This window comes from Vulpes lagopus, chromosome 4 (genome assembly GCF_018345385.1).
Source record: "Vulpes lagopus strain Blue_001 chromosome 4, ASM1834538v1, whole genome shotgun sequence".
In the NCBI taxonomy this organism is placed as follows: domain Eukaryota; kingdom Metazoa; phylum Chordata; class Mammalia; order Carnivora; family Canidae; genus Vulpes; species Vulpes lagopus.
Window position 1 is genome coordinate 12,663,305 of NC_054827.1, and position 142,359 is coordinate 12,805,663.

The 142,359-nt window shown below is 40.7% G+C and overlaps 2 protein-coding genes, 1 non-coding gene and 1 pseudogene across 4 annotated transcripts; 1 reads left to right on the forward strand and 3 right to left on the reverse strand.

The window, feature by feature from the left end:
* Positions 1–51,424: 51,424 nt before the first annotated feature.
* RWDD4 (RWD domain containing 4) lies at positions 51,425–69,040 on the reverse strand. 2 transcript variants are annotated; one of them, XM_041752333.1, is made up of 8 exons: positions 68,783–69,040; positions 65,412–65,492; positions 61,186–61,291; positions 60,947–61,094; positions 58,695–58,812; positions 55,995–56,044; positions 55,856–55,858; positions 51,425–53,241 (listed from the first exon to the last, which is right to left on the reverse strand). In XM_041752333.1, the coding sequence occupies exons 3-8, from the start codon at positions 61,209–61,211 to the stop codon at positions 53,209–53,211; spliced, it is 378 nt and encodes a 125-aa protein (XP_041608267.1). In that variant the 5' UTR covers positions 61,212–61,291; positions 65,412–65,492; positions 68,783–69,040; the 3' UTR covers positions 51,425–53,208. The 2 variants fall into 2 exon arrangements, with proteins under 2 accessions (XP_041608267.1, XP_041608266.1); XM_041752332.1 differs by having other exon boundaries at positions 61,186–61,295.
* Positions 63,298–63,402, reverse strand: LOC121490242. The gene has a single exon (XR_005987564.1). It is a non-coding gene; the product is annotated as a U6 spliceosomal RNA (small nuclear RNA).
* A 169-nt stretch (positions 69,041–69,209) lies between the features above and the next one.
* Positions 69,210–118,248, forward strand: TRAPPC11 (trafficking protein particle complex subunit 11). Its single transcript, XM_041752330.1, has 30 exons — positions 69,210–69,400; positions 72,149–72,373; positions 73,747–73,916; positions 74,774–74,844; positions 75,662–75,776; positions 79,612–79,711; positions 80,060–80,133; positions 81,817–81,913; positions 83,537–83,670; positions 84,296–84,443; positions 86,388–86,481; positions 87,648–87,727; positions 87,835–87,913; positions 87,996–88,050; positions 88,397–88,542; positions 88,979–89,040; positions 89,151–89,283; positions 90,111–90,241; positions 93,830–93,985; positions 95,557–95,744; positions 95,845–95,993; positions 96,176–96,297; positions 96,816–96,935; positions 101,178–101,243; positions 101,341–101,497; positions 105,241–105,352; positions 108,525–108,616; positions 110,981–111,114; positions 113,082–113,249; positions 117,256–118,248. The coding sequence occupies exons 2-30, from the start codon at positions 72,170–72,172 to the stop codon at positions 117,298–117,300; spliced, it is 3,402 nt and encodes a 1,133-aa protein (XP_041608264.1). The 5' UTR covers positions 69,210–69,400; positions 72,149–72,169; the 3' UTR covers positions 117,301–118,248.
* LOC121489360 lies at positions 109,361–110,187 on the reverse strand (annotated as a pseudogene).
* Positions 118,249–142,359: the final 24,111 nt, after the last annotated feature.

Below are 142,359 nucleotides of genomic sequence, written 5' to 3' on the forward strand. Positions count from 1 at the left end.
GTTCTAAGGGTCTGGGCGAGGAGACCCTGATATAGCCAGAGGGAAAATACCTTATGAGCCAGGAACCTCTTGGAAGTGATCCTGTAGAACTTCTCAATAGAGGATGGGTGTGAGAGTCAGGAGCAGCCCCTGAAGGGGAGTGTATCCAACAAATGTTGTAGTGGTTTTCGAATATATCCTTTAATTCTTTGACACTTCTTCCTTCAAGACGTGGAGTCTGTTTCCTCTCCTTGAGTGTGGAGTGTGGTCAGACTTAGTGACTCACTTCTAACGAATAGAGAGTGGTGAAACCAGGTTTCAAGACTAGGTTAGAAAGGTACCGTGGTTTTCCCCTCGCTGTCTTTTGGATCATTGCATATCACGGAAACCCGCTGCCGTGTCATAGGGACACTCAAGCCACCTGAAGGAAAGTGGCATTATTACCTAGCCTTCACAGCTTGGTAGGCTGAGGTCGTCAGTGTTACTGTTTGCAGCTTGGGTAGGTTGAATTTAATGGGCACACATACTTTCCTGGCCTCAGGTCGGAATTGCAGGGTCTTTCCATATTCTCAGGCAATGGTCTGACGTGGTGCCCCTACTCTTCCTGCAAGAGGGGTGAATGTCTTTTCCTCAGTCTCAGCGAACAGGAATCCAGGCACGCAGTGCAGCCTGTGAAACGCACTTGTTAGAGACCAATGATGTACACACAGGTGGCACAGACGTGATGGACGGGGCAGCAGGAGGAGCGGGTGGTTGTGAATTTAATGTAACTAAAAGAGATGAACTGACCTCTATGAGGATATATCTGCGCATTGCAACTTTCCAAGTAGAGCTTGGTTCTTACCCAGAGTGGGCTCTATAATGTTGTTGTTGTTATTATTATTTTAAAGATTTTATTTATTTATTCATGAGAGACACAGAGAGGCAGGGACACAGGCAGAAGGAGAGGCTCCTCAGGGAGCCTGATGCGGGACTTGATCCCAGGACCCCAGGATTACGCCCTGAGCCAATGACAGACGCTCAACCACTGAGCCACTCAGGCATCCCTACTATTTATTATTATTATTATTATCATTATTATTTAAATAGGCTCCATACCCAGCATGGAGCCCAAAGCAGGGCTTGATTTGAACACATGACCCTGAGGTCAAGACCTGAGATGAGATCAAGAGTCCCACACTAAATCAACTAAGCCACCCAGGCACCGTTCATAATGTTATTAAATTGTGCAACTTGGTTCTCTTTTAAAAATGACCAGGCTGGGGCTTGGGAGCCCACAGGAGAAGCTGCACAGATGACGGTGGGAGTGGCACGGGGAGCGAGGCGGGAGCACCAGGTAGCCAGAGCTGCTGACATGGCTCCACCTCCAGAAGCAGGTGTGCAGTGTCCATGTCGACATAGCCCTGGAAGCGGAAGCACCCCCAAAGCCAGCCAGGACTAGTGAGCCACAGCCCAAATGGCCAAAGAGGACAAAAGCCTCCTGAGGATGTCAACATGAGGACCCTGAAGATGAAAGCGAAGTCTCTCACCCTTCCCACCAGACACTTCTCAGCTGGAACCAGGAGGACCCACTGGTGGCTTCAGGGTCTTTGGAGAAAGCACTGCCTCTTTTCAATCTCCCCAGACTCCTCTCTCAGGATGGCCTAGTGAGCGGCCTCAGAGGCATGTGTTGAGAGGCAGAGGTGTAGGAGCAAGAGAAGGGGCTCCTTAGCAGGCAGCTTCGTTTGTGACAGAGCCCCAGAGGGCTCACTGAGATGCGTGTGATGAACGTAAGGAATGGGGACAGGCCATGGGAAGGGGTCTGTGAGCGTGAAAACAGGACAGTTTGGAGACGGGACCCATGGAGTCTACTCGAGCAGAGACAACAAGGAGCCAGCCTCTGTGATGGTCCCGTCCCCGAGTGCCACTCCCAACTTTCCATTTCTGACCACAATACAGATTACAGCTGGCAGAGGAGGCAAGGGTTCTGATGCCAGCCTTGCCACTGCCTCTGTGACCAGGTGGTCAGTCACTTTCTGTCATGCTTGGGTCTGCTTCCTCCACTGGACTACGTTCTTAATAAAGTGAAGACCAATCCTTAAAAAAATAATAATTGTCTAGCTATTACTAGTTCTTTTTCCTCGCACACATCATATATTTGCCATGACTCACATTTCCAAGCCTGCATGAACAAGTTTCATTATTCCTGAGGTTATTTAGGCCCACAGTCCTCTGACCTAGGAGAAGGAGGCTTAGCTCGCTTCTAGAGGCTCCCAGCTCATCTCACTGTCCACAAGACAAAAATGAATATGTGAGAATTTAATATTATTTTTCACTCCTAATAAAAATATTTAATTTGTACTCGTGTATCACTGAAGGCTTTCGAATGGATATCCATACAGTTCCACCACCAATCTTTTAGAACTGTGCCCTCCAATATGGTAGCCAGTAGCTTCCTGCGGCTGTTGAAGAGTTGTAATGCGACTGGTCCAAACTGTGAGATGTGCGGAAAGTATAAATATACATCAGATTTTGAAGACTTAGTATTAAAAAAAAAAAAAGGAACGTAAAATACCTCAGTATAGGTTTCTTATATTGATTACATGAAGCAGTGATAATATTTTGGATATGTTGGATTAAATAAAATCTATTATTAAAATTACTTTTACCGATTTCTTTTTTTACTTCTTCAAATGTGGCTACTAGAAAACTTAAAATAACCTTTGTGGCTCCCATATATCTATTAGACAGCACTGATCTAGAGGCTGGCTTAGAGTCACTTAGCAGTAATTCTGTGCCCAGTTACTTCCATTAGCACACTTGATCTCGTCTACACTTGTGTGAGTTCTTCCACGTGGCTTAACCACCAACCTTAAGCAGCGTCCAAGCAAGCAATTGGGTGTTAGTAGAGATTAGTAGGGCAGGTTTCTGATTACAGCCTACCCTGGCATGGAAAGCCAGCTGCAAAGAGGTTATTGGACATGCTGCAAGTTATTTGCTCCCTACCAGGGGAACAGAATTAAATTCCAAGGCTTGTACATGTAGGAGGTCAAGGCCATAGATTCTACTCAACTGAAATTCTAACGCCAGCCTTGAGCAGAAAATGTCCTTGTCCAAAGTAGCAGGATGAGGGGCTCAGCAGTGAAAAAATCGGCAGTGAAAAAATCAATGAAAAACATTCTAATTTTATCATTCCAGTGTTAAAATTTTATTTCCCTTGTCTCCATTTGGTTATGCAGTTGGCATTTCTTGGGCTCTCGGGTGTGACTTCATTTTCTTGGCTTGATCAGTGGGAGTTTCTCTCCACTATGCCTTCCATTTAATAGGAGGGAATTTTGTTTTACTTAGGTCTTTTGGTGACTTGTAGAGTCATGAGTTCCTATCATATTTAAATCAGTTTGTTAGTATCAAATTATCTCCCAAAGCAATGCAAAAGAATAATGCATAGGGAAATTTATGCTTATTCCCCACCATTTGCTTTTTTTCCCCTAATAAACCATGTACTTTTAAGTTTTAATCTACCTTTATTTCCAAGAAGGAAAATTTATTATTGGCTTATTTATTATGGAAACTTTCAAACTTATGCAACAGAAAGGAGAATAGTACAATGAGTCCACTTGTATCCATCACACAGTTTTAACAATTGTCAAAATAATCCTAATCTTATGTAACTTATTTCCCCAATATACTTCCTTCCTTCTTTCTTCTTGAGCATTTTGACGCCAATCTCAGATAATATGTCTCTTATAAACACTTCAGTGTGATGTCTAAGTGATAATTAATAAGGGCTTTTTAAAAACATAACCACTCTGACCTTTATTGCTTAAGAAGATTAATAACCACTTCTTAGAAAAAAATTCCATAATTATGTGTGAAGACAGATGTTAACTAGAATTACTGTGGCGATCACCTCACAATATATACAAGTATTGAATTAATATGTTGCATACCTGAAACTATATAATGTATGTTGTTTATATCTCAATTAAAAAAACATTTCTTCATATAATATAATATTCAGAACATATTTGATATATCTCACTTTATCTTAAAAATGCCTTTTTGCAGGTTATTTCTTTGAATCAGGATCCAAACCAGCATCACAACTTACACTGGGTTGCTGTGTCTCTTAAATATCCTTTATTCTATAACAATCCCTTTACTACATGCTACCGTATATAACAGAAAATGAGTCAGTTGTCTGTTGACTCTCCCACATGCTGATTTTTCCTTTTTTTTTTTTTTTTTAAGATTTCATTTATTCATTCATGAGAGACAGAGAGAGGCAGAGACACAGGCAGGCTCCCTGTGGGGAGCCCGATGCAGGACCATCCAAGGACCCCAGGATCACGGCCTGAGCAGAAGGCAGATGCTCAGCCACTGAGCCATCCAAGTGCCCCTGATTGTTTCCTTGTGGTATTAATTCAACTTATTCTGCAAACTCCTGTTTCTTGTAATTTGATAGTTAGATAGACCTAGAGATCTAAATGACAAGCTCAGGTTCAATTTTAAGGTCAAGAATCTTTCACAGGAGGTGCTGTGTACTTCTTTTGGCATCACGTCATGTGATACATAATGGCTTATTGTTCTGCTTTTACAAAGGCCAGATTGATCAGTATGTGCCACATGTGTCAGATTGACGCCTTTGTTACGAAGTTCCCACCAACATTTCATCTAATGGTTTTGGTCTTCATCGAAAAAAGACTATTTTATATTCAGATTTTGAGAACAAGCAAGGCCAGTATTTTGGGCCCAGAGCTACTTGAAGAAGTACGAAGGCGGCTACCGGAACATTCTTGGCTCAGACTTAGGCAACATCCCTTTCTCCACGGCACTGTTCATTCACCCATTTGCCCTTCTCTAGGACTGTATTGCTTGTCAGAGAAGGCCACTTGCCTGTGAGAGTGTCAACAATGTTTCTCCAGTGTAAGTCCTCACCAGAGGTTCTATAGGATTTTAAATAAGGACAATTAGGGTAGGACATGTGTGTATTGTGGTGTGCTGGTAAAATTGGAAAAGATTATCTTTCAGCCTGAAACTGTTCTTCTACTATTTTGAGGGTTCAATATTCTTTATTTGATGACATTATGTTTATGACAGTTGATAACTGGCCGAATACAAACTTAGCAACTGTATTTTTCCGGTCTGTAAAACCAAAGAGCCTCAGACAATTGATTAAGATGATTCTCCACCCAGGAGGTATATGAGAACTTCAGGATATCATGAGATTTCAATATTTTACAACATAGATTAGGGGGAAAAAAAGGATTGAGAAATGCTAGTCTAGAAGACCATGGAATCAGCACAGGGATTCTTTGTCTATCAACTGACAAAGGTAACCATAATAGGCAAAGTCTTCTTTTTTACCTATAATGGTCCATTTACTTTCAACAACCCATTAAAAATACTCAAATCGGATGCCACCTCACACCTACTGGGATAGCTATAATGAAAAAGAAATAGTAACAAGTGTTGGCAAAGATATGGAGAAACTGGAGCCCTCATACAACAGCTGGCAGGAACGTAAAATGGAACACAGTCTGGCAGGTCCTCAAAAATATAAGCTTAAAGTTACCATATGACCCAGCAATTCTGCTCCTAGATACAGTAGGTGGTTTCCATTAACCACGTTCCAGTTACCCGACATCAATAGAAGAACATGATCCTCCTTCTGACCAGGCATCAGGATGTGAATACTACCCTGATACTAGGTCACAATACCTACATCATTCACCTCACTTCATCTTGTCATGTAAGCATTTTATCATCTTATGTCATCACAAAAAAAAAAGGGTGAGTACAGGATGTTACGATATATTGAGAGGAGAGCGAGAAGCCACATTCAAATAACTTTTATTACAGCATGTTCCTATAATTGTTCTGTTTTATTATTAGTTGTAGGTATGTATGTATAGGAAAAAAGGTAGCATATATAGAGTTTGATACTATCCATGGTTTCAGCCATCCCATGGGGGTCCTGAAACAAATCTCAGGTGGGTAAGGGGCGGGACTACTGTATATACTGTCTATATCCAAGAGAACTGAAAGCATATGTTCACACAAAAACTTATACACAAATGTTCATAGCAGCATTATAATAATACCCAAAAAGTTTTAACAACCCAATATCTATCAATTGGTGAATAGATTAATAAAATGTGATATATCCATACAATGGAATATTATTCAGGAATAAAAAGAAATAAAGTACAACACATGCTATGACATGGATAAACTTTGAAAACATTATGCTCAGTGAAAGATATAAATTACAAAGGATCACATATTAAATGATTCTATTTAACTGAAACATCCAGAATAGTCAAATCCATTGAGACACAAAGTAGATCGGTGTCTGGGTTTGGGATGGGGAGTGCCAGGGAATAGGGAATAGGGAGTGATGGCTATATGTGGTTTCTTTTGGGGGTGATGAAACATTCCAAAATTATTTAGTGATGATTGCACAACTCTATGTATTTATGAAAAACCACTAATCATATACTTTATTTTTTTTTAGTTTTTTTTAAATTAATTTTTATTGGTGTTCAATTTACCAACATACAGAAAAACACCCAGTGCTCATCCCATCAAGTGTCCACCTCAGTGCCCGTCACCCATTCCCCTCCAGCACCCTCCCTCCTCCCCTTCCACCACCCCTAGTTCGTTTCCCCGAGTTAGGAGTCTTTATGTTCTGTCTCCCTTCCTGATATTTCCCAACATTTCTTCTCCCTTCCTTTATATTCCCTTTCACTATTATTTATATTCCCCAAATGAATGAGAACATACACTGTTTGTCCTTCTCCGATTGACTTATTTCACTCAGCATAATACCCTCCAGTTCCATCCACGTTGAAGCAAATGGTGGGTATTTGTCGTTTCTAATTGCTGAGTAATATTCCATTGTGTACATAAACCACAGCTTCTTTATCCATCATCTTTCGATGGACACCAAGGCTCCTTCCACAGTTTGGCTATTGTGGCCATTGCTGATAGAAACATCGGGGTGCAGGTGTCCCGACGTTTCATTGCATCTGAATCTTTGGGGTAAATCCCCAACAGTGCAATTGCTGGGTCGTAGGGCAGGTCTATTTTTAACTCTTTGAGGAACCGCCACACAGTTTTCCAGAGTGGCTGCACCAGTTCACATTCCCACCAACAGTGTAAGAGGGTTCCCTTTTCTCCACATCCTCTCCAACATTTGTTGTTTCCTGCCTTGTTAATTTTCCCCATTCTCACTGGTGTGAGGTGGTATCTCATTGTGGTTTTGATTTGTATTTCCCTGATGGCAAGTGATGCAGAGCATTTTCTCATGCGCATGTTGGCCATGTTCCATGTCTTCCTCTGTGAGATTTCTCTTCATGTCTTTTGCCCATTTCATGATTGGATTGTTTGTTTCGTTGGTGTTGAGTTTAATAAGTTCTTTATAGATTTTGGAAACTAGCCCTTTATCTGATATGTCGTTTGCAAATATCTTCTCCCATTCTGTAGGTTGTCTTTTAGTTTTGTTGACTGTATCCTTTGCTGTGCAAAAGCTTCTTATCTTGATGAAGTCCCAATAGTTCATTTTTGCTTTTGTTTCTTTTGCCTTTGTGGATGTATCTTGCAAGAAGTTACTGTGGCCGAGTTCAAAAAGGGTGTTGCCTGTGTTCTCTTCTATGATTTTGATGGACTCTTGTCTCACATTTAGATCTCTCATCCATTTTGAGTTTATCTTTGTGTATGGTGAAAGAGAGTGGTCCAGTTTCATTCTTCTGCATGTGGATGTCCAATTTTCCCAGCACCATTTATTGAAGAGACTGTCTTTCTTCCAATGGATAGTCTTTCCTCCTTGATCGAATATTAGATGACCATACATTTCAGGGTCCACTTCTGGGTTCTCTATTCTGTTCCATTGATCTATGTGTCTGTTTTTGTGCCAGTACCACACTGTCTTGATGACCACAGCTTTGTAGTACAACCTGAAATCTGGCATTGTGATGCCCCCAGCTAAGGTTTTCTTTTTTAAAATTCCCCTGGCTATTCGGGGTCTTTTCTGATTCCACACAAATCTTAAAATAATCTGTTCTAACTCTCTGAAGAAAGTCCATGGTATTTTGATAGGGATTGCATTAAACGTGTAAATTGTCCTGGGTAACATTGACATTTTCACAATATTAATTCTGCCAATCCATGAGCATGGAATATTTTTCCATCTCTTTGTGTCTTCCTCAATTTCTTTCAGAAGTGTTCTATAGTTTTTAGGGTATAGATCCTTCACCTCTTTGGTTAGGTTTATTCCTAGGTATCTTATGCTTTTGGGTGCAATTGTAAATGGGATTGACTCCTTAATTTCTCTTTCTTCAGTCTCATTGTTAGTGTATAGAAATGCCATTGATTTCTGGGCATTGATTTTGTATCCTGCCACGCTACCAAATTGCTGTATGAGTTCTAGCAATCTTGGGGTGGAGGCTTTTGGGTTTTCTACGTAGAGTATCATGTCATCGGCGAAGAGGGAGAGTTTGACTTCTTCTTTGCCAATTTGAATGCCTTTAATGTCTTTTTGTTGTCTGATTGCTGAGGCGAGGACTTCCAGAACTATGTTGAACAGCAGTGGTGAGAGTGGACATCCCTGTCTTGTTCCTGATCTTAGGGGAAAGGCTCCCAGTGCTTCCCCATTGAGAATGATATTTGCTGTGGGCTTTTCGTAGATGGCTTTTAAGATGTCGAGGAAAGTTCCCTCTATCCCAACACTCTGAAGTGTTTTGATCAGGAATGGATGCTGTATTTTGTCAAATGCTTTCTCTGCATCTAATGAGAGGATCATATGGTTCTTGGTTTTTCTCTTGCTGATATGATGAATCACATTGATGGTTTTACGAGTGTTGAACCAGCCTTGTGTCCCGGAGATAAATCCTACTTGGTCATGGTGTATAATTTTCTTAAGGTGTTGTTGGATCCTATTGGCTAGTATCTTGTTGAGAATTTTTGCATCCATGTTCATCAGGGATATTGGTCTGTAATTCTCCTTTTTGGTGGGGTCTTTGTCTGGTTTCGGAATTAAGGTGATGCTGGCCTCATAGAACGAATTTGGAAGTACTCCATCTCTTTCTATCTTTCCAAACAGCTTTAGTAGAATAGGTATGATTTCTTCTTTAAACGTTTGATAGAATTCCCCTGGGAAGCCATCTGGCCCTGGACTCTTGTGTCTCGGGAGGTTTTTGATGACTGCTTCAATTTCCTCCCTGGTTATTGGCCTGTTCAGGTTTTCTATTTCTTCCTGCTCCAGTTTTGGTAGTTTGTGGCTTTCCAGGAATGCGTCCATTTCTTCTAGATTTCCTAATTTATTGGCATACAGCTGTTCATAATATGTTTTTAAAATCGTTTGTATTTCCTTGGTGTTGGTAGTGATCTCTCCTTTCTCATTCATGATTTTATTAATTTGAGTCTTCTCTCTCTTCTTTTTAATAAGGTTGGCTAATGGTTTATCTATCTTATTAATTCTTTCAAAGAACCAACTCCTGGTTCTGTTGATCTGTTCCACAGTTCTTTTGGTCTCGATATCATTTAGTTCTGCTCGAATTTTAATTAACTGTCTTCTTCTGCTGGGGGTGGGGCCTATTTGTTGCTTTTTCTCTAGTTCCTTTATGTGTAAGGTGAGCTTTTGAATTTGAGATCTTTCCAGTTTTTGAATGGATGCTTGTATTGCGATGTATTTCCCCCTCAGGACTGCTTTTGCTGCATCCCAAAGATTTTGAACGGTTGTATCTTCATTCTCATTAGTTTCCATGAATCTTCTCAATTCTTCCTTAATTTCCTGGTTGACCTTTTCATCTTTTAGCAGGATGGTCCTTAACCTCCACGTGTTTGTGGTCCTTCCAAACTTCTTGTTGTGATTAAGTTCTAATTTCAAGGCATTATGGTCTGAGAATATACAGGGGACTATCCCGATCTTTTGGTATCAGTTCAGACCCGATTTGTGACCCAGTATGTGGTCTATTCTGGAGAAAGTTCCATGTGCACTTGAGAAGAATGTGTATTCAGTTGAGTTTGGATGTAAAGTTCTGTAGATATCTGTGAAATCCATCTGGTCCAGTGTATCATTTAAAGCTCTCGTTTCTTTGGAGATGTTGTGCTTAGAAGACCTATCTAGTATAGAAAGAGCTAGATTGAAGTCACCAAGTATAAGTGTATTATTATCAAAGTATTTCTTCAGTTTGGTTATTAATTGGTTTAAATATTTGGCAGTTCCCACATTCGGGGCATATATATTGAGGATTGTTAAGTCCTCTTGTTGGATAGATCCTTTGAGTATGAGATAATGTCCCTCTTCATCTCTCACTATAGTCTTCGGGGTAAATTTTAATCTGATATAAGGATGGCTACCCCTGCTTTCTTTTGAGGACCATTTGAATGGTAAATGGTTCTCCAACCTTTTATTTTCAGGTTGTAGGTGTCCTTCTGTCTAAAATGAGTCTCTTGTAGACAGCAAATAGATGGGTCCTGCTTTTTTATCCAGTCTGAAACCCTGCGCCTTTTGATGGGGTCATTAAGCCCGTTCACTTTCAGAGTTACTATTGAGAGATATGAGTTTAGTGTCATCATATCTATTCAGTCCTTGTTTTTGTGGATTGTTCCACTGAACTTCTTCTTAAAGGGGAATTTTAAGAGTCCCCCTTAAAATTTCTTGCAGAGCTGGTTTGGAGGTTACATATTCTTTCAGTTCCTGCCTGTCTTGGAAGCTCTTTATCTCTCCTTCCATTTTGAATGAGAGTCTTGCTGGATAAAGTATTCTTGGTTGCATGTTCTTTTCATTTAGGACCCTGAATATATCCTGCCAGCCCTTTCTGGCCTGCCAGGTCTCTGTGGAGAGGTCTGCTGTTACCCTAATATTCCTCCCCATAAAAGTCAGGGACTTTTTTTCTCTTGCTGCTTTAAGAATCTTCTCCTTATCTTTGGAATTTGCAAGCTTCACTATTAAATGTCGAGGTGTTGAACGGTTTTTGTTGATTGTAGGGGGGGATCTCTCTATTTCCTGGATCTGAATGCCTGTTTCCCTTCCCAGATTAGGAAAGTTTTCAGCTAGGATTTGTTCAAATAAATATTCTGGCCCTCTGTCCCTTTCGGCGCCCTCGGGAACCCCAATTAAACGTAGGTTTTTCTTCCTCAGGCTGTCATTTATTTCCCTTAATCTATCCTCATGGTCTTTTAATTGCCTGTCTCTTTTTTCCTCAGTTTCCCTCTTTGCCATCAACTTGTCTTCTATGTCACTCACTCGTTCTTCCACCTCGTTAAGCCTCATCGTTAGGACTTCTAGCTTGGATTGCATCTCATTTAATTGATTTTTAATTTCTGCCTGATTGGATCTAAATTCTGCAGTCATGAAGTCTCTTGAGTCCTTTATGGTTTTTTCTAGAGCCACCAGTAGCTGTATAATAGTGCTTCTGAATTGGCTTTCTGACATTGAATTGTAATCCAGATTTTGTCACTCTGTGGGAGAGAGGGCTGTTTCTGATTCTTTTTTTTGAGGTGAGGTTTTCCTTCTAGTCATTTTGCTCAGTGCAGAGTGGCCAAAAACAAGTTGTATTGGGAAAAGGAGAAAAGGAGAGAGAAGGAAAGAAAAGAGAAAAAGAAAAAAGAGAAAGAAGAAAAAAAAGGGGAAAAAGAGAAGAAAAAGAGAAAGAAAAAGAAAGAAAGGAGAAAAAAAGGGGGGGTGGGGGAAGCAATCAGAAATCAAGAAGAAAGAAAGAAAAAAAAGCACAAAACAAAACAAAAACAAAAACAAAAAACAAAAACAAAAAAAACACGGGGGAGTATCTTCCGATTCTGTGTACTTTAAGTCCCTTGACTTCCCCTGGAACTGGTCCGTGTCGCTGGTCTTCTGGGGGAGGGGCCTGCTGTGCTGATTCTCAGGTGTTAGCACTTGGGGGAGCTGCTCTGCCCCTGCCTGGTGCAGGGCTCGGTGGGGGTTGTTGACCCCGTGAGGCCACGGGAGGAAGCCCCAGTGGCGGGGGCAGCTCTGGGACCCTGGAGTCAGCTCCCGCAGTAGCTCCGGGGCTCTCCGTCTGCAGGGCCTGGGGGCTCCCGGGCGGGGCCGCTGATCTGCTCAGCTCCAGGCAGGAGCGTCCTCGCTGTCCTGGGCCCTCCCGGCCTCTGCCTGTCCCGGGGGAGGCCGGATCCTGGGCTGTGTCCCGGCGCCCTGTGCTCTGGGGCCTGCGCTGTCGGATTCGCTCCCGCCCCGCAGCCCCCTCCGCGACGCCGCCCGAGCCCCTCCGAGCTGCTCCCGGAGCCGCGCAGCCCCCTCCGCGGAGCCGCCGCCCGAGCCCCTCCGAGCTGTTCCCGGAGCCGCGCAGCCCCCTCCGCGGAGCCGCCGCCCGAGCCCCTCCGAGCTGTTCCCGGAGCCGCGCAGCCCCCTCCGCGCGGAGCTTCTTCCTCCGCCCGAGCCGCCGCCGCTGAGCTGTTCCCGGAGCCGCGCAGCCCCCTCCGCGGAGCCGCCGCCCGAGCCCCTCCGAGCTGCTCCGGGTCCCGCCGAGCGCTGCAGCCCTTAGGGAGCTCGGCGCATCTCCCGGGGCGCAGGTGCCTGTTAGTGTCCCAGGGAGCCCGAGGGCATCCCCGCCCTCCTGGGTCCTGCTCTAACTCCCTGCGAGCCCCTTTCCGCCCAGGAAGGTCGGTGCAGCTCCTGCTCCTCCGGGACGGGGCTCTCCTGTCCTGGGGACACTCGCCCCGGCCTCAGCCCGGCTCCTCGCGGGCCCCTCCCCCTCGGAGGCCTTTTGTGTCTTTATTTCCTTTTCCCCGTCTTCCTCCCTTGATAGAAGCGCGAACTCTTCTCACTGGAGCGTTCCAGCTGGTCTCTCTTTAAATCTCAGGCCGAATTCGTAGATTTTCAGGATGATTTGAATGTTTTCTAGGTAATTTGTTGAGGACAGGTGACTTGGAGACCCTACTCTTCCGCCGTCTTGCCCCTCCCCCTTCTAATCATATACTTTAAATGGGTGAATTATATGAACTATGAAATATATTTTAATTATTGTAAAAAAACAAATAATAACCAGCTTTTTAGTACGAGTTGCTTTAAAGACATGAAACATTCCACTCATCTTATAGAATCTTAGGGAATAAGAGAATGTCGAAGACAGAATAGATTTTGTTTTTAGTCATCTGGTCTTTTTATCTCATTATTGTCCTTCTCATATTCTTTATCCATTTCCCAAACTTTAATTTAAATTAACAGGACTGCCCATTTATTAACTAACAATGAAAAATGAATTTACTAATGTACCTGGTATGAATAGATCCACCAAAAATATCAAATCAGATTAGAAGGTTGTTTAATGAGTAAAGATTTAGAATAAATGATATTAGATCAACCCATTTGAAAGAAGAATAGAGAACATAAAATCTCCTAAGGCATAGAACAATGACTTATATTTTTAATTTTATGACCAGTTAAAAAAAAATCAGAAGACAACAAGGAGGGGCTTTGGACAGGAGGTACCAGAGACCCAGGAAAGCCTAGGATTATTTGAATTTTGAGACCCAGTGTTAGGCCGAAAATACCTCCTAAAATATAATCAAGTAAGGGTGGAAGGAACACATATCTGTGAAGAACAGCTCTCTTGAATTTCTAGTCAGAGGTAGTATATAAAGGAAAGAGATTGTCCTACTAAATGACTCAATCTAGTGATCGATAACCTATGACCATAAGCATTTAAATTACAGAAGGGGGGAATTTGAAATACAGAATATCAAATACTAAGACCTATGTCATGACTTCAAAATGCAGAGGGATTGCATGGATAAAAATAGACCTTAGGTCATTAATCAAAACACCAGCTGATTCAGAGGGAAAAATAAACAGGCAGAAGGTTCCATGCAGGCCCTTTCTGATTTAGGCAGCACTGGTGTTCCAATGATGCTTGAGTGGCAGCGGGATGAGGTACAAAGTGATTCTAAAGAGAAATAAGTCCTCCCAAAAGGGAACCCAAAACAAAACAAAACAAAAGATGGGAGGAAGGTGGCTCTTCACTCATTTTGAATGGTTCATCACATAGAGGGCTCACGTCTTGGATTTGACCTTGGATCAGGAGTCAAACATTGCTCAGAAAATGGAGATTCCTGAAAGATGGTTGGAGTGCCAGCTACTTCAAGAAGCACTTCCAAATGCTGCAATTTACATTACAGAAACACAAGAGAAAACAAGAGCTATGGAGAAAGACACTCACTGGCAATAGTCTTTTTGGTTTTTTGTTTGTTTGTTTGTTTGTTTGTTTTACAGTGCTATTACGACACCATCCACTCTATTCCCTATGCTGTACCTTTGATCCCTGTAACTTATTCATCCCCTAACTGGAACCATATACTCCCCACTCCCCTTCACTCACTAGCAATATTCTTTTTTTTCTTTTTTTTTTACAAAAATATTTATTTATTTATTTATTTTAGAGAGAAAGGGGTGGGGGTGGGGTAGTATAGAGGGAGAGAGAGAGAGAGAGAATCTCAAGCAGACTCCCCACTGAGCGTGGAGCCCATCTCCAAACTGGATCTCACCACCCTGAGATCACGACCTGAGCTGAAATCAAGAGTCAGACATTCAACCTACTGAGCCACCCAGGTGTCCTACTAGCAACATTCTTAATTTGTGACCCTTTAAGATTATGCTCCAATGATTGAAAAGCCCCATCGTGCTTTCGCAAGTGAAGGCCTATAATGCTTTGTACATGTCCTAAAGGCATAAGTGAAGTTAAATTTAAGGCCCCAAATTCCCACCCCTTTTTTTTCTGTGGACTCCATGAGCCAATTTGTTCACATCTCTTCCCTTGGTTTGGCTGAAGGCCTGGGTTGGAGAACCTCTTCCATCTCTCCTGAAAGCTGGTGGGAGACCACTTCGTGCAGCTTCCGAAAGGCCCCTGTCAAGTCACTGGAGACTCCATTTAAATTTAACACGCTGCAATGAATTCTCCCAAAAGCTTGTGCCTGGCAGTTTAGACGGTGTTATGTAAGAAGATGGTGCTCAATTTGGTGGCGGATCAATTTACAGTTGAGTTAGCATGTTTTCGCATGAGCCTTGAACCTTGCAGATCCCCCAGCTCTCAGCTAGGTTTCTAAGCTTCTTTCCCGGCTCCTGGCCACCCCCAAGCGTCACCTAAGCCTGGTGCTCTACCAGCTTTCCTCAGACCCTCACTTCGGAATTTGACAACACGTCCGGAGAGAGCACTAGTGAAGTTCCAGATCAGGAGAAGCAGGCTGTTTATAACCTTGCCCTTCTTATCGTCACCTTCAGTATTGCAGGCATGGTCTTCCCCTAAAGGTATTGATCAAACTGACCCAGTTGTCAGTGCAGACTCTTCATTTTGGGGAGTCAAATGATAATTTATAATAAGCCATTAATACTTTAAAACCCAAATAAGATAAATTTTATATCTTTTTTTGATTTGAGGTACATATCATACAATCCATGCATTTAAAGCCTATGATTCAGCGTTCTTTTTTGTATGCTCATCAGGTGGTGCAGCCATCACCATAATCTGATTTTAGAATGTTTTCATACTTTCTAGAAGGAAGCTTGTGCTCATTAGATGTTGCTCCTTACTCCCTCACCCCACCCCCACTCCCTCACTCAAACCCCCAGCAACCATAAATCTACTTTCTAACTATATTGATTTGCCAGTTCCAGACATTTCTTTCTTTCTTTCTTTCTTTCTTTCTTTCTTTCTTTCTTTCTTTCTTTCTTTCTTTCTTTCTTTCTTTCTTTCTTTCTTTCTTTCTTTCTTTCTTTCTTTCTTTCTTTCTTTTGATTTTATTTATTGATTCATGAGAGACAGAGAGAGAGAGGCAGAGACACAGGGAGAAGCAGGCTCCTTGCAGGGAGCCCAGTGTGGGACTCGATCCCACGACCCCAGGATCATACCCTGAGCCAAAGGCAGATGCCCAATCACTGAGCCACCCAGGCGTCCCCTTTTCTGGACATTTCATATGGAATCATAGTATATGTGATTTTTTGTGACTGACTTCGTTCACCGCATGTAACATTTTCAAGGTTCATCCACCCTGTAGCATGAATCAGTATTTCATTTATTTTTATTGCCAAATGATACCACTCCATTGTATGAATATACACATTTTCATATCCATTTGCCAGCTGGTGGACACTCACTACAAAAAGTTTATATAAGAAAAAGCAGTGGCTCTTATATAACCATGAGACCTTATCTTGGTGGTCTGCTGCTCATGTTCTGCAAGAATTTCTAAATTCTGGTTGAAGTGTGATTTACCTGGAAAGCTGGCTAGGAATTGTGACACCGAAAATGAATTACAGCACGGGTAGTGTTTTATTCAGATCTTTCTGGATTAGTAGAGCCTGTCCTTTGATGTTTGCACACCACCCTTCCAGCAATCTCTGGTCCGACGTTCCACAGCAGATGAGGGTGTCCTAAAGAGTGCTACCCTGGGTTTGACAAACACGTTAGTCATTCTGCAGCAATTTTTACATGGTGGTGCTTCAACATGGGTGTTCTAAGTTGCCAGAAACTTCCAGACGATCCCAAACTAAATCCATTCTCTAGAGTCAAGCCTTTAGAATGGCTGCCCAGCTCTGAGTCTGATGAGGGGAGATTTGCATGGAGCCTCAGGCTGCAGAGAGAGGCAGGGTCTGAATTGGGTCCTTCCAGAAGCGATGACTCACTGTCTACAAAGGACACTTTGGAGCTCATTTGCAAACATAACCTCAACCAATTTGTGCAGGGCCGTGTAGCTTACCTGCCAATAATCATTTTCATAAATGATGCTATTTCATTGCCTGAAGATTAGTAGTTACAATACTGGCTGTCGTGGCAACAGGAGCAGCTGAATAGCCACCATTCTAATCCCCAGGTGAGTGGCATCGGCTGCTGCATGAAAGGCTTGGCCCCCTCAAAGCAGTTAGGGGCTGACTGGACTAATTTGAAGGACTTATGAATAAAATATAATAGCCTCAGCTATGGAGGGGGTGGGGGGTACGCAGCGCCTCTCAGACACAGGCAACGAATGCCCTGGAAACTCAAGCGTTCTGTTTTTATGCTTGCTCTGCTAATGACATGGTGACACCAAGCTGTCATGTCTGTTTACTCCACTGTAAATGCAGATGGTGTAATGATTGTCAGAACGGGGAACTGAAGTAATATATGTAAAAGTGCCTGAAATCTGGCAGGCGTTCCATAAACCATTAACTGGATCTGAGTGGAGCTACATGAGTCCAATTTGGCTCATGCCGAACACCAGTAGAGCATTCTCTATTTTACAAAACAATTCCTAAGTCCTGATTATTGCAACAGTTTCCAACAGAACAATTTCTGTGCAACGAACAATGTTTAGAGAGCCCCATGAATGTCACTAGAGGTTGATATGTATAGAACAGTCGGGTCACATCAGCGTGCTACTAGGGATATGGAGTAAACAATGGGGACATAATAATTCCTGTTCTCAAGAAGCTTCTAGTCTCATGGGAGGCCAGGGTTACCCTTACTATGTATGAATTCTGGGCAAATATGTTTTGCAAGTCCCTCATCTATATAAACAATTTGATTGGAAGACTCTATTACCAAATTTAGGGACCCACCTGAGGTATAGTGGTGTATCAATGAAAAATTAGGATACCGGTTAGAGAGGAGGTATTGAAGCATGTGTTCATTGTCCGATCAGTGCATGCAAAGATTCTTCTTGGTTTTCAAGCACCATCCCTTTATGTTCATGCCCAGGAACCATCTCTGTGCTCTCTGTCACCAGATGCCCCATTCCTGACCACACCGACATCTCCCACCGTGAGGAAAGGTAGCAGCGCTGTTCACCCTCGCAATGCCAGGGCAGTATTTGTACATATTGAAAGAACATAGATCTTCTCGTCTCTGCGGTTCTCCATGCTGTGTATTTAGTGCTGGGTGCATCGTTATTCATGACGCTGTATCATTCCCGGGCTGCCCATCAACACTGGCTTCCAATGACTCAGAGGTTGGTACCATGCTTTTTTTTTTTAAGATTTTATTTATTTATTCATGAGAGACACACATAGAGAGAGAGGCAGAGACACAGGTAGAGGGAGAAGCAGGCTCCACGCAGGGAGTCCGATGTGGGACTCGATCCCGGGACCCCAGGATCACACCCTGGGCTGAAGGTAGTGCTAAACCACTGAGCCACCCAGGCTGCCCAGGTACCATGCTTTGTTAACCATCACCACCGATGCAGGTCTTTTGCAGACTAGGGAGGAAAATGTGAACAATAATTTCTTTTCTGAGCAAGTAAGCTTTTCTATTTGGAACGTTATAATTTAAACATAGAGCAACGCATAATCCGAGTATGTCTTCTCTTGATTCTTCAGGCGTTAATCCCTGCACTGTTAGAATGCGGTCTCTTCGAATGTTGTCTGCACCCCTACCTTCCAGAGGCTGCCACCAGCAGGGGGATAGAGGAGTGTGGGCAGGAAGAGAAGAGTGGTCCATTTAGTGTAAGAAATGCTACTCATTTCTGGCAAAACAGGCGGCATATTGATTGGAAGCAAGAGAGGACAGTGATCAGAAGGGTCCATTGGAGAGGAAGGGCCCACTGGCATTGCAGAGTAATCGTCCTGAAGGCGCGTGGAGGAGGGAGGCACAGCCACTTCTGGGGGGAGGACTGGCTGACATGTGTCAGGAGGAGCCTATGGAGAAGGAGGGGTGACTATCCTAAAGTGACAACCTGGGTGAGGGGTAGAGCAGAGAGGTACATTGGGTAAAGGATGCCCGCACCATCCTCAGTGGCCCTTGGGTGCTATTGATGGGAGGTGGCGTCCCACTGGGACACAGGCAAGTGAAAGCCAGCACTGCCTTCCCAAGCTTGTGACTTGGTTGCACAGAAATGAAATCACATGACAAGTGGTCTTTCATGGCTGGCTTCTTTCACATAGACAGGTGTTTGCACGCTCTGCTGTCTCTGTCTTGCAATCCTTAATAATTTTATCTGTGAATTTGTGTCTTGTAAGTGAAGTCCGGTGGGACGATGGAGTATGCATGTGAGCAGCAGAAATATGCCAGGGCCCAGGCCCTGAGCTTTGATGTGATGGCTGGGGGTAAACACACACACACACACACACACACACACACACACACACACGAGTGTGCCCTGGGCATAGTCTGGGCATTATCGGGGGCCTCCAAGGGGCCAGGCCCTGGGCCTTGATCACTTGCAGCAACAGCAGAAGCTGTGTAGGCCACAGCAGCAGCCGCAGTCCAAGGAGGAGAGTGGTTTGGTGTGGGTGTCGTGCCAGGACCTGGGATGGGAGGTGGCCGGACCCTCTGTCCCCAGAGCCCATCCCTGCATATGTGCACAAATATTAACTCTCCAGCCTGAGCACCAGGACAGGAACTGTGGGTGCTCAGGCAGGAAAGTATGTCAGTAAATTACTACAAAAGAAAAAGCATAAACATGGGAATTGCAATAAAGCATATCAGGAAGGTATTAGAATTCTCTAAGAGTTTCGGATCTCCTGTTTTTAAAACCACTAGAACAGAAAGCAGAGCAAATATCCACAGGCTTGGAAATTAAATTTAAAGGTCATTGCTTTCAACTGAAAAGAACACTACTTTCACAAGGAGCTTCAAGTGAACCAATTATTAATGAGGAAGAAAATTTTTAAATTAAATTTTCCTTGTAATTGAAGATACAATTATAGAATGCATAAACAAGTGTTTTAGCTGTATAAAAATCAGGAAGCCAATCTCAGACACCTCCATAAGGTAGTGGAAATGCCAGAGAAACCCTTTAAATGTTAGCGTGTAAATTTAATATTTAAAATTAAATTCAGATTTACACAAAATTGATTTGTATGAAGAGTTAAGTCTTTTTTTGAAAAAAATATTCTGCGAGAATCATCTCTAGATCTGCTAAACTTTATATTTCAAAGTAGCTTATCAAAAATTTCTCCCAATATTGTCACAGACCGTAAATGGTCTTAGAGCTCTCAAAATGGAAAAATTACCAAAAGTTATTGTGATCTTGCATTTGCCAAGAGTGCCTGAAGCTGCTTTTTGATTATATCGATTAAAAATGAAATGGCTAAAAGAATAATTTCTGATCGTTTAATCAGTGGATATACAAAAAAGTGAGAAAAATCTTTTTTTTTTATTTTTATTTATTTATGATAGTCACAGAGAGAGAGAGAGAGGCAGAGACACAGGCAGAGGGAGAAGCAGGCTCCATGCACCGGGAGCCCGACGTGGGATTCGATCCCGGGTCTCCAGGATCGCACCCTGGGCCAAAGGCAGGCGCCAAACCGCTGTGCCACCTGGGGATCCCAAGTGAGAAAAATCTTAACGTTAAGTCATGATTTGGCGTATTACATAAAATAACATCAGACAATGGAATGTTATTCAGCCCTGAAAATAAATGAGCCATTAAGGCATGAAAAGACATGGAAGAAACTTAAGTGCATATTTACTAAGTCAAAGAGGCTGATCTGAAAGGCCACATACATCCTGTGAACCTGAAACTGCCTAAAAAATAAATCCTCTTTAAAAGGGGAAAAATGGGAAGCGGTGCCTGGGTGGCTCAGTCGGTTAAGCATCTGCCTTCCACTCAGGTCATGATCTCAGGGTCCTGGGATCGAGTTCCGCATCAGGCTCCCTGGTCAGAGAGGAGTCTGCTTCTCCCTCTGCCTCTGCCCTGCTCCTGCTCATGCTCTCTCTCTCTCAAATAAATCAATGAAAAATCTTAAAAAAAAAAATAAAAGGCAGGAAAAGGGGCAAGAGATCTAAACACTTCATGCAAGACCTCCAGATGGCAATAAGCCCATAAAGAGGTGCCCCCCCATCATGCATCACCAGGGAGACGCACATTAAAACAGCGGTGAGATTCCCGCGCTGGCCCATCAGGACAGTGACGGCCCAGAACGCTGACACCGCCAGGAGCTGGCAAGGACATGGGGCACCTGGACCTTCACTCACTGCTGGCGCAGGTGCAAAATGGTGCAACCACTTTGGAGACAGTTTGGCAGCTTCTCACAAAGCCAAACACTCTTACCCCAGGATCCAGCAATCACATTTCTCGGTTTATGCTCCAAGGACTTGAGGATGCACGTCCACCCACCCACCAATCTGCACTTGGATGTTTATGCCACTTTATTCATAATTATTCAGAGTCACCCATGGTCATCGAGGTTTTCTCTCATATTATCTTCTAGGAGCTTTATAGTTGTACATTTTACATGTAGGTCTGAGCTCCGTTTTGAATTGGTTTTTGTGAGGGGCGTAAGGTCTGTGTCTAGGATTGGTTTTTGGCACGTGGATGTCCCTTGTTCCCCTGCTGTTTGTTGGAAGGACTATATTCTGACAATTTTCACCAGTTGTCTCTTTGCTTTTATAAAAGAAAGAATTTTCAGAGGTCTCACTCTGTTGTTTTTCTGAAGTCGACTCGCAGTAGAGAAGCGCTGCTTAAGACCTCATCATATGCACCCCTAGTTCATGTTCATGTCAATGGTTTAATCATTTTGCATTAGGACAGTTCTGCTTTCCTGAAGCTTCCCATGAGACCTCTAGCCCTGTGCCTCTGGCAGCGCAGCTCAGCACACTTGCCACACACATCCGTGAGCAAGCTCTTCGGGTTTCTTTTGGGATCATAGTTCTCAGAGCTGTAAAGCATCTTGGGGACAGCAGTCTGTCTTTAGGGGAGCAAAACAAATAAATAAAAAAGCAAAATGATCTCTCCGTAGCTTTAATTAATTTTGTTTCATTAGTTCTGCACTGTTCATGCTCCTTCCTGTCACATAATTATTTGTAAATTATAGTCATAACTGCTTCTTAATTTGTAGTAATTTTATCACTCAGAGGATAATTGTTAATTATTTTCCCTATGATTATCATAGAAGAAAAACAAGACTTCTAAAAACTGTGAAATTAAATTGGATGAGAATTTCAAATAGGCACATTCCCCTTTGCTCTGACATCCCAGATGGTGTCTGTGGTTTGTATTCATAGTTATGCAAAATGACAGATGTCAGGAGCAAATATTTTCAGCATATTAATAAGTGCAATGCACTGGCCACTTTTGTATTAGCAGGTATACCCCTGATAAAGAATGCAGAGGGGCGCCTCGGTGGCTCAGTCGGTTAAGCATCTGACTCTTGATCTCTGCTCAGGTCTTGATCTCAGGGTCATGATTTCAGGTTCCACATTGGGCTTCATGCTGCATGTGGAGTCTACTTGAAAAAAAAAAAAAGAATGTGGAGAACACTCAGATACAGCAGGGAAAAAAAAGGCTCAGGCACTTTTTTTTTTTTTTTTTTTTTTTAGGATTTTATTTATTTATTCATGAGAGACATGGAGCAAGAGGCAGAGACACAGGCAGAGGGAGAAGCAGGCTCCATGCAGGGAGCCCGATGTGGGACTCGATCCTGGGACTCCAGGATCACGCCCTGAGCTGAAGGCAGATGTTCATCCACTGAGCCACCCAGGTGCCCCTTAGGCACTATCTTTAATTAACTTAGTGTCTGGATCAGTAAATGGACAATCACAAAATTGAGGCAATGACTTCTACTCCCCAAAGATTTCCTGTGTGACTCTGGCTATGCTCCTTTTGGAATGAGAGAGGGTTTTGAATCAATAAGTGCACTAGGAAGTCTAATAATAAGGAGACAGTAACAACTTGTGCATTCAGCATTATAATCAGGGAATGAGATAGTGCATGTACTTTTCCAAATATCTGAAGTTCATTTCTTTAAGTTCTGAAATGTTGATTGTATCCAGTTTTAAGGAAATCCCAGGAAGGCTTATGGTGCAGGTGAGGTCTGAGAGCAGTTTGCTGGATAATTCTCTCTTACTTGGGAGGGTTGATCTCTTCGTGCTATCCAGGCCTTCAAGTGATTGGACGAGGCCCACCCACAGTGTGGAGAGCAATCTGCTTTATTCTACCAATTAAAATGTTATTCTCATCCAGAAACACCCTTGCAGAAACACCCAGAATAAGGTTGGACCTAATATCTGGGCACCGCATGGCCCAGTCAAGTTAACACATCAAATTAACCATCACAAAAATATATGAAACAGACGGGACAAAAATATCAGTATTTACATTGTCCATAAATGGACTCTGTATTGTTGTGAAAGGAGATCCACGGTAGCCCAGACGTCCCTTCCTCACGTGACCACTTCCAAGGAGCCTGCCTCTCTTGGAGGCGATGTAGCATGCTACAGAGCCCTCCAGCCCACTTCTCTCCCACAGGGTGCGATTCAGTAAGAGGATTCAGAGTACTGCTCCTGCAAGCCCCTTCTGGAACGTGCTGTTGCGTGAGTTAGGCTTTCTCAGCACACGAGAGCAACGCTTCAGCTCCAGCACTTTGCTTTAACTCCTGCATCTCCCCTGCTCCCGGTTTCTAGTGGAATGGAAAACCAACATGAAAACCAACATGATTGGTTTTCACATAATTTGTGTCTCGGACGCATTGGACCATAGCATTGATCTCACTTCATTCATTTTAGCTCCCTCTGCTGTTTCAGCAACATAGATCATTAAAACATAAGTAAATAAACAACCAAAAAACCACACCACAGACACACAAGCGCACACAAAACCTCAGAACTCTTAAGGAGAGGAGAGGAACCGGAAACTGATTTGAGGACTGCGATGGTCTGAATGTGCCCTCGCCTCACATCCAGATGTTTGAATCCTAACCCCCAAGGTGCTGGTATGCGGAGGTGGGCCTTGGAGAGTGGTCAGGTCATGTGGGAAGGTGACCTCTATCTTCACGATGAGATCAGTGCCTTTATAAAAGAGGCTCAAGAGACACCCCTCCCCGCTTCCACCGGGTGAAGACACGGTGGGTCCTCAAAGGCACCCAGTCTGGCCAGACCCATGACCTTGGACTTCCAGCCTCTAGAACTATGGGAAGTAAATTTCTGTTGTCTATTAGCCCCTCAGCCTATGGGACTTCTTTATTTTTATAGCTGTCCAGACGGACAAAGACAAAGGTGGTAAGGAATATGCCTTAGATCTAGATTTTAAAAAGAAGCAATCTCCATATGAAAAAGTAAACAAGAAGTTACGGAATGTACTTTTTAAAAATAGCTACTTTTTTATCTCCCACTATTTCTTCCTTTTCATCGTAACTAAAAATTGTGTTAGCAGAATTCAATTTTGCCAATTTGTGCATCATAATTTGTGTCTTGGAGTTATTTATTCTTCAACAAATATTACTGGAATTCCTTATGTTGGCTGCCGAGGATACAGTGATGGGATAGAGAATTGTTTTGACCATGCTCTTTTGTCTTATAAATCTTCAAAGCTTTGTTCCTAATTCTCTCTTTTGTCATGCCCAATCCCTGGATAATATGGGAAATCATTAGTGAATAGTAATACCATTTACTACAGATTTAGTTTTTAAAATAAGGCCCTTTAAGGGGATCCCTGGGTGGCGCAGCGGTTTGGCGCCTGCCTTTGGCCCAGGGCGCGATCCTGGAGACCCGGGATCGAATCCCACGTCGGGCTCCCGGTGCATGGAGCCTGCTTCTCCCTCTGCCTGTGTCTCTGCCTCTCTCTTTCTCTCTGTGACTATCATAAATAAATAAAAATTTAAAAAAAAAAAAAAATAAGGCCCTTTAAAGGCACCCGAGTGGCTCAGTGGTTGAGCATCTGCTTTTGGCTCAGGGTGTGATCCCGGGGTCCTGGAATCAAATCCCACATCGGGCTCCCCGCAGGGAGGCTGCTTCTCCCTCTGCCTGTGTCTCTGCCTCTCTTCTTTCTGTGTCTCTCATAGATAAATAAATTAAAATATTTTTTAAAAAATAAGGCCCTCTAAAAGTCTTGTCTTCAGCTGATCTTCAAATCCATCATTACAGCCAGTCATGAGCAGCTTGAAGGCACAGTTTTGGGCAAGGGACTTAAACTTTCTTTGCCTCCGTTTCCCCACAGTATAATTGAGATGATGATAAGAATAACACTACTTCAAATAGGATTGTTGGAAATAGTAAATGAGTGCACACATGTAAAAGTGCTTAGCCTAGTGCCTGACGTATAGAAAACACAAAATAGGGCAGCCCGGGTGGCTCGGCGGTTTGGTGCTGCCTTCAGCCCAGGGTGTGATCCTGGAGACCCGGGATCGAGTCCCATGTCAGGCTCCCTGCATGGAGCCTGCTTCTCCCTCTGCCTCTCTCTCTCTTTCTCTCTCTCTCTCTTTGTCTGTGTGTGTCTTTCATGAATAAATAAATAAAATCTTTAAAAAAAAGAAAACACAAAATAAATGTGAGTGGTTATTATCATTTGTGTGCAAATGAACTGAGCACCTACCATGTCTTTGCTTTCCCTGTGAGCAAATATACAAACAAAGGTTTGCTAATAATGTATTGTTTCCACACGGTAGGAGTGCTGACAGTACGACTCCATCTTTGGCCTGCTATCTTGTTGGTGCCTGCAACATGGCGCCCCTCAGGGCTACTGCCCGTTGCAGGCCCCTTGGGGGTTAATGCACCCCCCACACACACAGGAACGTGGAAAGGCCTCTTCAGATTTTCCTAAAGTTGTGTAGATAATAAAGAGAGAGAACATCGCTTCTTGCCCCGCCCCTCTGGTGCACACAGGGCGCCATGATGTCTGTTAAATATTAGACCCTTTGTCCTCACCGCAGTGACCTCTGCTCATCCCCTCGCTCTGGAAAATCTGTGGACTAAGGTCCAGACTTTGTGGAGAATGGCTGTGCCCACCTGATCCCCCGTAAGTCAGTCGCCCTGAATAAAACTGCGTAAACTGTATGGTGTCACCAGCTTTGTTTTTTGGCCTCAAAGTGCCTTCTCAGTTTGGAGGACACTCTACTGCTGTCCCTCTTCCACCTTTCAACACTATACTCCTTTCTCATTCAACAGCAAACTGTCTGAAAGCAAGTCTTCCCTTCACTGCCATCTCTAGCTCTTCCTGCTGGCCACCCCCGAATCCTCTGCACTGGATCTTGACTCCGGTTCTCTTCAGGATTTGTACTTCTCAGGGTCACTAATATCCCCACAGTCCAGTAAAATGTTTCCAAGGAGCGTCTCCTTCTTGAAGTCTTGGAGGCCTTTGCCCCCCCCCACCCTTGCGTGCTGTCCCTGTGGCTTTTCGGACCCTTTGGTGCAAAGTTCTCTAAGCTCTTGGAGCTTTTCTGTCTCCTTCGCCCTTTGTTTAGTTCCAAGTATGACGATTCTTCAAAGTTCTCTACTCAATTAACTTCTCTTCTTTCCCTTTTGCTTCCTTGGGAGACGTTGTCCATCTCGCCAAGGTCAACCATGACCACCAGGAGAAGGGTGATGGAGGCTGAGAGCACCAACAACCCATTCTCCACATACCAACCGGGTATCCAACGACTCAATTCAAGCTAGTGTTAGTATCAGATTCCACAGATTTAAGGATTCAGTCCCAAAAGACTCTTCTCACCTCAGTTGCCAGTCACGGTTCCTGGCTACCCATACTTCTGACCAGTCACTATTAACCAGGGGTTCCTAGGACCCCCTTTCTGGATTCAATAATTCGTTAGAACAGTTCACAGAACTCAGAAAAAAACACTTTCCTTAGGTCGACTGCTTTATTATAAGGGATACAACTCAGAACAGCAGACAGAAAGACATGCAGAAGGCAAGGTGTGGTGGTCGGGGGCCCCGAGTTTCTGGGCTGCCTCTGGTGTACCATACTCCTAGCACCAGCCACGAAGCATGGCAAATCTTGTTATTTAAGAGTTTTTACAGAGCTTAATCTCTAGCCACCCTGCCCTCCTAGAGAGGTTAGTGGATGGGACCCAAAGTTCCAACTTCCTATTAACTTGGTCTCTGGTGGTCGGCCCCACCTGAGGCTTTGGAAGGGCTCTACCCTAAATCGCCTCATTAGCATAAACTCAGATGTGGTCAAAAGGGGCTCATGATGAGTAATAAAAGATATCCCTATCACTCCAGAAATTTCAAGGGTTTCAGGAGCTCCGTGCCAGGAACCAGGAACAAAAGCCAAGTACATTTCTTATTACATCACATATTTCGAGCCAGACTGCCTGGGTTGAACCCAGGCACCATGATTTGTGAGCCATGTGACTTGGATGCCTTAAGTAATCTCCATGTACTCCAGTTTGTTCATCTGTCCTATGGGGGTAATAATAATAGAACCTAGCTCATGGATCCGTTGTGAAGTTTAAATGACTTAACAAGAGCACTCAGAGCAATAGCTGATGCCCAGGAAGCAATCTGAAGTGTTCAACTGCTATTCACTCCCAGGCTCACCCTATGGTAAGATCAAATTCTGAGTCCTCTGTTACCTACAGGTTTGATTCCAAAGGGCATTCAAGGCTACGTATTTTGTAAAAGCATCAATGCTATATTATTCACAGCACATAGTTTATTTATTTGACAGAGAGAGAGAGAGCAAAAGCAGGGGGAGCTGCAGAGGGAGAGGGAGAAGCAGGTTTCCCACTGAGCAGGGAGCCCAACATGGGGTTGGATCCCAGGAGTCTGGGATCATAACCTGAGCCGAAGGCAGACTGAGCCTGCCAGGCACCCCCAGAACATAGTTGGGTTTTTTTCCCCCAGCACGTTTTTTGTTTGTTTGTTTCCTTTTAAAGATTTTATTTATTCATGAGAGACACAGAGAGAGAGAGGCAGAGACATAGGCAGAGGGAGAAGCAGGCTCCATGCAGGGAGCCCGATGTGGGACTTGATCCCCGGTCTCCTGGATCACGCCCTGGCTGAAGGCGGTGCTAAACCTCTGAGCCACCCGGGCTGCCCCCCAGCACATGGTTTTTTTTTTTTTTTTCCAGCACATGGTTTTAATAAGCGTTAGACACCAGTGAGTTTGGTTAGCAGTGTCCTTTATTCAAATTGGGACCTTGGGGAGTGTTGGCTCTGTGTGTGTGTGTGTGTGTGTGTGTGTATGCAAATGAATGAGTGACATTTAGAGAACTCCACCCCCTGGAATGCAAATATTTAGAAAAAGTACATCCAGGCTTTCAGTTACACCTATCAGAGAAGTTTCAGACCATTGCTCTTGATAAGAATGAAGCCAAACTATCTTTCTAAATCAGAAATTGAGGAATAACTTTTGACTAAGATATTTTTAAAAATTACGGCAGAATTTGTTATAAAATGTTGATTCAAATCCAGGTATTACAGGGGAGGGTTCATCGTGTTGCATTAAAACCTTTGAATTCAAGGGTGCGCATGCCCTGATGCCTCCCAGGGCTATTACACAATTTTCACTGAAACAAGGATGAAGCAGGTTGATTCACTAAACCAATCATGAAATGACAGCATGAAAGAAGTTTGAGGACAAACCCATACACCAGAGTCAGGTTGCAAAGCCAATTTACTCAATTATCTTTCCTTTGCAACTATTTCTGGGTGTGCGCTGCAGTCTTATCTATGAAGACTCATAGAATCTTTAAAAATCTGCCTGGAATTTGTTCCTCTGTGCCAACAAAATCTTATGCTTCCTCCAAGACTCAGTTCAAGTCACATCTATGACAAATCTTCTCCAACAATTTTACTTAGCACGGCCCCACCATTCCTACTGGCTTATCACCACAATCACCCAGTGACTTTTTTTTGGGAAAAAAAAGTCCCAGGCCACACTTGTTGAGATTCCCATTGGGTAAATTTGGTGTGGGACCCAGCAATCTACAATTTTATGTTTCCTAGAGGATTATGATTTTCAGACAGAATTAGAAGCCACTGGTCGATCTCAATGATCTGCTACTTGACCAAAGTGCAGTAGACGAGGTTTGGAACTATCCAGACTTCCTGAGACTGCCCTTTTCTGAGAACTTCCCCCCTCTCCACAAGGAGTAGGTCTAATAGTGCCTTGACTGTCCGTTAGGCCATAGTGATTTGTCCGAGGGAAAGCATCTGGTAGAAAATGGACCAGATTTTTTTTCTCTCACTTTATTTCAATTGAGAGACACTAAGAGTGCCGGAGATGGAGCTGCGGACCCAGAGGAGTATGATGCCCAAGGTCCACAAGCCTGCTACCAGGTCTCTGGGGCCGCCCGAGTTTTCACCTTTCCTGAGGCCCGCTGTGTTCTTTCAACTTCTTGACTTCTGCAGAACACTCTGTATTATTTTCCGAGGACTGCCATAATAAACTACCACCAGCTGAGTGGCTTCAAATGAGAAACATCTATTCTCTCACAGTTCTGAAGCCCAGAAGTTGAAAATCAGATGTCAGAAGGGGTGGTGTCTTCTGGAAGCTCTGAGGGAGAGAGCTGTCCCCTGCATCTCCTTGCTTCTATAGGCTACCAGCAATCCTTGGGGTTCCCTGGCGCATAGGTGTGTCATTCCAATGTCTCCTTCTCCGTGTCTCTGCACCTTTTCCTCCTCTTAGGATACTGGCCACCAGATTTAGGGCCCACCCTAAATCCAGGGGGATTTCATCTCAAGATTTCGAATCAATTATACCTGCAAGCAAAAACCCTATTTCCAATTAATTCTGAGCTTCTGGGTGGACACAAATTTGGGCATGGAGGGGGCACTCTTCAACTCAAAACACACTCATTTGCTAAGAAGCCAAAGACCACATGCTCGCAATCCCCAAGAAGGGAGAGGACTTCTCTTCTACACCATTTATATCAGTGTCATAGAAGAGCTCAGGAGTTGGCTTAGGTCACATGACCTCTTCTGGATAAGTCACTGTGTCAAGGGAGGTGGGCATTTTGATCGGCCAGCCTGGGCCACACATTCGCTTGCCCTGGAGAAAGAGGGTCCACATGATTGACAGCCTCACACTCAGGTGGAGTTCACTCACTCGGAATAGAAGGAAAGGTCCCAACAGGGAGAAATGCTGGATAGATTATATATCTGCCATATGACTCCAGCCTTACAACATCACTATTGTTCATTCCAAATTTGAAAGAAAAATAAAAACTTAAGTCAACACTTCCATCGTTCACAGAATTTGTAGCCAAGTGGCTCCAAATGCTCTTTCCAGAGGGTTGGCAAGTTTGAGAGTTCCCACTGCCTCTTAATTAAAGATCATTAAGGAGGTGACATAAATCTTAGTCCCCAAGTTCCCAAGTGCAATATTATTTTATTCATAAAACAACTGTCTCTATCCAAAGAAATGACAGTTATTCACATTTACATGACACTTTGCACATTTATATAAATTATCAAAATTAATAAACACAATTACCCTGGGAGGTAGGCATGTATTATTAACGCCATCTCAAGGATTTGGAAAACTGAGAGACAGAGCATTGCCTAAGGTCACATGATCAGTTAATGCAGAACCAGAATTAGAATCCAGATGCACCTGATTCCTGATCCAGTGGTTTCTGTGCTTACTGTAATGGCCCAATTCTGGTGTCCCCTTGAAAGCTAGGACAGTGCCCGGGTACACATTACACCTTCTCATCCACCAGACTCTCCATGATATAGAATTACTTTTCTGCCGGGATGTTCTCTATTACATACTTCTGAGCTCACAAATGCATTTTTTTTCTTCCCCAGAGGCATGTATTTTCATTCAGAAGAAACGTAAAGCCCAGGGGTTGATGGAGAGATCAATCTCTCTTGTTTCCTAGGAGAAAGGAAAAATAGAAAGCTTTGACATTTTTCTTCTTGTAATAAGAGCAACAACAACCAAAGAAAGAATGGCCCCTTTCTCCTCTGGAAGTTTGAGAACTGAGGCTTGAGGGTGATGGGCTCCAGTTGTGACAGGGGGGATGTGTCAGGAATCCAAGCAGCATCTGGGTGTAGACTGTCCTACTGGGCATATTCATGGCATATGGCATGAGGAAATAATGTTAATTTTTTCACAACACGGTGGGTTCCCAGTGCTTATTCCAATGCAGCTTTTCCTTAGACCCACGCTATAATGACCAAAACCAAATGGCATTTCTTCACTGCCTTTGGAACCACAGGAAATCCAGCCCTCTCCGTCATCCAGACGTCCTGACCAGTTGAGGATGAACTCAGGAGAAAGCTGGATATGATGGTCAGTTTTATGTGCCAGCTTTGCTAGGCCACGGTATCCAGACAGTCAAATACTAGTCTAGATGTCACTGTGAAGGTATTTTTTGGATGACATTAGCATTTAACTCAGTACGGGCATCTGAGTGGCTCAGTTGGTTAAGTGTCTGACTCTTGATCTTATCTCAGCTCAGGTCTTGATTCCAGGGTCTTGGGAGCATGCATTGGGTTCCAGCCTGGGTGTGGAGCCTACTTAAAAGCAAAACAAAAAATAAATAAATAAAACAAAGCAAAAAACTTTTAACTTACTAGATTTTGAGTAAAGCACATTAACTCTCCATAACGTGACGGGCCTCGTCCAATCAGTTGAAGGCTTTAAGAATAAACAGACTGACGTCTCCGGAAGAAGAAGGAATTCTGCTGACAGTCTACCACCGGACTGGAGCTGTAACATCAGCTCTGCTCCGGGTCTCCAGACTGCCGGCCTACCTGCAGGTTTGGACCTGCCAGCCTCCACAATAGGGTGAATTGAATCCTTGAAGTAAATCTCTTTGTATATATCTCCATGCACATGCCATTGGTTCTGTGTCCCTGGAAAGCTGACTAATGCAGTGGGGGTTGTGGGCTCAGGCTCCTACTGCAGGTGTTTGCACACCCTCTTCCGACAGCTACCCCACCCTGTGCCTCATGGCTGCTTCGGTTTCTCCTGCCCTCTTGCCCCCTCAGATGCAAGGGGCCTGCAGTGCTTCTGGACTGGTCCTGCGGGACATACAGGTCATTCTCTCATGTCTTTCTGTCCCTTGCTCTGACATGCTCTGCCCCTGGACTCGCATGCCTCATCCCAGTAATGCTGACTTACCCTAGTCTTTTAGGGACTTTGGCATCATAGCCCCATCAAGGTTCCTGTCTCCTCTTTCCAGGGCTTTGGAATACATTTCCAGGGGAAGCCATTGTTCCTACTTACTTTCAGAGGTATCAGAAAGAACTCCTTTTTGAAAAAAAAATACATTTATATATTGAAATCAATTCCCAGGACACGGATACGAAGACTCCATAGTGTAGATTCTCCTCAAGTCATTTCCCGAGCACCTGTAGAGACTTGTGCTCATGTGCCTTAGTTTAAATTTTTGATGTTTTAATCCTGATGTGAAATTCAACATCACTTGTAAATTTAAGCATTGAATCCTCTATCAGCAGCCCAAGGATATTCACACTTTATTAAAAATGACTGGGGAAGACATTTCTTTAATAACTTATTAGTCTATTATTAGCCACTTAAACATATAGGAGCTCTAACCTTTAGGAATAAATGACTTTTATCTTCCATTTTTTCTGAAAAATCCACAAATTTCTATTAGCTTTTCTCAGTATGTGAATCACTTTCCTTTGGTGGTGGGAGGAGGATGTTCTGTTCTCTTACTTTTCTACTGGAAAGCTTACCCTTGACCATGACCCCAGAGAGAAATGCAGAGCGAGCTTCCTCTGCAGAGGACACAGTTACTACTTGTCTTTATCTCCCCTCCCTGTCTCTCCTAAAATTCGATTGAAATGAAACACAGTATGTTTCTTCAAAGAATAAATCTAGAACTGAGCTGGAAAAAAAAGAAAGGGTGCTATCCATGGATCAGCATTTTTAGGGGGGCGTGGAGGGACTCTGGAATATTGAAAGTAAATAGCACCGGATTTAGGAAGAAGGCAGAGAGATAACACCACTCAACTTGGTGGCTGAGGGGACTGTCAGCAAGGAAGCCATTCTCCAAAAGGAGCCCCACAGAAACTCCGAGCTCAGAATCCACGGTAGTAAGTGCAGACATTAGTGTAAAGATTGTTTGCAGGATAGAAAGACTGTAAATTGTCCTGCCTCTTTACCACTTAACACATAAAAACCTCCTGCATAGGGGCGCCTGGGTGGCTCAGTTGGTTGAGCATCTACCGTTGATTCAGGTCATGATCCTGGGGTCCTGGGATTGAGTCCCACATGGGTCCCTGCTCAGTGGGGAGTCTGCTTCCTCCTCTCCCCCTGCTCATGCTCTCTCTCTTTCAAATAAATAAATAAAATCTTTTTAAAAAAACCCTCCTGCGTATCAATGGAAGAGGATAAAAATCACGTAAAAATACATGCAAAGGATACTAATAGTCAAAAGAAATACAAATAGCCTTTAAGTACATGAAAAGGTGCTCCAATTCACAGGGAGCCTGGTAAATGCAGACTCGTTTAAATTTACTCACTTAAAAGCTGACACTATTCTGCTTATGTAAGTGTGTGGGTGAACGGGCTCTGAACTCTGTTGAAAGGACTTTGAAGATACAGTCTCGGGATACCAATTTGTCAGCATCTAACAAAGTGTGCTACACACATAGTACAGCAGTACCTCTTCAAGGACTCTCTTCCAGAAATATTGACACATGCAGGAAGATAGACTATGAGATTATATCAGGCAATATCACTCGCAAGGGCTAATAATTAGAAACAGTCAACAGAGGAGGGGAGCAGTTGTGGTTGATTCATACTCTGAAACACTGTGTTCACCTGAACTGACATGGAACGATCCTTAAAATATATTGTTAAATAAAAAATGAAGAAGCAGGGGATCCCTGCATCAGGGATGGCTGAGTGGTTTGGCGCCTGCCTTTGGCCCAGGGCATGATCCTGGAGTCCCCGGGATCGAGTCCCGTGTCGGGCTCCTGGCATGGAGCCTGCTTCTCCCTCCTCCTGTGTCTCTGCCTCTCTCTCTATCATAAATAATGAATAAATAAATATTAAAAACAAAATGAAGAAGCAGGGATGTCTGAGTGGCTCAGTGGTTGAGCGGTTGCCTTCAGTTCAGGGCATGATCCCGGGGCCCTGGGATCAAGTTCCGCATCGGGCTCCTTGCAGGGGCCAGCTTCTCTCTCTGCCTGTGTCTCTGCCTCTCTCTGTGTCTCTCATGAATAAATAAAATCTTTTTAAAAAATAAGAAGAAACAGCAATGTGCTGAACAATATACACAGTAGGATCCATTTATACATTTAAAACCCACCTATGTACTACATATATAAATGCATAGGAATGCTTTAGCTGCAAATAACTTGGCTAGAAACTTGGCTACAGAGGCTGAAAGATAAGGGGGCTTATGGTTCTCCTACAACAAGAGCACAGTGGTGGGTGGTGCAGAGCTGGTGCAGCCATTCAATGTGGCCATCAGGGAGGGACCCACAGTTCTACTCTGTCACCTTTGGAATGTTGGCTTTCATCCTCACTCATGTTGCCTCATCATCACAAGATGAGGGCTACTCTACTGACCTCATTTCCACCTGTCCAGCAGGAGGAAGGTAAGGGTAACAGTTTGAAGTGTCAGCTGGATCAAGAAAGCAAAAGCTTTCTCTCCATCTCTCAGCTTCTATCTCATTGCCCAGAACCAAGTCTCTGGTCTCCACTCTAAACAGCCAGGGTTCTGTTGGGAAGGAAAAGAGGGAAACACACACGGGGACAGGGTTGTGTGTGTGTGTGTGTGTGTGTGTGTGTGTGTGCGCGTGCACCAAACACGTCTCCCGTAAGTGTGGGACCAGGGAGCGTGTTCTTTCCAGGGAAGGGAGTCCAGTGTCCTCTTATTCGACATACTTCTTTTGTTGTTGATTTTGAAATAATTTCAAACATGTGGAAACGTTTCAAGAATAGTAGGAGAAACTGTCCTGAGCCATCTGAGAGTGAGTTGCTGATAGAACACTCCATCATCCCTGAATTCTTTGGTGTGTAATTCCTACAAACAAGGACATTCTCCTTCCTAAGCACAACAAGTACCATCAAAATCAGGAAATTCACAATGAAATCTCACCATTTAATCTCAGCATGCAGTCTTTTCTGTATGATACTAGGTTGAGTTGTCATTGATGATTTTCCTTGATGCCAGCTATTTGGGAGAATATATCGGGTTTTTGTTTGTTTGTTTTGTTTTGTTTTTTAATTAAAACTGTGGCCTTCACAGGGCTTGAGCAAACAATGGTGAGGGTCAGGACAGGCCGGAACAGAAGAGCAGGGGTTGACCAGACCCACGGTGTCTGATCTCGGCAGCGTGTGGATGGTGGCTCGGGTTGGGGCAGCTGGGACTAATGTGGATCTGGATTCCAAACGGACTCAGGTCCCCCACCCCCACTCAGTGGCTTTCCCTTTTTAAAGAGTCAGCATGACAGTGGCCTTGCCAACTGGGACACAGTGTCTGCCTGGGCATCAGGAGTCTGAGGTTAGGTGGCAGCTGTTCGGGGCATTAGTTGCCTGGAGCGCCTGCTGCCAGCACCTGTTGGCCTTGAAGGAAGTTGCATTTGGGCACAGCCCCCCCTGCTGGGTGAGGGGAGGCTCTGGGCTCAGCAGATTGTTGCCAGGCAACCTAAGTCTTCAGGGTCAGACAACCCTGTTTGTCTTTCCACAAACCATATAAACAATGCATAAATAAAGCATAGTCAAGGAAAATTTAATTGTTGAGGGAACACAAAATAAGACTTTTTTTCTTTTGCCTCCCTCCTTCTATCACTACCCTCCAGATATTACTGATTTGAAATAACTTTTTGAGGACATGTGTGCATGGTCCCTATGCGAAAGAACACGGGAACAATGATCCCATAAGCTGATGCTTTCATCATCTGTCACAAATTAGGAGTTGCTCAGGGAAGCATCGTGATTTTACAATTGACTATTTAAATAATGCATAAATATAACTGTTCTCAAGGTCTGAGTTCAATATCTCCACAAAATTCTTTAATTGTTTAATCATTTAGGGCTGTGTTTTGTCATTTCTCCTCTAGTATATCTAAATCCATCCTCTATCGATGCCACAGAGGATGCCATCAAACTTTCCCTCTAGACCTGTGGCCAATATGGCAGCCAACCATGTGGTTGTATAAATTAAAATGAAAATGAACTGATGTAAATGAAGAATTTAGTTTCTGGGTCACACTAGCCAGAAGTGCTCAGGTAGCCACACACGGCTAGTGGCTACGTAATTGGATAAGGCCCATATGGACATTTCTATCATTGCAGAAAGTCCTATTGGACTGCTGACTTTTGCTAGGAAACAAAGTCTTGGATTGTCCCAAGTCTTATCAAAAGCCAGTTTAGAAGAAGCAGTATTTATAGGAGATTGGTGGAGTAGTGCCCATTCCTATGGTTTCTTGAGTGTTCACCTTGAATCAGGCAAGACCATCAAGAGTGTTTTGGGATCACAGTAGCCTGGCTCTCTACAGAACTGCTTTCACTGAGCCAAAATTTCGGATTTTGTCCAAGAACTCATTAAGGAATAACCTCGTGAATATTGCTGTGCCAGAAAATAAAGAATTGCTGAAGTATAATGGGGACCTGTCAAAAGAACATAGGTGCCAGTTTGGGGGGATGTTCCTGGCCAAATCTGAGAGTAATTGAGCAGCACAATAAATAACGATAAAATGGATTGCAGAATAAATCCAGCATGGAAATGAGTCCATGCTGATGTAAGTTAATGTGTGGCAGAGAATACTGGACTGTAGAATGCCAACACATAAATGCAGAGGCGGGAGAGAATTAGAACATCACCAGCAGGCCCTCTCCACAGTCAGAGTTCTTTCAAGCAAGAATCAGCAAGAGAATCTATGGGTAAAAGCTGGATGTGGAACAAAACCCTTGCACAGTATCAAAGTATCTCCTTATAAAATATTTGTTAATTATAAAGGTAAAAAGTCATAACTTCATGGTGGAGAGACTTGGAAGACACTACCTTTGCCCAGCATTCAAAGTTGATGTCACCAGGCATGGGAAGAGGAGCTATCACGTGCCTCTTGATGGGACACATTTGGGGACACAGTATTACTTCTGAGATATTGCTGCCAAAAAATGGGTGACCTGAAGTTAATCATGAGGAAACACTGGACAATCTCAAAATGAGTGACATTGTACCAAAATCTGGCCCACACTGTTAAAAAAAAAAAAAAAGTCAAGGTCTCGCAAGACAAAAAAAACAAAACAAAAAGACTATGGATGTGTTCCAGATTAAAGAGCAAAGAGACATGATAACAAAGTGCAAGTATAATTCTAGACTGGATCCTGGAGGAGAAGCAAAAGGTTGCTTTGTTTTGGTTTTGGTTTGTTTTTTGCTATAAAGGACATTTGAGAAAAATGATAAAATCCGAAAGAGGAATTGGTCAGCATGTAGAACTATATAAGAAAGAGAGAATTTTAATTTTAGCAAGATGAAGCGTATTTCCCCTGAAATTTTTGTATAAATGGTTCAAACCAATTACATTCATTGATGATGCTTTCATGGATGATATTGGAGAAGAACTGGGTCAGGCTAGAAAAACTTGCTAGAGAGTCACAAATATGGCAACAGATGTCACTGTAGTAGAATGGCTGGTCTGAAATCTTTACCTCTTAGTGTTGTTTAGAGCAGAAAAAGACTGCTGACTTAAACGGATCTATCTGTAAAGGCGAGAGGCTAAGGGGAGAACTGTGGGCCAACCATTAGTATCGACCAATGATAATTGAATCAGCAGATGTATTTACTCGCCCCAGGCTAGCCTGCCCAGGACGCTGCCTTCCAGGGCCAGGATGGGTGGGTGATCCAAGGGCTGCCTAAAGGCCCCTGGTTTCTTATTCCTGGAATGCAGTTCCCCCAACTGCCTGTCACTAAATGCAAGTGGGTCCCCCACTGTTGACCTATCTCATAAAACCCTGGGTTGTTGTTTTTTTTTTCCCTTCAGAAGATTTACACTATAAGTGTAAAAGCACTTCCATGCAACATTCAACACAGAAGTTTCACACATGTAAACCAAGCTTTGCTTAGAAGCAGAGAAATTAGCACCGTGAGCAGAGGCTGGGTACAGTCACCTACAAGGCCACCTGTGTGTGAATCTTCTGGTTTTCTCACTACACTAAGTCCTGTGTAGGCACGCCCTGCAGCAGCTTTACCATGACAATGATGTTGACCTTTGCACAGGTTCCCTGCTGACACATACAGGCACTTGGTGCAAATTAGAAGGCCACCCTTCCTTTAGGCAGAGTAAGCCAGAAAGGGTTTTCCTTCTTCCCACTGAGGCAGACTCCAGCCTGGGCATGCAGCTTGGCGATCAGTGTGTCATGGGGTTGTTAGTCTACACTTGAGGCTCCCGTGCAAGGCACAAACACACATGATGGCCTCACTCTGCTGGAATCACAAACGTGTGACCCAGGGACTGGTCCCGTGGCTAGGTTTATTTGGCCCATTTTACAAATATTTTTAAATTACCAATGTTTAAAATTCAGGGGAGCCTACATAAAAATACAGACTCCTGGTCTTTCTTTAAAGCTAATATTCAGGGGATCCCTGGGTGGCTCAGAGGTTTGGCGCCTGCCTTCGGCCCAGGGCGTGATCCTGGAGTCCAGGGATCGAGTCCCACGTCAGGCTCCCTGCATGGAGCCTGCTTCTCCCTCTGCCTGTGTCTCTGCCTCTCTCTGTGTATCTCATGAATAAATAAATAAATAAAATCTTAAATAAAAAAAAAAAAAGCTAATATTCAGGAGCACCTGGGCTCAGTGGTTGAGCATCTGCCTTCAGCCCGGGGCCTGATCCTGGAGTCCCGGGATCGAATCCCACGTCGGGCTCCCTGCATGGAGCCTGTTTCTCCCTCTGCCTGTGTCTCTGCCTCTCTCTCTGTATCTCTCATGAATAAATAAATAAAATTTTAAGAAAAAATAAATAAAACTAATATTCCACCTTCCTTCTCCCATGGCAACAGGAGGGAGTCACATGGCGCTGCTAACTTTGCGCCCTGCAGACCTCTGCACTCCCCATCACCCCAATATCCTGGACTCGGGGGCTGAGGAGAGGCTGGCCCTTCCTTCATGCTCTGTGCTGTTTTTCCTAAACTCAGCCTGTCGTACTCACTTTCATGACTGCCTAGTGCCCGTAGGCATTTAAGCATTCGGTCCCTTTTATGGTTTGACTCTCCTTTGGTCACACGGTGACACAGAGCAGGAAATTCCCACAGAACAGCCCGTCGGCCTTAAGCGGAAAGGCAAGAGCAGCTCGGAGTCCTGCCAAAGCTCGCTGCCCACCAACATCTCTTGGTAGGCCCAGACCAAACCTTGCAATAGCTCGTGATGCTGCGTATCTGTGATTCTATTTGTTGGCAATCTTATGGTTTTCATATCTTTAGGGTTGCAGTGGTTTGAGGGAAAGATAATGGGCTTATGCGGTGTGTAGACTTGTGGGAGGGTGAGGCTCCTGGGAAGGTATTGTTCTTGGGTGGGATTTCGGGGCAGGTGAAGGAACACACAGGAGCTGGATGGATATTGCAGATGGAGGGGATGGTCAAGCCAGGACAAACCGAGCACAGGGGGAGGAGGAAGGAGTGGCCCCAGCACTCCGTAAGACTTTACTGGCTTTGTCTTTCTCCTCCTTTTCTATAGAGGCTGATGCTATTTGTGATGTGCATCTTTTACAAGCTATCAGTCAGAAGCGCTTGCTGAAAGAAAGGCCATCTGTCCTGGCGGCTGACTGCCAAGTCGGAGGGATCTCTTGAGGTATATAAAACCCCAAACATGAACTTACTGCAGAGAAGGAAGATCTGACTTTGACCTTGTCGGACCTCTGACACCCCTTGGCCTTCGGTGGACTTCCAGAAACCAAGGAGGGCAGGGCTCCTGCACCGTACTCCGTCACTCCCACTAGAGCACAGCTGCCTCGTGCGTCTGTGCAGGTCCTCCGGTGTGTGCTCGAGCGTCTCTTTGGAATCAAAGAAACCACCTGCTTGTCAGCACCGTGCAGCAAGCGCCCAGTGAAGCGCCACCATCGGTGCTCAGAGGCACCCAAATGCCACCACCGTGCGATGTCCAAAGATGCATTGGTCTGGGCAAGGGAGAGGCAACAACCTGGGACAAACGGATCCACCGTGCATGAGAAGGATAATGGTTCCTCCCCCCCAGGAGGAGATGGACTGGGGCGGCCCCCCCAGAGCCTTCCGCAAAGCCCGGTCATGGACCTAGAAGCCGGGATGCGCAGGTAAGCGGGGAGAAGGGGCAGTGAATGCAGGGGGAGGGGGTCAAGGCTGAGCTTTCCTCCCTCCTGTCTGACAGCAGGAGAGCCTATTGGGTGGCTGAAGGGAACGAGCAGCAGAGAGCCACTGATGGTGAGAGAGAGGGAGAGGGCTCGCCGCAGAGACCTGGAAGAGAGCACCTGCTGCCTGGGACTGGCCAGGGCGGCTATGTGAGCGAGCCTGCAACCAGCCTGCTGGCTGCGCGGCAGCACGAGGAGCTGTTGGAAGCAAGAGTCTTCCTCCAGATTGAAGAAAGGCATTTGATCAGAGGCATCAACGTGAGTTTTCATGGGGGAAGGAGTTGTGATCGAGGGCGCCACAGGGGACAGGAGGGGTCCCGGAAGTGGCAACTCTGGGGTGTCATGATAGCACGTGTACTCGGTGTCTACAGAACAGAAGAGCCGAGAAAGGGAATGGGGAACCCTAGCACGCAGAGGTGGGCAATGCCGTTCTCACTCTTGGGGTTTTACTTGGGCTGTCTACAGCAGGGCTACAGCTTTTCAGCCAAGGAGTGTTCACCAGAATGTTTTACACAAGCGCCAACAGATTGCCTCTTCCTGATAGAGATTAGAAATCCTTGCAGCTCCCAAATTCTGTCGAGTTAATTAGTGAAGATCAAAAAACTGTGGTATCCCAAAGAAGAAGGCATCCTGGGTGGCTCAGTGGTTAAGCATCTGCCTTCAGCACAGGTGATGATCTCAGGGTCCTGGGATCGAGCCCCATGTTCCCCACGCTGGGCTCTCTGCTCAGTGGGGAGCCTGCTTCTCCCTCTGCCCAATGCTGTGCCTATTTGTATGCGTGTTCTCTCTCTCTAATAAATAAAATATTTTTTTAAAATGTAATTAAAAAAAAGTCATCCAGATGCCCAACAGGTACAGGAAAGTGTGCTCAGCAGCACCCATTGTCAGGGAAATGCAAGTTAAAGCCACAATGAGCTATCACTTCACCCCTGTGAGCATGGCTATTATCAAGGAGACAAGAGATAAGAGTTATCAAGGGTGAGGGAAAGGGAATGGAGCCCCTGTGGGAAACGGTATAAAGGTTCCTCAAAAATTAAAAATTACAATGGCCATAAGATCCAGCAATCCCCCTCCTGGGTAAATACCCAAAGGAAATTAAATTAGGATACCTGCCCTCCCATGTCTATTGCAGCCTTATTCACAATAGCTAGGAGGTGGAAACAATACAAATGTCAACGGGTGAGTGGATAAAGATGTATATATATGCACACACACATATGTATATGAGTATTATTCAGCCATGGGAAAGAGGGAGATCCTGCCATTTGTGACAACATGGATGGATTTTTGAGAACAATATGCTTGGGGACATAAGCCAGATGGAGGGAGCCCTGTGTCAGTCTCCCTGCACAGAGGGGAGACTGCTTCTCCCTCTCCCTCTGCTCCTTCCCCTACTCATGTTCTCTCTCTCTCTCTCTGTCAAATAAATAAATAAAGTCATATAAAGAGAGAGAGAAATATATTTTTATACAAGTATATTTTATTTACTTATTTTTTAAAGATTTTATTTATTTATTCATGAGAGACACAGGGAGAGAGGCAGAGACACAGGCAGAGGGAGAAGCAGGCTCCCTGGGGGGAGCTCCATGTGGGACTCGATCCCAGGACCCCAGGATCACACTCTGAGCCGAAGGCAGGGGCTCAACCACTGAGCCACCAGGTGCCCCAAGAAATGATAATTGTACAGCATGATGGAGGCATTAGGTAACACTATAGTGGTACTCATTCCAATATATAAAAAACCTATGCAATGGTATATGTCAATTATATCTCAATAAATTTAAAGCTCTAATAGTTTATTAAAAAGGAAAAAGAAGAGTAGAGTACTCACCAGGGAGAGCAATAAAGAGATTGCTGGGGAAGCTGGCGCGGCCCAGCGGCCTCAGAAAGAGGGGCGGGAGTCTGAGGGGGGCCAGAAGCTAACACAGGTTCAACCGCTTACCTTGCAGCCAGACCAGGGCCAGTGCCTATGTGGAGATGCCCGACAGGTCTTTCCTGACACTGTCACTCAGCATTTCTTTCAGTAATAAATAAAATCACTGAATATGGAAAAAGGAAATTATGTGAGGATGAAATGTGGAAAGATGGAGAAAGAACTTTTAATCTGACTATCCACTGCTTCAGAAGGATATTCTCCTTTTGTTTTTTTTTTTTTTTATTTATGATAGTCAGAGAGAGAGAGAGAGAGAGGCAGAGACATAGGCAGAGGGAGAAGCAGGCTCCATGCACCGGGAGCCCGATGTGGGATTTGATCCCAGGTCTCCAGGATCACGCCCTGGGCCAAAGGCAGGCGCTAAACCGCTGCGCCACCCAGAGATCCCTCTCCTTTTGTTTTAAGAATCACAATGTGGGGATCCCTGGGTGGCGCAGTGGTTCGGCGCCTGCCTTTGGCCCAGGGCGCGATCCTGGAGACCCGGGATCGAATCCCACATCAGGCTCCCGGTGCATGGAGCCTGCTTCTCCCTCTGCCTATGTCTCTGCCTCTCTCTCTCTCTCTCTCTCTGTGACTATCATAAATTTAAAAAAAAAAAATTAAAAAAAAATCACAATGTGGGGGCGCCTGGGGGGCTCAGTTGGTGAAGCATCTACCCAGGGTCCTGGAATCAGCCCCACATCCGGCTCCTCGCTCAGCCAGGGGGTCTGCTTCTCCCTCTATCTACCCTTTCCCCTGCTCCTGTGGTCTGTCTCTCAAAGAAATAAGTAAAATCTTAAAAAAAAAAAAAAAAGAATCACAATGTGGGTGTCGAAATGGAGCATTTTTTGTTTTAAATCACTGACTCAACACAGTAATAAAGTAGAAGTCCTGCCAAACAGCAGGATGTGTTAGAATGACTCACAGGTACAGCTCAGGTGGGAGATAAACTAGTTTGTTCTGCAGCTTATCAAAAAAAAAAAAAAAATCAGAGGTTTAAAGAAAATGCACGACTCTGCTCTAAATTAGAAGAAAACTAAAATTTTAAAGCAAGAATCCATTTGCTGACAATAACATTTGTAGAATGTGTTCCTTGCAGTCTCTCGGAGTGAACTCTGGAGGGCTCTGGGTTGGTGTCAGGGATGGACACTCTTCTGTTGGCTGACTTTTAGAATTCACTCCTCCTGACTTCCTGCCATCTTCCGTACCATCTAAGGGTTGATCTGACTCTGTTGAAACCCTCACAAGTGATCAAGCCAAGCAACAATTTAGAATTTAGAAAAGGAGAATTTAGAAAATTTAGAATTTTCTAAAAAACAGAACACACAGTACCCTTTATACTGCACCTAAGTAGGTAAACATACTGGTTCTAACAAACAAGCTGACAATGTTTCACTGAATGGTATCTACTCTGGAATTTATATTGTATCCTGATCTCTTTTATCCTACTCTGTCCATTTTTTTAAAAAAATGCTGCTAAAAGCTCCCTAAATTGAATTTATATCCACAAATAGATTACAAACCAGTTTGAAAAACATAGGTTTAGAAAATGTATTTTCCCCTACTTTAGTTATTTATAGTGGCATGATAGATAGCCAGGATTATAAACTAAAAAGCATTTGCTGTTGATACTCAGGGACATCTGGTTTGAAGACCAAAGGTGACAAAGACATTAAAAAAAATAGTCACCACCATGTACTTCCTGCTCCATCCCATTATGGCGTTAGGCTCTTCACAAATGTATTCTCTCATTTTCCTAACAATCTGGTGATTCGAGGTAATATTGTTCTTTATTTTTTAAATTTTATATATTTATTTTGAGAGCGAGTGTAGTGGGGGAGGGGCAGAGGGAGAAGGAGAATCTCAAGCAGGCTCTGTACTGAGCGTGGAGCCCAATGCGGGGCTCGATCTCATGACCCTGAGATCATGACCTGAGCCTAAATCAACATCTGGACACTTACCTGACTGAGACCCCCAAGCGCCCCTCCAGGTACTATGGCAAGAAGTCACAATCCTGGAGGAGATGACTGTGCAAGGGAGTTAATCAACCTGCCATACTTGGAAGTAACCAAGACTGAATGGGCTGGGGTGAGGCTGTTTGTTACTCACAGCACAGCAAATTACAGCAGTTTAGCTTCCCCTGAGCCCACGTCCCATGGGATGGGCTCTGTGGCAGCTGCACACGCTGGGTTGCACTGTAGCTGAGGAACCCAGGCCAGACCTCAGCGCCCTGCATAGCAGGAGTCTTCTGCTCTGTGGGGAGGGCGGTCCTTCAATTTTGAATTTCCTTCAATTCACCCAACGCAGAGGGTGTACATTCTAATGCACCTGCCCTATTCTGACACAGATGCTCTTTTCACTCTAGCACACAGCCTCTGGCCGAGCCCAGATCCAGCCCTCTGTCTTTCACTCAGGGTACCCCTAAGGATACTGATATCGACTGGGGGTAAGTAATAATACAGGACACTCTCCACGTACATGGGTCACTTGACACACGGACAAGGCAAGAAGTGGGGACAGTTTCTAGAAGTGGAATTTCTGGACCAAAGGCTTTTGTGATTTTGACAGGTATTGCCGACTTGTCTTTCGTAAAGGTTGTATCAATTCACTCAAAAACCGTTGGAAGAGAGAATCTGTTTCCTCACACCTTCAAAAATAGTGTTACCAACCTTTTGGTCTTTGCCAACCTCATAGAAGAAAAATCGACTCTCACTGCAGTTTTAATGTCACTTATTCTAGAGTTCACATCGTTTTCACAGTCACTGACATTTCCTTTTCTCGAACTGTCACATTCTTTGCTCATTTTTCTATTATTTTTCTTCCTGATAACTTCTAACAGCTTTTGATACATATGTATGCATATTGTAAGTAATTTCTCTTTCAAAAATCAAACTTTCTTTCAAAAGGGAGATAAAGTTAGTTATCTTCCTTATGTGAATTTTTCCTTGCAGATTTATTTTTTTCTGTCTTCAAACTTAGCATTTGCTTATGGCTTTGGAGTTTTGTGTCCTATGTAAGGAAGGTCATCTCATCCTGAAATGATGCATTCAAGAATCTCCAGTGTTCTCTTCTTTCCTGATATATCTGGAAGTTACTAATGTGAAATGTGAGATAGGAACGCTTTTCCTTTTCTTCCCTATTGTTGGTTGTCTAGTGGTCCTAGTGCCATCTATTGAAGAAATTACATTTTCTACAGACCTATCATCTATTCAGTTCTTTATGTATAGGTCTATTTCTGGAGTCTGTTTTATGTCACTGACAGGAGCAGGTGCCAGCTCCTTACCACCTTAATTCCTGTGGCTTGAAAGATGTTTTACTAACCAGTAGAACTAATCTCACTTTATTACCCTTCTCTTTTTTTTTTTTTCAGTATTTCTTTTAGCTATTCCAGTAAATTTAGTTTTCTATAAGGACTTCAGAATAAACTTGTTTCTTTCATTTTTTAAAAAAGATTTTATTTATTCATAGAGACACACAAAGAGAGGGAGAGAGAGAGAGAGGGAGAGAGAGAGAGAGAGAGAGGCAGAGACACAGGCAGAGGGAGAAGCAGGCTCCATGCAGGGAGCCCGATGTGGGACTCGATCCCGGGTCCCCAGGATCATGCCCTGGACTGATGGCGGCGCTAAACCGCTGAGCCACCCGGGCTGCCCTGTTTCTTTCTTTTTAAAAATCCAGTTACAATATCACTGAGATTACCTTAAATTTAACGAATAATTGAGGGAGAATTAATATGTCTATCAGTGGGTTTTTTTGCAATTGCTCAGGCCAAAAACTTAAGAGGACTCATGTTTGATGCACGTCTGTCTCTCCCACATCCTTCATCCATCTATCAGCAAATCCTGGCAACAGTTCTTTAAATATAAATATAAATATAAATACAAATATAAATATAAATATTTATATAAAAATCCAGAAACTGGTCACTTCTCACCCATATCCCCTACCCAGTTCACACCACCACCACCATTTGCCACCCATGTTTCTGTGATTGTTTCCGAACTGGTCTCCCTGCCTTCCCTCTTGCTTCAATTTATTCTCAACCCAGAAGCCAGAACAAACCATTCAAACATGAGTCAGATCACCCCCACTCCTCTGCTCCTAACCCTTTACACAATGCAATACTATTCAGCCACGAAAAAGGAAATCCTTCCATTTGGGATGACATGGATTGACCCTCAGGGCATTCTTTGTCTTCAGACAAAGAAAAGGAAGTACTGTAGGATCACTTGCAGTTAGAATCTAAGAGAGTTGACCTCACAGAAACAGAAAGTAGATTGGTGGTTGCCAGGGGCTGGGGGTGGGGGAGGAGGATGCGGAAGTGTTGGTCAAAGGGTGCAAACTGCAGGTTCTGATGAATCTTATGGACAGCATGATGACTATGGTTCGCAATCATGTATCACGTACTTGAAAGTTGCTAAGTGAGTAGATCCTAAATGTTCTCACCATGCACACACCAAATAATTATGTGAGTTGGTGGAGGTGTTAACTGATCATATTGTGGGAATCATTTTGCAACAGATAAGTGTCTCAAATCATCATGCTGTACACTTAGAACTTCCCCATTGTTATATGTCAATTATAGCTCAATAAGGCTGGGGGGTGGGAGGACACCCTCTACAGGCTTTCTACTTCACTGAAAGTTAAAAAACAGACGGGAGCACAGATCTGAAGGTGAACGAGTTAACCATGTAACTATCTGAGAGAAAGAGTCCTGGGCAGAGGCAAGAGCCAGAGCAGAGGCCCTAAGACAGGAACATGGTGGAGAGTCTTGGAGCTGAGGTTACAGACAGCAGCAGACCACACACAGGGGTCCTGTGGGTCAGTTTAAGCTAAAAATTTTGAAAGCAGTTACTTATGTGGGGTGGGACTTGGGATAGAAGAGGTGTGGCAGAGAGACTTACCTTTAACGTTAAAAGTCTTATATGACAGGGTGCCTGGGTGGCTCAGTAGGTTAAGCATCTGCCTTCAGCTCAGGTTCTGATCTCAGGGTCTTGGGTTCGAGCCCCACATCGGGCTCCCTGCTCAGTGAGGAGCCTGCTTCTCCCTTTGCCTGTTGCTCCACCTACTTGTGCTCTCTCTCTCTCTGTCAAATAAATAAATAAAATCTTAAAAAAAAAAAAAGCCTTGTAGAACTATTTGACTTCTCAAGGTATATGTATGACTTTGATAAAAATAAAAAGTTAATAAAGAATTTTAAAACACTGACATACAAAAGGAAAATATAGAAACTAAGGGAAAATCTTGACAGATGGCATTTGTCAGCATGTAGTGGGAGTTACGCTTTTCTCTTAGCAGATGGATGGACATTCTTATAACCAAACTCCGTGATTTCTCAGTTATCATGATTTTAAATAACACCCATCGATTTAAATTTTTATCTTTGAGCAGCCCCTGGAAGGTAAGGGATATTTAGTCAGTGTCTTCAGCATTTAGCAAGTGAAATGGCAAACTGACAAATTCTAGATTTTGTGATCTTCAGAGAAATAGAAATGGAAAAGGAAAGAAAGGTTTCAACAGTATTTCCTTTCTTTCACTTTCATTTTTATAAAAAAAAATCACATTAGTGGGCAGAATGTGAAACACGTGTGATTTTTAAGAATGCAGAACAGATCATGAAAAGAATGTAGGCATTGATTGAGTGTTTGCTTCCACTGACACCTCAGAGGGATTAACATTTCTCAGGATGTGGGGGCCAAGCCCTGGCAGGTTCCTTCACAAGCGAGGTGGGTAGTTGAGTGACTCCGAACACCCACTGTCCTCGGAGAAACAGAGTCTCGCCTGGCACCAGAAGCAGGAGAAATGCAGTGCTGGAGCACACAGCAAGGAGAGCTGCAGACTTGTCTTCCTGCAATTGCACGCGTTCAATGAAAACATCTCCCCTCACCTTTCTGTATTCGAAAAACTGTCATCATAGGACAATTTTCAAGGTGAATTTCTAACCATTTAATTGCAAAGCAAAAATGTTTTCATGTGTATTTTTCTCCCCCACTGTGGAGTTTCCTTTTATAAATTGCATTCTCTTTTGTTAATGAAAGGGCTAAACTGGACATAGAGATGGCTTGTTGCCTAAAATACCAAGAATAGTGTCCCAACAGGCCAAAGCTTTGCAGGAGCCACAGAAAATTAATGCTCCGGAAGCCCGCAGAGAGGCACACGGGGTTACTTACAGATTCCTGGGTGCCAGCAGCAACAAATAGGGGAAGGCGAGGGTGGGAATGTTTCCTATTTTAGCACCACCATCAGCCTATTACAGCAATTCATTTTAAAGACTAGATGTACATAGTAAGCCCAGGAAGCAAATGATTATTCCTCTAGAAATGGTGGGAAAATAGGACTAAGTTTCTTATATTTGGTTCTAATCAGTAAGAAATGAAAGCTGTTAAAATTATTTACCGTAGATTCAGGCGTTAGCGCTTGCAGATCCTCATGCAAGTTCCTCAAAAGCTGTCATGTAGATGGTAGCTGTACCTGCGGGGAGGTCGCACAGCATACCGAGTAGGATCACCATGTTCTATGCCTGAAAATAATGTAACATTGTGTGTCAACTAGACTTGAATTTTTAGAAAAAGTATTAAAAATTTTCCCAAAAAATTCTGAATGATAAAAAAAAATATATATATAAGCATTTAGCTTATAAAAGACCCAGTCCCTAGAACTCCCAACAGGGGGAGCTATTGGAACTCTCTCAGGGTTGGAGGGACGGTTGTGCACCATAGTAAATGTATTTTTGAATCTGAAAGTAATTATAGATTTTTTAAAAATCTGATGATATTATAGGTAAGTCCTACATATCACTCACCCAGTTTCCCATATTGTTACCATCTTATTATGTTTATAAAAGAAAACAGCATTGATACATTACTATTATCTTAAAAAACCCCACCCGTCATGCAAGAATTTTCATTATTACAAATCTACAAAGTCATTAAAAGACCCTACCCTGGGATCCCTGGGTGGCGCAGCGGTTTGGTGCCTGCCTTTGGCCCAGGGCACGATCCTGGAGACCTGGGATCGAATCCCACATCAGGCTCCCGGTGCATGGAGCCTGCTTCTCCCTCTGCCTGTGTCTCTGCCTCTCTCCCTCTCTCTCTGTGTGACTATCATAAATAAAGAAAAATTAAAAAATATATATTTGAAAAAAAAAAGACCCTACCCTAAATTAACATCTTGCTTCCTTCCCATTACTACTCAAAGTAGCTCTATTTCATTCATTGGTCTTTAGGGATAATGCAAAATCAACGATAAATGTGGTTAATACGGGATCCCTGGGTGGCGCAGCGGTTTGGCGCCTGCCTTTGGCCCAGGGCGCGATCCTGGAGACCCAGGATCGAATCCCACATCGGGCTCCCGGTGCATGGAGCCTGCTTCTCCCTCTGCCTATGTCTCTGCCTCTCTCTCTCTCTGATGACTATCATAAATAAATAAAAATTTAAAAAAAAAAAATATATATATATATAAAATGTATAAAAAAAAATGTGGTTAATACTTTGAGAGGCACATTTTGTGCTTTTAAAAATTAAGTCGTTATAAAATTTGTCCCACATTGTGTATGTTCTGACTAGTGCCTTTCAAACTTTTTTTTGCTATTACTCTTTAAGAAAGAAGTTTTTTTTTTTTTTAAGAAATAAGTTTTATACAGTATCTGCACATACATACCCCAAACCGAAACAGGGGTCACACGCACTCAAAGACCCTTACAACGACATGTGATACACACTGGTATTTTCCGTTGAATTCTGTTCTCTTCCATTCCATTAGGAAAATTGCTGGTAAAGACCCCCAGTTTCTTCATTAATTGATCACAAAAAAAACACCCCACTTTAGATCGTTGATCAATTTCTTACTATTTTGTTCCATAATTAAAAACACCAAAATTTAGAATCCTAGGTTACCAGATAATCCCTACTAGATAATGCCTCGTGTTCTGTTTTTATTCTATGGCATATCTAATGACAAAACAAATCTGTTATTATATTGCCATGATTTCTAAATTTACTATTTTTTTTTTTTTATAATAGTCATACAGAGAGAAAGAGAGAAAGAGAGAGAGGCAGAGACACAGGCAGAGGGAGAAGCAGGCTCCATGCACCGGGAGCCTGATGTGGGATTCGATCCCGGGTCTCCAGGATCGCGCCCTGGGCCAAAGGCAGGCGCCAAACCGCTGCGCCACCCAGGGATCCCTAAATTTACTATTTTTAAAGCTATCATAGACAACCCTCTGGAAACACTGGCCAAATCCTTGTCATAACTGGTCTCTACTGAAACAGGGTCCGGGGAGGCACAGGCACATGTATCAAGCAGAACTTTTTGAAAGCTCCAATCACCCAGCTGCCCTAAAATGGTGGGGTCTGTGAAGACATAATGCAGACAGATTCTTAGGTTACAATCGAAAAGAGAGAAAATCCAAAAGTGCAGATTTAGTACCATCTTCCTTCCATAGGAGACTTCAGATTTGCTGAAGCACACTTTGCAAGTAGTACTTGTTTTCATCTGTAGCTTTAATTTCGATTATTTTACTTTTGAGAAGTTCTATTTGGTTCTTTTCCAAACCTGCTTGGTGAGTTTTCCTTTTTTTTCAGATTTTATTTGACAGAGAGCCAAGGGAGAGCAGAAGGGGGGCAGGGGGAAGGGCAGAGAGAGAGGGAGAAGCAGGCTCCTTGCTGAGCAGAGTCCGACTTGGGGCTCCATCCCAGGACCCTGAGATCATGACCTGAACCCAAAGGCAGACGCTTGAAACGACTGAGCCACCCAGGTGCTCCTGCTTGGTGAGTCTTAACAGTTTCTTAGACTCAATTCCTCTTAACATCAGAGTCTGTGTCACATCAATATATCCTTGAAATGCTTATTCCCGAAGCTTCCCTGCAGCAGGCTGTCACAATGTCCTGCTGCCACGGACTGTGGCTTTTGTGAGCATACATTCCAAGCATTCCATGTGCAGGGCTTTCTTTGGAGGTCTGGCTTGAAGGTGCCTTGATACGTGGTCATTTCAACTAGTTGCCCAGAGGCTCTATCCAGTTGGCCCCACTTTTTAATTTTTATTTTACTTTTTAAGTAATCTCTACACCCACCTGGGACTTGAATTTACAACCCCGAGATCAAGAGTTGCATGTTCTACAGACTGAGGCAGCCAGGTGCCCAGTTGGCACCAGTTTAAACTAAAATCCTGGCTTCAGGGGCATTTTTTTTAAGATCGCTCATATGGGGCAGAATTTGAGCTGAAATCCAAGTGTGATATAAGCTGTTGTGAGAGTACATGTACATATGTTTACATTTCAGCCCTCCATGGAGAACCAAAGTTCAAGACAGGAACCCTCCCTGGTTGGAGGCCTCATGCATGCAGCCTCATGCATGCTGTGTGAACGTGTGTGTGACTGCGTACCCTGGGTTGATCCGAGACTTCATCTGTCTTCTGGATCCCTGGACACTAAAAACTGAAGTTGTCCCTAAATTTTTTAGACTCTGGGTATGACTTACCTTGTCAGGTCATTAAAATAGTGTTTTCTGAATTCAACATCTTAAACAGTTTTGAGTAGGAGGGTATAACTTAACACCGTATGTCTGCACAAATTTGAAACATCAATTCTCTCTCGATCGATTTGAAATAAAGCACAGAAAAACCACTATGAACCACTATGTGTAATTCAGGTTTTATTGCTTATTAATTATGTCATTCCATACAATTTTAGGTAGACAGACTGAGAAAATATACTGGGAGCGTTAAACAGATGACGGCAATACAGATGAGGATGTTCAAGTGTGTTTCAGAAGGTGGTCAGAGGCACCACTGCCACCATCACCCCCAAAATTTGTACATTTAATATAAAAAGAGTAAAAATAGTTCATTGGCATTTAACTAGCATTATTCTTTGTCATCTCTGAACCACAATAAGCCCGAATAATTTCAGAATTTTCAGAGCAAAACACGGTTTGTTCACTAGCAGATGCAGTGGTTTCAGTTTAAAAACAAGCAAACAATTCAACACAACATAAACCACGTACACAACCCCAAAAACAAATGTTGGCATGTTCCGGTGGTCTTGAATTTCAATGTTGCTGTTATATTAGTTCAAGATAAAAAATGTGATTCAGCTTTTGAAAATCAGATTACACTTCTTCACCGTAATTGTTTTTACTATGTAATTCAAACAATTTCAATGAGCCTACTGTTAACCCAGGAAAAGCCACAGATACAATTCAAACTGCTCTTATGCTAAGGACATGTCTTGGGAAGTTTTTTAAGTCTTTAAAAACTCAGACCCAAGCTGCACAAGTATAAATGGAGGAATCAACAGTCTACCCTTCTAGATAGAGCAGCAGTTCTTAGGGTTTTCAAGCCAGGGAGCAAACGCAGTCACTGAAAATCACACATGTCAGTAACTTCCTGGTTACAGGACACTAATATTATTCACGATGAAAAAAAAAAATCAATCCTGTACTACGATTCAGCATTTGAAAAACTTCTATGTCTATTTCTATGAAGATGCTCAGGGTGAGAAATCTGTGTGGATATATTTGAAAAGAAGTAAGACTTGAAACGTGGTTTTATGTTAAACCATTGAGAAGATCTCTGTTACCAGACAACCACAAACACACAGTAACAGATAAACAGGAATTTATTAAAACCATTGTCTCCAACAATACAAAAATTAAATATTAAGGCATCTTTGACTCCCATCTTGGTGTATGCAGCAAAGAGAAATGTTTTCAATGGGAACCAACACTTCTGTTCAAATGCTTTCGAACGTATTTGGCAGATTTGTTTTTATATTCTCCTATTCCACATACAGCTGGAAACTCTCATTGCCAAGTATGACCCAAATGAAGAGAAAAGTATAAACAGATACTTGTTTATTAAAAAGTAGTTCACTCTTGAAAAATAAAAAGGAACTATAAAGAATGGTATGTATAAAGCTCAAATAGTAGTATTTAAATTTCTCTGAAGCAATTTATGCTTCAGTAATTAAGAGAAAGAAGAGATGAAGACTTCATTAAGATGAGAAGTCTATTAATATGGATCATGCCGCAGAATAACTGTTCACTCAGTATTCTCCACTGGGATGAGAGTTTCAAAAAGGCTTCCTGCTCCTTTAAAAAATATCACATCCACTAGGATAAGATCATATAAACTCACATTGATTATTTATTATTTCCCATTTTGTCCATTTACAAAGCTCAACCATCTTCAAAAATAATGCTAAATGGTAACATTTCACCTTTTATTAAGGCAAGTTTGTGAAAATAATTTAATACAACCAGATCTCTTCATGAACTTTCAGCTTAAAACATTTTTTACATAAGAAACATACAAAAAAATTCTGTTTTATAAAAAGCCACCTCAATACCAGAAAAGAGTAATGAAGGATTTTGAACCCAGTTTACTTTTTAAAGGATGCTCTTCTCTTGTCTTCAATTCCAAGTACTATTCATCATCTTTAGAGCCAGTTTTGCTTAACTACAAAAAAAAAAAGATAAAAGACATAGTCAACAAAATTAAGCTATTATTTGAATTCATTATTTTCACTTAATATAAAAGAAACATATTTATGGTTGATAGAACAACAAACAGATAACAAAGTTCATGTAACTTAAACCATCTACAGCTTTCACCATTATTTAACTACTTCTTAACTTCAGGCTCAGCTACTCTAGGATTCTTTAAAAATACAACCTCAATAGAGCAACGGGGGGAAAATCCCTCAAAGCTTTCCAAGAAATAAACTGGAACCAAGAATATATGAAAGGTGCCACTTATAAAATGAATGACATTCTATTTTTGTTTTCTATCAATAAACTCTTGAAATTTTAAAAAAATTGTGGCCAAAAAAAATACAAATGAACAGTTCTAAAAATGGGATAAAAATTTTAAATTGAAGGTCTTTTCTGATAAAAATCTACAGAACTTTTAGCAAATGGCAGAGAGGGAAGTTCCTAAAGAATACACAGGCAATTCTGACTAAAGACCCAGCCAAAAAATCCAAGTTGAAGCCAAACCCTGAGGACCTCAGAGAAATGTGGGAAGCTGTGAAAAGCAGAAACTACTAATGTTCTTGAACACTGAGGCCCCAGCTCCTCTTCCCACTTTGATGATCTTAAAGAGTTTTTTTTTTTTAATTTACGTTATACCTACTGCATTTGAATTGAAAACTGAGAAATTGAATTCATGTAAAAGTAACAATAAACTCATTCATTACATGATAACTAAGTAACATTTCTTAAATGAAAATGCAGCTTTTCATTTTCTAGAAAATTTGCATTTTCTAAAACAAACTCATAAAACTTAATGTGAAGAATAGGAGTGTTATACATTTTTTGTGAACTTCCTTATTACCAAGGTCCACAGAAGACAGCTGGGTTTTTGCAAATCTGCTTCTACAGTAATGCTGGTATAATGGAAAACAGCTAACAAAGACACAGTATGAGTATGAAGAACAAGCTGAGTTAATATAAAAATGCACATACTTAGATTCTAGACCTACTCACTACCTTAGAAAATTCTGGAGAATACAAGAATATAAAAGCACACATTTTATTAGTGCTCTAACAGAAGAGAATTAGTGATGGCATCATCACACTTCATGGAACCTCTGCTAAACACCACCGTTCACTTGTGGGAGAATGAGGAAAAAAGGCAAAGGACACCTTAATATTATGATGTAAATAGTTTTGACCTTGCACACCCCCAGAGGGCCTCCAGGGTCTCCCAGGCACCCCAAGATCACGCTAGGAAACTACCAGCTTAGGGTAGCAGATTCTGAGTCTGGACCACACCTCCGTGGTAACTTCCCTCTTAAAAACAGCTTTGCCTGTCTCCCAAGATGACTGGATTTTTAAAATCTTAATTTCTATTTCTTGAAATTTTGATTTATATTAACAAGGACTCTATGAAAAACAAGCAGAAAACTAAATTTCTGGAGTTAGGGAAGGAGAAGCACCATCTATCTTTGGATTAATCACATTACTTTTTGAGCCTTCGTGGAAAAGACACACTCTCACTGTGAAGCCTGAAGCTGGAAGCACTTGAAGGAGGGAAACAACTTAGCTGGTGAGGTACACACATGCATACCTAAGGACAACATGGTGTACCCATCAGGCTGACCATACACAAACATCCCGAATGTGGCGGCCCTCTTGCCCAGGAAGCGGACAAGAAATACTGCTCCTTTATTCCAACTATGTTTGGTTCCCTAATCCCAGGTTATATTTTTCTACTAGATTCTAGAAGCACAAATGATGATTTTAAATAGTTTGTATGGCAAAGGTCTCCCATGGCCCAGACAGCTGACTTTCAAATAAACTTTAAGAATGTTCTGCTTAGGGCAGCCTGGGTGGCGCAGCGGTTTAGCGCCGCCTACAGCCCAGGGCATGATCCTGGAGTCCCGGGATCGAGTCCCACGTCAGGCTCTCTGCATGGAGCCTGCTTCTCCCTCTGCCTGTGTCTCTGCCTCTCTCTCTCTCTCTGAATAAATAAATAAAATCTTAAAAAAAAAAAAAAAAAAAAGAAAAAGAATGTTCTGCTTATAAATACCCAGATTTGTGGGTCCCGGTTAAAGTCTTAATCTTTAACTCCCCTCGGATCATATTAATGACTTCTCACAGCAGTCCTGGCACTAATTGGCATGCAAAATTCATCTTGTGAAGTCCTACAAAGAGGATTAACTAAGCCTCACTTTAATATATGGGAAGCTACAAATAAGAAAAAATATTGAGAGCAGTTGGCAAAAAACTTTGAAGTGAAAAGTAAACAACTTTAAGAGAAACAGAAATCCTTCTTGACAATGGTGGGGAATCTTCATCTAGGGTTTGTCTTTAAAAAAAAAAAAAAAAACACACACACACTAATTTCCACTAAGAAATCAAGCATTGCTTCCTAGGATGAATACTACGAATCACAGGCATTTTCGTTCTTCAGATGCACTTATATAAACAGCTGTACATTATTGTACTTATAACTTAGATTCACAGATTTTTCCTTATTTTTTTTTAAAAAAAGAAAATCTAATGCTGAGGTTGTAGGAAAGAATATTTCAAAATATTCTTGTAGTGAAAGATATTTCAAAAATACTTACATGCTGCAGTAGAAAAGGAAATACACATCCCAGCAAAATTCAAAGGTTGAGGCGGGAAAGAAATGAAACATATAGATTTCGTTATTTGATGGCGGACTTATAACAATTTTTTGAAGCCCAGAAGAGAAGTGTTATATACCTTCACCACGTCCACCCAGTTCCATCCTCGAGGAAGTTCTCCTTTGTGATCTGGAGGATAAAAATGGTAACTTTATTTCTAAGACCAAGCAATAATTTTTATAGTAATCAATACTCTACTACTAAATCAGCTTTTATAGACCATCCTGCACAACAAATAGATTAAAATCTTAAATCCTGTATTTTCAAGCTGGAAAACTAGTTTATCATCATTGTGAACTGGAAGCACCATTCTCCTGGGGACACTTGCAAAGTAATTCATATGTACTCCCTTTTTATATTTACCCTATTGCCATTCCTGGTGAAATCTGGTATTAGGGAAAAAACATAGAAGTGAGGTGGAAATGCCAGGAAGAGGAACTAATCAATTTATTAATTTCATGCACTTGTACAATTTTACCGCTTTTTTAAGGTCTCAGATTATTTAAGCAAGAAACTGTGTTACTTTACTGCTTCATGAGGGTTTTTACACTACGAAGCTGGGTTCAAGCCAAGAGTTCTTTTAAATCAAGGTCTGGCCTTGAGACTAAGAGGTATCCTGGCCCACTTATTAGTAACCTTTGTGGTCTGATATAATAGTATTTAACCTAACATTGTTTATAATCTGGCAGGACTTTAATCTGTTGAGAGTGCTTGAAAACAAACTCCTACTTTATATAAAAAAATATATATAGCTTACAAAGTAATTTCATTCTTATAACAGAATATTCAAACTTGGAGAATAATATAAAAATGTTTTAATTTAGAAAGGCCTGATTTAAAAAAAACAAAAAAAAAAAACAAAAAAAAAAAAAAAAAAGAAAGGCCTGATTTCCTTTATGCTTGATATATTTACATATGTTTCATTTTATGAAATCTTTAAAATCGGCATTCAAAACCCATACATTAATTTTACACAAGGAAGACTAACCTAATGATTCCTTTTTTTTTTTTTTTTAAAGGTCAGTTTATTTATTCATGACAGAGAGAGAGAGAGAGAGAGGGGCAGAGACATAGGCAGAAGAAGCAGGCTCCACACCGGGAGCCCAATGTGGGACTTGATCCCGGGTCTCCAGGATCATGCCCTGGGCCAAAGGCAGGCACTGAACTGCGAAGCCACCCAGCAATCCCCTAACCTCTTGATTCTTATCAAAGGCAGGCACTGAACTGCGAAGCCACCCAGCAATCCCCTAACCTCTTGATTCTTACAAGACAGAAGCAGTATTAGTATTACTGGGCCTCAATACTAGATGCTAATGGCTCTTTTCTCCATGCCAATAAAAATTTTATCTCATTGTTTACTGGTTATAAGGAGCATGGAGGCAGATCACCAATTTCATTAAGTAAAACTTACCATCATGGTCCCATTAAAATTTTATTTAGAGTGCAAGCTCCAAATCACAAAATCTTCTACCATAATTATAAAGAGAATGCCTTTTAATTGGGCATCATCAAAAAAATGGAGACGGGGAAATGATAAAGGGAATGATCATACGTCATTGTTTATGAAAGCAACAGTTAATGAACTGACAAAAATGCTACAGCATTAAAAAAGATTAGCCAAGTTATAGAAAACGGATTGCAATGGTTGACAATTCACTGCTTCAGTGTTCATGCTTTACTGCTGCTTTGACATTAGGTATAATGGATTCCCATATTTTTAATTTCACAAACCATTACAACTTCAAAAGTGTATTTTGAGGGCCAACATGGGGTTGCTATCTTTTCATTCTGCCACGTAGGACATTAAACAAAACATAAACCAAAAACTTGCCATCACTTTATAAAAGAAAGGGCATTATTTTAAACTTCCTCACCAAAGTAAAAGGATCAGTTCCTTTCTTTTTTTTTTTTTAATAAATTTATTTTTTATTGGTGTTCAATTTGCCAACATAAAGAATAACACCCAGTGCTCATCCCGTCAAGTGCCCCCCTCAGTGCCCGTCACCCATTCACCCCCACCCCCTGTCCTCCTCCCCTTGGATCAGTTCCTTTCAATAAAGGGCAGCTTGTAACCTTATACCAAGAACACACACACATTCAGACATAAATATGCACGGATACTTTTGTGTATGTATAAATAAATATATACATTTCCTTAACTGGAAAAAAAGTTTACAGACTGATACCAATTTGCAAATTTTTAAATAGTGAAATCAAATATTATTGGTGATATGAGCTGGGATTTATAACTCTCTTTTGAAGGTCCATACAAAATGACTCTGGTTTAGGAGACACAGAATTTATATTCTTAAATCTTATTCTAATTGTATAAATAAATCAACTACAGACAAAAATTATATTTATTGTCCTAAAATCTAATGGTATACCAGACTTCATTTCAAATGAAAGCTGTAGTTCAAAAAATTTTTAGAAATACACATATCTGCCATGGAGGTAAACAAATAGGAAAATCCCAAACATGTCAGAAAGGGTATAAGTAGGACGCATTTTGTATGCTATTCTACTATTTTCCAACTTAAAGACTCATTCTATAGTTATTTTGCCACTCAGTTACCTTCTCCTCAAATGGCTATCTCTCGTGATAAAGTGGTAGTATATATTTTCAACATACATTTGTGACCTAACACAGTGTCTGATTGAAGTGTTCCAGGAACGAAGAGTAAAGAACTACTCTTCTAAACCGAAATATACTTATTAAACCCTCATATTATACTAAAAAGGAACCCATTTATCTGTTATAAAAAAAATAAACACAAACCTGTTTTATCTGCCAGCTTACGTTTCTGGGCTTTTGAAAGCTGTTCTTTTTTGTCTTTTTTCTTACTCGATGGGGCTGTATTAGGAGTTTCAACGGAGATGATACTGCTTATGGGGATCTAGAAAAAAAGCAAATAATTCCTATGCTGATGCCTTAGAACTTACTGAATTATACTAAATATGGCTACATCCTTCAGTGAGTTGACAATTTTTAGATACGTGAAGCAAAAGAATCCTGTATTATAATACCCATTTATGGGATCCCTGGGTGGCGCAGTGGTTTGGCGCCTGCCTTTGGCCCAGGGCGCGATCCTGGAGACCCGGGATCGAATCCCACATCAGGCTCCCGGTGCATGGAGCCTGCTTCTCCCTCTGCCTATGTCTCTGCCTCTCTCTCTCTCTCTCTGTGACTATCATAAATAAATTAAAAAATAAAAATAAAAAATAAAAATTTAAAAATAACCCATTTATTAGATCAGGTGCCATTAGCACATTTTTTTTTTTTTTTAAGATTTTATGTATTTATTCATGAGAGACACAGAGGGAGGCAGAGACATAGGCAGAGGGAGAAGCAGGCTCCCTATGGGGATCCTGATGTGGGACTTGATCCCAGGACCCTGGGATTATGAACTGACCCAAAGGCAGACGCTCAACCACTGAGCCATTCAGGTGCCCAGCACATTGATTTTATTCTCAGAGTTCCCACAGAGGGACTTGCATAATGTCAGTTCAACTGTTGTAACCAGCTCTCTGAGAAAGAAGACCTGATATCAGCATTATGTTGAAGCCCTGAAGTTCTAAGGTAATTTTACAACTCAGTTAATTTGCTTTATTTGGAAATTTAAATGTCTTTAGAAAAATCACAAGTGTCTACCTATAAAACCCTGGTTCCCTGAAGAAACGAAGAAAAATATTTTAGGGGGCGCCTGCATGGCTCAGTCAGTTAAGTATCCAACTCCTGATGTCAGCTCAGGTCATGATCTCAGGGTTGTGAGATCAAGTCCAGTGTAAGGCTTGGAGCTCAGCGCACAGTCTGTTTGAGGTTCTTTTTCCCTCTCCGTCTGCCCCCGCCCTGCACATGCGTTCTCTCTCCATAAATAAAAAAAATCTTAAAAAAAAAAAAGAAATATTTTAATTTAGATTCATGTAGTCAGAGTGAGATAGACAAAATTTTAAATGCTTACTAGGTGCCCAGCACTGGTGTGGATGTTGTATATACAGTACTCATTTGAGCCTTACTACAATCTTAGGACATAGATACTATTATAATCCCTGTTTTACAAATGAAACCCAGCACCCTTTCCCTCTACCAAAAAAAGTCACACAGTAAGTGTGCAGTGAGGCTTTTCAGGGCCATGCAGTCTGGCCCATAGTCCATAAGCTTTGCTACCACCTTCTGCTGCTTCTCTAGCTGCTCTCAGTGCTCTCCTGTGTTCTGTCAGGAATGTGGAAGCCAGAACTGCTCAAGGACAAGACACACAGCCTCTGCTCTCAAAAAGCTTCCCGCTTGGTTCACAGAGTCAACAGACTCTGACCACGCGAAGTCTTTTAGGACATGACCTGGTGCAAAGGGGTCTAATGCACAGGTGCCTATGATCATAAAAGATGACGCTTTCCTAAAATACTTTTAGAAGTAAAATTGTTTTTTCCTATTAAAGTCTCTTTAAGCTGGCACTCTTTAGGTTCAAAGTGAACTGTGATAGGACTATTCACAACTAAAGAAGGCTCATGAAGAAAGTAATTTCAAATGTATTTTAGGACTATGTGAGAAATCCTCTACCTGAGCTTTATGAAGACATTAAATAAATGTAAATATTTGGTTCAACAACATCTCAGTTTTGGAGGGCACATGAAGTATTTTAGTCCTTTTTTTTTTTTTTTTTTTTTTTTTAAAGATTTTATTTACTCATGAGAGACACACAGAGAGAGGCAGAGACACAGGCAGAGGGAGAAGCAGGCTCCCTGCTGGGGGCCTGATATGTAGGACTCAATCTCAGGATCCTGGGATCATGACCTGAGCCAAAGGCAGACACTCAACCCCTGAGTCACCCTGATGCCCCAAGTCTTATATGAAGGGTAAGAGGATTTGATTTCATTTTTAAAGTTAAATAAACACTAAGAAATCTAAAATTCACTCTTATTTTAGCTCAGATGTAATTCATTTAAAATTTAACACAAAACTTCCAATTTAAAAAAATAATAACTAGTAAAGATGAATTAGCGGAGTGAAACCAATTCAAAGCACGAGCTCACCGTAGAATTCACAGGCTGGTGATTCTCCATGAACTGCTCTTTATTGTCCTTGGCGTACTCAAACAACGTGTAGGTCATGGCAGTCCCGAGATTGACCTCTACCGCTTCCTGTAACTTGGCTAATATGCTCTGCTTTACAGCCGATGATCTACAATGCACAAGAAGTATACCGCTGAGAGACACATGAGAGATAGCATTACCAAAAGAAAGAAAACCAATGAAAACAGAACATTACTCACATGGTGTTGTTAAAAAAAGCGTTCATAGATATAATTGGAGGTGTTTGGGGATATGTTTCTGTCCAGGAAATCTCTATTAAGAAGGCTTTGGGATCACCATTTTCACCTATCTGAAGAAAAGGGAAATCTTAGGCTTGTAAAAAGTGATACAAAGACAGAATATTTAATTATAACTTTTAAAATGATGAATATTGCTGATCAGATTGGACACGTAATACTCTGAAAAGTTCAGGGGTCCAGGCTAAGACTTGGCAGGGGGTGAGAGCTATATTAATAATAGAGTCTGACTTGATGTCCATGGCCTGTCTCTCCAACCAGCCCACCAGTTTTTTTCAGTATCAAGACTGTCTTACATATATTGTTTTCATCAAAGCTTTCTGAGGGGATCCCTGGGTGGCGCAGCGGTTTGGCGCCTGCCTTTGGCCCAGGGCGCGATCCTGGAGACCCGGGATTGAATCCCACATCAGGCTCCCGGTGCATGGAGCCTGCTTCTCCCTCCGCCTGTGTCTCTGCCTCTCTCTCTCTCTGTGACTATCATAAATAAATTAAAAAAATTAAAAAAAAAAAAAAACAAAGCTTTCTGAGGACAAAGATAAGACATCAATTGTGGAGGATAGAAAGAGAAAGGAGAAAAATAATAATCCACCAACTTGAAAGACCTAATCTTGCCCTAAGTTTTCTAACTGCTAAATCAGAAGAGGCGTTAAGAACAAGTAATTGATATGCATTAGCACAATCTCAAGAGATCAGAAAATGAAATGTAAAATTGAGAGAAAGAAGGAAAAGGTGAAGAGATAAGGTTTAGGAATACCTTAGGCTGCATGAGAACTTTGAGGGTCTATCCTATTTGCAGCCTTCAAGTATGCAATACAGTATTATTAACCAAGGTCACCATGCTGTAAATTATATCCCTCTGACTTATTTTTTTTTTTTATAACTGGAAGTTTGTTATTTTTGACTCTCTTCCCCTGAATAATTTAAAGATGTCTTTTCTATTTTCTTTTCTTTTTTTTTTTTTTCTCTCCCCAACTATTTATTTAAGACATTTTTAGAAAGATTTATTTGACAGAGAAGGAGAGAGAGCACAAGCAGGGGGAGCAGCAGAGGGAGAGCAAGAAACAGGATCCCCACTGAGAAGAGAACCCGATGTGGGGCTCGATCCCAGGATCATGGCCTGAGCTGAAGGCAGACACTTAACTGACTGAACCACCCTGGCCCCTGTTTGAAACATTTTAATCTCAGAGAGAAACTGGAATAGGAGAGCCCTCACTGACTTGTAACTTATTTACAAAATACCTTTGCTTCCATCCACTTGTCATTCTCTCCTACAGAATCACTTCCTCCCCTCCCCCAATGAGACAATGAGAGTGACTCTTTTTTTTCCCCCCCTTTAGTTTTTGTTGAACTATTTGAAAATACACGATGAAACATCCTTAAATACTTATGGGGTAAAGTATTCTAAGAGAATCAGAATCCTCTATTAACAATACTACCATTGTCACACCCAAGAAATTCAACATGGATACAGAGACATTATCTAATTCATTAATCCATCTAAAAAGTTCTCCATTCACACTGAAAGTGTCCTTTAATAAATCACCTCCTCAACCCCACTGAGGTTCATGGATTACATTTGGTCGTCATATTTCTTTATTCTGCTTTTATTTAGAACAATCCCCAGCCACCCTGCCTACCTTTTAATCTTTCATGACAAAAAGAATCTAGGCCACTTTTCTTGTATAATGGCCTCAGATCAGGACTGATTGTTTCCTGCACTCCAATTGGGATTTAATATTTTGGTAGGGACACTATACAGGTGATGTGGATTCATTCCTTTAGCATCATATAAAGAAGCACATAAGATCTCCTGGAACCATCAATGGTTATACTTAGCTTGATCACTTGGTTAAGGTGATACTCTTCAAAACTCTTCAAAGTTAAGGTACCTCTCCCATTTTGTAATTAACAAGTAATCTTTGGAGTGACACTACAAAACCCGGTGAATATATTGTTTCTCAACAACTTTTCAACCAAAAGATTTTAGCATCCATTTATGAGCCTTGCCTGAAATGATCAACATGCTGGTGGTTGTAAAATGGTGATTTTTCTAATAAAATTATGGAATGATTCATGAGTCAGCATCTCATCCTTGCATGGGGTGATCCTAATCTCCTCTGTAATATTTTTAATATTTTTTAGATAATAGCAATAGATTAAAAATTTTTTCACCCCAAACCATGACTTGATTCTATCTTGTTCTATCCATGGATTCACCTTTACTCTCCAACCACTAAGTTTTTATTCTCTCCCTCTCACCTTCAATCACAAGACACACCAATATAAGATGAAGTTTAGAAATTATGTCCAATAAATGTAGGGACGTGTTGATATACACCTACGTAAGTCGATGACATAATCAGTTTATTGCCTGTGTTCCAAATACGGAGATAATGAAAAAGTGATAAAAGTAACTTGCTTCATGCAATCACTAAGTCCTTACTCAAGGTGTGTGGAGAAACAAGGTGCCCATGTCTCTTACAGTGCTAGATACAGAAGATATAAAAATAGAGGTAAGATGGTTCCTGTCTTCAAGGGGAGCAGACATTTAGGTAACTCGCTAAATTGCGCCATGATTAGAAGTCTAAAAGTGATCAAAGAATGAAGAAACGGGGAATGGCCAATTCTGCTTTGAAGTCAAGGGAGAGCTAGGAGACTAGACCCAAACATGTCACAGAGGAGCCTGGGTTAGGCAAGGAGAAGTGGACTGGTTGAGGAATGTGAGGTGGGGGGAAGAGCAGATGATGTGTCCACAGGCAATCTGAAAACGCAGGGAAACGTTCAATGGGCTACTATGTGTGACAGATGGTGGTGGCTTGGAAAGTCTGGAGAGCCAGTTTGAATTAAATAGAAGGGCCTTGAGTGTTAAGCTAAGGAATTTACTCTTTCTATTGGCAGGAGAAACCCTTCTAAGTGAAGGAATGGGAGAACTAATCCTGCGTTTCAGAGCTCTAACTAGTAGTCTGTGGAGCACAAATGGTGAGGCATGGGGGAAAATCATTTAGGAGATTCCTAAACCAGTCTGCTAAACAGGAACCGAGGGATCTGACGAGGACCCAGCTGGACCTGTGCCTTGGTCCTCTGATTCGCAACACAAACGAGGTTTCCAAACCTCATGTTTTATTCTCTTGACATCCATCCTGCGGTCATATCAGAGAATCCAGCCCGTAGGACACACACACGCATCCTACCATGTTCTGTATACTGCGCTCAACAATAACTGCTGGCGTTTAGCACAGGTATTTAGGAAAGTATGGGGCCATTCTCAATCTCCCATTTGCTAAGGGGAATCAGCCATTTGGCAATGGCTGGCGAAGTCTGGGGAGGCAGTTGGATTCAAATTGAAGGGCCTAGGACTTAACTCCTGTGTCAACCTTGGCCATTAAGTTTTGTTGTCGTTCTATCCATGGAGTGGTGCAAGGGCTGTTGAGCTTAAAGGGGAATTGAGAAGAGCTAAGCAGAGGGAGTATCTAAAGAAAGTAATAATAAAGAATTTATTTTCTGTAACTGTTTATACTAATGACACATAAGGATCACTTGTCACAGAATTTATTTTAAATGATGATGTAAATAACCTTTCTCATACCACTACTTATAATCATCTGGAGAAATAGTTTATGTGATTTATTTACAAAACAAGATACTGGTACTATTTCAGGTTGAGAACAGTTATGCACAAACTCCCTCTTAAAGAATTTGTGAAAAATATTCATACGTGTTGGTTAATATGGAATTAGGAAAATACCAATTTTTCTTGACTCTATTATTGGGTGGGGAAGATAATACGAAGCTTGGAATAGAGACGTAGATTTTAACTCTAGTACTTGTCAGCACCAGCTGGGAAAGCTTGGAAGTTATGATTGAGAGATTCTATCTTTAAGATTAGAAGGCAAGAAACTTTCTTCCATTTCTAACATTTGATAATTCTGCCACAATAAAAACAAGCTCATCTTAGTTTTTAAAAGTTTTGGCATTGTTTTCAAAAGTTAAATACAATTGATGTTGCGGTGATGAGCTTTCATTCAAATGCTTCAGAAAAACCCGAAAAGGTAATACAATTAAACCATTAAATTTAAATAACAAAATCGTTTAAAAAGTAAGAGCATTTTTAGCAAGCTTCCATCTTTTCTAGCAAAGTTGTAAGGGCTCTTCTTCATGTCATGTCTTACCCTATATTGAAATGAAACGGGACTCAATTCCCGGAAACTTTCATCCCCTTCATAAATAGAACGCAGGGCTTCCAGTTCCATCTGAAAAAAAAAAAAAAAAAAGAATCAGATGAGTTTTGTTTGGTGGTATAAATGGATTAGAAATAGAGGATCTTTACTTTCTGATTCAAGCTCACTCAACTATGTAAAACTTAGCTACCTTATATGGCCCTTGATGTTTATAACATGGGTATATAATGTATGTAACATATGCGCCTAGAGTAACACAACAATAATACTAATACTACTTTAAGATGATGTGCCAGGCACTCCTAAGCATATCACAGGACACTATCTCACTAATTCTCACATCAATCCTATGAAGAGTATCTTATTTTCTCCAAGAGGGAAAATAAGAGTCTGTTGAAAGCAACTGTAGAGCACGTGTCCTTGATCAATCACTCTGCTAAAGAGCAGCCTGGGGTGGAGAGAATATTAAACTTGGAGATGAGAAATACAAACCATAGTAACTCCCCACTATTCATATGTATTATTAATATTTTTAATCCTTCCCACAGAATGATGTGAAACTTGAAAAAACACATATCAAAAATAACTTTAAAAAATAAAAATGATGGTTAGAAAAATGTTTGACAAGGATCCATCCAAGATGGAAAAAAAGGGACTGCAAGAGGAAATGTAACTAATGGTCCTTGCCTGGAAATATTTCTAGAACACCAGGGGCTGACAAATGAGAAGACTCAATCTCTGTTGTGATTGCTGATGAATGCCTGAGAAGAGAAGCAAAGGCAATACTTGGGTACAGGTTTTAGTTTTTAGGTGCACATGATGCATTCTACAAACTAAAGACAGACAAAATTTTAGAACAGACTATTATTAATAGAGAAATAGTTCATGGGGGCCTAGGAGGATAAAGAGCAGTAGTTCCTAAGCCTCGGCAGGCATTTGAAAACCAAGATAAATGTAAGCAAGCCTTCTTAGAGAAGATAACTTGATTGATGGTACATCAAAGAAGGGCACAGAACAGTCTACCTGGGCTTCTCTTGCTGCCTTCCCATGAAAAAAAAAATACATTTCAAGTGGATTTAAGAACAATCAAGATTAGATTAGAAAGAGCCACCTTACACAAAATATAGTGTTACTTCTCCCGCCCTTAAACCTTTCCTGTATTTTAACTAATGAGTAGGACAGGAACAAAATTGAAGGCAGGGTTATGAAATTGATGAATGAGAATTTGAGGGGACAGTGAATCATGCTGGTGGCACAAAAAGAATTCAAAATGCCCTTGAAAAAGCATATAACGAGATGAAATTTTACAAGTAAGTGGAAGAACTTTCGATCCCTAAACATACAAGTAGAGGATGAAAAACAAATTGCTTTGTACAGAGTACTTGAAAAGCTGTAACTGACAATAACTGTAGGAAACTGATGCTACAATTTTATTATTATTTTTTTTAAGATTTTATTTATTCATGAGAGACACACAGAGAGAGAGGTAGAGACTCAGCCAGAGGGAGAAGCAGGCCCCATGCAGGGAGCCCCATGTGGGACTTGATCCCGAGTCTCCAGGATCAGGCCCTGGGCTGAGGGGCAGCGCTAAACCGCTGAACCACCCGGGCTGCCCCAATGCCACAGTTTTAAAACAGGACATAAACTTATAATCTGTCTACAGACACACAATTCCAAGACTATAAAGGAACAACAACAAAAATGGACATATGGAAAAAAGCCAAAAGGAATCATTTAGTATGAGAAGAGGACACCTGAAAACCTGGGCAGAGGACTGATTTCAAAGACCTGAAAATCAGTCATGTAGAGGAAGAAATGGAATTATACTGTTAAAATGAAGATCCCTAGAAGAAGGGGAGGTGGGTGGGGGGGATGGGGTGACTGGGTGACAGGCATTAAGGAGGGCACATGATGAGACAAGCATTGGGTGTTACACTGTATATGCTGGCAAATTGAATTGAAATAAAATCTAAAAAGAGGATGCTGCATAAACAACAACAAAAAATAAAATAAAGATTCCTAGGCCTCACAGGAATTCCAATTCAGTAAACTTGAGGTACAGTGCAGGCACCTGCTTTTCTCACAACCACCCAGATGACTCTAAGGCAGTGCTCCATGGGCCAAACTTTGAGAAATAGGACGTTACAACGCTTCATTGTAAGAGCTCGTTGGTGCCTGGGCTCAGAAACTCACTTAGCAAGAATAGTTTAGAAGGGATTTCAGAGATCGACCAGCTTGCTGGACTTGGGGTCTTTTTAACTTCCATTCCAGGGATCCCATCACATCTAAAAGGGCTGACTTGCAGGGCAGCCCGAGGGGGAGGGCTCAGCCGTTTAGCGCTGTCTTCAGTCCAGGGCCTGGGCCTAGAGTAGCAGGATCGAGTCCCACGTCGAGCTCCCTGCACGGAGCCCGCTTCTCCCTCTGCCTGTGTCTCTGCCTGTGTGTGTGTGTGTGTGTGTGTGTATGTGTCTCTCTCATGAATAAATAAATAAAATCTTTAAAAAAATAATAATAAAAGGGCTGACTTGCAACAGACATTTTCTAAACCGAGAGTGAATTACTCATCCAGCAGACCTGGATTCTTGTCCTGATTCTACCCCTGCGCTCCCTGTGCAGCCCCGCAGCGTTCACTTTACCGGTGCAAACTCTCTCCTTCACCTGTGCACATTACATACTTAAGACGGTCCCCCTGGAGCTGACCCATATCATTCCCCTGACCAAAGGATTCGGTGTCAAAGTGGCAGTCCTCGAGAAAATACGTGGGGCACAAACCATACGGTGCCGCCGGTTGCACGTATGCTCAGAACAGACTTCCTCTCCCCTGGACAACTAAGTCCCAGATGGAGACGCGATCCCAACAAACAAAAAAGGAAAAAAAAGGCCAGACACGGGGGGCCGCGAAGTGTCATTCTTTTCCTCCCCCCCCCCAGGAAAACTAAACTCTCTCCCTACCTGCCAATAGATTTTTAAAATGTGCAGGTGGATCAGATTCCAGGCAGCTTCGCTCAGAACCTAAGCGCTAAATAAGAACAGTGGGGATTGAAGGCGAGCCAGGAGCCCTGGGTCGCCTACCAAGGACACCCGGTCATCTGTCCTATTAGGGAGGCGCGGGGCCACCCGCCCACCCCGCACCCCGCAGCCCCGGGGTTGCAACACCGAAGACAACAGGGGAGGCGGAGGCGGAGGCGGACCCTTCCCGCGCCCGCCCGCGCGCCCGCCCGCCCGGCCTCTCCCCCAGGAGCAGGCTCGCTCCGCCGCAGGGGCGAAGGCACGTGCGGGGCCGCGCGTCCCGGCGTCGGCTCCCGGCCGGGCCTCCCCCGAGGCCAGCGCGGGGAAAGGGGCGTCCAGCCAGCGGGACTCACCTCCTGGTCCTCGTTGGCTCCCATCGCGGAGGTCGCGGGGACGCCCCCCCCCCACCCCCGGGAGGGCGTTTGCGGCGGCGAGACAGCGAGAGCAGCGTGGGCGGCCCCGACCCTTCCTCCGCGCCCTCCGCGCCCCGGGGCTGCGGGAGGCACACCCCTCGCACCGCGGACAGAGCCCGGCGCGCCACCCGGGCCTCCCGGCAGCGCGAAGCCGCCTGCGGGGCGTCTGTGGGCGGGGAGCCGCAGGCCGCCCAGGGTGGGGCGCCGGCGCCGCACGGCAGCAGCCGAGGCTCCGCCTCCTCCCGCTCCTCGCTTCTCCTATTGGCTCCCCCTGTCCCCACCCCCTAGCCCACTTCCGACGTTTTGCGGCGCAGCGTTAAGTTTCCGGGGCCGCGGTTGGCATAGAGCGCTGTCACTCACGCCCGGAAAGTGCTTCCTGTGCGTGCGCCGGCGGGGACCGGGAAGTCTCGCTCGCGGGGACCGGCGGCGGGGCGGTGGCGGTAAGGACGGGCCGCGGCGTTCTGGGGCGCCCGTCCTAGCCCCCCCCACCACCACCCCCGCTCTCCGGGTTGGCGGCGACCGGCTACAGCTGCAGCGGGCCCGGGGCGTGCGGCCTGGGTGAGTCCGGCCCCCGGAGACCGCCGCGGGAGCGAGCTAGAGCTCTGAACAATGCTGGTGTTTCGGGGGCGGGGGGAGGGCTGCGTTTTCCTTCTGCTTCTGCAGGTGCAATGCCTGGCATTTGTCGTCCAGCTCGTAAAGAGAAGACGCACCTCTTTCTGGGGCCTTCGGGGGGCGGGGGCGGAGGCGGGGGTACGGTAGCGTCTGCCTGGAGGGCTGCAGCGTTCTTGCTCGCTGAGCTCATTGGGCCCCCGGGGCCGAACGCCGAGCCCCCGAGGATGGTATCTTCCGAAGGAGGGTGGTGGCTTCACGTTCTCAGCACGGTCCCTGCCCCGAATTGTCATTCCTCCTGGGATCGTTTTTGTAGCCCTTCCTGTAGCCTTGCGTACTATATACACCCCCGAACCTCCATTAATTAACCTCCACGTTGCCCCCCCCTTTTTTTAACCTGCCACTTTGATGAGGTCGCCTTTCTTTGCAGTATGTCATCCTTTTCAAGAACCTTCCTTATGATTTTCCATGTCAGCTTCCAGTTTACTCCCCTCGCGTTACATGATCTCTCCCATCCAGAGTGTTTTCGACTTTTGCACCTTGTTCCAGGTCATATAGCTCGTTAGTGGCTCCACTGGCTTCTCCCAGGAGATCTGGGAAGTCCTACAGGCCGTCCTTAAGATCCACACACCTCGGGGCAGCCCGGGTGGCTCAGCGGTTGAGCGTCTGCCTTTGGCCCAGGTCATGATCCTGGGGTCCTGAGATCGAGTCCCACGTTGGGCTCCCTGCATGGAACCTGCTTCTCCCTCTGCCTGTGACTCTGCCTCTCTCTCTCTCTCTCTCTCTCTCTGTCATGAATAAATAAATAAAATCTTAAAAAAAAAAAATCCACACACCTGTCCTTCGCCGGTGTTCTTCCCTTTGCTGTAGAATAAACAGTACCATCGCAAGGGTCAAAAGCTTTTAAAGTAGTATGTGGCAAGAATTTCTCATACGGTAATTTTGGGGACAGAACTGCAGTTATCTCAGCTGGGCTGTCCATTGTGCTAGCCAAGGAGCCACTTCTGGCTATTGAGCATGTGAAATTGGCTAGCCTGATTTGTGATGTGCTGTCAGCGTGGAATACACATCATCAGATAATGGAGACTTAGTACAAAAAAAAAAAAAAAGTATCTCATCAATAACTTGTATTAATGTTGAAGTGTTAATATTTTGGACGTATTGGTTAAGTAGAAAAATAGAATCTTGTTAATGTTAATTCCACCTGTTTCTTTTTTAATATGACTAGAAAAATTTAAAATTACGTGGCTCATAACTTCTTTTGAACAGCTCTGTGATTTAGAGCTTCATAAGTCATTTCCAGGTCCCCTTATTTCCACTCCCATGTTCAGGGACCACAGCTAATTCTCATGAGCCTCTGGGTTTTTTAAATGTATTTATTTATTTTTTAAAAGATTTTATTTTTATTCATGGTAGAGGAATAGAGAGGGAGGCAGAAACAGGGGAGCCCGATGCGGGACTCGATCCCGGGACTCCAGGATCACAACCTGGACCAAAGGCAGGTGCCCAACTGCTGAGCCACCCAGGGATCCCCAACGTCTGGGGTTTTTAAATGAGAGAATGGATCTTTAGGGCTCTAATCTAGATTCTTTGGTATAAAGCACAGTTCCCCATATAATATGTTTTCACCACCTCTTTTTAATGTTCACCCCAAATTCCTTAGAACTAGAAATTTTCTTTCTTTCTCTGAACTTATGATCCTTTGTCCTCATAGCATAATTCTGTCTGGAAAATGTCTGCTTAAATAGTTATAAAACTTTTATGTCTTGTTGAGATTTATCATTTCTGATAAGCTGCCCATTATTGCTTCAGTACGTAAATGTGAAAAGCCTAATGATATTTTGAAAATTAACTTTTCAGTTAAGAAATTTTTGGTTATCAAGTTAGTAGCATAGTGCTTTTCCCTTTTCATAGAAATTATATTTTGAGTTTTACTTGATATACTAGTAAAGATCACTTTTGAAAAGAAACTTGGTACATGATTTTGGAAATGAGAAGTGATCTTTATAATGGCAGTTTTGTTTGGAATAAGCACATTTTTATGTAATTGCTTTTCTAACGTTAGTGTGTGGTAGGATTTATTATAGACTAATTCTCAGCTGAAGGACACAGTATAAAATCCCTCCTAGAGGTTTTCATTCATTGTTAGTTTTTCTCTTCTAGATTTTCTTCTAAATAGTACACTTTACATTAACTATGGAGAAGTGAAAAAACATAGCTATTTAGAGAACTAGCATATTAGTTTAATAATTTCCCGGGAATTCAGGAATTAGATGCTAGTGATTACAGAGAAATTAGCAGTAGTTGTATTTATTGTGTATGTAAGACAGCAGTTACTTTTCTTTATATCAGAAATGGGTCATGAGACCTATTTTAGTTTGATCACCTTCCTGCTTTCTTGGTCTCATCCCACAGTTCAGTTCTGTGTGCATTTGAGATGTTACTGAAAGTACTGATTTGACTTGAAGTTGACTACAACCTTTGTAACAAGAGATTTTTAAAATATATAATACCGATAGTTATTCAAAAATTGAAGCTTTCCATTTTGTTCCCCAAATTTTTATTTGCTCAGCAGTTTGCAGACACTGGAAAAGAGTCTTGCCTTTTTGTAATGTTTTATAAATGGTGGGGGCTCCTCTATTAGATATGGATATGGGCTTTTTAAACATTTTTAACGTATTTACATTTGTATTTCAGATTTTTCTTGACGCCTCGAACATGAGCCCCACACAGTGGGACTTCCCCGTGGAATTATGTTGTCGGCCTATGGCTTTCGTTACCCTTACAGGCCTGGATGTAGTTTATAATGCTGTTCATCGAGCTGTCTGGGATGCTTTCTGTGCCAATCGGAGGGCTGATCGGGTGCCAATTTCTTTCAAGGTGCTCCCAGGTGACCATGAGTATCCCAAATGTAGACCTAAGGTAAAGACATGATTGCATGGGGGCTTTTCCTTCTCTTTCTCTCTTCCACTGTATGCATGGATACCTTTTTCTTTTCTAATGTCTGTGCTGGAAAACCCTGAGTTTTTTGTTCGTTTGCTTGTTTGTTTGTTTTTTGAAATAAGATTTTATTTGTGAAAAAGTCAGAAAGAAAGACAATTTTTTTTTTTTTTTAAAGAAATTGAAATACAATACTTGGAGCCACTTTAGTCTACAAATAGTCCCAACCCTGGCCACCCAAAGTATGATTCTGGGAACAGTAACAACACCTGGGAACTTTTTAGAAATTAGGAATCCAAGATCCCTACTAGACACACACTATTTGGGAATCTGCATTTTAACAAATTCCTGGGTCATTTACATACATATTAAAGTTTGAGACAGATTGAGACAGAAAGGTCTAGACAGTGGCCAAACATCTACTTATATTCCTTAGTCTTTTTATACACTGTTGGAATTATTGCAAAGTCAGGAAAAAACATAAATACGCTTTGGAAAATGACAGGCCTCCAGGAGAGACGGGGGAAGGATAGGGAACAGAAGGGTGAGGGGTGCTGAGCTGGGAGAGAGGAGTCATTGCCAAGGAGCACTGGTCTTCTGGCATCTGACCTGTGGGAAGTAGAAGGTGCTGCTTGCTACTTCTTTGATTCTTTATCTACTGTTGTCAAAGGCAGAATTATTTTTCTTTGAGAAACCTCAGAGGTAAAACCTTGAGTTTATCAAAGCTATGGTTGTAGTGATGCATTAAGAAAACCCAAGACTTTTTCATTATGTAATACACTAATAGTTATATTTAATGACAGCTATTTTTTTTAACCCCAGAGGAAAAATTACTTTATAATTATCATTTACAATTATAATGGATTTTCTTTTTTTTGCATTTGCTTAAAACCCTTCGTAGTCTACATTAAAGCCTTCTCTAAAAGGAAGGTCTCACATTCCCCATTTATCATTACCAGTATCATTATGGAATCCATGGCCTTTGCAGTTTGGTTCGGTTTCACACACATCATTTGAACACGTGCTTTGTGTTAGGTACTAGGAATTATGCAATAGACTGGTGACAGAAATTTAAATAAGACATGGTCTTACTACATTTCTGTATTTAAGAGTCATCCTTCATTTTTTCTTCTCTTCCCAAGTAAGGCAAATGTGGCCCTGGCAATATGTCTTTGAAACAAATGGAGCCATTTTGGCTCTTATGTCATCTCTGTAAGCCTGAATTACCTCATCTTAAAAAGGTGTCATGTGTATGTCGAATGAAATGAATGAGCACAAAGTGCTTGCCATTCGGTGACAGGTGGCTTTTGCCTGCTGCTGTTAGGAGTGCGTTCAGCTTTTTCCTATGTTTGCAGAGAACTTCATATGAATGGTACATTCCTAAGGGGATCTTAAAGACCGGCTGGATGAATAAACATCTGAATCTGGTGCCCGCCCTGGTGGTTGTGTTCTATGAGCTGGACTGGGATGAGCCTCAGTGGAAAGAGAAGCAGTCTGAGTGCGCTACCAGAGTGGAAATAGTCAGGTACGGTCTACTCCATCTTTGCCATGTATCAGGTGGTCCCGAGTAGGTTGCATGTGTCTTGTTTACTAACATTTATTCAAAGCAGCAGTGTTCATTTGGGAATTGCTGACCTCCTGTGACCCTTGTTTATTTCCTGACAGGTAGCTTAACATGAATGCTTAACCTCTGTAATGCTTAAGTGTGTGAAGAAATTTAGAAGACATATTAGTTGGAATCTTCAAATGCTTTTTTCTTACATTCATGATATTTTGGGGGAGGTATAGTAATTTGCTACTTGTCTTATAAGACACTTGTTTTATCACCTTTCCTGTTTGAAAATAATTTTCTTTGCATGGCCAGTCTATAGCGTATCACCATAAAGAAATAAATGGCATTATAGCTTTTACATGAAAGTAGATATTAAACTTTGTTTTTAAAGCAGATTTTTGTAAGGATTAGAAGCTTGATATGAGAGTATACTTTTAAAACTTTTAAATCATTGTACCATAGAAGTTTCTTTGTATGCAGGAAACATTTCCCCTAATCTTGGGGGTTTGGGGGTTGACATTTATCTTTCTTCAATTGAATTATCAAGCTTGTACTTTAAGGTTTTTTTTGTTTTAAGATTTTATTTATTTGAGAAAGAGAGAGTGTGCATGAGTGGGGTGGGGGAGCAGAGGGAGAGGGAGAAGCAGACTCCCCACTGAGCAGGGGGCCAGAAGCAGGGCTGGATCCTGGGACTATGGGATCGTGATCTGAGCCGAAGGCAGATGCTTACCTGACTCAGTCACCCACACACCCCTACGTAAAGTCTTGAATGCATTTTTAAAAGTCAATTTTTGTTATATGTAATTAATTTTATTATTTTTCCATTGCAGGCAAAGTTTACAAGGGAGAAACACAAAAGTCGCAGTGGTTCTGATTCAGAAGAAAACTCCTTTGCCCCCAGGTATCACAAGGTTAATTAATAATGAATTAATTGCTTTATACTTCCCATTCTTATTATCAGGAAGTATAGTTTTTGATGTTAAAATCTTTTATGCATTCAATTTTAGGAAAGATGGTGTGTTCACTTGAAAAAATACTAATAATGCATGAATAATGTCTTAGAAAAAGTTAAAATATTAAACGAAAATTAATATTAAATATAAAATGTTTTTCTCCCCCAGTTCCACTTACCTCACTTTGTAGGCATATATCAGTTGATGTAACAGCTATTCACTTGGTTTTTAAAGAAAGAATGTTATTTACTTATCAAAGATCAGTTTAAAATTCTTCCTGTGATTTTTTTTCTGAATTTGCAATAGGACAAAGAAAAATGCGATAGGATTTTTAATTTCTTATAGGAAAATGTCTTAGCTTCAGATGCTTATTTCTTCTACATTCTAAGACTTTGATAGGCCAAAAATGTTTTTTGTTTCTCTTTTGAAACTTGTGCATCTCAGTTTTAGAAACCACTTTCATGGATTATTGCTTCCATTTTTGGCATAGTTATGTAGCATATCTGTTGGCATTATTTGGCCTATCTTGGCTCAGTAGAAAGTTCCATAGGATTTTCCTGACAGGTATGTACTGTGACTTCTGAGAACCACCACCACCCCCCCACCCCCCGAGCTCTCAAGGATCACAGGAGGCCTTTTGGCATAGTGAAAGGGGGATTGTGTTTTTTTCCCTAATTATATTGCTTAGATTTGGGGAACCATTTGTTTAGAAAAATACATGAATCACTTTATTTCTCTTTTTGTCTTGATGGGATTTGTCAACAGGAGAAGATGTCACTGCATCAGAAAGAGCCGCAGCTTTATGTAATGCGTGTGAACTCTCAGGAAAATCTTTGTTTGTACTGCCCCACACTGACCACCTGGTGGGTTATATTATAAGGTAACTAAAGATCTTAAACATTTTTTTCTTTAGATTATTCAGAGGCATTGAAAAATTGGTTGCTTAGACTCATTAATTAAAAGACATGTTTTTGAGAAAAAAGTCAAAGAGTACTCAGGTTTTGAGGCAAAAACACGAGTCCCCTTTGTCAACTCCTTAACCTCCACTTCCTTATTGGGACCACAGCAACAACTTCCTTAAGTTTCTGTCCAGACATCTCTTTTAATATAAAAATAATTGTAATCAGGCAACACATGGTGAACTGCCACTTAGCATTACCTCATTAATGCCATATATATATATATATATATATATATATATTCCATGTTAAAAAATATATATATTTGCATGTTTTTCCATTGTATTTTTCAGTAACCACTAGATGTCCTCTGATGATCTGTTTGTCCTTTTATAGGATAGTGTCTTCATTTCTGGCCTCCATTGCTTCATTTTCAATATGTTGATGTAGATATTTAAATAATTTTTAAGATGGATCTGAGGCCCACCATATCTTATGAAAGGCATCTGGCTTGGGAACACAACAATATCTCACAAAATCTGTGACCGTGATCCATTATTTTCTAGCATTTAGTGTTGTAGAAAAGAAGTATTTTTTTTTTTTTCAGATTTTATTTTTTTATTTGAGATAGAGAGGGGGGGAGTGGCAAAGGGAGAGAGACAAACAGACTCTATGCTGAATGCAGAGCCTCATATGGGGCTCAGTCTTAGGACCCTGAGATCATGACCTGAGTCAAGATCAAGAGTCAGATGCTTAACCGACTGAGCTACCCAGGTCCCCCGAGAAGAAGTTTTATAATAGTAAATTTTGACCAAAATGTATTTAGATATGAACCTTTTCATTGATTTTAGCTGTTTTTCCTTGAACTGCATACATGCCCCCTCTCAAGCCCAAGAACAGTGTAGTTGATCTTTGATTATTGCCTTGCAAGATGATGTCCTGTAGGAAGTAATGTGACATTCTCATTGGCCTACCAATGACATGGCTTCTAGGAAAGAGAAGTATAAATTCAGAAGGAGAGAGCTTGAAAAGGCAACAAATGAAAGGATGAGTTGCAAGAAAACCTTAATGCAGTTAGCAAATCCAATCTCCCCCCTGGAAGCAGTAAATAGTGGCATGGTTGGTTACTCAGAAAGTCAGATTGGTAGTGCTCTGGATAAAGTTGAGCTGATTGCCCAGAATGCAGGAGGGGATAATGAGTTTTGTCTTTTAACGGTGTGTGGTGACCCCGGGGGGGAACACAGAACGGAGCCCATACATAGATACCTGGTAGCACACCTGCACTGCTTTTCCTCCTTGGAGGCATGGCCCAGCCGCCCACCAGCCTTTGACTGCCCCTCCAGGCTCTCAACAGTTCCTCTTGGACTTTGCACTGCATGTACTCTTTCCCTGTTCCCAGTGCTGTTTCCTGTCAGTGTGCTGTCCTACTAGCTCCTAACTTCCAGCTCCCCTTTCAGGGCTCTCTTACTCAACTTTTAAGGCTGAGTTCACATGCAGACTTGAGTAAAAGGCCATTGTCTTCAATCCTGCCTCTTAATCCATTGACTCTTGACTACACTGAAGTGGGCCTCCAGGGAACATGGCTAATGCCTGGAAACACTTACCTGGACCCCTACTGAGACTTCTTTCCTGATGCTGGCATCTGGGGGTGGAGTTTGGGGATGCTGCTCTGCATCCTTCCATGCACAGGAAGCCCCATACCGGAACCTGGTCCGAAACACCAGTGGGGCTGAGGTTGAAAAACCCTGCCTCAACGTCTTCTTCAGCTTTCAGATTTAGTACTGTCATGGACACGAGAGAAATAGACATTGTGGCTTCTGCCCTTTACCACTGACTGCCCTTACTCAGAATAATGCCTCATTTAAGGAATGCAAGCTCAAAATGATTGATGTATAAGAAGTAAGTGCTCTGGACCCAGGACCTCCAAACTATGGACATGAGCACCAGGGGTGAGACAGTCCACACGAGATGAGGGAAGATGTTAGTAGACCCTTTCTTCATATTTGCATTTTATCTTAAGAGAGAGGGTAATGCTGAGTATCTCTAAATCTCCGTATTCAGTCTCATCTGGGAGTCTCATCATTGACAGAGTTGCTGGTGGTACCCTCACTCATTTGTGTGCTTTCAGAACATTTTGATGTTTTGGGGCTCCTGGGGGGTTCAGTCGGATAAGCATCTGCCTTCGGCTCAGGTCATGATCCTGGGGTTCCATGATCAAGCTTCATGGTCGGTCGGGGGGCAGGGGGGTCAGTTGGCTCTGTGCTCAGCAGGGAGCCTGCCTCTCCTCCTCCTCCCCACTACAACTCTCTGTAACTATCTTCATCTCTCTCAAATAAATAAAATCTTTAAAAAAAACAAAACAAAACACTTTGATGTTTTAAGTTTACAAGCTACAAGATGTCAGCGATTTGGTTAAATTTTTTGTGTGTGTCTGAGCAGTAGAATGTATATAAAACTTCTCTGTGATGTGTTGAGTGATGGTGAGAATTGTTTGTGCTTTAAAGGCTCACTGATCATTCTGAGTCAGAATACTTAAAAGAATTGCCAAACTTGTGATGAGTTAAGCATTTTTCTTTTATAAAAATATGTGTTCCAAATCCTCAGGCCTTTCTTCTTAGGACAATAGACTGTCAATGTCATGCTAACCAGATTTTTTTTTTTTAAATCTTATTTTGAAAAAAAAAAAAACATATTTTGCCTTTAAAGCAAAGGGTACCCATTTATAAAACGTTATACATTTTCAGCTTAGGTTAATATATTCTTTCAAACAGTATGGTTCAAAGTTAGAACCTAATTCTAATTATTTTCATGTTTTAACATTTTAAAAAACTGTAGTTTTAGGGATCCCCGGGTGGCGCAGCGGTTTGGCGCCTGCCTTTGGCCCAGGGCGTGATCCTGGAGATCCGGGATCGAATCCCACATCGGGCTCCCGGTGCATGGAGCCTGCTTCTCCCTCTGCCCGTGTCTCTGCCTCTCTCTCTCTCTCTCTCTCTCTCTGTGACTATCATAAATTAAAAATAAATAAATAAATAAATAAATAAATAAATAACTGTAGTTTTAAAGATTGTTTTAAAAAATCTTACCTTAGAAAGTATGTTGAATATTTAAAGTTTTGGCTTATCCATTTTTTTTCTTAGCATATTTTCCTTAGATATGTCTAAACTCTTTGAATACAGCTTCAAAATTCTGTTTTATTCTGAGGAGGAAAAACCTTGAAATCCAGCTTTTTCTATGAATTTAGCTTTTTTTCATGACCTAGGGAGATATTTCTAATCCATGCTTATTTTCATGAAAGGAACTTTGAGTTTTCAATCTGTGGTCACATTTTCTTTGTTCCTATGTTATCTCAAAGTTAGGGAATGAAGCAGGATTTGAATCCCATAAATGCTACTTCCCCCTCATTTGCCAGTTTTCCTTTATGGTCTTTTTACCATTAGTTTTCTTAACCTTTAACCTTAACTATTAAAAGCACAAAAAATAAAGATTCAGTGAATATTGGAAATCTGTTTCTTTCACACTTCTTATAAAACGAAAGAGGTGGAAGTAATTTTAGAGATTACTTAATTTCTACGAATTATAAAACAGTTATTTTTATCAATTACTTGGATTGTAAATAATTCTCAATGGCTTTGGGGTCTTTACATTTTTTATTTAGAAATTCAGTATATTTTATGTTACTTTTGATCTTTATCATGCAGTAAACTAGATATTATCTCTGTCAGAATTTTATTTTCAGGTCTTACAAATATGATTCTTGAGAACAGTTTGGTTTAAAATAACTTTAGTGTTTGAAAATGTTGATTCTTTTTTAAACAGATTAGAAAATGCCTTTTATGAACATGCACAGACTTATTACTACACTGAGATCAGAAGAGTGAAATCTCATAAGGAATTTTTGAATAAAACAACACACCAGGTACAATACTTTTCCAAAGAAGGAAATAATAGAAGCATTCTAGAGCAGATTATTCATCATTATTTTCGAGATTATTAAATCTGTAATGCTTTGATGTTTTTAATTGGCTTCTATACTTTTCAAGTTTATTTAAAGCTTTTAAAAACTAGTTTGTCTTTCTGCTTTTTGCCCTATTTTACAGATAGCTTTTTATAGCTTCCTTAACTATGCTTGTTTGTTGGAATATTTCTAATCTTTAATTTTGAGTATTTTCCTTAGTACTTTTAGGACTCCTCTTAATAAATATTGTAATTATTATGTTTTAAGAGAATGTGTATAATAATGATTTTTTTCTATTCTCTTTTTCAGCTTTTATTTGTTAGACATCAGTTCAAAATAGCTTTCTTCAGTGAGTTGAAACAAGATACACAAAATGCTCTGAAGTAAGTTTTTAACAATTGTCAGGGATCCCTGGGTGGCTCAGCGGTTTGGCGCCTGCCTTTGGCCCAGGGTGTGTTCCTGGAGTCCCGGGATTGAGTCCCGTGTCGGGCTCCTGGCATGGAGCCTGCTTCTCCTTCTGCCTGTGTCTCTGCCTCTCTCTCTCTATGTCTATCGTGAATAAATAAGTAAAATCTTAAAAAAAAAAAAAAAAGTTTTTAACAATTGTCAAACTAAATTTTTCTTATTTATGTTAACAGTAACATATAATGGCAATTTCTGAATCTCAACCAAACTTTAATTTTAAAATTTTATGTTTGTTACATTCATATATGTAATATTTAATTTGTTTAGAGATGAATAGATATAATATTTTGAGATATTTAAAACATTTCCATTTTATTATCAGAAATAAATTTCATAGTGTCATAACTTTCTGGTCTAATTTAATTAAATTTCATGATCTAAAGGAATATATTAAAATTCTTCCCATCCTGTTGACTACTTGTATGTTCAGTAAAACTTTTGTGTTGACTGATTTCTATAGTTACATACATATTAAACATTATCTAATGCTATGAATTTCTTAATATGCATAGTGCATTTATTTAATTCAACTCTGATTTTATTTTTAATTTAAAATTTTTTTTAAGTTTATAATACCTCTCAGCCTCGTTTTTAATACGAAGGCACTGCTTAGAAGTTTTAAAGAGTAGTTGTGTATGTGTTGGCAGTGGTCATGTGTTTTATTCTTTCGCTTTTACTGAGCACAACTTAATAAAACATTTTTTTCTAGCTTTGACTCAATATTTTGAAGATTGACAGCAGTGTAATGTAGTGATAAAAGCCAACTATATATCCTAAAACTGAAGAGAGCCTTAGTGTACAGGGCGGAAAAAATAAAAATGAAGCTGTTATTCAGAGAAATATTGCAGAAACATTTTCCTTTTTTGTAATTGTTCAGGTGGTGAATACCAGATTGTGTTCTCTAAATCTCAACGACTCCATACGATTACAACTGGCTTTAACGTAGTTTATATTTCTTTCCCATGGTATTAGTAAAAAACCTTCCATTCTAGTTCTACTGGAAAATAATCCTGGGAAAAGAAAATTTTTACCTGAGATTTCCTGGTTGCCTTCCATCCTCAGGGTAGGCCTCCTTCTAGAAGTCTCTCCTTTCCCACCCCAATGCGCCTTTTCTAGCTCATGCTGGCAATGAGCAGCATTCTCTGAACTTGTGGAGAGACTAGGGTTTAAAACCCATTGACCTGTGCTTGGTCTCCTTAGTGGCTTCTTTGCTGATACAATTTGTTTGTTGGAGAAGCTCATAATGGTGGTTTAAAAAAAAAAGTTTTATTTTTTTAATAGAATACTAATTTTTTAATGTAATTCTAGACAGTTGTCCACTTTCGTGTTCAACTTATTTTCTGGCCCTTATCGACAGAAGCTAGTGACAGAACAATGTACATGTGATGGTTCTGTTCTTAGTGATAGGTTGTTGATTCCTCCCACATGTTATTAATTAATAGATCGTTTTTCAGGAAATCAGTGATCACTATATGTGAGTTTTTCTTGAGCTGTTGAGTACTAAGAAATGTTTAGTAAATATTGTTTCATTTCTAATAACTTATTCTTGGGAGTCTCTTCTTAAAATTGATAATTAATCGTGTTCCATATGTTTATATTAGGAATTATAGGACCGCCTATAATCTTGTACATGAATTGAGAGCCCATGAAACTAATATCCTGGAAATAAAGACTATGGCAGGATTTATAAACTACAAGGTAATGATTCTACTGCAAATAAAGGAAACTTGTCTTTAAATATTAGATGATCTTTTTGAAATTTGAAAACCAAAATTAGTTACTTGCCCTGAAAAGTATTTGATTAATTGTGTTCTCCTCTTTTTATATCCCTTGTTTCAAACAGCACCCTGGTTCTTACCAGCCTAACTGCAATACTTGGTTTTGAGTTTATGGGTCTGGGAGTTCTCACTTAGAACAATTTTACTTTTGTGAAACTCCCTTAGGAGGGTCTTCTGTGTTTAAGTGGGAGCAGGAGAGAGTGAAAAGAAAGCAGCCTGTATTACTGAATTTTGTAAGATGCAACAAACCAGAACTTTATAAGCCTTCCTTGGTTTAATGGCACCGCCATATGAAAGGTGTTTCTGTTCACCTCAGAGGAAACTTTTATACCTGTTACTTGAGCATTTTAAGATTGCACATAGTAGAATTAGATGCCCTCAGAAGGCAAGTGAAGGCTTCTTGTTTTGCTTTTAATCTTTCCACATTCATCTTTTAAAGATCACTGGCACTGGGATGGTGGCATGAGGGCATATAGATGCTGGAATTCACTATTAAATTGTTACAACGTCTGTGGAGAATATTTTTGCAATGACTACCCATTTAAAATGAGTGTTTCCTTTGACCTAGCAATTCTGTTTCAGGAAATTTATCTGATGTATGTGCTAAGACTTGTAAATCACATATGTGAAGAAATTTATTGCATCTTGTAATAGAAGAAGATTGGAAATAACCCAGCAATAAGTGTATGGTTAATATAAGTTATAACCCCAGACAATGGAATATTCTACAACTATTAAGAATGAGACAGCTCCGCTTACTGATATGTAATATTAGATGAAAAAAGTAAAGTACAAAACAGCATATTTAGTGTGATGCTATTTGTTTAAAAAGTATAGTTTATATATAAATGCACATACACTTGTCTGTGTGTATACTGTATCATGGAACATGCTGGAAGCTGGTTGCCTCTGCAACAGGACATTGGATGGCAGATGGACAGGAATGGATGAGAGACTTAACCTTTCACATATTCCTTGTACCTAAAATATAAAACTGATGATAAGCCTCTGGAAATAAATTTAGGTTTTGTTTCTTCTGTTTTTCCTTTTATGTTACATAGATACAGATTATTACTGTTCTGAAATAGCATTCCAGAAAAAAAAGTTTTCAAGAATTTCTGTAATCCTTGTTTGATATGGAGGCTACTGTGCTCTGTGGTACAGAAAATCTTTAGTTTTCTGACAATTTTAAAACTGAAAGTCTGTCCTAGAAGAGATAGTATTTTATTTTTGCCCATCTTTATGTTCTTCACTGGGTATAATTTTTTTGTATTCTGTTCTGTACTTTTAATAAGCTTTGCTAAGGTATGCAGTAGTTTTAGTACAAATACAGAATAATTTTATTTCGTTAACCAGGGGAACACAACCTCTTGTTTTAGCTTAGCCATTCCAGTAGAGAAAATCCATGCTATTGCCAAGAACTGAAGAGAGGAAATTTAATTGTCTTTTTAAGGTTAATCTCACATTTTACATATTTTTAAATGAATATGCCTTTTGACTTTTATTTTCTTCTTTATTTTGGGGTTGATTTTACATTTTGCAGATCTGTAGGCTGTGTTTTCAGCACAACACCCCTTTGGATGCAATTGCTCAGTTCCGAAAACACATTGACTTGTGTAAGAAAAAAATCGGAAGTGCAGAGCTGTCTTTTGAGCATGCTGCATGGATGTCTAAACAGTATGTTTTAAATTGTACTTTCAGAATTTTTTTTTCTTTAAATAGGTGGGATTGGAGGAATGGAATTAGCATGAACTTTGGTTCTAAATTGAGCTAAGCTTTTTGTCAGTAAATAGGCTTTTGGACATCTAGCATAGGTATGTTTCCAGTAATAGTTGATATTGATTCATAGAGTTCCTTAATAGAAATCACTTAATTCACGGAGCCATCTCTTTTATTCAGTGTATATTTATGGAGTTTCTACCACGTGCCTAGGTACTGAGAATATAACTGGGAACAAAACAAAATCTCTGCTGGCATGGAACTTGCTATTCAAGACTGATGTTTAAAAATTCTAAAATCAGATTACTTCCAGAAGCATGAATGTGCTTGAGTTGTGGGAACTATGTTGACATACTCTAATGGTATATTTAGAATCATTTGCTAGTACAGCAGAATTGACTTAAATTCAGAAGTTATCTGTAACCTATAATTAGTGTGTAAATGCCAACAATTTTTACAGTTCATCAATAGCATTATTTTAACACAGTCTGCTGAGGTTATGTTTCCACAATGAATAATTATTAGAAGTAGGCTTCTTTTTCTTTTTCATCCTTTTTTTATTTCTTGATTTTTTTTCTTTAAGATTCCAGGCCTTTGGAGATTTATTTGATGAAGCTATTAAGTTAGGGTTGACAGCTATTCAAACTCAGAATCCTGGTTTCTATTACCAGCAGGCAGCGTACTATGCCCAGGAGCGGAAACAGCTTGCAAAAAGCCTCTGTAATCATGAAGTAAGTCACCCACTCTGGTATTATCTGGCACTAAGGAAATGTATTAATCGTCTCTCAAAAGAAGATAAGACTAATTGATGTTCATATTTTTTTTCCCAAGCCTTTTAATATAATCAGTTTTTATGTTTTATATTTTTGGGAATTACAATTATTTTCAGTTTTAGCCTGAGTACTCCATTCTACCTGTGGATTAAGCAGAAGTTTTTCTCTAAAGAACTGACTTATGATTGGCAACAAGTTAGTGATTTAGACAAAAACAAATTACTTTGAAATAAAAGTCACAGTTTAGTCCGTGTCATGCTATAACTCCCATCAATCACTGCTGTAGGAGTTTGAAAGACTTTGGAGGAATGTGCATTACTTTGACGCACCAGAGAGGGTAACTTTGGACTTCTCTTCCTAGGGTTTTCACGGTAGAAAATTCTTAAGAATCTGTTCGAGGCATAATGTCAGTTACAGTTTCTTAACTTGACATTTCATTCTGTCCTTGTGGGTGATTATCGTTAGATACCAGTTTCCCCCTAAGCACCTTTAAAATAAGAATGTGGTGTATATATGTATAAATATATTTACATTTGTATCATTCTATCAGGTTACTTTCTTTTAAAACCTGCAGCTTTCTTCTCTGAAGATAGGTGAATATTATCAATGGTGCTATTTAAAAAACTGTTCCAAAACCAGTTTACACATTCATACTTAAAATGTTGGATTTTTTTTCTTTAAATCATGATATAACCAGACTGTTTTCTACCATGTTATTTGCATGTGATTTATAACTTCATTACATGTTTTATATTTAAAAGTTTGGCATATTAAAATTTATTTTTTTTATTTTTTGGCATATTAAAATTTAAAAGGTGATTAAAACTAGGCTTTTAAAGGATATAAGGAAAAAAAAATAAAGGATATAAGGAAATGGAATTAACAAATATCCTTTGTTGGGATGTAAAATAATATTTCTGCCAAATAATTTGAGAAGCCTCAAAATCATGCATATCCTTTTGATCCAGAATTCTATTTTCAGGAAGTCTCAGGCAGATAAGAGATCCTAAGAGATAAGTACTAAGATTTACTTATAAAGTTACTTGGACAGGCTTATTAATCATAATGTAAAATATAATTAACGAGATGAACAACATAAATTTATTAAAATGTTGAACAGCAGGCAGCCACAACACATAATGTTTTAGAAGAATATTTAACAATGTGAAATTAAAAAAAAAAAAAAACAATGTGAAATTTACATAATATATTTAAATGAAAAAAGCAGGTTGAAAAAATTTTTAGTTGATGACAAATATTTGCCTACAAAATCTGGAAAACTAATGTATACTTTATTAGTAGTGGTAGTAGGTTTATAAATTAAATTTGTATCCTTTTCCTTTGGGATGTTTTCAGTATTTCTGAACATGTACTTGCATTATATTTTGGTTACAGAGGAAAAAAGTTACAAGAAAGAAAAATAAAGTGGTGGAAATTTGTAAATTCTGGAGCCAAACATCCCTCTCTAACCAATACCAGGTTAATACACAAGTGATAAAGAAGGGAAATAGTATCTTCTTTTTAAAACACATTATTTTTATTTGCACAAAAAACATTTATATATATGGAATAAACATCAAGCATAATTTTCATATGTTTTTACTGGTTTATTATATAGCAAAGGTGCAAAGAAATGTAAAGGAATTAGTTACTATGAAATCATTTGTCAGAATCAGGTTGATTTATTCAATTTAATTTTTACAAGACTGCCTAAGTTAAATGGAGCATTTTATTTATTTTAATTTTTTGTGAAAATTTAATGCATGTTAAAATATTCACAACTTTGATATCTAAGCATGTGTTTGGTATTCGTATTTATGAGAATGTTTTTATTATGTCAGAGATCAAAGGCAAGTGTGACAGGTTAATGAAGTCTTATTTAGGGTGTGTTTTACTTTACAGGCTTCTGTAACCTATCCCAATCCTGATCCGTTAGAAACACAAACAGGCGTTCTTGACTTTTATGGACAAAGGTCATGGCGACAAGGAATACTAAGTAAATAATTTTTCCCTCCTCCCTTTTCTCTCAACCTCAATAAGGACATATTACTATCACAGTTTTTCCATTGGCTATGTAGGCCATAACAAATTATGTTGAGGTAAAAATGTGTGTCTTTGAAATAGCCTTTTAAAGATTTTCAGTTCAGAGTGCCTGGGTGACTCGGTTGCGTGTCTTCTTTCAGCTCAGATCATGATCCCTGGGACCTGGGATCGAGTCCTTATCGGGCTTCTTGCTCAGCAGGGAGCCTGCTTCTCCCTCTTCTCAATGCTTGTGCTGTCTCTTTCTCTCTCACACATAAATGAATAAAATCTTTAAAAAAATAAAAATAAAGACTTTCAGTTCTCTAGTTTTTAGGATGTTTTGTTTGTATTACTACATCTTAGAATAGCTTTTAATTAAACGTGGTTGTGATGAAAACATTTGGATGTCTCTTATCTTAAATGACACAATAGGCCACTTTGGTCTATTTAAATATTTTAATTCCTGTTAATTTTGACGATTTATTATATTTGATCTTTTATTTATTTATTTATTTATTTATTTATTTATTTATTTATTTATTTTTAAGATTTTATTTATTCATGAGAGACACACAGAGAGACAGAGACAGGCAGAGGGAGAAGCAGGCTCCATGCAGGGAGCCTGATGTGGGACTCGATCCCGGGACTCCGGGATTACGCCCTGAGCTGAAGGCAGACGCTCAACCACTGAGCCACCCAGGCCTCCCTATATTTGATCTTTTAAAACAGTATTAACATGTATCACCTTAAAAATTTCTCTGCATCTTTTTGGGTTTGATGCATACTTAATTTGAGTCATTTCTGTGGCAATCAAACCTAAATTGTTAAGAAATTATTTTCTTTAATCTCCAGAAAGTATATTCTGTATTGAGAATGATGTTGATATTATTCCTCAGGTGATTGATTCCACTGGGCAAGAGAATGTTGAGTTCAGTAATGTTCTCTTCAGAACTGAGATCATAGAGAAGCTCCCATGCTAATAAAGTGGTCTCTTAGGGTCTTTAAAATTCCAGAATGTTTAAGAGTCTTAAATACATTATATTTAAGTAAAGGATTCAAGGAGTGTACACATCCAATGTTGATGTGAAGGATTTGTGTTAAATGAGCTATCTAAAATGGGTTGCGTCTTATCTTACACAGGTTTTGATCTTTCTGATCCTGAAAAAGAGAAGGTGGGAGTTCTTGCCATTCAGCTGAAGGAGAGAAGTGTTGTTCACTCTGTAAGTTTGTTTTTTTTTCCCCCCAATATAAACTTTTTTGTAGTATCGAGGCATACATGAGATAATTTTTTATTGTAATGTTTCACACTTTTTCTCTCTTATAACAGGAAATGATAATAACTCTTCTAAGCAATGCTGTTGCACAATTTAAGAAGTATAAATGTCCAAGAATGAAAAGTCACCTAAGTATGTATCCAGAATAGACCACAGTTTCATGCAACTTCGAATAATTTAGAATTATGTATATAAAATCTTTTTCACTTTACAGTGGTTCAAATGGGAGAGGAATATTATTATGCAAAGGATTATACCAAAGCTTTGAAGTGAGTCCTATTCCTCATTTATTTTTATAAGTAATCTGATTACCTTACAGCAAAATTAGAATAAAAATGTGTTTTGAAGGATTTAATATTTCCATATTTATTTCTATTTCCATTAAACTCCATTTCTGTGTTTTGTTTTGTTTTTTCAAGTACTATCTGCCAGTACAATCATTCTCAAAGTCTTAGGAAATCTCATGTTAGCTAAATGTGAAAATACCTATTAAACTATTTCAGTAAGAGTTCCTGATGTGTACAGAAAATAAGTCAAGTACATTGTTTCCTCCATGTCTTCTGGGGCTTTCTTGTGAAGCTGTTTCAGCGCGTCTGACATTTTGCCTTCTATCAGGTTGCTGGATTATGTGATGTGTGATTATCGGAGTGAAGGATGGTGGACCCTGCTCACGTCCATACTGACTACAGCTCTGAAATGCTCCTACCTCATGGCCCAATTAAAAGATTATATTACTTATTCCCTAGAACTCCTTGGAAGAGGTAACTTGGTATTCTTTCGGTTAAGTCTGAATCTTTAAAATTGTTTAGCATCTTTAAGTTTTTTAAAACTGAAAGAATAATTCTCAAAGCCTTGACCATACTTTTAGCACGCATACATCGGTCTGCCAAGTGAAGAGACTCATACTTTTCACGGAACTTACTATATCAGAGGTCTCATGATAGCGTGATAGTTGAGAAGATCAAAAATCTTTTTTTTTTTTTTTTTAAATATGTCATGAAATGATTTTCACATCTAGTTCAAAAGAGTACTTGAAAGTGCTGGGGCTAATATAATATAGGAAGCTGTGCTGTTGTACATTGTCTAGAATTTTCCTTAGCCATTTTAGAAGACATTTTAATACTTTGCATGGGGGAGGTGGACTTACTTGCTCATCTTACAGTTAAGAGTTTTTTTCCCCTACCTCTTTCATGTTAGCTTCAACTCTGAAAGATGACCAGAAATCTCGGATAGAAAAGAACCTCATAAATGTTTTGATGGTAAGTCAGAGTTCTTTATATAACGTATGTCCTGGGGCTATGTATACCTAGATCTGTATCTGTGTATTTTGTATCACTAGCTGAGCGAATTGTACTCTGTGTTGATGCAGAATGAAAGTCCTGATCCTGAACCCGACTGTGATGTCTTAGCTGTAAAGACTGCTCAGAAGCTGTGGTCAGACCGGATCTCCCTGGCTGGTAGCAATGTCTTCACCATAGGGGTGCAGGACTTTGTGCCATTCGGTGGGTAGCTAGCACCTGCAGCATTGTTTCAGAGAAATCATCCTTATTGCTACAAAATGAACAGATGCAGGATCTTATGTATAAAAGCCAAGGAAAGAATGTTCAGAAACATCATCCTACAGATAAAATTTTGATTGGTTTTTCTTTCTCCCCCTTGACTTAAAAAGATCTTCAAAATTCTAAATACTTGGCTTATGCGTTAAAGTTTACTTTGTTCATTTGTAGTTCAGGTGTGATTTGAAATGCATTTGAAAAGATAGTCATTCTTGGGATGCCTGATTTAGTGTCCAAGCGGTGGCTCAGCGGTTAAGCACCTGCCTTCAGCCCAGGGCGTGATCCTGGAGACCCAGGATCAAGTCGCACATCAGGCTCTCTGCATGGAGCCTGCTTCTCCCTCTGCCTGTGTCTCTGCCTGTGTCTCTGCCTCTATCTGTCTCTCATGAATAAATAAATAAAATCTTAAAAAAAAAAAAAGAAAAAAGACAGTCATTCTAAAAGTTTATTCTGTAATGCATAGGGCAGGTATTTTGAAATAAGTTAAAAACAACAAAATGTTTTTTTTTCCCCCTTTAAAATCCTGTGTTAGTTAACATTTCAGGAGGAACTCTGTTTTTAGAATTAAAGGTGGTTTTGAAGTTAGACTTTAGTTAATTTTTTTTTTTTTTTAATGAGCTACATTTATGTCTGTTGAAACGCTTCAGGGGGACCATTCAGTAAGGACATTCAAGGTAGGTGTTTCCTTCCTGAAGACTAAGTGTGGATCAGAGAATCATGGGTCTGTGTCTAGAGGGTCTCATAGTGTGTGACTCCCTTTGTTTTATTCCTAGTACAATGCAAAGCCAAGTTTCATGCCCCAAGCTTTCATGTCGATGTTCCTGTGCGGTTTGATATCTACCTGAAGGCTGACTGTCCACATCCCATTAGGTTTTCCAAGCTCTGTGTCAGCTTTAATAATCAGGTAACGGTACCTCTTACTGTGCTTTTACCACGTGTATCTTACTGTAGCTTGCATTAAATTAGATGAAATGAACTTAGTGAATCTTAGGTCTTAAATGGGTTCATAGTAACGAATGGACTTTGGTAAAGTCTATTTGAAAATAAGTGTATTTATAATTCCCAACTTGTGTATTAGCCATTCAAGTTTTACACTTTTCCCTCTTTAAGTTTTGTTTTTATTCCATCCTTATGAGATATAGGAACTTTATTTTTTGCAATCTATAACATGAATTTCAAATAAGATTAATCAAATATAATCTAATTTTGAAAATTACTTGTTTTACATCCTAACACTGGTATTAGTTTTTTATTATGAAACGTAAATGGTTGATATCAAAGAAACTGAAGTGGAATAGATGGATATAAAGTGAAAAGTAAGTATGTGCCCTCCAGTTCCTTTCCTCAGAAGTGATCACTATTAACCTCCTGAACAGTCTAGACATTTTCTGTGTATGCACATATAAGCAGCTTTTTCTTTCTACAGAACTGGGATTATATATGTTTGCACATTTTTACAGTGTATTAGAGTGTTGTCAAGTACTTGATTACATTCCAGATATTTCAGTTACAAGCTCACTTTATAGATAATTATCTTCTGGTCACTCAGAAAGTATATTAAGCTATTAACTAGCAAGCATTTAACCAGAGTTACAGTATTCTTAGCATGGTACAAACCTGAAAACAGGGATCCCTGGGTGGCGCAGCGGTTTGGCGCCTGCCTTTGGCCCAGGGCGCGATCCTGGAGACCCGGGATCGAATCCCACGTCAGGCTCCCGGTGCATGGAGCCTGCTTCTCCCTCTGCCTGTATCTCTGCCTCTCTCTCTCTCTCTGACTATCATAAATAAATAAAAATTTTTAAAAAAAATTTAAAATTTATAAAAAAAAAAAACAAAACCTGAAAACATTTAGTGTATGTCAGCCACGTTGCAATGGAAACTTTTGAGGGGCAGGGGCCAGTAGGCAATGAGGACTAAGTTCCATGACGTAGGCTACAAATACAGTTATAGTAGATGTGCCAAAGAAGAGGGAGGAAATTTCAAGGCTGAAGATGAAATGAAGATAGCTATAAAGCGATGGAAAGGAGGAACATGTTTGGCAAAAGGAAATGCATAATGGAAGCAGGGGTGTACATTCTGGGTTTGTGGGCGGTGGAGACTGCAGCCTCCCAAGGGCATAGGGTATGAGCTGGGGCAGTGGGATGTGAGGCCGCTTGGCTTGAAGGAGCTTGAAGAGTTTATCAGGGATTGGCTAATAAGAAAAGTATCTTCAAATACTTGAAGATTTACCCATTCATTTACTCATGTTCTATTTATTGGATGGTGGTAAAGAAAGAGCTTTACCTATTTTAATAGATTTTTTTTGACTCTTCATGATTGAGAAATAGCCTTGGAATAGGATCAGTTCAATGAACTGGGGTCACCGGAAGATCATTGTGTTTTCTTCAACTTTGAACCATCACCTAACGATTCTTTCTCATTAGTTTGAGAATTTTAAAGCAAGAGCATGGAATTTATTTATTTTATTTTATTTATTTATTTTTAAGAGCATGAAATTTAGAATTTAAGTTATGAAATAGAAGTGATCTTACAGAAACCAACTGGAGCCTCTTTCCACAAATCCAGGGACTAAAGTGTGAGGATTTGCATTAGGATGATAGTGGTGGCAATGGAAAGAAAGAGATGCAAGAGGCATTTACAAATAGAGAAGTCTGGATTGCTGAGTGCATTCTGTAGAAGATAAAGAAGGGGGATAGGATGAATAAACAGCCCCCGCCCCACCAAAAACTATTTGTTTGTTTTATAGTTAAAATGTATCTACAACATGATGATTTGAAGCACATACATATTGCAAAATGGTGACCACAAACAGTAAGGTTCCTTCATATCCATCACCTCACATAATTACCTTTTTTTGCAGTGGGAACATGTATGATCTGCTCTTTTAGCAGCTTTCAAATATATATATAATACATTTTTATCAAGTATAGTCGCCATGCTGCACATTAGACCCCCAGAACCTATTTGTCTCATAACCGGAAGTTTATGCCCTTGGATCACCATTTCCCCTTTCCTCCACCCTTTGGCATCCACCATTTTACTCTGTTTCTATGAGTTACTGATTCCACATGTAAATGAGATCACTCAGTAGTATGACAGGAGATTTTGTACGTGATATTAGTCCTTGGATTGGTCTTCCTTCCTCTTAAAATTCCTTCTCATGTTTATGACCTTAAAAGCCTCACTTCCTCAGGGACACCTCCCAGGCCTATCTGATCGATTTACCTAGCCGTAACCCTCCATAGTACTTATCACAGCTGTGGTTTCATTTTTGTTAGTGTGATTAGTTGGTAGCTTATTTGTTTTCTTTATTAGGATGTGAGCTTTCCTAGGAGAGAGAATTTTTTTTTTTTTTTTGCTCAACTATGAAATTTGTTTTTGAAATATTCTAAATATGGAATTAGAGGATGAATAGGGTGATTCATGTTTTACTTTTCCTGTTATATTCTACTATTCCATTTCTCCCACCCCTTTCCTTAAACAACAAACAACTTTTGTAATTAAAGACTAACTTAAAATATAAAAATAAAATGTAAAGCAATTAATTTTTAAAGTTCTATTACGTTCCAATGTGGTATTTGAAATCTAAGAGACAAATCACAAGGAAAAAAGTACTTAGTTTTCAGAAGCATGGGATAGAATGAAAATTAGAGGGAAAGGTTTAAACTTAACTAATAAGAGTTTTCTAGGAAGATGATTCATTTGCTGGGATAGAAGATGGCTCTTGGAAAATTCTTGAAGTTTATTGAGTGGATGAGAATGGTGACTCCAAAAAAAAAAAAAAAAAGAGAATGGTGACTCCATAGATATACACAGGAAGGATGTCTCCCTTTATTCATCTGTAAGAAGTATGCTACTTTGGGATGGTAGATGTGTATCCAGTTTGGACATGCTAAATTTGAGTGATGGCGGAATTCTCTAGAAAGTTGTGGATCTGAACTTGCGGCTAAGGAAACAGAGTTAAAAACAAATAATGGGAAATATCAGAGAGGTGTGGAATGTGTAGAAATGGACAAACTTTGCAATGAAATGAACACAAAGGGAAAAGAAAGCCAGGGAATGAAGCCTGTGGAGCCTCTGAATTAAGGAGACAAGAAGAAGGGGAAAAAAAGACCTTTGAGGGGGAAGAAAAAGAAAGTAATCAGAAAGGATGATGTTATAGGGTCACAGAAGCCAAGTAAAGAGAGAGCTTTTTAAGAAAAAGAGATGATAGTAGCATCCAATGAAACAAAAAATACATCTTTGTTTCTCTCTGGGAAAAGGATGTGTAAATGTTTGCAGAAATTAGCTTGTGTGCAGTGAACTGTCTTTACCTTGTAGCAGCTCTGAGAGTGCTTCCATTTGGCATAAAGTACTTCTCATTAATCATCCTTCAGGATGTTTTAGTTTTGAGCAGTTAAACTTACCTAGCTCGAGATCATTTGGTGTTTAGTGTCTGCAGAACATACATTTGATGTTTATGAACTGTGACCCTTGCTAACCTCTTTTACAGGAATATAACCAGTTCTGTATAATCGAAGAAGCAACCAAAGCAAGTGAAGTTTTAGAAAATTTGACTCAGGGAAAGATGTGCTTGGTTCCTGGTAAAACAAGAAAGTTTTTATTTAAATTCGTTGCAAAAACTGAAGATGTGGGAAAGAAAATTGAGGTTAGTTATGAAATTTGTCTAAAACGTACTTTAAATGACAAAAGCAGTTATGTATACATTAGAAAATTTTTCAAATAGTACACAAGTTTATTAAGGAAAAATTAACATTGTCCACTTGGATTCCCAAGGGAAATCATTCATGGCTTGGTAGGTCTTATTGAAATTGTACTGTACATAATAGTCTGTCTTCCCTTTTTCGCTTACCAGTGTATATTAAGCATCATTTCCTGTTAGTGCATAAGACCATCCTCATCTTTAATAATCAGTTAAAGAATTTTAAACAAAACATATATATTAAATACTATAGCAATTAAGCTTTGTATAATATGACAATTCAGGCTAGAGATATCCTTTTGATGTTTACCCATTTCTGATTGCATTTTTTAAAGGAAAAAATGAAGGCATAAATCTTTTGAAGGATTCGTTTGGTGTGCATAATTAAAATGCCTTTTAGAAATGTGTGATGAAAGTAATATTTTTGGTGAGCATAAACCATGGAACCAGACTACTTGGGTTTAAATTCCACCTCTCCAGCTTACTAGCAGGTGGCCCTGGACAGTTACTTGACCTCTTTGTATCTCAGTTTACTCATCTGTAAAGCGGGGATAATAGTAGTACCTACCTCTTGGTGTTTCCTGAGAACTAAATCAGTTAGTTCCTGGGGGATCCCTGGGTGGCTCAGCGGTTTGGTACCTGCCTTCGGCCCAGGGTGCAATCCTGGAATCCCAGGATCGAATCCTGCATCAGGCTCCCTGCGTGGAGCCTGCTTCTCCCTCTGCCTGTGTCTCTGTCTCTCTTTCTCTCTCTTTCTCTCTCTCTCTCTATCATAAATAAATAAAGTCTTAAAAAAAAATCAGTTCATGTGAATTGCTTGAAATAGTGATTAGTACATAGTAAGCTCTCACTAAGTGCTTGTTTTCCATGGCTTGAGTGATGGTGATTGGCTAATCTAAATTTAGGACCATTTCTAAGATAGAAACAGAAGACTGTACTACCAATATTTCCATAAAAATTTCTGTGAATCTGTTGATTTTATTATTAGCCAATATCCAGAGTTTCTTGCCTATTCACCAAAAATAAATTCTTTATGATTTTGACTAAATCCCTAATTACATATTTTATTTTTTACAAGATACCTGAGGAATCCTACCAGAAGAAAATTGTGATTAATAATACTATCTTGAGTACATCTCTGTTAATGGATTTAGTTGAAAGGAACATTCATTCGGTTAATAATATTATAGATGTCTCTAGAAAAAATACGTTTGGAATTAGGAATTAGGTTATGAATATGCTAATGGTCATCAGAACATTCATCTATTTCACTCAGCAACCACTAATTGAGCATCTGTTATGTCAAGTTATTACCTCTGTTTAAAGGCGAAGTAGGTAGAACCTAGTCAGGGTCCCAGCTCATAGATGACCAGGACAACTGTTACCGCAGGTGTTCTGACCTCATCACACTGTGGGTCTCTAGAGGAACTCAGTAGACCAGCCATCTCTGTGTAATTTGTTACAAGGGGACAGTGACAAGTATGATGTGGCATTTCTGACAGCCCTCCATCTTTCAGATTACGTCGGTAGATCTGGTTCTGGGCCATGAGACAGGAAGATGCGTGGTTTTAAATTGGCAAGGAGGAGGAGGGGACGCTGCTTCTTCCCAAGAAGCCTTGCAGGCCTCACGTTCTTTCAAAAGACGGCCCAGGCTCCCTGACAATGAGCTTCACTGGGACAGCATAGTCATTCAGGCAAGCACAATGTACGTCCTCCTTGCTAGGCAGATTATAGAAAATCATTTCTTTTAAATACTTTGTTTTCTTAAAAATCAGTTACTCAACTAAGGTTTTTTTCCCTCAAAGGATCATCTCTAGAGTTCCAAACATTTCTGTCCATCTGCGACATGACCCTCCTGCCCTGACTAATGAAATGTATTGTTTGGTTGTGACTGTTGAGTCCCACGAGAAGACCCAAATCAGAGATGTGAAGCTCACCGCTGGTTTAAAACCTGGTAAACATTTCCTTCTTAAAATTTGTTCATTGTTCCTTCAACATGAAATAAATACCAGTGATATCAACTACAGGAAGTTTGTTTCAAATGAGGTTATGAAATAGTGCTGTCTATGCAGTATGAATTGTCAGGATAATGTTTGAATTCTCTGTATTTTAAAACACTGATATTAACATTTTTAGGACAGGATGCCAATTTAACTCAGAAAACTCACATGTCTCTTCATGGAACAGAACTGTGTGATGAATCCTACCCGGCTTTACTCACTGACATTCCTGTGGGAGACTTACATCCCGGGGAAAAGGTGAACTTGGTCAACCATGAGGGGAATGGAAATCCAGCTAGATGGCAGTTTTAAATATGTAGTGGGTCTTAGTTAATGGGGCAATTTAACAGCATATCCTGAGACTCAAAATGAGATTTAACTAATGCACATGTATATACATTTTACATACTTCAATGTGTAGTTTAAGTTTTTATACATGTGATTTTAGAACAAATGACTGTAATTTGGAGAATTAGTTGCCAGGATAAAATAACTAAATAATATTAATTGTGTAACTTAGTGAAATGACCTCTCAGGCAGCTTGTATTTCCAAACTAAACCTAAACAATTCTTGGGAAGTTGAGAATGATAATAAGAAAAGGTGGAATAGTGATAATCCCACTCATATATTGAGGCATGAACCATCTATAAAAAGTATTCAAGAATTTAAACAGTTGGTACAGTATACTCTTAAAAGGTTGGGAACATTACCCTAGAATATGTATTAGGAGGAAATCTCTGCATTATTAAAATAAAGTACTTTTATTTTGTTACAGCTGGAAAAAATGTTATATGTTCGCTGTGGAACAGTAGGTTCAAGAATGTTTCTCGTGTATGTTTCTTACCTGATCAATACAACTATTGAAGACAAAGAAATTGTTTGCAAGTGTCACAAGGTATAATTCTTTATAACTACTTCAGGAAGCATCCTATGTGGAGAGTGTTCCCTATTTTGTATTTTTTTAGTTTACGTGTAAAAAGATAAGCAGCTTAGGTGCTTGTAGTATGTTACAAATTTTTTTTTTTTTTTAAGATTTTGTTTATTTGACAGAGAGTGTACATGTGCACAAGCGCGGGGGAGTGGCAGGCAGAGGGAGAGGAAGAAGCAGATTCTCTGCTCAGCAGGTAGCCCAATCCGGGCTCAATCCCTGGACTCTGGGATCATGACCTGAGCTGAAGGCAGATAGAGCCATCCAGGCTCCCAATTACAAATTTTTAAAAAATACTACAAATTTTAATTAAACATCTCTTGGGTTTTTATCATTTATACTTATTATAAATGGTATACTATGGAGTCATTGCTTAAACTTTAGAAAATTGGCCACCATGGCTTTTTGTATAGTCAAGGGGTTTGAGATCTTTTGCAAAAAAGTCTTGAGGCTCTAAACCTATATGTTTCCTTATAAAATCACGATAGACAAAAATCTATTAAGTTGGTTATATGCTGAAGATTTTGGAAGATGGGAGGTCCCCCTTTATGAAATATTTTTTCTTTTAAAAAAATACTACGGAAATTGTTTCTGGTAAGCACAGACAAGAGAGAGTGAAAATAAGAAGGCCAATATGGTCCTAGCAGCTTGGAGGCAACTGCTGTCACCTTATTGGTGTATTTTCTATCGGTCTCTTTTCTATTTATAGTGGTTTGGGGGAGCCGTGTTTTTATTTAAATTTAACCATATTGTACGTAATTGTTTGTATCCTCTTTTAGTAATGGAAAAGCATGATATTTCCTGTTTATTATTAGTCTTGTCTGTGTTGTTTCAGCCTTCAGGAATTGGGCCCTCGGTGGGCAGAGAAGGCAACCAGTCAGTTTGTCCATTTGTAGTATGTTTACGGCACAGCGTCTGGGCTGTCAGCTGTTTATGAATCAGTGAGAGGCAATTTCATCCTAAGAGAGTTAGGAGTATTCCCAAGTGGAAGGAGGGAAGGCATATCAATTTCACCTAGCGGGATGCACTAGAATGAATCCTGGATGGTGAAGTAGGAGGTGAGAGTGCCAGTGTCAGCATGGCCTCCTAACCTGCAGCTCAGGCTGGCCATGTAAACCTTTGGCCAGTTTCCTCATCTACAAAATAAGAACAGTCCAGTTCTGTGCAGCTTTAGTGTCCTAAGCCATGGATGTCATTTCTACTTCTGATAACTTCTAGTAGACTCAGAACATACCTTTTTAAAGTAATTGTCTGCTACATAGTAACGATCCTGGACTCAAGCTCCAGTGGTGTGCATTGCTCTCTTGTCCTCAAGACATGATATTGAGATATGTGCCATTTGTTTTTAACTCTTACCCTGGGACACCTATTTCCCCCACCCCACACTGCTCTACCCTCCGGTGACCATCAGCGCATTCCCTAGATTTAAGAGTCTTTTGGGTTGTTTCTTTTTTTTCATTTGTTTTGTTTTTTAAATTCCACATCTGAATGAAATCATATAGTATTTGTCCTTCTCTGACTTACTTTGCTTAGCATAACATCCTCTAGTTCTGTCCACGTCATTGTGAATGGCAAGATGTCATTCTTTTTATGGCTGAATAGTATTCCACCTTGTGGGTGTGTATATATATCCTTCCCCATCTTTTTATCCATTCATCTGTTGATGGACATTTGGTTGCTTCTACAATTTGGCTATTGTAAATAATGCTACAGTAAACATAGGGATGCATATATCCTTTTGAATTATTGTTTTCACATTCTTTGGGTGCATACTCACCCAAGTGTTGGGTTGTAGTTCTTTATGTATTTTAGATACTAACCCTTTATTGGATATATCATTTACTTTTTTTTATTTTTTTTATTTTTTTATTTATTTTTTTTTTCCATATGTGTAGTTTATTATGTCAATTACACCTCAACAAAGCTGTTAAAATTCTTTTTAAAAATGAACATTCTACATTTAAAGGACAGGGAAGTATGGGATAAATTTTGAAAAAGTTCCATCAAGAGGGGCATGAATAAGTGATTTTGGTGCTAAAATGCAGAAAATTCACTTAAGAAGAATCATACCAATCGCTGGCAGCGCTGTTTAAATGCAGCAGCATCTTGGCAACAGCTCCATATGCCTTTCCTTTATGTGGGCCTTCTGCTTTCAGGCGTAATTCCAGGGAATTACTGGATCATATGGTAATTCTATTTTTAATTTTTTGAGGACCCTCCGTACTGTTTCTCATAGTGGCTATACCACTTGGCATTCCCACCAGTAGTACAAAAAGGTTTCTCTTTCTCCACATCCTCGCCAACACTGGTTTCTTGAGTTTTTTTATTTTAGCCATTCTGACAGGTGTGAGGTGATACCTCATTGTGGTTTTGATTTGCATTTCCCTGTTGAGTGATGTTGAGCATCATTTCTGTGTCTGTTGATCTTCTGTATGTCTTTTTTGGAGAAATGTCTGTTTATGTCTTCTGCCCACTTTTTAATTAGACTATTTGGATTTCTTTGGTGTTGGGTTGTAGTTCTTTATGTATTTTAGATACTAACCCTTTATTGGATATATCATTTACTTTATTTTATTTTATTTTTATTTTTTTATTTTTGGATATATCATTTACAAACATTTTCTCCTGTCAGTAGGTTGCCTTTTAGTTTTTCAAGAGAAACTATTTATTCTTCTATCAGCCAGTCCATTCCCAAGATGTGACACTAATACTGAGGAACACTAATACTGAGGAAGGGACACTAATACTGAGGAATAGAAATAGATGTCACACAAAAAAGAATGAATTGGTCATATATGTTTGGAAAATACAGGGTTAAAAGGCATTAAACAGGTATTTTGACTTCAGGGCTTAGCACAGCATTGAATTTGCTAACGTGTTGATAATTTCACGAATGGCTTTGGTGATTATCTGTCAACGTTAGTTTACTAAGACGCACCTTTCTCATGGAATATCTGTCTTACAGGTCTTCATGTTATTTGTAAGACATTTTTGGAAATTTAAATGTAGATTCTTTTCCCTTAATGGGATTAAATCTCATTTTTACCTGCACATGAGTCCACTTCATAGGCCATGTGGAAATTTAAAGTAGGGCACATCTGAGCTACTCACTGAGTTGCTGTTTCATTTCCATAGATATTTTCTGTGGGGGAGATACTGAGGACCTAGGCTTTAGATTCATGGAACCCCTGCATGTGTTTTCAACCACTAGTATCCTACTTACTATACTTCCTAAAAAGTTAGCTTGATGGTATTGAGAGGCAATCCTTGAAGCATATAATAACAATAAACATGGTTCTGGCGATTCCACTAGTGCTGTGTATGCATTCTCTCACTTCATTGTCAGCAGCCCTGCGAGGATCATGAAATCACTCAGAGACCGTGTCCCCACCTTAGGGTCCCCTCCGTGTGCCCAAGGTCTGCATGGTGAATAAGTATGTATCTTCCAGGATTAAAACCCACATCTTCCTGGCATTTGACAGCCTGAGTTTTTAATCAACATGACTTTTTTAAAAAGAGTTCTCACCAGTGGGGTGGGTGGCTTGGTTCCAGAGCCATAGTAACCTCATTGTTTCTTGAATAGACTCAGGGATGAGAAATAGCACGTTAGTTAACAGTACAGATTTCAAGTCAGATCTGGGTCAATTTCTGTCTTTGTCAGTTCCTAGCTATTTGTGACCACTTTACTGTAAAATGGCGAGTATAATGGCATCTGTTTCCTTGAGCTATTATGAACATTATGTAATGCAGGTATAGCGATTATAGCACTGTCATATCTTATTGTTATTATTAGTCATCTCGCATTGGGGCACGGTAAAGAACTTAGGCAAACAGAAGACTCCGATTCTAAGCTTGGCACCCCTAGGTTTGTGGGCCAAGGCCAATCAATTTAACCTTCCTTAAACTTTAGTTCCTCTTTTGTAAAATGGTGACAGTGCCTGCCTCCCCACTTTTGCAGACCCTGATATAAATAATGTGTTAGAAAGCACTTGACAGTGTGAACTATTATAAAACCATAAGATAATTTATTAGAAATAGTGGTCTATGTAGGTTTTCACAAATATTATCTGAGAGGAACATGCTAGCTTCTTAATATGTATGGGATTATTTATTAATCAGTTACAGATTGTGTTTTGCATGCCTTCTATTTTTGAAACTATTTTTAAGTTTAGAAAAGCCATTGAATGTGCCCTTTAAATTGTCTTGCAGGATGAAACCGTAACTATAGAAACTGTCTTCCCATTTGATGTTGCGGTTAAATTTGTCTCTACAAAGGTATGGTCCTGTGAAGCATTTTGGAAATCATTTCAGTTATAGAAGTTAATAGAAAAAGTAAAGTGGATTACTGACCTTTTGTCTTCATTTATGACAGTTTGAGCACCTGGAAAGGGTCTATGCAGACATCCCCTTTCTATTGATGACGGACCTTTTAAGTGCCTCTCCCTGGGCCCTCACTATTGTATCCAGTGAGCTACAACTTGCTCCTTCTATGACCCCAGTGGATCAACTAGAGTCCCAAGTGGACAAAGGTGAGAATGTGGATCATCCCACTTAATTAGAAGACAGGGGTGTGTGTGTGTGTGTGTGTGTAGATTGCCAGTGTAAGAGTCAGCTTTTTGCTAAGGGAGGGTAATTGAAACTGATACTCACAAAAGCAAATAAATTTAGAATTACGGTAGGATTGGTGTCATTTACTGTTTGCTTGAGTATGCTGTATTTTAAAAGACAAGATTTTTGCTACTATAAGGAAATGACTCTTTGAAAAATGTACTTGAAAATGAAATAGTTTTTCATGTTTGGATTTTGTTATAGATTTTTCTTACTAATTTTTAATTAATGTTTACTGTTAAGTATAATTTGAGATGGCAAAAGATGTTTTTTAAAGAAACTTGGGAAAATACAGAAAAATAGACATTAAGTTTTCTAAATCAACTAAAACAGTTTAGAGAAGTGATTTACACCTAGGATATTATTTTTCTGGTGCATTCTACTTTGGGCTTTTATGCCTCTTGAGCTATTAAAAGAGAAGGAAAAAATGAGTTTGAATGTTAACCCAAGCAAAACTGTGCTTACTGTATTGTAAGGGTAAATATTGTATGAAAAAAAATCATGATATATTCTTAAGCCAAATATAAATGAGTCACTTATTTGCTGTTTATCTGTCTGCTATTGGGCTTCAGTGTTACAAGTCATATAGTTGATTTGCAATGAGATAAGAAGTTTTAGAATTCCAATATATTTTTTTGCATCTGCTGTGTAAATAAGTTTCAGCATTTATCAGTAAATCAACAGATATTTATTGAGTTCTCTATACGACACCGTGTTCGGTTCTCAAGACACCAAAAGAGCAAGCAGTCTTCATAGTCACTTCTAAGCATTATGTAGGAAAGTCATCATAAAGGAGTATAGGTAAAATAGATAAAATCGACCATGTCCCTAAGCCTCTCTATTTAAATGCTACAAATAGGTCCCAGATTCTGTGAGGTAATACTAATAAAAAAAACAATTTTGCTTTCAGAATGCTTTCATCAGTTTTATTTTCGTCTTTTGAAACTTGGTCTTCTCTTGCAGTTTCGGGAGTCTCTGGTTCTACTTTCTCTGTCCTCTTTTTCCTTTCCTCCTCCCTGTGCTAACTTGGAATAATCATGAGATTTAGAGTCAGCGCTGAACTAGATTCAATTCCTGGTCCTACTACTTGCTCTTTTGCTATGTTGGGCTGTTTGTTTTATCACTTCTCAGAGTTAAAGAAGACAGTGTGTATGAGATAATCTATATGAAAATCTTAGCTCAGTGCTAGTCTGCTAACAGCTCCATACCAGCTAGTTTTTTGTCCATTGTTTGCCGATTCCCTTTCTTACCCCTTAACTCTTGGTCAGTTCCAGGATCCTGACTTAGGCTCCCTTTACTTTTCCTACAGAGACTCCACCTGCCTGCACCCTTAGGTTGTCTGCCTTCCTCAGCCCAGCTAGAGGAGCCACTGTACACTTAGTAGCAGCTAGAAACCACAGACAAACTAGGTAGACTCCCTCTGTGGGTGCACATCCAGCCCCACACCATGTTCTCCCTTTTTTGTGTCTCTTGAATCCAGAGTCTCACCAGCTCTCATCTGGCCTCCAGAAATACCTTGCCATTCTCTCCCCTAGTCTGCCTTCATATTGCTGGCAGAGTTTGATTTCTCCAGAAACTATTCTGAACTTGTTATGCCCACTTAAAAAATTTTATGACATTCCAGACCTTTCCCAGAGCAGCTCGCCTTTCCAGCTTTCTCTGCACCAGTCTTTCTAGTTCCCCTTCCTCTTTCCAAGACTTGGATCAAGCCAAACTTTTTGCACTCAGCAAACATTGCCTCCATCTGTTTTTGAACATGTTAGTTCAAAATTATGCCCCAAACCCTTCCCTTTCTCTTTCAACCTGCCGAACTCTTCTTGCTCTTGAGACTCATGTAAGCTTTGGCTTTTTGATCTTCCCAAGCAGGGCTAGGTAGTCTTCCTTCTTTAGTCCCAGAGTCTCTTGTCGCACTTACCCCATTCTATTGTAATTATTTATTTACAGTTATGACACCCTTACTACACCCTGTGCTGGAGCCATGACTTAGTCTCTTCTTTGTATGGCCAACCTCATAGTAGTTGGGTAATAAATGCTTATTAAATTAATGAAGAAAAAAATTAATTAATTAACTAATTAATGAAGAATGCCTACCTTTAATTTCCCATTCCTAGTCTTCTATTGCTGCCATAACACATTACCACAAAGTTAGTGGCTTAAAACAATACAGACTTATTATCTTAAAGTTCTAGAGGTCAAATGTCCTAAAATCAGGGTGTTGGCAGGACTGCATTCCTTCTGGGCTCTAGGGAAAATCCTTTCCTTTGCCTTTTTCAGCTTGCAGAGGCCAGTCGGATTCCTTGGCTCATGGCTCTCCTCCATCTTCAAAACCAGCAGCGTAGCATCTTCAGATGTTTCTTTTTTGACCTTTGCTTCCATTGTCACATCTTTTTCTCAGACTCTCTGGTACCTCCGTCTTTCCCTCATAACCCTTGTGATTATATTGGGCCTGACTGGATAAACCAATATAATCTTCCTATTTTAAGATCCTTTATCACATCTGTGAAGTCCTTTCTGCCATGTAAGGTCACATTCACGTTCTGGAATTATGATGTGGATATCTTTAGGGAAGGGAGTGGCATGGCATTATTCTGTCTACTACCTCTAAGAACACCAGAACTAATGCATTACAAAATTTGTGTTAGATACATTAAAAATAACAACTTTCCTAGGTCATAAAGTTGACCCTAATGTTAATAAAGATTGTATCATTTTGGTTAACTTCTTAGAATTAAGGAGGACTTGGTGGAGTGAGGTGGAGTAGTGGGGGACAGGGAACAATATAAATGTCCCAGGTTTTAGTAAAAGGCATCTTAAGAGGTTTGAATTAATGTGTGTTTTATTTACTGGGCCACAATATCATTTCCTAGTTCTTCAAAATTACTTAAAAGTAGTTAATTAAAGTAGAGGTTGGCCCAGCTTTTTTCCCTTTGACTTCTAGTTTCTACCTACATTTAACTATTAATTTATCACAGCCTTCTTCATTGGAGAACCATTTCACACACAGATTTGCTGACATCGGCACTAGATAGGCCCTTTTCCTGGTTTGCATTAAAGGCGTGGCCCTTAGGCTGTGAAAGGCTGACAGGCAGAGAGGCCTTGGTTCCGATAAGCATTTGTTTTGTCATCATTTTTAGGCTAAACTTGGCAAGAGGACAGCATCTTTGTTTAAGAGGTAAATAACCAAATTGGGCAATAATGAGGCACCATGTAATGGGTTTCCATTTGATGGTGTCAGTAATGTATGTTTGTCAGAGAAAGCCAGAGTTGGCTAGAATGGCATTCTGAGTACCTTAAGGGTTAGTTAAAAATTTCTTGTTCCTTACCGTGAAATGTTTCCTTTGGAGAAAGAAAAGTAATCACCAAATGGTATTATCCTGACTCCAGACTTTTCCTTTTCATCAGTTCCCATAGGAACTTGTCATAGGCCTACAGCTCCTTCACCTGTTTTTGTTATAAGGAAATATTGATGTATTAGAAAAAACCCTGGATAAGGACTTTGTGACCTTGAAAAAGGCATTTAACATCTCTGCACCTTAGTTTTTAGGTCTATATAAAGAATGTATAACTGATAAAGTGTTCTTTTTTTTGCTCAATTGAAAGAGGTAAAACTCTGCTTTCATAGAGGAAATCATTGCATAAGGATTATAAAGACTGTTTCTTGTAGTTGTCTTACAGACTGGAGAGAGTGCTAGTGAATGCTTTTGTCTTCGGTGCCCATCTGTTGGAAATGTTGAAGGTGGAGTGGCAACTGGGCATTATATTATCTCCTGGAAGAGGTAAATTATAGCAGCCCTATCTTTTTTTCCTTGTCTGTGCTATTTTCATGCCTTTATTATTTGTTGTTGTCATTTAATATTTGAAAGCTGTTGTCAGTCCTGGGGAGAAGACTAGAAGTCACCTACTATCACCAACTGTTTGTCAAAAACACAAAATTTAAAAAGGATCATTAAACTTTGATTTGTATTTGTCACAATTTGTGACTTATATACTGATGAAATTGTAACCAAATGAATTCTCATAACAAGATCATGAAAAACATTAGGAGAAACTGGTCTTATTTGCAGTCAATAGGATTGTCTGCAGAGAAAACTCAAGCAAATTATTTGCACTAAAGAGTTCTAGTGAGGTTGCTGGATATAACATTCAATATACAAAAATCAGTTGGCTTTCTATATATCAGTAATCTCTAGCAGTGTACTTTTAAAATAAGTATCATTTAGATGACAGCAATAATTATAAGGTAAGTAAGAATATATCAAATAGAAAACATTTGTTACCAATATGGAGAAAAAAATAAAATTTTAAAACATAAAAGAAGTTCTTAAATGGGGAAACATACAAAGTGATCTTGGGTAGGATTTGGATAGGTCTGATACTCTTTGTTCTATAGAATCGGTACAATTTCCTTCAAAATCTCAATAGCTTGTTTTGTTTTTATAGAACTTGACACTCTTGATTATAAAGTTTATATGGACAGGCAAAAACTTATAAATAGTCAAGATACTCCAAAAGAAAAACTAGACAGAGGTACTTGGTCATCTAAATTCGGAGACTTATTGTAAAGCTTCAGTAGTCATTGCTATGGTATTGGCTTGGGAATATGTAAATGAAGAGACAGTCTAGAAATAGATACACAGATCTACACATATGGAAATTATATTTTAAAGAGGTAGCATTGCAGATCAGTGGGGAAAGGAATTATTTTATAATCGGTGGTGAACAATTGGGTTTCCATTTGGGAAAAAATTGGATCTTTACTATATATTGTATATAATCAGTCCCAGGTATACTAAAGTTCTAATTGTGAAAAGCAAAATGTTACTACTTTAGTAGAAAATAAGAGAATTATTTTATGACTTTGGAATAGGGAAGAGTTTCTTTAAATAAGACGTAAAAGTATACGACACTAAAATTGATAAATTTGTTAAAATTAATTTCTTAGTTCATTTAAAAATACCATGTAGAAAGTGAAAAGACAAAATACAAATTGGGAAAAACTATTTATAACATGTAAAACTGACAAAGTATTAGAATTCATATCAAGAACAGATCATAAGAAAAACAAGTCCCCTAACAGAAAGTTGAGCAAAATCTTGATTATGCTGTGAAAGGGAAACAAAAGAAGCCAGATAGTAAACATAGGGAGTAAACAAGGGTTACTTGTTAGTTAGTAAACAAGGGTTAACCTAATGAGGAATCTGAGATTCAGACGTGCTCCCACTAATTTGGAAAAATGAAAAGGTTTAGCAAAGCACAGTTTGTCAAAAGAGGTGGAGTATAAAATAGGACAATTACTTTGGATATCTTTTCAACAGTACCAGGTAAAATTGAAGATGTCTATAACCTTTAGTCATAAAAAAAGTCCTAAATGTGCACACCAAGAATATATGTAAGAATGTTCATTGCACCTCTGATTATAATAGTAAAAAGTTATAACTAAATATCCATCAACAGGAAGATGGTTGAACTGTGGCAGAATCATACAATGGAATGTTGTCTGTCAGTGAAAATGAATTAACCAGAGCTATATCTGGTAACTATTAACTAACAGAGCAACTGCAGATGTTCAGAATATGAACATTGAACATTGCACATACGTAATATTGGAAAACATGTAGAATACTGTATATTTCTTAGGGCTACATACATAATTTGGAAAAGTGTAAAGAAATACATAGCAATGATAGATACCAAATCCAGGATACTTCTGGAGGGGAGGTGCAAGCAGGAAAGGGTAGGTGGGAAGATTCAGCTGTATTGTTTCCTTAGACTGGGAGGTAGATAGGTGATATTTCATGTGTTATTTTCTTAGCACAGCTCAATTTTGTCATAAATTTTAGAACAGTGGATAGGATATACTAAAAATGAGAAAGGAAAAAGAACATAATTTTGTTTTAAAAAACTGACATCTTTCTTTTCCCCATTTCTGAATTTACCACATTGAAGTTTAGTTTATGTTTATAGGAATTAGAATAGGATTGGAGTGCCTGGGTGGCTCAGTCAGTTGAGCGTCTGCCTTTGGCCCAGGTCATGGTCCCAGGTCCTGGGATCCAGCCCCACATTGGGCTCCCTGCTCAGAGAGCCTGCTTCTTTCTCTCCCTCTACTGCTCCCCCTGCTTGTGTTCTCTTTCTCTCGCTGTCTCTCTTTCTCTCTGTCGAAAAAATAAATAAAATCTTAAAAATAAAATAAAACAGGATTTTGAAGGCACTGTTTAATTTTCCCATCCTGTTTGTAGTACCATACAGACAAATTTCTTAATGATAAGGGATTAGATGTTTTTTCCTGTTGCTTTTGCTGGATAATAACTTGCATAGAGCATCAGCTGTTCCCCACCCAGATACAGCCTCTTCTGAAGGGCTTTCCTTGGTCAGGGGGCTGCCAGCTGGCCCTGCAGATCCCATTCTCACTGTAATGGAGGGAAAAGTATTTATCAGTTTCCTGATGTTGCTCACTTTATCTCCGCAGTGCTGGAATGCCACTGTGTTTATTGATAGTACAATATTTTTAGTTCCAGAGTTCCTACTGTAAGCCTCTAGTGTAGTTATGACAGCATGCTTGCAAGTGGTCTGGTGCTCAGCTGTGACCTGGCCACAAGGTGATAAGGTCTCTATCATAACTTCAGTCACCACAGTGCCACCTACACTGATCATTTTGGTACCAAACACGGTGTCAAATGGTATGCTTCGTGGTGTGGTTGATTTATATTCTGGAACTGGGACCAAACAGCAGCCTTGGGTTGTGACACTTGTTCAAAATACAAACAGGATTCTAAAAGCTTTTCACAAAACTACTATTAATAAAGGTCTAGAAAATGTGTAAGTAATTTCTTTTGAATTACTTTCTGAAGTAATTCCTTTGAAATAAGTTGGCGAATATGCACGTTTTCTGTTTTTGATTTACCTTTTTACATCAAATGTGGATCTGAAAGATGCACTTTTCTGCCACAGGACTTCAGCCATGGGAAATGTCCCTGTCATCAGTACCGTCATCACTCTGCCACATGTGATCGTAGAAAACATTCCCCTCCATGTGAATGCAGGTAATGGCATCAAATTGTATTTGGTAAAAAGAATATAGTAAGAATATCTATTTTAGCTTCTAAGGTTTAAAAAAATTTTTTATTATGAAAAGTGCCCAGCATTTACAAAAGTAGATAATGATAAGTCCTGTTTTATCTGTACCTCTATATATGCCTCCTACCCCCATTATTTCGAAGTAGATCCCAGCTACTGTTTCATCTATAAATATTTCTGTCTGCATCTTTAATATCAGTGTTTTTCTAAATATAATTACACTTCTATTATCATCACTTTAAAAATTAGCAATAATTTTTGTTTTGTTTTGTTTTAAATACACATTTATTCAGCGTCATGATCAGACTATTTACATTTAGCAATCAACAGCATGGGTGCAAAAAAACCAAAATCTACCTTAAAACCCTCTGTTGGAATGCTTTATACTTTCCACAGAACAGAAACTAAAATAACCTGTTATACAATTAGTCACAAATACAGTCCTCGAGTTTTTTGCCCATACACATGAGTATTGTCTAAAACATGTCTTCTTTATAGCAGCTAGGCCCTGCTACCACTGTGCTTGGCTAAGTTCACAAATCTGCTATAACCTGTAGCTTCCCTGTCACTTCTCTGGCTCTCCTCTCCTGCTAAGCTTTGTTTCCTGGCAGTAATTAAAACCTGCCACTGCCATAGCTGCTGCTGCTGCTGGAACCACCATAGCCACCTTGGTTTTGTGGTTTGGCTAAGTATTGGCCTCCACCACCATAGGGGCCAGAGCTTCTGCCTCCAAAATTTCCTCCTTTCATGGGTCCAAAATTTGAGGATTGATTGTTGTAATTGCCAAAATTGTTATAGCTTCCCCTACCTCCAAAGTTGCTTCCATCATTACCAAATCCGTGATAGCCATCCGCACTGTCACCGTATCCACCACCACCTCGACTGCCACCAAAGCCACCTTGACCACTGAAGTTCCCTCCACGACCAGAGTTGTCATTCCCACCAAAACCACCTCCACAACCACCACCAAAGTTTCTAGAACCACTTTGGCCTCTTCAGCTGGACGAAGCATTAGCCATCTCTTGCTTCGATAGGGCTTTCCTTACTTCACACTTGTGGCCATTCACAGTATGGTTTTTTTGAATGACAGTCTTGTCACAGAGTCATGGTCATCAAATGTCACAAAAGCAAAACCTCTCTTTTTGCCACTGCCTTGGTCAGTCATGATCTCAATCACTTCAAATTTCCCATACTGTTCAAAATAATCTCTTAGGTGATGTTCTTCAGTGTCTTCTTTAATGCCACCAACAAAAATCTTTTTCACAGTTAAGTGGGCACCAGGTCTTTGAGAATCTTTTGAGACAGCCTTCTTTGGTTCCACAACTCTTCCATCTACCTTGTGTGGCCTTGCGTTCATGGCTGCATCTACCTCCTCCTCCACGGTGGCGTACATGACAAACCCAAAGCCTCTGGAGCGCTTGGTGTTTGGGTCTCTCATTACCACACAGTTCATAAGCGTTCCCCATTGCTCAAAATGGCTCCTCAGACTCTCATTGGTTGGTTTGAAGCTCAAACCTCCAATGAAGAGCTTCCGCAGCTGCTCAGATGTTTTGGGGAGACTCTGACTTAGACATGATGGTGGTGGGAGGGGAGACTTTAATAATGCTTACTCGGCAGCATCCAGGGGCAGAGGGCAATAACTTTGTAATATCAAATTCTGGTGGTGTGATATCCCTGATTGACTCATAGTGTTCTTTAGATTGTTTTAAGGTCTTGGCATTGCAGCTGATGGATATCTCATACACATGTTGAAATCTGTAGGCAGGAAGACTCCGTCTCTACTCCATCACTTCACCACTACCATGTTCCCCTCTTCCTTGCTGTTCATTTACTAAAGAAGTGGTCAGTTATCCTGTAGAGCTTCCCACAGTCTGGATTTTGCTAATTGCATTGTATCATTTTTAAGGACCTGTGAGTTGCTGGTGAGATCTATAGTCTTGATCAGATTCAGGTTCAAGTTTTTGGCAAGAATACTTCATAGCTAATGGTGTGTGCTTCCATCAAGAGGCATGTGATGCCTGTCATTCCTTCTTGAACCATGATGGATATTTAGGGAAGTGTTTTATAGATTTGAAAAATTATTCCTAAAATAATTCAGCTCTTGACCCTAAGTCAATCAGCTTGGAAAGGAGACTTGATTCTTTTTGGCCTGTTTTATCACAGCCCCATCGCTATTGTCCAATCAAAGGATTTTCTTATTAAACAAGAGTGCAGTAGTATCACTAATTTAAATAATCCCATGTCTACAGAATGGGATTAATTTACAAAAAGAACTCATAAATGGTGAACTATTTTTTTAACCAAAAGATACGTGTCCTCTTTCTCTGCAGATCTGCCATCCTTTGGGCGTGTCCGAGAATCCTTACCTGTCAAGTATCACCTACAGAACAAGACTAACTTAGTTCAAGATGTGGAGATTTCTGTGGAGCCCAGTGATGCCTTCATGTTCTCAGGTCTTAAACAGGTATAGGTCATATTTCATTGGGTTGCTTATATAGATATAGAAGTTTGGCCAGGAAATGGGGAGCTGTACATCTAATTTTTACAAATGAACTAATAAAGCTAATTGTGGTTCCTATTATTTTGATAGTAGGAAATTTTTAGATTTATTTATTTATTTATTTATTTATTTATTTATTTATTTATGATTTGTTTATTTTAGAGAGCGTGCAAGCTTGAATGCAGGAAGGGGCAGAGGGAGAGAGAAGCCTCAGGCAGTTTCCCCACTGAGTGCAAAGCCTGACGTGGCACTTGATCCTAGAACCCTGAGATCATGACCTGAGCTGAAATCAAGAGTCAGACGCTCAGCCAACTGAGCTACCCAGGCGCCCCTGTAGTCATTTTTTAAGATTAAGTACAATTCGTATAGAGGTCGACTAAGTGGGCAATGCTTTTCACATTGAGATCACACATGTTATTCTTTCTTTCTTTTTTTTAAAACAAGAATTCTGGGTACCTGGGTGGCTTAGTGGTTGAGAGTCTGCCTTTGGTTCAGGTCTGCCCTGGGATCAAGTCCTGCTCACAGGGAGCCTGCTTCTCCCTCTGCCTCTCCATTGTCTCTCATGAATAAATAAATAAAATCTTTAAAAAATAATAAAAATAGAATAAAAACTCACAAATATTTGACTATAATAGAATTCCTGAAAGTTTTACATTTCTCTTCTATTAGTACTCAGTGTGTGTGTTTGTATGTTTTAATTTGAGGCCGAGAGGTATCACTACCCATATTAAAAGCCTGATCCTCTGGGGTGCCTGGCTGGCTCAGTTGGTAAAACATGCGACTCTCATGAATTCAAGCCCCATGTTGGGCATAGAGCCTACTTTAAAAAAAGAAAAAGGCCAATTCTCTTAATCATCAGTGAAATATTTTAGAGATTTTGATCTTGCATAGAATTTAACTTATTTTTGATACATTTAGACACAATTTTATATTTACAAAACAAAATTAGTCCAGTGTTTTGATTCACTGATTCAAATCAGAGGTGAGGTAGGAAAGTTCATCACAGTTTTTAATGGAATATACACTTTCAGGCAAAACCATGTTTCATTGAGGATACTGTCTTAACTGTCAACGTGGATTAACAGACAGTGCTCAGTAGTCAGTAAATACTTGTTATCAACAAGGGCGTAATTAGAGTAACGAATGTATCCTAATACTCAGAAGCGTCTGCCTGACTAGTTGTCTGTAAAATAGAATTATATATAAAGTGGACTGTAAGTCCACATGCTAATTGAAGTTTATAATATATAGTACATCTCATCAGCTGTTATGTTGGTACCTGTATATGTTGACACATGTACATACTAGATGTACTCATTTGCAAATGAGTAAGCTTTTCTAGAGTGTCCTAATCTTTTATATATTAATTATAATCTCTATATATTGATTTATAAGTAAATAATGTACAACACCAAAATCTTAGAAATTTGTGTTTTTTTCTAAAGTAGTGTCAGAGTTTTCCAAACATCTTTTATTCCCTTGACATCATTTACCTCGCCACAAAGGTAAAATCCCTAAAAGAAAACACCAGAAATGACTAATTTGTCTTAGGTTGACAATGTAAGCAGTGATACTTTGCAACCGATTATCTCATAACACCTTGTGACTATAAAATCTATCTGGTCGCAGACACAGACATATTGATCCATCTCATGTTCCCCTTTTTTAAATTTGTGCAAGTTGCCATGTAGTGGATCTTGGTAGAAACGAAGAAATCATGCATTTTTTTTTTATGCATTTCTTGTCCATGTAGTCCTCTCGTCTTGCATCATACTATTTCAGTCTTGTGTTTTAGAATCTGTCTGGAAGGCGGAATAGGAGAGAGAAAGTATTTCACCAGAAAGATTTGTAAATAATGAAGGGGTGACAACATGAAGAGGCTGGAAGCGTGTGTATTTGATTTTCTTTCTCTACAACTTGTTATGCTATAGATTCGATTACGGATCCTCCCGGGCACTGAACAGGAAATGTTATATAATTTCTACCCCCTGATGGCTGGATACCAGCAACTGCCATCTCTCAACGTCAACCTGCTTAGATTTCCTCACTTCACAAACCAACTGCTCAGGCGTTTTATACCTACCAGTATTTTTGTAAAGGTAAGGCTTAGAAACAGTCTGTTTTTTTTTTTTAATTTCCAGTCTTAGAAACAAACCAGAAGTGTTTCTTTCACGTAAGTTCCTCTAAACAATATTTTGAGACTTGATAGTTTGTTTTTATTATATGAACTTGGCAGTATTGCTGTTCATTGCTGTAAGCTTGCTATTATTTTACAGAATCTAACTTCAAAGGTTATTATTCCCTTAGGTAGATAATGATTTACCTTCACTATGTCCTCAGACCTGTATTTTCTTCTGCTTAGTAAAGTATGTTTTTACATTGTAGTTGGTTTGTAACCAGTTTATAGTCAAAATGGATTAACTTTCTAAATACAGTCCTTGAATTTGCCCAGTTATATGTGTCATACTGGATTGGGGTCTTTTCTGAAAATGATCCTTTGTCGAAAACTATACTCGGGTTTAGTGTTTTGATTTTTTACACTGGTAAAACCATTTCCAGGTTCCCGCAGTAAAGGAGCATGTAGGACAGTGGGAGTCCATGTGGGAGAGAGTGAACGGGGCCACACCAGTGGTTCACTAAGCACACCGCTCACCTCTGGTTTAGCCATTCTCACTACCTGTAATTAAGGCTTCCCTCCAGGTAGTTGTGGTTTCCCCAGTAACTCAGGTATATGTGGATATATGTGTGTCCTGGGGGCCGTCTTCTACTTCAAGTTTATACTCACTTTTGGAAAGGCGGGTTATGTGGCCATTTCCCTTTCTGTGTCTGTCTTAAGTTTAGAGGAACTGTCCCTTCTTTACATAATCTGAGATGGGGTAAATTCTAAATTAGTCTGTGTTCATGTATCCTATGTGATCTTCCTAGAGTTTATCTTCCCAGACTTATGCAACTTCTTTTTGCATCTGTCAAAAATGAATTTATTAATGTTTCCAAGCATCATACTTTTTAAATTGTAGAGAAAAATTTCATGATTCTAATTCACTTGTGTTTAAACAGTGACTTTTTTTTTAACAATGGTTTTTTTAAAAGGCTTTTTTTTTTTTTTTTAGAGCAGTTTTAGTTTTATAGTAAAATTGAGAGGAAAGTACAGAGCTTTCCCATATACCCCTGCTCCCTCCTCTTCCCCCACACCAGTGGCTTTTTAAACATTTCCACTTGTTCACATTCCCGGGCCATGTCTGCTGCCATTCCTCCCATCAAGGTCTGAGAGGTCACCTTGCCGGGGTGGGGAGCAATGGGGGCACACAGTTGGTCTCTGTTGTCCTTTTAGCCATTTGAGCTTCTAAAAGTATGCTATTCCCAGACTCTGAAGCTTTCATTAGTGTCAGGGTGGGTGTCAGCATAGACAGAGGCATACAAACATAGCCCATCCAAGATATGAGAGTTGATCATTTTGAGGAATTAGGATCGACAGTCTACTATTAATCTCTATCATTCCTTTCCCTCTAGGGCTTGTACACCCAGCCTACCCCCAGCTCCTGCTAGTACAGTCTTCTCATTTTCTTCCACAGTAAACCTCTTCCAGGTAGTGCTTAAATCCATAAGGAAAAGTTACAGAAAAATAAACATTTGTAAGTTTTAACATAACTAACATGTCTTTTTCCTTGAAGTTCTCTTTTTAAAAATTTTATTTAAAACAGTTAACATGTAATGTATTATTGGTTTCAGAAGAAGTCAGTGACTCATCAGTCTTACATAATACCCAGTGCTTATTATATCACGTGCCTGCCTTAATGCCCATCACCTAGTGAGCTCAGCCCCCCACCTTACCCTCCAGCGACCCTCGGTTTGTTTCCTATGTTTGGAGTCTTATGGTTTGTCTCCCTCTCTGATTTCATCTTGTTTTTTATTTCCCTCTCTTCCCCTGTGATCCTCTGTTTTGTTTCTTAAATTCCATGTATGAGTGAGATCATATAATTGTCTTTCTCTGATTGACTTATTTCACTTAGCAGAATACCCTCTAGTTCCATCCATGTCATTGCAAATGGCAAGATTTCATTTTTTTTTTGATGGCTAAGTAGTATTCCATAATATATCCTTTTCTAACCACTGTGGTTTTTTCCCTAAATACTACCTTCTAGGACTACCTTCTAGTAACTTGACTGCTCCCAAAAAAGTTGGCTGGGATCCTCGGGGCTGGCTCCTTTATCAGTTGGGAGAACTAACAGTGACAGTTGTTTTAGCTGTCATGCTAAGGATGGTGCCTGAGAATTACCCTCTCCCCATTAGTGAACAACCTCACTGACTCACATTGTACCTGCCTTTACTAAACTCCAGAGATGTGCAATTCCAGTAATGAGAGCTGCCAGCCCTACCAGGATTTAAATTAACATTAATTAAAATTTAATTTAATGTAAAAATTAGTCAGTTGCACTAGCTGCACTTGAAGGCTCAATCAGCATGACAGGTGGCTACCATGTTGGGACAGCGCCGACCTGAGCTTTTCCATCACCACAGAAAGTTCCACTGGACAGCAGTGCCCTCCTTCAAGGCTGGTTTAATGTTTTTCTTTCTTTGAAAAGTAGATTCCAGCTTTTTAATTGCATGATATTCCTGTCTTCTGTCCCTTTGTAAAGCTGTGTTTGGGGATTTTAGCAGGTTTCGCCATTATTTTTTCCCTTTTCTTTTAAAGATTTTATTTTATTTGAGACAGAGAGAGAGGACAAGCAGGGGGAACAGCAGCGGGAGAGGGAGAAGAAGGCTCCCTGCTCAGCAGGGAGCCCAATATGGATCTCGATCCCAGGACCTCAATATCATGACCTGAGCTGAAGGCAGATGCTTAACTGAGCCACCCAGGCACCCCCATTATTCTATTTCTAAAACTGAACATCTTTTATCAGTACTACAGATGATGTGAAGTATAAATTATTTAATTCATTCTTTTCCTGCCTTGAATGTCAGAGGCCTAACTTACACACGTATGTGTGCATACACACACACACACATACACACCTAAAATGCAGAGCGACAAAACTAGAAGCAGGAGTGCTCCCTTCCCTGCCCCAGGGAGTCCCACCCTAAGCATTCTGCCTAAAGCCTAGTAAATGGCTTTTGGTGATAACGCCATAACACTGTTCTGTTCATGTCCTGAATTCCAGTTCTCTTGCTTTTCCCACAAAGGTCTGCTAATGTACATCGTCTTAATAAAGTTATTTACAAGAATTGCATTTTTTCAGTTCCTTGATGACTGCCTGGGGTGCTGCTAACCTGTCAGAATTTTTACCCCTAAGGATAACTGTGATACCTTAGCCTTTACTCTTCTGATATGTTTTGTTTTTTCAGGGACCTTAGGGAAAAGGAGAGTCTTGTTTTTATCTGCTGCTTCTGGCCCTGTAGTAGTCATTGTTAGATACCCCAATTCATTGTGAATTGCCTTTTCTTACAAACAGGAGATTGGGAGACCTAAACCCCAAGGAACTGGTCTGTCAGCTCAGGTTTGTGGCCTTCTTCAAGCTTGAGATGCTGGAGGGTCCCGAGCAAGGGAGAGAATGAAACTGTCACTGAAGCAGGAGTGGTGATGGGTTCCCTGTCACACGCTCCCAGTGACAGATCTGTAACTGCTAGGACACAGGGTGAAGAGAATTAGTGACTGAGGCAGATTCAGCCGGCAGAGGTAATGCAGCTGGCCTGCGATGTCAGTGTCTGGTGGCGGAAGGAACCGCTCTGTCTAGGCCCCACAGCTCCCTCCCCAGGCTCAAGTGAAGTGACAAGGTGGGGGGAAGGAAGGAGAGATGTGATTTTTTTTTTTAAGATTTTATTTATTCATGAGAGAGAAAGAGGCAGAGACATAGGCAGAGGGAGAAGCAGGCTCCCGTCAACGAGCCCAATGCAGGACTTGATCCCAGGACCCCAAAATCACGACCTGAGCTGAATGCAGATACTCAACCACTGACCCACCCACGTGCCCCAGACAAATGTGATCTTGATACCTGTACACGTTTATCCTGTTTTTGTGAAACAGTTTCCAGAATTTCAAAATCTTTTCAATGAAGGGAGCTTTTGTCATAACTATTTTGTAACCTTTCTTATTTCCCTGCTTTAAAGCCACAGGGCCGGCTTGTGGATGATACCTCTATTGCTGCCGCGTGAAGTTCAAGACTAGCCCTCAGCTGTTCTTAGAGAAGGCAGATGGAGCTATAGAAGTTTTTCATTGTGAACTGTAGCTTTGATCATGGTAAAAGTTAATCTTTTCTATTTTTTAATGGATGTCATACCAACTCTTCAGAGGAACTCATGCTAAAAATACTAGGAAAATCTATCCTCTCTTCTAGTTTCACTAATAAATATTTGAAATCTCTCAGTGTGACGTGGAAGGATGTCAGACCGTTGTTATTTTTGGAAGTCGTTTTATGAATAGTAGGTTCTTAAAGTAAGTCGTTCGCATGTGCAATATCAGAGGAAAAGCCAGCCTCCCAAACAGGACTGGCCACGGAGGGGAAGGTGCACCAGAATCTGCCCCAGGATTTCCGAATGCCCGTGGGTCACTTTCAGAGTCGGCTGAACCAGAGCTAAGCCCATCCTCACAAACTGAATGAGCGCTCAGGTTACATACATACCAACTCATAGCAGCTGTGTGACTGATCCAGAAAACTTCCAGAAAGTTCGAATCAAAGCAATCAAAGGTGTCTAGAAAAATCTTTCCTTAGGATCAAAACATGTGAAATGGGTTTAGCTTGCTGCCAAAACGTGGATCGTTTATGAAGCAGGTTTGTATTTGTAAGGGTGTTAACTGTTCATTCTGACAGGTTCAATCTGAGCTACAAGGATGGGATTCTCAGCCTAATTTCTTAAGGAAAAGTTTTGGAAAAAGCTGCAAGTTCTAAATGAGAGCTTTTAGGTAGATTGTGCTGTTTCAGAATGAACTATTTAAAACTCTTGGGAAATTCATGTAAATAAAAATCATATTGTGAAAATTTTCTTCAGTTAAAATCTCTTAATTTAAAACTTACCGGATTTCCTGGAAAATCTTATTATTTAAAAGTGTAGGAGTTGTAAAAAGAAAATAGTGATGTAAATAAATATATTCTCTTTCAAGTACGCTTGTATGCATCTTTCATTTATTCTGAGCTTGTTTGATTTCAGCTTCACAAAGTAGGTTTTACTAAGAATACTGTCGTATGAAGTCTAGGGAGGGCATAGGATTAGAAATTGGGAGATCTGCGTTCCAGAACTCTGCTGACCTTCAGGGAGGTTCGGACAGTGGAACAGGCTGTCTCAGGAGGACATGAGTCCCCTGCCTTCTCAGCTTTTCAGAGAGGTCATAGAAGCTCGTCTCCACACTCAGATTGTCCATGGTCAGATCCCGGCTCTGCTGCTTGCTCCTGAGGTGCTGTTCAAGTTATGTACCCTCTGTACATAAGATGTGGATGTACATCGTCTTAATACCCATCTCTTAGGCTTATTGGGGAATGATAACAGCTAATACATGAGAAGAGCTTGGGAACATTGGCTGACCCACAGTAGTGCTCAACCAGGGACACCTGTATTATTATTATTATTATTATTACTGTTATTATTACTATTATTATGAGAAGGCTGGAAAGGATATGCCTGCATCTCCTGGACGGTCTGTGTTATCAGAATTTGTCAGTGTTTCTGTAGTTCAATATATACATGAGCACACATGTGTACGTATATGTATATATGTAAATGCCTAAAACTGAAAAATATCATGAAATACTTGTATTCTGTATCCTCCTATATTTTATATCCTCTTCTTTTTTGTTATAAAACATCCCTGGTGTAACCTACCAAATTAACTTCATGACCCACTATTGGGCTTAATCTCCAGCTTGAAAAACTCACAGGTTCCTTTGAATATGAGATGGTCTGATGATGCAGGGCTTGTGTGATAAAGATCTCACATGTCCACACTGCCATCGTCAAACACAGAGTAGGTGTTAGAGCGAATGAATCCCCGGCATATACCTTAAAATGATTAGCATTGGTGTCCGTGTGGTCCATGTAACTCTGTGCTATTGTAAACACACCAAATAGAAAGACGCTCTGTCTTTCTCTCGATCATCCTCAGTTGGCAATAGAGTAATAACCCTTTCCCGACCCGGAGTTCTCTCATAGCATTAATTCTGCAAAGATACTCTATTTTCTTATTTTTAAAATTAAATTTAAATTTGAAATTTCTTATTTTTAATTAAAAAATATATGAAATCATCATCTTCCCTGTGTCCAAAAAATCAAAACTGTCATTGTTATAGGAGCTGTTGGTGAACTCAGGTTACAAGGATGTCAAGGGAGGACCTCACGGTGTTTCCCTTCCTGCCTCTGGGTCGTCCACTGCCATCACTGCCTGTGTGAAAAGCTCTTGATTCTCAATATTGCTTTTTTTTTTTTTAAGATTTTTAAAATTTATTCATGAAAGACAGAGAGAGAGAGGCAGAGACACAGGCAAAGAGAGAAGCAGGCTCCATGCCAGGTTCCTGATGTGGGACTTGATCCCGGGTCTCCAGGATCACGCCCTGGGCTAAAGGCAGGCACTAAACCACTGAGCCACCCTGGGATCCCCTCAATATTGCTCTCTACAGTCTTATACACCACTCAGGGGTATACATTTTTAAATCATTATAAATTTGGGGGAGGGATACACTGAAATTTGGCTCCTATATCATGAAGGCAAGCACTTAATAATCAGAGATGACCTCATTGGAGTGTCAAGTGGTGCGAAGAAGATGAGGATGATTATGGGGGAGAAAAAAATTCTTAATTTGCCTTATTTTGTATTTTATGGTCCTGAAGTTTAAATTTGCAGTTTCAAGTCAATTTTCCTCATAAGGTCTTAGATTTCCTATCCTTGAATTTTAAAAGAGGTTTTATAGAGCATGATTCCTAGAGTGGATTTTTAAAAATGTTTTTCATGTTACTTAAAGGAAGGATTCTTTACTTTTTTTTTTTAAGATTTTATTTATTTATTCATGAGAGACACACAGAGAGAGGCAGAGACACAAGGCAAAGGGAGAAGCAGGCTCCATGTAGGGAGCCCGATGCGGGACTCGATCCCGGGACTCCAGAATCACGCCCTGGGCCAAAGGCAGGCGCCAAACCGCTGAGCTACCCAGGGATCCCCAGCTCACCTTTTTAATAGGGAGGGCTCATGTCTCAGCGAATACCTTTCTGAAACCCCCCCCTCTTGACCTAAAACCCTGGAAAAGGCATCTAATGTGTCCCAATTCCTAGTGTAGAAAATACTTAGAGATTAGTTCTATTACTTGATGGTACAGTAAGTAGTAGTGACTATAATTTTCAAGAAGCAATGATGTGTACAGCATTAGTGATTAGAGATTGTTAAGTGAGTATATGACACCAGATAAAGTGTACTTTCTCCCATCCACCTCCCCTTTATTTCATGCTGTAAATACTCTCTAACTAAAGTGTTATGAATGGATGCTAAGCAAAAAAAACATTGATGTGTGCATTAAGATATATGAGAAAACAAACTCATTTTATTTTATTATCCTTGCACTTCAAATGCCTTTTTTATGCATATGGATTTGTTTTGAAACATTTTTAACAAGTGACACTCATGCCATCCTTTGGTGAGCTCTAAAAATATCTTCCTTTTATTTTAGCAAACAGTGTCATCCTCAGACATATCTGTGCTCCATAAAACTCACTAAACGAGTATAAAAATCCCATGTTTTTGTGAATAATAAATTATAGTTTAATTATATTCAGCTTTTCTTCAAAGATCGTGTTTCTTCTGATCGTGTTTCTAAACTCCATTAACTCATACCTGTTTCTGCTTCCTGAAGCATGAGAAGTAGAAGTGAAGTCAAAGCATTTTTTAAAATTCCACTTTCTCTCCAATTATTGAAAGAACTAGCAACCTTGAAGTTGATTTTTTATTTATGTAATAACAACCCTTATTCAAAAGGGATCGGCAAATGTGGCCAGTGGGAAATTGCAAATATTATCTTTATTAAGTTGGTCAAGATTTCTAAACCATGTGTGTTTCCCAAATGATGATTGTCAGTATTTATTCAATACTATAAGGTACCAGTGATGTTCTTACCTCTTTAATACTCCCAATAGCCTGATGTATAGGAAACATTTCAAAGTTGTGGAAACTGAGGCTCAGAGAGCCAGTGGCCTGGTTTTCTATTGCTGTAGAACAGATCACCCCAATAGTTAAGGGTTTATTTATTTTTTTTAATTTTTATTTATTTATGATAGTCACACACAGAGAGAGAGAGATGCAGAGACACAGGCAGAGGGAGAAGCAGGCTCCATGCACCGGGAGCCCGATGAGGGATTCGATCCCGGGTCTCCAGGATCGCGCCCTGGGCCAAAGGCAGGCGCCAAACCGCTGCGCCACCCAGGGATCCCAAGGGTTTAAAAGAACAATCCTTATCTTTCATGGTTACAGTGGGTCAGGAAGTCAGGAGGGGTGTGGCTGTGACCTCTGGCTTGGGGTGACTCAGGCAGTTACGTGGTCCAACCTTAACTGGAATTAGAATAAGCAGGAATGGAACTGGGAGCTGAAGCAGCCCTGGGCCAGCTGGGAGTCTGTGCTCATTGAGCCTCAGGACCTTTCCAGGGGTCTGCGGGGTGCTGGACTCCTGGCAGAGCGGCACCGAGCTCCAGTGTGAGGGCTCCAGGCAGCACGGTGGGAACTGCGCTGCCTTTGGTGGCCTCACCTTGGCCACACAACACTTCCACTGTGGCCATGAGCCCATCCAGATTCAAGAGGAGGGAACATAAACTCCATCTCCACATGAGAAAATGGGGAGAACATTGTGGGACAGGAGAAACTGCAGCTGTCTTCGGGACATACAGTCTGTCATATACCCAGTGTCACGGCAGGTGGTGGGAGAGTGGGATTCAAGTCAAGGCACTGCACACGGCCACCGTTCTAACGCTGCCAGCGTTTACCAAGCAACTCCTCTAAGAGTCAGTTTCTGTGCTGGTTGCTAAAGCCATAAAAGACACCCCATTCCTGAAGACCGACAGGGGAAAATGCATGCAAACAAATTCCAAGGTGCATTTATTCCGAGGTGATAAATGCAGAAGTGGGTGAACTGATGGGTATCTAGGATCATTTTAAAATGCTCCAGGGGAGGGAGCAAGTGGGGGAGCAAAGAAAAACTAGGTCAGATAGAAATGGATGAAATAAGATTTGGAAAGTGTTGATAATTGTTAAAGGTGGGTAAAGGGGTTCCTGGGAATCCGTTTCATTCTATATGTGTCTGAAAATGGCCATGGTTAAAGAAATACTAAAAATACGAGGTAGAAAGGAACCACGGGAGGCGAGCATAAGGTGGGAGTGAGGAAGCTGCAGCGAGGCCAGGCCTTCCTCCAGGAGCGACATCAGAGTTGTTTTCATATTTGTAACAACATGATAGTGCTTCTCTTGTATGGAAATGCATTGCCATTAGCCCTGAACAGATAATGTTATGTGAGTGAGTTTTGGAGGACATATAAAAATTGGTAAAATAAACATCAGGGAAGAGCTTTCCAGGTGATGAAGGGTATGCTGGCTGGCATCCACTCCCGCCAGCACCATGGCACGCCAAGTGCTTTTAGCACAGGCTTGTCAGCTGTTGAGTAAGCTAGTGTTTTCCTACCCGGGAGGTTCATATTCCGTGATAAGAGAATTGGAAGGGAGGAGAATGAAACTTACCAAAGTAGAGCCTTTTTTCTGTTGGAATTCAAGGACTTACGGACGAAGCCTGTCTTCTTTTCAGCTTTAAAATGCTCATCAGATTGACGAGCTGTAGTTTGAAAAATGTTTGGTCTTGAGTGATCATCAACAAGCCATCGTCTCAGCAAATGACTGAATCTCAAGTGCCAAATTTAACTGGAAGAAGTAAGCAGCATTATTTTCCAGATGAAATATGGAATTATTTAAATACAAGATGGGAGGAGCTCTGTGATAGCTCATGTTTAATCCAAGGTGATAATAACCCCCAGGTATTCAGACTACATTTACAATATTTTCTCCACCTCGGAATGTCGTCACTTTCATTTTTTTATCATGTGAATTTTCAAACAACCACCAAGAGACTATAACACACTTCCATGCTTGTACTCAGCTTCAGTCATTATCAATATTTGGCTATGTACTTTTAGTTCTCCTTAGATGATTTCATCCATAAATAAAAGGACTTTAAAAAATGCTTTATTACACCTAAAAAATTACCAGTAATTCCCTATGTCTAATACACAATACATATTCCATTTTCCCTGACTGGCCAAGAAGTCTTTTTATTGATTGATTGATTGATTCATTGATCTTATTTATTCATGAGCGACACAGAGAAAGAGGCAGAGACATAGGCAGAGGGAGGGAGGCTGGGAGGTTCCCCAGCAGGGATCTGATGAGGAACTTGATCCCAGGACCCCAGGATCATGACCTGAGCCAAAGGCAGATGCTCTACCACTGAGCCACCCAGGTGCCCCCAAAAAGTCTTTTTATAGTTTAATCATCATCCTAATGAGGTCCTCCATTATATTACATCTTTAAGTCTTTTTTTTTTTTCCAGTTACACTTAATGTAGAAAAGTCCCTGCTTTTTATCCTTTACCATTGACATCTTAAAGAAAGGGGGTCAGTTGGCTTGTAAAATATTTCACATTCTGGTGTTGGCTGATTACTTCCCCAGGGTGCCATTTAACTTGTTGCTCTATCCTCTGTTTCTGTGGCCTGGGAATTAGAGTTCAAAGCTTGCCTGAGTCCCTGCCTGCCTGCCTTCCTGCCTTGCTTCTTTTTGGGGGTGGGGGTGGGGTAAGAATATCTCAGCTGATAGGCTGCACATTTTATTGCCACACATGTCTGGTTGCCTCACTTTTGGTGATGCTGAGATTGATGCATGGGTTTAGAGGATGACAGCCTCATCCCTTTTGTACATGCTTTCAGCTGGAATATCCATCAGCAGCAATTGTGTAAATCAGAAGTTGGGAAAGGAAAGTTTAAATGCCATCCTGCATTTATTGGCTGGAATTATTCTGTACTTTTCTCCACAGCCACTAAGTCTTTTTAATTGTGCTAAAATATAAGAATTTTTATAACATAATTCTTTCTCTTTATAATATTCATACTGATGAATTGGTGCTCCACTAACCTCTAATGTTATTCAAGAGTTTTGGTTTTTGTGTTGGTTTGTCCTCTCCTTCCCCACCACCCCATTCTTGTGTAATAACCATGTAAATGAAAAGCTAGAGGATGGGAACGTCAGGTTGGTGTAATGGCTTTATGACATTTTTGGTAGTGACTTTCACCTTCTTTAAAGGAGACCCAGCACCCTCCGTCTGGCTTCCTCTGAACAGAGGCATCTTTGTGCCTATGCTCACCTGTTCAAAGCTTCTGCTTTGAAAACAAGTTTTCAAGCAATCTTCAGCTGTACGGATAAAATCAATGAGATAACTTCAAACTGATACTGATCAGACATTCATTCCTGAGCACCTCTTTCAACCATTGCAACACTTAAAATCAGTATTACAGATGTTCTAAACGATTACTTTGGGAAGTTAGCACATGAGCCTGATATGGAAGAAAGATTAAATTGTTTAACAAATATATTTTACACTAATTGTTTAAAATACAGGTAGTCATTACATGATGGATGCGTCTTTTACCACGCATGCGCGCGCGCACACACACACACACACACACACACACACACACACACACACCCCGCATCAGAAACTGCTAAAAAATTATCGAGGACTCTTGTTAAATATAGTATGGCAGCTTTTAATCAAGAGGGGCTAGCAATGGGGTTGTATAGGAAAGAGTTGGACTGGATTCTAACAAGGACAAATTGGGGATGGACAGGCAAGGCGCAGGGCAGGGGTCACTGCCTGGAAGGAAGATCGCAAGAAGGGTTAAGGGGGGGGGATTCCTGCTCAAGGCAGCCCAGGGGCATCAGATACCGAGGGTGGAGGATTTAGCCACATTCTTACTCCCAACAAGATTCTCCAAGGTCAAAGAGAAGCCAAGCCCAAGGGCAGACCTAGTGCTCACAGGGGCAGTCTTTGTCGATGCACCACCACTTCCCACAAAATTTTAATTTCAGGTTAATCATCCCCCCCTCCTCCGGCAGGTAGGAGTGTTCGAGCGCGCTGGGGAAGCAGAACCCTTCCCGGGCCTCATAGAAAATTAACCCAGGGTTGCCCCTACCGAGAGAGGTTCGCCGGGGAAAGCTCATGCATCAGTAATCCTGTGACCCACGGGACGACCGAGTCCAAGTTCCGCGGAGCATAAAGCAACCTCCGGAGTGGTCGGACTGGCTGGGCGACTTCAGGACAACGGGCCCTTCTGCTCCAAAACCGCAGCCCAGCTGTGCCCAACGCGGGATTCCGCGCGCTTAGCGGACGCGAGCTGCGGACCCCCCGCAGGTGGAGGGCGTCCGAGGGCGAGGGCGGGGGCGGGGGGGTGACTCCCGCCCCGCGCCCCGGCGCCCCGGCCACGCCCCTGAGTCCCAGCCGCGCCCCCGCCGCGCACGCGCGGCCCCGGTGTGGTCTCCAGAGCCCCCCCCCCGCGCGCGCCCCCGCGCATGCGCACACGAGGCCCAGGTGTCCCCAGAGCCCCGCGCGGCCCGAGGCGCGCAGCCCCCGCCACCGGTGCGGGCCTCGGGCCGAGGACCGAGCTGCCGCCCGCTGCGTTTCCAAAGCCTCAGGCAAAATGCCCTCCCCGGGCTTTGCGAAGCCCACCTAGGAGGCGGGGCCTTTCCTTCCAGCAGGCCGCACGGGCCGGAGCTCGCGTCTGGCTGAGACTGAGCCCCCAACGCGGTCCCACGCGCCCACCCCCGCCGCTCAGCCCCACTCTCCTCAGAAGCCCAACTCAAGAAAAGTGGAGAAACTCCGCTTTCCAGGGCGCCCAGCGACCGGGACCCCAGCGGCGCCGGCGGGCTCAGGTAGGTGCTTCTGGGGTGCGGCCCCCGGCGGCGGGGTCGGGCGCGCGGATGCGGGCGCTGCCCCAGGCCGCCTCCTGCGTCCGGGCTGTTTGCGTTGGCGGCGCCCCCCCCCCCCGCGCGGCCCGAGCCCCGGCAGACCGGCCCTTCACGGGGCCCTCCCCCGGGCGGAGCCGCCTGGCCGCCGGGTGTGTGGGCGCGGCCCTGGAGGCGCGCTGAACGGCCTCGGAAAACCATCCCTCGGTCTTGTGGAGGAAGAAGGCGAGTCACGAAACAGCACGTGTGAGACGGTCTTGTCTGCGAGGACACACCAACCCTGCACAGAAACCCGGCGGGTTCGAAACGACCGAAGTATGCAACACCAGGCTGTTTTGGGATGACTGGATTATAGGTGATTTTCATTTTATTTTATTAATCCGTTTTAAGTGTTTTCAATACTAAAAAAACAAAGATTCCTAACGAGAATAAATGATAAATGTTATTTTTAAAAGGAAAATAATCACAGCCACCAGTGGGAAGAGAGTCAGTGGATGGATCCTGGGCATGACCTTGTTCCTTAGTGACCCCATGACCGTCCCCCTGGAGGTAAGCTATGTGAGGGCTGCATAAATTATTCTAGGATGATGGTGTGATTAAAAAGTTTGTTTATTTATTTAGTTTTGTTTATTTTTTATGTATTTTTAACTTTAATGTTATTTTTTAATTTTTAATTTTTTTGATTAAAAAGTTTCTATCTTGGGCAGCCCGGGTGGCTCAGCGGTTTGGCACCGCCTTCAGGTGTGATCCTGGGGACCTGGGATCGAGTCCCACATCAGGCTCCTTGTATGGAGCCTGCTTCTCCCTCTGCCTGTGTCTCTGCCTCTCTCTCTCTCTCTCTCTCTCTCTCTCTCTGTCATGAATAAATAAATAAAAAATCTTTAAAAAAAAAGTTTCTGTCTCCGCTCAGAACTCTCTTCCTATTGGAGAAGTTCTACTCACAGGAGTAGTAGGTGGATCTTTGGCAATATGATTTGGGAGAAGGTAATTAGATTCCACAGGTAGAAATGTAACCCTGAAATCCCCCTGGGTGAAAGCATTGTTAGCTGTCTGAGACAAGGAACATTTTTCAACTCTGAGGCACAGATATGTCTGCGTGTGAGATGCGATTACAGACCCCCACCCGAGAAGCATCCTGCCCTCCAGAGGCTCAGGCCTGGCTGTAGGAGCTCCAAGGGAGCAGGACATGAAGGGAGGGAGACAAGCAAGGTAAAGACACAAAGATACATTTTTGAGGCGTTATTATTTTCCCTCTCAAAGGTCAAACCTGGAATGTTCACACACACATTCTGGTGGCCAGAGGAAGTAAGGAAATGCCATCTCTTTCTGAGTCCCCAGAAAGTGGAAATGGTAGACAGGGCATCATCTTTGCCACAGGAACCCTTCAGCTGCATCGCTACCGTCTCCATAGCCATCAGGGTCCTTCTGTAGCCCTCCAGAATCCTCTAGCATTTCTTATACATACTGTCCATTTTGTGACTTTTTAGAGTTTGCATTCTTTTTCCTAGCTGGACAGAAGTTCCTTGTTTTTCACCCCTTTCCTCTCTAGTGTCTGGTACAGGGCTCCAGAGGACGTTGGACAGAACCATAAATGGCCAGGAGGTGACTTAGATGCTCAGAAGTGTGTCACTTGTGCAGTCCTTACACATCACTAAGAACAGTTATGTGGATGGAATACCAAGTTAACAAACAATTGCTTGTACTCGGTTACTGACTTGGATACAGAGAAGAGAGAAAATTCAAAACTAAGGTCAGCTGCCTTATTGATTTAGTTAGGAGAGAGAAAGTTCTCCCAGCCAGAGCACCCTGGAAGTCCAGCTGGCTGCCTTCAGGAATTCACAATCTGGAAAGAGATGGGTCAACACCTAGAATTACTTGTTGGAATTGAACAAGGATTCATTTACTAATCAGATAGAATTTTTTTTAATGTATACTTCCTGCTAAGAATGAAATTAAAAGGCAACTAATCCTTGCAGAAATCGCCGATTCCATATCTGAAAACAAGAAATGTGAAGATGAATTCAGGACATTTTGTCGTCGCAGAAACTAGGAAATAATCAAATATTTCTAGAGTCACTCCAGAGTGAGCTTGGAGCCAACCTGAAGAGGCTCCTAGAGGAACTGTAGATTCACAATGGCATTCAAATAAAAGAAACAAACAAACACCATGGGCCACGTTGGAAGATGTTAAAGAACCGTCTTACTTTGAAAACTGACAAAGAAAGAAACTTGTTGATTTTGCCATTCCTGAATGAATTGTACTTGAGGGTAACCAAATAGCTGATAGGATAATTTTTCTTTATGGGAGTATCCCAGATAATAATAACTCTTGGTAATGATTATCAGTAGCTTGTGATATATCATAAAAAAGAGACAACCTGACACTATATGCCTCCTGGTGGAAATATACAATCCTGTGAAATCATTTTGCCCAAAACATGAACCTGATTCTGCTCGTGCTTCTATGTAACTACCAATTTTCAGAAAATGCAGTGAAGTATTAAGTGGCAACATAAAGACCTAGGCAGCAAAATCCAGGCTATAGGTAATTTTGGGGGACAAAAGCTCCTCCAACAAATACATTTTAAAGAAGAAGTAGGAGAAGAGGGAATCTATACATTGAAAGATACTTAGGATATGTATTATTTAATTCCAGGGGATCTACTTGGTTCTTTTAAAAAATCTCTTTGCAGCTACTAGAATATAACTTCCAATAAGGGCAGGGCACTTTGTCCATGTTGTACACTACTCCATCTCTATCTCTGTCTCCTAGAGCTAGAAGAATATTTGTTCATGGACAAATACATGACTTTGTCTTCCTGGCTTTAGCTAATGAGGTAAGGAATAAACGGCTGACTTAGTTAAGGCTATTTTTTTTTACAGGAAAATACAAATTTGACCATAATTAACTTACATTTTGTCTAAATAAAGATGCCAAAAACAGAGTGAAAAGAAAACCTAAAAACTGAAAGAAGATACTTACAAGGCATATATAACATAACAAAAGTTGAATTGCACATTACGAATTTCTCCAATAATAATAAATCAACAATAAGATGACAACCCAATAGGAAAATTGGCACCAATAAAAAAAATTCACACAGAAGAAAATCCACATGAGCAGTGAACACAAAAAATATCCCACTAGTGTCCACAGAAATGAAAGTTAAAACACAATTACATGCCATTCTCATTATATGAGAAATTCTAGATACTTGATAATGTCAAGAACTGTCAAAGATGGGGAAAATAAAAATAGGAATTGTTTCATCTTAGTTAAGACTATTTGGGAGCAAACGAGAGCTGCCAGATTCTTCTTTTCTCTCCAGGGTTTGAGGATCTCAATGTCTCCTGATTTCCTCATGAAAAACTATATTTAGAACAGTTCCTGACTGCTTTAGTTTGGGTTCCAAAGAGGCAGACCATGAGAACTTTGATTAAAGTATTCAGGTGGAAGGAGTTTATTTTGGGAAGGATCCCAAGAAACATCTATGCTTAAGTAGGGAACTGAGAAAGGAACAGAATGGCAGCCAGTAAAAGGTGCATTATAAAGCACTTCTCTTTGTGGACATCTGGAGCCTAATGCCAGTGGGGAATTCTGTGAGTCAGTGTAGGACTATCACACTCTAGGGGCAAGGGAGCTTTGATCTTTGTACAGCACTACCATCAGTCATTGATTGAGGAATGCTGGTGTTGGGGTAAGGGGTTTATTCTGTACTTTTAGCCTGCTACATTAACATTTCTGCAGAGATGGGCTCTGCAGCCAAAGAAAGACCTTGGGTGTCAGAAATCCTGCAGAATGTGCTACTGTAGTAAAGTGTAAGGAGGCATGAGTGGGGCACCTTCAGTAGGTATTATGCTGATGATAAACTTACTCTGAGAATATATATCTAATAAGAAAATACTTAATACAGTGCTAGGCTCACATAGATAGTAGCCTAGAGTAGTAGATAAGTCAGATTCTGGACCCAACCCAACTTGGGTTCAGCAACAATCTCCTCTACTTACCTGCTTTGTGACCCTGAAAAAATTCACTTAACTCCTCTGCGCTTCAGTTCCCTCATGTATACAAGTGTCTAAGGCATCAGACTGGTAATGGAGAATAAATAAGATCGTACCTGGCACATAGTCTGTGCTAGAAAAAAACTTACATCTTTTCCCTTCTCCTTGGATTTAAGCCAAAACCATAAATTATGAAATTTCAGACATCAGTGAACCAGGAGGAATCTGTATAGAGAAGATGAGGAAAAGGAAAGACAGCCTTCTGGTATTCCTGAGTTACAATACAGAGGAAGCACCTCTACCTGCTTCCTAGTTTGGAGCTTGTGTGTCCATGAAAGTAGTACAACTGATAGAAATGGAAAAGTTGGGGAGAGAGGTTGTTTCAGTGTGAAGATGACCAATGAAGAAATTCAGTCAACTTTTGGGATACTTAGTCCATGAGAGGGTCAGAGATCTGAATGCTATCCTAGATTCTGACAACCTACTAGCTCAACTTAAGCATTTTTAGCAAATGTAGGGACCACTCAATATAGATCACTCAATTTGAGTTAGAAAACACTGTGTAGAGTTTTCACTGGGGCATGGGACATAGAAGCACAACTTGGTGATGAGAGCCAGAAGATTGCTACAAAGGGAAAAGGCCAATGGGCCTATGATGCCTGCAGTATCTGAGAAGAGTTTTCATTCTCATGTTGACAAAAACCACTGGTATCATGAATGCACATTACCATATGTTCCATCAATCTCAAATTTATATGGGGCTGGAAATGAAAATAAAGGGCACAGTTGGAATCATTTGGGTTTTGGTTTCTCCTAAATGAGAACTATGTTGTGTTGTGACTGGGAAGCTTCCAGGGATCATACCTGGCTGTGACTTGGGGTTTCAGTTATCATTCAGATGGGTCAATTTTTAATGAATGTCTAGAGCGATAGGCAAATGATACATGGGCTGGAGTGAGGGAGGAATTCTCAGGTATAGATGCAAAAATGAGAAGAAGGTGGAGGAGGAGAGGGGAAGGAGAAAAGGCAAGAAATAAGAAAGGACAGGAAAAAGAAATCCAAAGGACTGGGAGATAAACATTTCCAGAGTGTCTGTAGTTTAGCCATACATATGCAATAAGTATTTATCAGTCTCTTTTAATGTGTCGAGGTTGGTTCTAGGAGCTGGAGACACATCAGTGAGTCAAACATGCCTTTGTGGCACTTATATTCTAATGGTCCTGCTGGAAGGCCCATTTGTGGCAAGACTGCAGTCTGGTTTAGTTAAGACTTTATAGTTCTTTGGGTCCCTTGGCATCATCCTTCAGATCAGAGATCTAAATCTAGATCTGCCTTTTACAATCTAGAAACCAAGACACAGCAGAGTCTCTACTATGAGAATTCTCCTTGTCCAGATAGGCTTGGGAATGGGAAGAGAACCGACTCAGTAAGTATGTTGCCAAGCAACAGATCAGAGTCATCAAATCCTTGGAAACCTTCTGGGTAAGAGAAAAGCATCATGGTTATAATTACAGTGGTGGTTCATCTGCCTCTTCCTTGAGTAGCATGGGACAGGAGCAGATGTTTATCTTTTTTTTTTTTTTAAAGGTTTTATTTATTCATGAGAGACACGGAGAGAGAGGCAGGCAGAGGGAGAAGCAGGCTCCGTGCAGGGAGTCCAACGTGGGACTCGATCCTGGGACTCCAGGATCATGCTCTGGGCCAAAGGCAGGCACTCAACCACAGTCACCCTGGCGTCCCAGATGTTTATCTTAAGCAGGGCAGAAACCTCTCCACATGGAATCCATGAAGGGTGCTTCCACTAGGGACCCCGTGGCAAAGCAGAAGATGCTCTGGAAGTTTTGCAGCAATCATCTAGAAATCACAATATGAGTAGGTAGCAAAGAGCAGATATCTGACATACTACCTTCTTGCTCCAAAACATTTCCAACTACGCAGCAAGATACCTACTAAAATGTCCTGGTAGTTCCAAGACAACCAACAATCACACCCCAAAACCTGTGTTTGTACATGGCAATAGGATACGAAGAGAATCTAAGGGAGGAGTAGTGCAGTAAACAGGAGATACTAATTTGTGAAAAATGGGTTCCCACCTGGCTTTGCCACCAAAGCTGTGTGATCTTGGACAAGTCACTTCAATTCTACCCAGAATCTGATTCTTTCTCACCAGTTCCACTGCTACTACTCTCTCCAGCCCCTGGAATCATCACAACATCTGCTTCATATCTTCATACCCCAATGGTCTAGATTCAACCCCGCATCCAGAACAACCCTATAAAAGCTCAGATCTTGTCACTCTCTTGCTCCATCTCCCCAGTGGTTCCTGTTTCATTCAGAGGAAAAGCTAAGTCCATGCAATAACCTGGAAGGTTCTACAAGATCAGACATCTCCTACAACTGATCTCCTCTCCTACTGCTTGAGCCCTTGCTCATCCTGCTCCCCGTGCTATCCTGACATTCCTTGAACCTGCCATGTGCTCCTGCTGCAGAATATTGGGCTCTCCTCGCTTCGCTTCGCTTCCCCTCCCCTCCCCTCCCTTCCCCTCCCCTCCCCTCCTCTCTCTCCTCTGTGCCTGGAATACCGTCTCCCCAACTGGCTCAAATCCAACCTCCTCTTCTACCTCAACTCTGCTTAAATGTTGCTTTCTCAGTGAGCCCCACTCTGACCTCCTATTTAAAACTGCAGCCCCACCCTTGCCCCTCAATCACTTAACCTGCCCAATTTCTTTTTCTAGAGCATTTATTGCCTTCTAAAACACTATAATTTACTTCTTGATTATGTTTATAGTTTATGATCTGCATTCCTTTAAGACCCATGAGCGCAGGAATCTTGGTATATTTTTTTTCACTGATTTTTAGCTGGCCTAAAAGAGTACCTGACACAGAGTTCAATAAGTATATGTTAAATGAACAAATGAACAATTCAGAGTAGAATGAAAAATCTCCATTCACAGGCAGATAGGACTCTAGGCTACGATGGCCAGAAACATCCAGCAGTTTCTTAACTTTGTCGACTTCCCAAGGGGTGGTAAGGAATACTTGAGTAGATACACTACCCTGTCGACTTCCAGGTAAATAAAGAGTGGTTGTTCCTGGTGCTTCTTCTACCAGCTTGCTCCATCACGATCCTACCTGTCCCTGTGAGATTTGTGCTGGACTCAGAGATGAATGGCCAGACTGCTGTCAATCACAAAGTATCTAAATGGGAAGGGAGCCCCTCCCTCTTACACTTCAGAGGCATTCGTTTCTACCCATGCCCCTTGGCTTGAATGGAAGCCAGTGCAGGGTTGTGCAGAAGACAGGATCCACTACTAATTGGCCAAGTGGTTTTCTTAGCATTGGATGAATCAAGTGCCCTTAAATGTTAAACTGTGTTAAGGTCCTGGACCTCTGCCAAATCTTGTTACAAATAGAAAAGGGCAAGTCAAATCCTGACCATCTCATGGCATAGGTTAAATTCCTTCTAGATAGCACATTCTACAGAATTGTGACCAATGTTAACCCAACATATTCATCCAGGCAGAGTAGAATGAGGAGGGATGAAATAATCTTTTTTAATGAGCCACTATTACCCCCAAGAACAACAGGCAGCAAAAATGCAAAAATAGAAGGGAAATCAGTTGTGATTATTTTACTGTTTATAGAGATCACTAAGAGTTTAGCTGCCTTTTTTACACTAAAAATATTTTTTAAAAAAATCAAAATACATACTGAAGTGCCTCAGTGCCCATCATCCAACTTCAATGAAAGTTCAGAGCCAACCGTATTTCACCTACCACTCACCAAATAGCAAATACACTATTTCAAAATAAGATCATATTTACAGATTCTGGGTGGATAAGAATTTTAGGGAAATACTATTCAACCCAGTATAGACCTCATCGCCTGTCCATATCTCCTGACGACTTGCTGTAGATATATCAGGTTTCTGTTTTGCTTTAACCCCTTCGGACAAAATATTTTAAAACTCCCCCTTGCTTACTTTTCAACATTTATAATCAAATGTACGGATTCTATTTGTGCTTTTTTGGGTAGACTCAAGCCATCAAATGTGTGTCACAGAGGTCTGTGATGAGGTTTGAAGTCTGCTGTGCTCTCTGGCACTTGGGCTGGCACTAAAGAGTTTGTCTTTTTTCTTTTCCCTTTAGTTATTACCTGTCACTTCTTACTCTTGTTAACATTTGTATTTGGGTAAATACACTGTCATTTCTAATTTCTCTGAGTTATTTCTAACTTCTGTGAATTAGAAACCACAACTTCAAGTTTGCTATAACTGTCCAATTTGGCTTAAATAGTCTTAATAACAGGCTAAGGAGCTTCCCTTGAGTAGAATAAATTATATTGAATACAAAAGTTGCATGTAGCACACACAGAAATAAGCCAGAATTCTAGAGGTTTCCGAACTTGGAACTTGTTGAGGAAGCTTGAACTCAATGAAGCAATATTTTTTTTTATGATTTTATTTATTTATTTGGCAAAAAGAGAGAGCACAGCAGGGGAGGAGGGCTCCATCCGGACTGCAGGATCATGACCTGTGCCTAAGGCAGACACTTCACCTATTGAGCCACCCAAGTGCTCTTTCAGTGAGACAATATTATAGCTCATTTAGGCAGGAATATAAACAGTTCTAGGTGTTGATATTGTTTTTCTGTTCCTTATAATTAGAGGTCAGCTGATAACATTTTGGCCTCATGGCCGAGGGTGGACTGTCCCAGTCATCCAGAGCGTCTGTCGTCTTTTCATTGTCCCTGTGTATCTGGCTCTTCTTTTCTGTGTTGAGTCCTTTTTTTTTTTTTTTTTTTTTTTAAGGCTTGGCTCAGTGCACTTGTTCAAAGCAAAGTCTTGAAGCATGCAAGTTTCATTAGTTGATTTCTTTAGAAGACTTTGCTTCCCTCCATATAATCGATAAAATGTGGGCTGTCTGCTTTGCGGGTTAATAGGAATGCACAGTTCTTTGCTTGTCCCTCTCTCTACCCCAAGGTTTTCTGATGCCTGTAATTTCTACCCCATCATGAGGCCCTCTTCTGCTTTCCTGGTTCCCAAGTATGCATTTACTATATAGTTGGATTGTAGGTGAGTGAGGTGTTACTGTATTTACTCAGTCTGATAATGTGTGGAAGCTCAAGTGATAATGGAATGTACAGTTCTTGTATCACTGAGCCTTGTATTCCCAAGTCCATTAACCTCTGGCCCCTTTTCTGCCAGGATTCAACAAAGAAGTCAAAAGTTTAATTCTGGAGTAGGAGAAAATTGACTGTGCAAATGTTAAGTTTTTCTAGGCATTAAAATGAAAGATCAAATACTGATCCCATTGTATCCTGCCATTGTTTCTTCTGAGAAGAGGGTCAGTAGACTGTTTTCAATGTGCATATTTTTAGACACTTTGCAATTAAATCCGGTTTTGCAGGTGTAGGGCTGGCTCTGGGTAGAACATAGCCAAGTTTGACCTTGCTGCCTCTGCAGCTCCTGTCTGATTCCTCTGCCTGTCTGAAAGGCCCTTCTCTGTCCCAGGTCCCTCACTGGATGGAGCTCGCTCCCTTAGGCAGCACCCTATGCTCCAGAACTTCCCATTTCAAAAGCATAGTCCTATCTTGTGTTCTGTTTCCTCAAGGTTGAGCTAGATATTAACACAACACAGAATACTGGAATTTCAAGCTAAAAGAACTCTAGAGGTAAATTAGGTGGCTTGATTTTAGTAAATAGCTGCACAAAGGATATAGGTACATGCATATATATGTGTGTGTGGGTGTAGGTAGGTGAATATGTACATATGTATACATATATACACGTACAGATACAACAGAAGTGTAATGTACCGGTGTGTTGTGGGGGGAGTCCTCCCAATTACTCCACATCAAACGTTTACTTCTTCAAAAGACTTGCCCAGTAAATGATACACAGCTGAAATGATCTTCTCTCTTTGGTTCATTGAACCACCTAAGACATAGTGTTATACCAAATAGGAGACATTAGTGAGCCATTATCTTCCTGGGGAATTTTTGGTATGGAGTTCACTCTTTATTTACAAGGACACAAGTCTCTTTAAAATCTTGGAATTTGAGGTGCCTGGGCAGCTCAGTTGGTTAAGCGTCTGCCTTTGGTTCAGGCCATGATCTCAGGGTCCTGGGATGGAGCCCGACTCAGGGCTCCCTGGTTAGCGGGGAGTCTACTTCTCTGTCTCCTTCTGCCCCTTCCCTGCTTGTGCTCTTTCTCTCATTCTTTCTGTCTCAAATAAATAAATAAAATCTTTAAAAAAAATCTTGGAATTCAGTAATTTTTTTAAATTAGAATTTAAAAAATTTTTATTTATTTATTTGAGAGAGAGAGCATGAATGGGAAATGGGAAAAAGCAGAGGGGAAGGAAGGAGCAGACTTCCTGCTGAGTAGGGAACTGGACATGGGGCTCGATCCCAGGACTCTGAGATCATGATCTGAGCCAAAGGCAGAGGCTTAACAGACTGAGCCACCCAGGCACCTCTAAATTAGAATTTCTATTTTGAGATAACGAGCTAATCACGTGCAGTTGCAAGAAATGCATTCAGTGCTTTTAGTTCAGGGAACAATTTTATAATGCCTTACATACTGTGGGCATGTTTAATATGTAATGGTTGATGGATAGCTTGATAAAATAACTATAATTTGTGCCCTCCAAGAGATTTCTTGAGGGAAATATGTTCAGATATTACTGGGCCCAGGTATAGAAAGTGAATCTTTTGGATCATTTGGTGGCTTTGTGTTCTGTTTCTTATAAATTTCTCATCTTTAAGGTAGTTTTATTTCATTTTTACACATGTAGTATGCACTTAGTCTCACTATATTTTGCTCTAGTGAAATATGTTTCTCTAATTATAGTGACCATGATGAAATCTAATTAGTGAAGTGCTCATATTTTCTCCACTGAGCTGATCAGGGGTGAAAAGTAAGCCGAGAACTGGAGAACATGCCTGTCTGAAGGCTACAGGCTCCTCTGGTGTGGTCCCTCCAAGGAGCAGCACGGCTCACAGATCTCTTTCCCACAGCGCAAGAGGAACACCACTTCCTTTAGATCAAACTCACCCACAGTGGATTCTATTTATCATTCTTTCATCTCCCTCTAGAATCCTGACAAGCAAGAATGCTACCTGAGGGCTGCCATGCTGCAAAGTATGACAGCCTGCTCTCAGAGAACCATAAATATTTGGAATTTGAAGTGAATTGGGAACTTAACAACAACAAAACTAAAGTTTGAGAACAAGTTAGCCAAAGCCTAGATTCCTTGAAATGCATTGGATAAGCACCACATTAAAGCTGACCTTTTTGCAAGAGTTTTGGAAGAATGTTGGTTAGTGGGTTTTTTTTTTTTCTTTCAATGTGATAAAAATTCACTCTGCCAGCTGAGCATGTACAATGGGGTGAGAGTGGGTTCCTTTCTCTGTGGGAGAGAGAAGTGTTTGAGTGAGGCCCTCTGGGGGAGTTTTGATGCTGGCTACAGCTTTGATGAAGGCTTAAGCTGAAAGATACATCAAGTTTGAAATACATATTTTACAAGGGGAGGGTGTGGGACGGTGTCCTGGATTCCATCAGGCATGCACAGAGCATCCTGTCACGCAAGGCAGAGAGGGGGGTTGAGCCTGCTGCTTGAATCCCTTTGGAGGTCCGCTCACTCACCCTCAGGAGCAAAGCCATATAATTTCTCCTGAGACCTGTCTAAATTAAGAAAATACAATTCTCTAATTCTGAGGAAGGCCAAGAGTAACATTGCGCTAAGAAAGAACAAAATAATCATTTGACTAAGTTGTTTGGTGATATTTTAATGCTTCCTCCTCCATAGTCCTGATAGGGAAATCTTGGAGCAGTGGTTTACTGTGCACAGACCAGAGTTTTCAAGGCCATGAGCACAGCAGACCATAAGGGTGAAAGCCAGGGCCTTGCATCTTAAATCACCACCTCCTTGCAGGTAGCTATCACGGATGGTAGTGGGAGTCAGGGCTGGGGTGGTTTGGGACTGGAATCTGGGGGCTGGGGGAACCATGTAGGTGGATGCAAAATCGGGCCCTTGAGATATGTACAGTAGGACTGTTTTAAAATCATATCCCTCTTCCTACCCCAAGACCACTATTTCTGGCTGGGCTAGCCCCATCTTCAGCTTGTCAGATAATGCCCCGGTGTTATTTATCCTTCCTCTCAAGTCTCACAGAAAGAAAATCTGGTGATAATCATCATCAAGGAGAAAGCTAGAGAGAAAAGGAAAAAGCCATCATAAAAGGCCCAGTGTTTGGAAGGCAGAAACCCAGCTCTGACACCCCTTGGGTTTGTGTGATGGCCAGCACGGGCCTTTTACCACCAACTGCAGCACTGGATCCTTCTCCATCCTACACTTGGACCTTTGGCAACTTCTCCACCAACTGCCCCAATCCTGTTACCTTGAGCATAGTTGTTTCTGATCCCAGGTCCCCAAATCCAGAATGGCAAATGTCAATTTCAAAGTTCAAAGGAGATGTGAGAATTTGATAGAGTAGCTCCAGGGGTCAGTTTGGATCAGAGTCTGGTAGAAATGAACAGGTTTTTTTTTGTTTTTGTTTTTGGTTTTTTTTGCCTTATGCTAGGCAAAATAGTTCTATTCCCTATTGCCTTATGATTAACATGGCCAGATTTAGAAATAAAAATACAAGTGCATTGATAATATGCTACAGCGGGGATGGACCTTGAAATCAAGCTAAGTAAAAGAAGGTAATCACAGAAGACCACATATTATGTGAGTCCATATAGGTCAAAGGTCCAGAATGGGTAAATCTATAAAAGTAGAAAGTAAATTAGTGGTTTCCCAAGGCTGTAGAATAAGGGGACCTCGGGGATGGGACTCAGGGTTTCTTTTTGAGGTGATAAAATGTTTTAAAATCAGCTTGTGAAATGGCTGCACAACTCTGAATGTACTGAAATCCATGGCTTCTTATACTTAAAGTGATAGAATTTTATGATACATGACTATCTTAATAAAGCTGTTTTTAATAATACAGGATGGCAAGTTAAATTTGAATTTCAGATAAACTATGAAAATAAATTTAGTGTAAGTATATGCTATGCAATCGTTGAGGTAGATTTATACTGAAAACATTTTCATTATTTATTTGAAATCCACATATAAATGGATGTCCTGTATTTTATTTGGCAGCCCTACTTAGGATTCGATTAAATGTCTCAGAAAGCACCAATCAACAGCAAAAGTAAGAAGAAATGGTTCATGAGATGTCATTTAAAGAGATTTATGGAGACCCCTACATCTTTTGGGCATCAAAATTCTTAACAACTAACCAAGACCAGGAACTTCTGAATTTAATGATAATCACTTTTTAAAAATTAAAATTTAGCTGCCACGACAGAGAAATCCAAGGAGAGAAGAAATAACATTGAAATTCTATATTAAAAATTTCTAAAAGTTATAGAAAATGTCTAGAAGTGAGAGGAACTGGATATTTTATAAGAACCAACTAATCTTTACATTGTATGAGTCTTATTAGAAACATTTTAGGGGAAGTTCACGAGTGTGGATCTAAAGATTTTGACTTGTTCACACAGATGAAAAATTATTATAATGGGGCACATGAGTGACTTGGTTGGTTAAGTGCCTACCTTCGGCTCAGTTCATGATCCCAGGGTCCTGGGGTTAAGCCCCCCATTGAGCTTCCTGCTCAGCGGGGAGGCCACTTCTCCTCTGCCCTCACTCTGCTCTTGTGCTCTTTCTCTCTCAAATAAATAAATAAAATCTTAAAAAAAGAAAAATTATTATAATGTACTTATGATATATAGTGGGATTTGCTATAAAGTAAATATCATGCTTGAAAATGAAGGCAGAGCCTGTGAAAAAGGTGATATATGTATATATATATATATAGATATATAGATATATGTATATATCTATCTATATATATATATGTACACACTCACTCTTGCTCCCTTTCATATATACATTCTTTGGGTGTTTTGTATTTGTTTTAAGGGGATGTCTCAGGTTGCAAATTCTAGTAAACAATTGTTTAAGTTTGCACTTGCATAATGGTCATCTTTAAAAAATGACTATAGCTCTGCTTTGATACTGGAAAATCTAGCATAAAATTGCTACAGTGGTATAAATCAGGGTAGGATTATATAGCAATTATTAGTTAGTCATACCTGCAAAACTTTTTCAGGCTCTTAGGCTGTGGTAACAGCAGACAATATTATTTTTCTTATCTTACAGTTTTAAAAACAGAACTTCAATACGTTTCTCTGAATGTAATAATTTTATAAATTGAAATTTGAATATGTTGAGGTTACATGGTGCAACATTTAACCAAATCTTAGATTTTTAAAATTACATATTTTGAATAAATAATAGGTGTTGAGTTAACCCCTTACACTGTGATAGCTCAACTTTCCTGCTGGTATTGATGTGATACAGGATACAATTTTCTAAAATATTTATAGATTAAAATATATTAAAATTAAATTGTCAAGTTCCATGTAAATTCAGAGGAAGAGACCCATCTTGCCCCTTGAAAATTTTCAAGAAGCATAAGTAATATCAACATATGTGGATGTTATATGTAATCTCAGTAGTGGACAATGATTTTCAGAACACTTTTCCTCTTCCTACTTATACCTAGAGTTTTAAAAAATCATTCATTTAGATTACACAATGAGATTTATATTTGTAAAAGGCCATAACATAATTGTTCTCTTTTTAAAAATGCCCCTCTGGGTCACCTGGGTGGCTCAGATGAGATGGTTAAGTATCCGCCTTGGGCTCAGGTCACCATCTCAGAGTCCTGGGATTGACTCCTGTGTTGGGTTCCCTGCTCAGTGGGGAGTCCACTTCTTCCTCTTCCTCTGCCTCTCTCCCTGGTTGTGCTCTCTCTTTCATGCTCTAGAATAAATAAATAAAAATTTTTAAAATCAATCAATCTATCTATCCTTTTAAGGGCTGACATCTTAGAGAGTATGTATTTTTTTCAAAATAAAAAGCAGAATTAAAGAGTACAAAGTATTTGGGGACTGAATTTTCTTAAAAGAAGAAAAATTTGGCTCAGGGTGTGATCCTGGAATCCCAGGATCAAGTCCCACATCAGGCCCCCTGCATGGAGCCTGCTTCTCCTCCCTCTGCCTATGTCTCTGCCTCTCTCTCTGTGTGTATCTCTTATGAATAAATAAATACAATCTTAAAAAAAAAAAGAATCTCTCATTAAATTTAACCACGTTGCCCAGACATTATTTGATAGGCAAGAATATTTGCAAATTGCAATGATACACACACAGGCTGGAAAAAATTCATCCATGATGATATTCTTTCTTGGCATTAGTGTAAAAAGCAGAAACAAACTTCACAAGGGCTGAATCTTGTAGACATGAGTAAGAAGATAATCCATTACTTTTCATTTATTCCTAAAAATTGAATATATTTGAATCTTTAAAATTTACTTACTTATTTATTTATTTATTTATTTATTTATTTATTTATTTATTTATTTATTTTAGTGATAGTAAAGCAGTTTATTGAGTGATAATAGAAGGCTCCCAAAGAGGGAGATGACCCAAGAGGGTTGCTCTGTGTATGTTTGAAACTGTTACTACCATCCCATTTTCTATTCATTCTATAGAAGAAGCTGTCTCTTTGCTATTTCCTTAACATTTTAGTGTCACTATCTTTGGGTCCAGGTAACCAAGTTACCAGGCTTCAGTCCACCAAATAAGGAAACAGAGCCACTCCCTGCTACTGAACAAACACATTATATCAAGAACACATAGAATCTCTGTTTCAATTTATATTATGTAACACACATCATTACATAGTTATATAAACAATTCAGTCCAATTCAACATTGTACTCCTTCCACCATGATCCGATAGGTTATTGGATTCCCAAGCATGCCTCCTCCCCAAGTTTCTGTTGATGTAAATTGGTAAAATCTTGCAGTTCTTTTGGTGTATATGGCAATGTCATAGGTCATATGTTGTACCTGTTGGGACCTGGTAGAATTTGAATCTGATCTAGAATCAATAGGTTCACCTTGAGGAGGTTCACCAATCTCTTGGATAAGGTCTTAGAAGAGACCATGTCAGGATCTTTGGGCACAAGATTGAAAACTTCCTTAGACATGGGAGAAAGAATTTCTTCTACTGGCAAAGAAGATTCAGCAGAACTTGAGGACATAAGGTCCCCAGCTGTATTGACTTCTTCTATGCCCCCTTCCCAATTTTTGTGGTCCTACTCCTTTCCAATCATTGCCTTA

What these genes read in the sequence shown, in the direction of transcription:
- RWDD4 (XM_041752332.1), bottom strand. Translation starts at nt 68,806, where the DNA reads ATGGGAGCCAACGAGGACCAGGAG. An exon ending in CCGTTTCATTTCAATATAGG is followed by an intron (nt 61,296 to 65,411) that starts GTAAGACATGAC and finishes CCTTTTCTTCAG; the next exon opens with ATAGGTGAAAATGGTGATCC. An exon ending in GCTTTTTTTAACAACACCAT is followed by an intron (nt 61,095 to 61,185) that starts GTGAGTAATGTT and finishes TGTGCATTGTAG; the next exon opens with ATCATCGGCTGTAAAGCAGA.
- TRAPPC11 (XM_041752330.1), top strand. Translation starts at nt 72,170, where the DNA reads ATGAGCCCCACACAGTGGGACTTCCCCGTGGAATTATGTTGTCGGCCT. An exon ending in ATCCCAAATGTAGACCTAAG is followed by an intron (nt 72,374 to 73,746) that starts GTAAAGACATGA and finishes CTATGTTTGCAG; the next exon opens with AGAACTTCATATGAATGGTA. An exon ending in GTGTCAGCTTTAATAATCAG is followed by an intron (nt 90,242 to 93,829) that starts GTAACGGTACCT and finishes CCTCTTTTACAG; the next exon opens with GAATATAACCAGTTCTGTAT.